Here is a 144,179-nt window from a genome sequence, read left to right on the forward strand (position 1 = left end):
ACTGCTATGGATGTTGGGGGGCTGCTCTCTAGAGGTTACAGGATTCTGGGGGTGCAGAAGGAGCTCTGCGGGCAGGTCGTTAACAGGACGGCAACCCCTGAAATGTGCTGCAGTAACAGCGGCTGCAGCAAAGCAGCTCTTCCTTCCTCGAGAGGAGCCCAAGGAAGGAGCAAGGCAGCAAGCGGGAGCTGGGGGAGGGCCCGCCTGCTGATGCAACCGACAGGCAGGGCGAGAGGAGGGAGGGCGGCAATAGCTGCATGTGTGTGTATTTGCATGCACTGGAGTAGGTGTTTTATTTATTCATTCATTCAATCGTATTTATTGAGCGCTTACTGTGTGCAGAGCACTGCACTAAGCGTTTTATGGGAGGCAGCGTGTGCATATGAGGGTTTGGATAATGAGCATCTCTCCTCTCCTCGTGTCTTTCCTTTCTTTGTGCCCTTCTCTTCTGAGGGTCTTTCTTCTGTGTGCCTGTCTCTTGTGTGAAGCTCTCTTTTCTGCATATCTCAATAATAATAATAATGATGGTATTTGTTAAGCGCTTACTGTGTGCAAAGCACTGTGCGTATCTCCCACCCAAGTGGCTGCGTCTCATGTCTGTCTTTTCCGCTTGCCTCTCTTCGGTGTTTCAGTCCGACGTGTCCCTGTCTTTTCTGTCTATCTTTCTCCCGTGCGTGTTGGCCTCTCCCTTCCTCCCCTGCTGATCTTCCCTGTTCCTTTCCACATCCTTCTCTGCCCCCCTGCCCAGCCCTCTGTCCCTCCCGGCAGCTGCACAGCAGAAGCCATGACGAGTCAGGGGTCCAGGGCTCCAGGCCACCCATAACCCGAGGTGTCTGCCCTGCCCCAGCCCCCCGCCCCTCCACAACTTCTGCTCCCTTCACTCAGCTCTTCCGACACCAATGTCCCTCTTCATCCACTCTCTCCCAGCTCTCCCTCTTCTCTCCTCTGAGGGTCTCCGCTCTTCTGTACCAGCTCTTAGACCCTAAACTCATGCTGTTCACCCACCTGGAACTTCCTCCCCTCCGATATCCATAATAATAATATTAATAATGGCATTTATTAAGCACTTACTACGTGCAAAGCACTGTTCTAAGCGCTGGGGAGGTTACAAGGTGATCAGATTGTTCCACGGGGGGGCTCACAGTCTTAATCCCCATTCTACAGTAGAGGTAACTGAGGCACAGAGAAGTTAAGTGACTTGCCCAAAGTCAACACAGCTGACAAATGGTGGGGCTGGGATTTGAACCCATGACCTCTGACTCCAAAGCCCGGGCTCTTTCCATCAGAATGTAGCCTCTCCCCAATCTTTAAATCTTCCTTTAAAAAAAGGAAAGCCGCCTCTGATTAATTTATAAACACCCCAGCTGCATTATCCTTGACTCCTCTCTCTCCTTGAACCCACATATTCAATCCATTACTAAATCCTGTCGGTTCGACCTTCACGACATCACTGGAATCCACCCTTTCCTCATCATCCAAGCCGCTACCGCATTGGTCCAATCATTTATCCTATCCCACCTTGATTACTTTATCAAGCCTTCTTGCCGATCTCCCTGCCTTCTCCCTACTCTGGTCCACACTTCACTCTGCCGCCCAGATCATTTTTCTACAAAAATGTTGAAGCCCCGTTTCCCCATTTCTCAAGAACCTCCAGTGGTTGCCCATCCACCTCCGCATCAAACAGAAACTCCTTACCATCAACTTCAAAGCAGCCCGTCACCTTGCCCCCCTCCTACCTCACCTTGCTAATCTCCTACTACAACTCAGCCCTCACACTTTGCTCCTCTAATTTGCTCCACTGTGCTCACCGTACCTGGATCTCATCTATCTCACCGCCAACCTCTCGCCCACGTCCTGCCTCTGGCCTGGAGCAGCCTCCCTCTTCATATTTGACAGATAATTACTATCCCCCTCTTCAAAGTCTTACTGAAGGCACATCTCTTTCAAGACACCTTCCCTAGGCCCGCCTTTCCTCTTCTCCTACTCCCTTCTGCATCGCCCTGATCTGCTTTCTTTGTTCATCCCCCTTCCCAGCCCCACAACACTTATGTACATAGCTGTAATTTATTTATTTACTTATATTAATATCTGTCTCCCTCTCTAGACTGAACGCTCATTGTGGGCAGGGAATGTATCTACTGTTATACTGTAATAATAATAATAATAATGATAGCATTTATTAAGCACTTACTATGTGCAAAGCACTGTTCTAAGCGCTGGGGAGGTTGCAAGGTGATCAGGTTGTCCCATGGGGGGCTCACAGTCTTCACCCCCTTTTTACAGATGAGGGAACTGAGGCCCAGAGAAGTTAAGTGGCTTGCCCAAAGTCACACAGCTGACAAGTGGCGGAGCCGAGATTTGAACCCACAACCTCTGACTCCAAAGCCGTACTCTCCTAAGCACTTAATATAGTGCTTTGCACACAGTAAGAGCTCAATAAATATGATTGACTGACTGACTGACTGAATGAATAACTCTCTCCCTCATGCACTACAATAGTATCCTAAATATATTTATATAAGATATATGTATATTTATATTATTATTATATTATTACTATGATTATTTCTATGGTATTTGTTAAGTGCTTACTATGTGCCAGGCACTGTCCTAAGCTCTGGGGTAGATACAAGCTGATCAGGTTGGACACAGTCCATGTCCCAGATCTCACATGGGGCTCACAGTCTTAATCCCCTTTCTACAGATGTGGCCATTGAGGCACAGAGAAGAGGCACAGACTATTCCCCTCTGCTGCTCATTATCTGTGTACTTATTTGCACATTCCATTATTTTTTTTTGCTTGCACTGCTCCAGGTTTCTACTTGTACTTCTACTGGTCTTTACGATCTGTAAATCCTTGAGATTGTAAGTTGTTCTTGCTATCGCTGTGCGCTCCTACGCACCTAATACAGTGCTTACCATTTCACAAGGAAACAAGACACTGGAGGGCCAGGAGTACCAGCAAGGCACTCCGGGTTTACAAAGCACGCCAGGGAGATCAGATGGCAAGCTTGTACTGCTTTGACCTAAGGAAGGAAAAAATGAGGACACGAAACAATGAAAAAAACCCAAGAAATCTTAATTTCCTCGCGTTTCTGCTCCATTTCAAAATTTCCGGTTGGTCATCCCTCTCTATGCTCGTTATGGGCAGGGAACTTGTCTGCTAAGTCTGTTGCTCCATACTCTCCTAAGCGCTTAGCACAGTGTTCTGCACATAGTCAGTGCTCATTGTGCCGTTGATTGATTGATCCATGACTTGTCTGTACTGACAAGGTGGTGGGGATGACCTTGGACAAATCCTCTCCTTTCCTCCGTGCTTCAATTTTCCTGATCATAAGAGGGGAGTCAAAATCTCCTGCTGATCTGGGGAGGGCGGGAAGGACATTGCCAAAAGAGCTTTGAGCCCTGTGAAGCCAGAGCTCTGGTGGCCAGTCTATTTTCCCAGGAGCAGCTGAGGCCTGAGGGATTAGATTATAGGCACAATAAGGTCACAGCTAACCTGCAGTCCCATGCTCTTTGCTGGGAGCTAATTGACAGTGAAGAGTGAGGGACCACAGCCTGGGGGCACTCAGAAAATAGCCTGCCATCATCCTCGTGGACTTCATTCGTTCATTCAATCGTATTTATTGAGCGCTTACTGTGTGCAGAGCACTGTACTAAACACTTGGGAATTACAAGTTGGTAACATATAGAGACGGTCCCTACCCAACAGGGGGCTCACAGTCTGGCCTGGTGATGGCCTTCACACACACTTCGATGGCCTGGTGATTTCTATAGGGGCCTCCTTCTGGGATTTTCTCAAGTGCCTCCCCTTATCAGATTGGCTCAAAGCTGGCTCATCTCATCCATTTACTTTCTGCGTCACCGTGGACGAGTCACTGAACTTCTCTCGGCCTCAGTTCTCTCATTTGCGAAATGGAGATTCAATAGATGCTCTCCCTCCTATTTGGACTGGGAGTCCCATGTGGGACCTGATGACCTCGTATAATTATGATGGCATTTATTAAGTGCTTACTATGTGCAAAGCACTGTTCCAAGCGCTGGGGAGGTTACAAGGTCATCAGGTTGTCCTACGGGGGGCTCACAATCTTAATCCCCATTTTACAGATGAGGTAACTGAGGCCCAGAGAAGTTAAGTGACTTGCCCAAAGTCACACAGCTGACAATTGGCAGAGCTGGGATTCGAACCCATGAACTCTGACTCCAAAGCCCGGGCTCTTTCCACTGAGCCACGCTGCTTCCCAGCGCTTGGCACATAGTAAGGGCTTAACAAATATCACAGTTATTATTATTCAAGGCTTTCTGTGCCCGAGGATCTGTCCGCTATCCTCAGACTCCCATCTGGCTCAGCAAGAACGCTTTTGCTACTTGGCTACGAGATTTCACTGCTCTACCCCTTTTGTTTCAGGGAAACGGATACATTTTGCCCAGGGTTCCTGTGCTGTTGGAAACTTTGGCGAGAGCAGAGGTGTAACTGATGAGTTAAGATTATTTAGTAGATAATTATTTCAGATTATTTAGTTAGGATTATTTAGTAGCCCCATCTTCTACTTTGTCGGTGTAGTCCCAGTGGCCCCATTTAGACTTCTGCCCACCATCCAGAGGCGATAAATACCACTAATGATGATGAAGAGTTTCAGTGAGCCATACTCTCCCCGTTCCCCTGTATTGTTTGGACGGTGATGGATGATGACTACTGCGTGGGAAATCCCGGCCAGCCAGTTGTTCACCTGGAATTGGTGGATTCCACATCAATGGAGGGGTGGGAGCCAATGGGCTGGGAGCCCTGTTGCCCTATGGACACCCTGTCCATTAAGGAATGAATAAGCAACAGCTGTTAGGATGAGCTCAGACTCCTGAGGTCGCCCTGCCTCTAACACTGGGAGGATGAAACAAACCCACAACCCTTGGAATCTTGTGACCCCTTCAGGAGGAAGGAGCTAAAGTGACACGCTCTTAAAGAAACCTCCCACCATTTCTCAGAAAAGGCAGTTGCGGAGAAGGGTTGAGGGCGGGGGTCTTTGAAAGCAGGTGGTTTCTGGGGCAGGTTTCAGTGGATTCTTTAGAAATGAGAAGCTTGACTAAAACCAGTCCACATGTACCGTCCCTTTTTCAGCCAACACACATTTGGGTGTGGGACTCCCTCTTCCTCGTGTTATTTCCGAGCGGGGTTCCTCAGCCTCACCCTCCTGCTTTTTTTTTTTACCAGGTACAGAAACAACTACTTAGCCTTAAAGCCCAATACTAGATCTGTCCCCGCAAGACATCAGCCTAATTCCCTCTTCTGCATGCCTCTGGCCTAAAACTGGTCCTCTGTCCACTGGCCGCCTGTCACCCTACCAGGGCGTGTGGGGGCAGGGGACTGGTGGCCCCATTGCAAAGATGGCAGAATGGGAAGGTGTCCAAGAATGTCCTTCTTCCCTCTTCTCTGGAGGGAGCTTTCAGTTCTCTTGTAAATATTTTTATTTTCATCTCCCCCATTAGTGTGTAAACTCCTTGTGGTCAAGGAATGTGTCACTTCTGTATTCTGAATTTCCCAAGTGCCTAGTACAGTGCACTACATCAAGTGGACACTCAATCAATACTCTAATACTACTACTACTACTTCTTCTACCATTATTACTGCTATCATTACTGCTACTACCACTAGTATACTGGTACTGCTACTACTGCTACTACTACTTTGATTCCTTCTCCTCCTTCCTCTTCTTCTCCTCCTCCTTCTCTTCCTCCTCCTTTTCCTCCACTTCCTTTCCCTCCTTCTCCTTCTCCTCCTTCTCTTTCTCCTCCTCCCCCTTCTCCTCTTCTTCCTCCTCCTCTCTTTTCCTCCTTGTCCTCATCATTCCCTTCCTCCTCCTTCACTTCCTCCTCCACCTCCCCCTCCTCCTTCTCTTTTTCCTCCTCCTCCTCCTCTTCTTCCAACTCCTCCTCCTTCTCTTCATTCTCTTCTTCCTCCTTCCCTTCCTCCTCTTCCTCCCCCTCCTCCTTTTTCCTTCTCCTCCTCCTTCCCTTCCTCCTCCTCCTTCTCCTCCTCCTCCCCCTTCTCCTCTTCTTCCTCCTCCTCTCTTTTCCTCCTTCTCATCATTCCCTTCCTCCTCCTTCACTTCCACCTCCACCTCCCCCTCCTCCTTCTCTTTTTCCTCCTCCTCCTCCTCTTCTTCCTACTCCTCCTCCTTCTCCTCTTCATTCTCTTCTTCCTCCTTCCCTTCCTCCTCTTCCTCCCCCTCCTCCTTTTTTCTTCTCCTCCTCCTTCCCTTCCTCCTCCTCCTCCTTCTCCTCCTCATTCTCCTCCTCCTTTCTCCTCCTTCTCTTTCTCCTTTCTTCTCTTCCTCCTTGTCCTCCTCCTCCTCCTCCTCCTTTCTCTTCCTTCTTCTCTTTCTCCTCCTTCTCTTCCTCCTCCTTCTCTTTTCCTCCTCCTTCTCTTCATTCCCTTCCTCCTCCTTCACTTCCTCCTCCACCTTCCCCTCCTCCTTCTCTTTTTCCTCCTCCTCCTCTTCCTCCTCCTTCTTCTCCTCCTTCTTCTCCTCCTCCTGTCTCCTCCTTCTCTTCCTCCTTCTCCTCATTTCCTCCTCCTTCTTCTCCTCTTCATTCTCTTCCTCCTCCTTCACTTCCTCCTCCCCTCCCCCTCCTCCTTCTCTCTTTCCTCCTCTTCCTCCTTTCTCCTCCTTCTTCTCTTTCTCCTCCTTCTCTTCCTCCTCCTCCTTCTCTTTTCCTCCTCCTTCTCTTCATTCCCTTCCTCCTCCTTCACTTCCTCCTCCACCTTCCCCTCCTCCTTCTCTTTTTCCTCCTCCTCCTCTTCCTCCTCCTTCTTCTCCTCCTTCTTCTCCTCCTCCTGTCTCCTCCTTCTCTTCCTCCTTCTCCTCATTTCCTCCTCCTTCTTCTCCTCTTCATTCTCTTCCTCCTCCTTCACTTCCTCCTCCCCTCCCCCTCCTCCTTCTCTCTTTCCTCCTCTTCCTCCTTTCTCCTCCTTCTTCTCTTTCTCCTCCTTCTCTTCCTCCTCCTCCTTCTCTTTTCCTCCTCCTTCTCTTCATTCCCTTCCTCCTCCTTCACTTCCTCCTCCACCTTCCCCTCCTTCTCTTTTTCCTCCTTCTCCTTCTCTTCCTCCTCCTCCTCCTTCTTCTCCTCCTCCTTCTTCTCCCCCTCCTGCCTCCTCCTTCTTCTCTTTCTCCTCCTCCTCCTCCTCCTCCTCTTCATTCTCTTCCTCCTCCTCCCCCTCCCCCTCCTCCTTCCCTCTTTCCTCCTCTTCCTCCTCCTTCTCTTCCTCTTCCCGTCTGCCTGCAGGCCCTCCCCACACCGAGGGCTATCAGAGCCCCCACTTCAGGCGGGGAGCAAAGGAGGGACCAAAAAAAGGCTTTTTTTTCCCCCCCTTCATCCCTAGGAATGGTGTGTCCAGGGGGAAGAATGGAGCCGATTGGCTGCACCGCCCATGTCCGCAACTGGGATGAATGTGGGATCCAGGATAGCCGGTTCCATCCCATCCCTAAGCTCCAGTGTATCCCTCTTTGAGTGGATTTACTTGAGGTAAGCCTCCTGGGAGAATCCCTGGAGCCTCGTTATTTCGAGCGACTGTGTCATAGGCTCCTCCCCTGAGCGGCTGCTAGTGGATGGATTTTTCAACTCGCTCTGGCTCTGCTGGCTCTCTCTCTCTCTCTCTCTCTCTCTGTCACTTGCTCCTGTGCTGTCAGCTCTCACTCAGCACTTCTGTTTGATCGGCGCCTGGCAATGCAGTCCTTTCCCCAGCCCGCCTTCCTCACTGCCCTGCTCAGCTCCTTGGCCTGGCTTGCCGCCGGCCACCAGAAGGCCATCCCCCGCATCTCGGCCTCCTGGGCAGGTAGGACCAGGCTGCCCCCTCTTCTCCCCCTCTCCTCCTCCAAGGGCACCCGATCCTCTTGTGCCAGCGTGCATGTGTGTGTGTGGTGTGTGTGTGTCACTGTATTGCAGCAAAGAGGTGGGGAGTGTGTGTGTCTTGAGTGTGTGCGCGCCGGGGAGAGGCTAATTGAGGGCATCTTCGAGTCTCAGCCCTTGCAAGATTTCTCAGCCTTTTTTTGGGGGGGGAGGAGGGGGCTCCCAAGTTGCTGCAACTCCTCTGCAGGGGAGGGAGGGGGATTTGGCATCCGGAGCTGGCACTTTCCTCCTCCCTCTGGCCCCCCTGGATCAGGAGAGACGGGGGAGAGGGTGGTCTTTTTGTCGGCTGGAAGGGCCGGCCTTGCGGGGCTTCGGGCTCCGAGCGAACAAAGACCCCCCGGCCTCGCCACGTGAACGGAGATTTCCCGCCCCGCAGCCCCGCAGCCCCCCGCACAGGGCCGCACCGCCCCGGGGCCACGGGACCGGTTGGAGGCAACCTCCGGTGGAGCAACTTCCCAGCTCTTACACCGGTGCTTGGCACATAGTAAGCGCTTAGGACAGTGCTTGGACGGTGAGCCCACTGTTGGGTAGGGACTGTCTCTATATGTTGCCAATTTGTACTTCCCAAGCGCTTAGTACACTGCTCTGCACACAGTAAGCGCCCAATAAATACGATTGATGATGATGATAATCATAATAATAGTATTTGAGAAGCGCTCACTATGTGCCAAGCATCGTTCTAAGCGCCGGGGGAGATACCGGGCAATCAGGCTGTCCCACGTGGGGCTCACCGTCTTCATCCTCATTTTACAGAAGAGGCCCAGAGCATAAGGATAGTGATGGCATTTATGAAGCGCTTACTATGTGCCAAGCACTGTTCTAAGCGCTGGGGAGGTTGCATGGTGATCGGGCTGTCCCAGGGCGGGCTTACAGTTTTCATCCTCATTTTACAGACGAGGCCCAGAGAATAATAATAGTGATGGCATTTATTAAGTGCTTACTATGTGCCAAGCACTGTTCTAAGCGCTGGGGAGGTTACATGGTGATCGGGCTGTCCCAGGGCGGGCTTACAGTCTTCATCTTCATTTTACAGACGAGGCCCAGAGAATAATAATAGTGATGGCATTTATGAAGCGCTTACTATGTGCCAAGTACTGTTCTAAGCACTGGGGAGGTTGCAAGGTGATCAGGCTGTCCCGGGGGGGGGCTCACAGTCTTCATCCTCATTTTACAGATGAGGCCCAGAGAATAATAATAATGATGGCATTTATTAAGCGCTTACTATGTGCAAAGCACTGTTCTAAGCGCTGGGGAGGTTGCAAGGTGATCAGGCTGCCCCCGGGTGGGGAGGCTTACAGTCTTAATCCCCATTTTACAGATGAGGGAACTGAGGCTCAGAGAAGTTAAGTGGCTTGTCCAGAGTCACACAGCCGACAGTTGGCAGAGCCGGAATTTGAACCCAAGCTCGGGCTCTTTCCACTGAGCTACGCTGCTTCTCTGTGAAGTGGCTTGCCCAAGGTCACGTAGCAGACAAGCGGCAGAGCCAGGAATAGAACCCACGACCTCCGACTCCCAAGCCCGGGCGCTTGCCACTCTGAGCCACGCTGCTTCTCCTAGTAAGCGCTTAACAAATGCCATCATTAGTCATTAATTAAAGCCCCGGTGGGGGCCAGGGACAGGGCTTCGGGGTGGCAGGAGCCCACCACGTGCCAATCGGCAACGGGCCGGAGAAAGGCGCCCGGCTCAGCAGGGGGGCTGCCAGGCGTCCTCGGGTGACCTTGGGGTAGGGGCTTCTACCCCACTGCCGGGGCCGGTTTCCCACCTTGGATCCGGGCCCGAGGAGAGCGCAGGTGCCCCGAGGGAAGGTCCGGAGGAGAACCGGGCGACCGAGCTCCACTTCTCCCTGAGAATGCCACTCTGGAGTTTGGCATTGACTCTGCCCTGCATTGCACCTTTCCCTGGCAGGGCCTCCGGAACTGCACCTTCTCCTGGGCTCTCTCTTCCCCCTCCCCTTGTCCCTCCTTCCCCCTCCTTTTCCCCTCCACCCCCTGCAATCCTTGCAAGCGCCCAGCGACCGGGACAAGTGTCGGGCAGAGCCAACTCCAAACGAGGTGTTTTATCCAAACCTTGTCCCCAGACAAGGGTTTTTCTCCAAGGAGCTCGGGGCCCACCCGCAGGCCCCAGAACTAGGGCAGGGGTCTCGAGCAAACCCGGGGACGGGCAAGGGAACCGACCGCCCCTCAGGAAGAGAGGGCGACTCAGCGGAGGGCAGATGGTCTTCTGAAAGCCATTTGAACTTGGGTGACCACCAAGAATCCTCGGGCTTGCACTCTGACTGTGGGAGACGCACAGAGTCAGGTTGGGGGGGCTCAGGGATGAACAGGTCCCATGGGGGCTCCCCTCTTTTCGGCTGTAGGATGGGAGGGCTGGGGGACAGGAAGGGTGATAGGGTCCCAAGGCCGGGCCCTCCTCGCCTCCCTCAGGTCTCCCTCCCCCTGCAATGCAGCCCACCTCGAAAGCGGGGCGATAGGAGCCTTGTACAAGTAGCGGGAAGGCGGAGGCCGTGATCCGCCCTGTTCCTGCCACCTCTGCAGTGTTCGCTCTTCTGCAGAGGGGAACGGGTGGTGGGAGGGAGGGAGAGAGGGGGTCCGCTGGGCCTAGAGCCCAGGGGAGGTGCGTGGGCTCAGCCGTCTTCCCAAGGTCAAGGCCAAGCACCAAATTCTAAGTCTGGGGGAGAGGCAAGCGTGTGAGGATCAAGCGATTTCCACCGTAGCAGCCATGAGTGTGTGTGTCTTTATGGAGGAGGGGGGGTCCAAAGAGCTCCTGAGGGAGTTGGTCTTTACGGACCCTCCAGTGGTCAGTCGTATTGGACAAGCCAGAGAACATTATTGAGCGCTTCCTGGGTGCAGAGGACTATACTAAGCACCTGGGAGAGGACAATGGAGAAAGTAGACACGGCAAGAAAAAGAATCAGGATGCCTGCACTCTGCTCCCCAGATCCTGGATGTGATTAGTGATTGTAATAATGATGATAAGCATTAAGCACTTACTATGTACCCAGCACTGTTCTAAGCGCTGAGCACTTTAGCAGGGGATTGGGGTTCAGGGCTCCGGGTTTTTTAGTCGGAGTGCTATTATTGGAGAGAGTCAACTTGGTGTCTTGCCAACCCTTCTGGGAAAATGCAGTCAGCGCTCCCTGCTTCTAGATCAGGGCTTTAGAGCGCTTTGATATCTCTGGCAATGGAGGAAATGCTTCAGGAGCAACGGCCCCCATCTTGGAGCGGTAGGTAGCCTGGTCTAGTCAGTCAGTCGGTCATATTTATTGAGCGCTTAATGTGTGCAGAGCACTGTACTAAGCACTTGGGAGAGTACACTATAACAATATAACAGACACATTCCCCTACCCACAATGGCCTTACGGTCTAGAGGGGGAGAGAGGTATTAAAATAAATTAAAAAAATGACAGACATCTCCATAAGTGCTGGGGGGCTGGGAGGGGGGATGGATAAAGGGAGCAAGTCAGGGCGCCGCAGAAGGGAGTGGGAGAAGAGGAAAGGAGGGCTTAGTCAGGGAAGGCCTCTTGGAGGAGAGAACATGGATGCGGAAGACAGGAAACCGGGGTCCTGATGCCAGTTCTATCCCTCAGTGGCTGGGAAACCTTGGATAAGACACTTGACCTCTCTGGTCTTCGGCTGCCTCATCTGTAAAAGGAAGATAGGACTATATACTTCTCCCCACTTCACAGGGTGTTGGAAAGTGAAAATGAAATGACTGATGTGAAAGTGCTTTACAGTAATATTATTAAATCACAATTGATGGATAGTAGCAATGCATTATTTCTATTAACATCTGTCTCCCCACTCTCGCCTGTGAACTCCCTGCAGGCAGGGAACGTGTTTACCAACTTTGTTGTATTGTATTCTCCCAAGAGCTTAGTACAATGCTTTGTAAACTCACCCTAAACCAACTTTGCTGTATTGTATTCTCCCAAGAGCTTAGTACAGTGCTCTGCCCACAGTAAGTGTTCAATAAATACCATCGATTAATTATACATGTCCAAGGTACTATCTGCACACCAAGGGGCTCTGAAGATGCCAAAGGTGAGAGTTCAGGGACCCTGTGCCCACCTCGTAGTTCTAAGGTGTGAGCCCGTTGTTGGGCAGGGACCGTCTCTATATGTTGCCAACTTGTACTTCCCAAGCGCTTAGTACAGTGCTTTGCACACAGTAAGGGCTCAAAAAATACGACTGAATGAATGAATGAATGGTCACCCGCGACGTTCTGCACACAGCCAAGCTGAAGTTTCCCTCCTGGGGATCCAGTGGGCTTTAAACGGCTCTTCTCAGCTCCGTTCAGCTGGCCAAGATGTATTCCCACCCAGGTTTCTAGAAGCCAATCGCAAATAGAAAAAGTTTCCTCTTGCGAAGGAACTGCGATGTCCGGTGATTATCAGCTCTCCTTCCCCGCTTCCGCGGGGTCTCCAGCCCGGCCGGGTGGGCCCTGATGGACCAACAGCCGGGAAAGATTGAAGAAGCATATGGCATTGTCAGCTTCTGCGGAGGGATTAGTGATTTCGGTGCATTGGAATAGCAGCTGCACTGACAGGAGTTGGGAGAAAATGACAAGTCTTCTGAACAGGAGATTGCCGAGCAGACGCAGAGTGAAGTCTGGGAGCCAAATCTCCTGCCCCCTCTCCCTTCCCCCCAACTCCTTCCCCCCCGACGACCCATCCGTGCCTATGGAGGGGTGGGGGTCTTGGGAGGAGAAGGGATGCAAGGCTCCAGGGCCGGCTGCTTTGCCCCCAAAGTTGAGGTGGGTCAGCTCCACACTGCGGGGAGGAGGTGGAGTGGGGAAAGGGAGTTGGTCTCCCCTTCTTCCGTTTGCCCCTTACTTGCACCCCCTTGGATAGAGTCAAGCTGGGATCTGGGAAAGTCAGTGGAGATTTTCAGCTTTCCCCAGGGCTACATGGACCGAAACAGGGAATTTCCCAGAAGCCCAGAATTCTCCCCCTCTCCCTCCTCACCGGTGGACTGTCCTTTGCCCTCTGGGTTTGAGGACAGTGCGGAGGACAGTGAAGCGAAGCAGGCCCAGGGTTTCTTGTCTTGGACGGACCTGGTGGCAAAAAGAGAAACAGCCCTAAGTGGAAAGAGCACAGGCCTGGGAGTGAGGATGCCTGGGTTCTAATCCCGGGCTCAGCCATTTGCATGCTGTGTGACCTTGGGCAAGCCATTTAAGTTCTCTGAGTCTCCATTTATTCAACCGTAAAATGAGATAAGATACCGGTTCTCCCCCCACTTCTGACTGTGAGTCCCAAGTGGGACAGGGATTGTGTCAGACCTCATTATTTTGCATCTGCCCCAAGGCTTAGTAGCAAATGCTTAATGCTTGGGAATTAATGGAGATTAATCATAATCATAATAATGACGCATTTATTAAGCACTTACTATGTGCAAAGCACTGTTCTAAACTCTGGGGAGGTTACCAGGTAGGTGATCAGGTTGTCCCATGGGGGGCTCGCAGTCTTAATCCCCATTTTACAGATTAAGAGGCCCAGAGAAGTTAAGTGACTTGCTCAAAGTCACACAGCTGACAATTGGCAGAGCAGGGATTTGAACCCATGAACTCTGACTCCAAAGCCCGTGCTCTTTCCACTGAGCCACGCTGCTTCGTGGGACAACCTGATTACCTTGTATCTACCCCATTACTTAGAACAGTGCTTGGCACCTAGTAAGTGCTTAACAAATACCAGCATTATTATTATTATTAACGAATACCATATTAATGATGATAATGATGATGATCAAAGGAACCATCCCCAGAGGTATAGCCCCCTTCTGGGCTCGGTACCGACTCCAGGACTGTTTGTCTCTCAAGTCCCAACTCTTCCCTCAGCCCACCAACCCTCTTCCCCAAAACCCAAGTCAGAACCTAATTAAAAAGTGAGACATTGTTTCACATCCTGGACAGAGTCCCCAGGGGAATCATTGGGGTGTTTTGATGTGGGTGGAGGGCGGAGGTGGAGAGATTTCTCGTCAACACGCCGGGGATGGAGTCCCGGCTGGGACTTCTTGAGCATCATCAACATTTCCAGTGGAAATCCTCTTTCCGTCGAGGCGGGGATTGACGGTGGCTGGGGCCGGGGAAGCAGGGGTGGCTTCGTTCACCTCCCCTGAGGGGAATCTCCTGAGGAGAACCCAGAGTGAAAACCTTGGCTCAAAAGGCTTCCAAGTTTTGGAATGCCCAGGTGCAGAAGGGAAAATGAAATGCATTTTGGGACAGTCCTGGGGTGGATTTGGAATAAGAACTGCAGTGTTATTTAAGGGCTGACTCTGTGCCAAGCACTAGTAAATGCCGGAGGAGGTAATACAAGACTGTCAGGGCGGACTCAGTCTCTGTCCTGCATGGGACTCACGGTCTAAGGAGGAGGGAGGACGGGGGTTTTAGTTCCATTAGCGTGGCTTAGTGGGTAGAGCATGGCCCTGGGTGTCAGAAGGACCTGGGTTCTAATCCCGGCTCCGTCACTTGTCTGCTGTGTGACTTGGGGCAAGTCACTTCTCTCCGCCTCAGTTCCCTCGTCTGTAAAAAGCGGATTGAGAATGTCAGCCCCACGTGGGACAGGGACGGTGTCCAACCTGATTTGCTTGTATCCGCCCCAGTGCTTAGTGCAGGGCCTGGCACATAGTAAGCGCTCAACACATATTTTTATTATGACTATTACATTATTTTGACAGATGAGGAAATGAGGTGATTTTCCCAAAGTTGCCCAACCAGGCAAGTGGCGGAGCTGGGATAATAATAATAATAATGGCATTTATTAAGCTATGTGCAAAGCACTGTTCTAAGCACTGAGGAGGTTACAAGGTGATCAGGTTGTCCCACGGGGGGCTCACAGTCTTCATCCCCATTTTACAGATGAGGTCACCGAGGCCCAGAGAAGTGAAGTGACTTGCCCAAAGTCACACAGCTGACAATGGGCGCAGCTGGGATATAAGCCCATGACCTCTGACTCCAAAACCGGGGGTCTTTCCACTGAGCACGCTGCTTCTCTAAGAGATAAGAGTTGGGTGGGTCCCGGCTTCAGGTTTTGGCCCAGGTTCAGTCAAATACATAGGGTGGGATGGAAGACCGTTATCTGAAAGACACATACAGGAGACATCCTGTGTCTATCAGGGGAAAACCACTTATCAGCCATTTATCATTATTTACCATCTGCTAGAAAAGGCTTTTGGTCTGCTGTTGGGGATCATCTAAGGGTCGCTATGCTTTTCTTTTTTTCTTTCTTTCTAATGATATTTGTTAAGTACTTACTATATGCAGGCACAGCATAAAGTGCAGGTGTAGATAATCGGGTTGGACACAGTCTCTGTCCCACGTGGGTCTTACAGTCTTAATCCTCATTTTAATAATAATAATTATGGTACTTGTTAAGTGCTTAGTATGCGCCAAGCACTGTTCTAAGCACTGGGGTAGATACGGTCCCTGTCCCACATGGGCCTCCAGTCTTAATCCCCATTTTACAGATGAGGTAACCGAGGCACGGAGAAGTGAAGTGACTTGCTCAGAGTCTCACAGCCGACGCTTGTAGGAGCCGGCATTAAAATCCAGGTCCTTCTGATTCCCAGGCCCGTGCTCTTTTCAGCAGGCCATGCTGCTTCCCTGTCAGGTTTCTGCATTCCCTTCCAGGGTCCTCATCAGGTGACTCTGCGTGGGAGGTGCTGTATAATAATCATCATCGTGCTCTTTGTTAAGCGCTTATTGTGTATGTACTAAGTGCTGGTTAAGGTGCAAGATAAGCAGGTCAGAGACAGTCTGTCCCACATGGGATTCAGAGCCTAAGGTGGGGGCGAAAACGAGTATTTAATTCCCACTTTACAGATGAGGAAATTAAGGCACAGAGAATTGAAGTGACTCACCAAGGGCACACTGGCAAGCAAGTGGCTGAGCCGGGAATTAAAGGACCCAGGTCCTTTAATTCCTAGGCCTGTGCTTTTCCCACTAGGAGCAGTCTAGGAATATTCTGAATTTCCTGTCCCCAACTCCTTCTCCCCACTTTATTTCTCTCCCTGCTTAGATTGTAAACTCCTCCAGGGCATGGATCACAGCTACCAACTGTATTGTACTCTCCTAAGCACTTAGTAAAGTTGCCTGCCCAAAGTAAGCTAATAGTAATACTGATAATTATAATGGTATGGTGTGCCAAGAATGTACTAAGTAAGGGCTGGGGGAGGTTCAAAATGATCAGATTGGACACAGTCCCGGTCCCACCTGGGGCTCACAGTCTAAGTAGGAAGGAGAACAGGTATCAAATCCCCATTTTACAGATGAGGAAACAGGCACTTAGAAGTGAAAAGACTTGCCCAAGGTCACAGAGCATGCAAGGGATGGAGCCAGGATTAACTATAGTAATAATGATGGTATTTGTTAAGCGCTTACTATGTCCTAAACATGGTTCTAAGCGCTGGGGTAGATACAGGGTAATCAGGTTGTCCCACGTGGGGCTCACCCTTTTAATCCCCGTTTTACAGATGTGGTAACCGAGACACAGAGAAGTTAAGTGCTTGCCCAAGGTCACACAGCAGACAAGCGGCGGAGTCGGGATTAGAACCCACGTCCTCCGACTCCCAAATCTGTGTTCATTCCACTAAGCCACGCTACTTCTCTACTTTCCCAGGTGCTTAGTACAGTGCTCTGCACAAAGTATGCGCTCAGTAAATATGATCGAATGAATGAACTCATGAACCCAGGTTCTCTGACTCTCCCAGGCCTGTGCTCTCTCCACTAGGCTATGCTGCTCAATCAATCAATCAATTGTATTTATTGAGCGCTTACTGTGTGCAGAGCACTGTACTAAGCGCTTGGGAAGTACAAGTTGGCAACATATAGAGACAGTCCCTACCCAACAGTGGGCTCACATTCTAGAAGGGGGAGACAGACAACAAAACCAAACATACTAACAAAATAAATAGAATAGATATGTACAAGTAAAATAAATAGAGTAATACATATGTACAAACATATATACATATATACAGGTGCTGTGGGGAAGGGAAGGAGGTAAGATGGGGGTAAGATGAGATTTATGGTCTCAATAATACCATTAATTGAATAACTGACTAAATGTTTCCTCCCCACTCTCCTCTTCATTCCTCTCTCCTCTCCCCCTTCCCCCTTCCCCTCACCTCTTCCATTTTTTCTTCTCCCTTCCTCCCAGACCTCCCTGGGGGTCATTTCTGCTGTCTGCCCAGACTGTGAGCTCGTTGTGGGCAGGGATTGTCCCTCTTTATTGTTGTGTTGTATTTCTCCAAGGTTTAGTACAGTGCTCTGCACACAGTAAGTGCTTAGTAAATACAATTGAATGAATGACCGGGATAGGGTGACTGGAGATCCGATCTCAGGGGCGGATGGGGAAGGGAAGAGAGGGGAGGAATAGGATGGTGGGCTGGAGGAAATGGGGAGAAAGGGGAGGGTCTGATTGGCCTAGGGTGGGGACCTGGGGCAGGGACCAGGGAAAATGTGCAGCTGGACACCCCCTCAACTTGGTGGAGGAATTGAGAATCCAGGCCTGGATCCCAGGACTTTCCCCACCAGACAGTGATGCTCTCCCTTTTCGTTGGGTGGGATTCCCTAGGTGAGGGGGAACACTGTGAGCTGGGCTGGGGTCCTCTCCCCCCTGCCCAGGAAGGGGGAGAAGCAGGCAGCAGCGTGGCTCAGTGGAAAGAGCCCGGGCTTTGGAGTCAGAGGTCGTCGGTTCAAATCCTGGCTCCGCCACTTGTCAGCTGTGTGACTTTGGGCAAGTCACTTAACTTCCCTGTGCCTCAGTTACCTCATCTGTAAAATGGGGATTAAGACTGTGAGCCCCCTGTGGGACAACCTGATCACCTTGTATACTCCCCAGTGATTAGAACAGTGCTTTGCCAATAGTAAGTGCTTAATAAATGCCATTATTATTATTATCTGCCAGTTGCCTCCTGGGTGACCTAGGGCAAGTCACTTCATTTCTCTGGGCCTCAGCTACCTCATCTGTAAAATGGGGAGTAAGACTGTGAGCCCTGTATGGGGCAGGGTATCCACCCCAGTGCTTAGTACAGTGCCCGGCGCATTAGTAAGCCCTTAACAAATACCATAATTATTATTATTTCTATCCCTCACTCCTGTGGAATTGGTGCCATAGCCACCACTCTTCCTTTCCTCTCCTGGCCCGTGGCTGCCAATCAAGCCCCGGCACTGACTGAACTCTCACTCTGCGCAGAGCACTGAACCAAGCGACTGAGAGAGTCCGATAGAGTTGGAAGACACACTCCCTGCCCACAAGGAGCTTACAATCTAGCAGGGGAGGCAGGCCCTAAAATAAATTGCAGGTATTGAGTACTTACCGGGTGCAGAACACTGTAGTAAGTACCCAGCACTTAGAACAGTGCTCGGCACATAGTAAGCACTTAACAAATACCATCATTGTTATTATTATTACTTGGGAGAGTACAAGATTACAGAGTTAGTAGACAAATTTCCTGCCCACCATAAGCTTACAGTCTAGAGGGGAGCTTACAGTCTAGAGGAGGTGGAGGTCAATATCAAAGTGCTTGGGGAGTGTGGGGGAGGAAGGAGGGCAAATAAATAAATATTTATTTATTTTATCTGTACATATTTATTCTATTTATTTTATTTTGTTAATATGTTTTGTTCTCTGTCTCCCCCTTCTAGACTGTGAGCCCACTGTTGGGTAGGGACCGTCTCTATATGTTGCCAACTTGTACTTCCCAAGTGCTTAGTACAGTGCTCTGCACACATTAAGTGCTCAATAAATACGACAATGAATGAATGAAAAGGGCATAGGTGGCCCCTAGTTGGGCTGAGGGGAGGAGGGGAAAGGAGAGGACTCACACAGCATCCTCAAAAAGTATTCAACAGCAAAGATACTCCTGAGTTTAAAAACTTGCATTGCCTGTCCCAGTCCTGTCCCGTCCATTTCCAGCCAGCCCCACTTTCTTCTCCTCCTCCTCCTCCTCCTTAGCTCCTCCTTCTCCTCCTCCTCCTTCTCCTTCCCATCCATCTCGCCAGCCTGAAAAAACACAAGCATCTGCCCGCAGCAAAAATACTCGGCTCTCCCTCCAGACCTAGATTCCCATGAAAACCAAGTCTCCAGGAAAGAGAGGCTGAGGATATTCTAGTTCTTTTACACCTGCTGCCTGTCATTTCTACTTGCCCTGATTCCTTTCGCCCCATGGAATGCGTGGGCCGGTGCTGAGGGGCTCCAGGAGGGAGGTGAATTCGAACTCATCCTTGATCGGCCCTCGCTCCACCTCCCTAGGACCCACCCCATCCCTCCCCATCTTCCCAAGTAGCGCTGGTCTCTGGAGTGAAGCCGGAAACTTCACTACCAAGGATTCGCTCTCCCTTCAAGAGGTTCCTCTGGAGCGCACATCCTTCCTAGAGGGATTTTGCCATTTCCCTGGCCTGTCACCGGATTCGGAAGCAGGCGATTCCCCCTCCAGTGTTTGTTCTCCTGAGAGGAGGGGACCAGCTGTTCACACAACACAAACACACCCAGTCACATCCCCTCCAGTCACCTTTCCGGGGTTATTGTTTACCTGCGGCTGCTGCGGCTCCAGCTGAGGGAGTCAGATGAGGATTCAGTCCCAGGATATCCTCCTCTGATCCCTCCTTGGACTGGGGGCTGGGGGTCCTCACTGAGGGTGATGGGGTGGTCCCGCATTCATCTACGCTTTCCCCCCCTCCACCTCCAGGAGTTGGGATTCAAGGGTTCAAGGGTGTCCCTGAGGAGATCTTATCTAGATTTCAAGGAGGAAGAGGTAGGTTCTCCTCAGGACAAGGCCCTGGTCTTGAACTGAGCTACAGTGCGTTATGGAAGTTAAATAAGAAGGCCACCTGGGTGATTGAGGGGGTGTCCAGAAAGTGCCTAACTCCCAGGCTGGCCTCCCCACAGGCTACCTTCGCCTTTGGTTTGTTCCCAAGCATCACCTGGGGGAAGGGAGGAAGCCTGGTTCATGGGCTGGAAAACCAGTTCCCGGGACCGGCCGTCCACCCTGTGAGCGATGGGCTAAGACATCCGGATCCCCTTGGCCTTATGGTAGAGCTTCCTCCCCTACTCTGGATCTGCTGGGAACTTCTGAGAGGTTTCATCATCAATCGTATTTATTGAGCGCTTACTGTGTGCAGAGCACTGTACTAAGCGCTTGGGAAGTACAAGTTGGCAACATATAGAGACAGTCCCTACCCAACAGTGGGCTCACAGTCTAAAAGGGGGAGACAGAGAACAAAACCAAACATACTAACAAAATAAAATAAATAGAATAGATATGTACAAGTAAAATAAATAGAGTAATAAATATATACAAACATATATACATATATACAGGTGCTGTGGGGAAGGGAAGGAGGTAAGATGGGGGGGATGGAGAGGGGGAGAGGAAGGAAGGGGCTCAGTCTGGGAAGGCCTCCCAGACTGGTTTGTCAAGGACTGGGGCCCCTCTGCGTTGCGGCCGGGGATCGGGGGGAGGATGGAAGTTTCCCTTCCCGGTCTCTGCTTGGGGAGGCTAGAGGAAACCCTTAAAAGGCAGTTCCCCCCACTCCGGCTTCCTCTCTCTGTCTTGTCATCACCACTCAAATAGGGAAGTAGAAACCAGCTGGGGTTTTAGACTTTTAGACTGTGAGCCCACTGTTGGGTAGGGACTGTCTCTATATGTTGCCAACTTGTACTTCCCAAGCGCTTAGTACAGTGCTCTGCACACAGTAAGCACTCAATAAATACGATCGATTGATTGATTGATTGAGGTGCAAAGTCAGGCCGGGCTGTAGGCCGGGGACGTCAGGGAGGGGGATTTGGATCAGTGGCAAAGATGGGCGATGTGGGGGAAGAGGCCGGTCCTCTCGGACTTGCCCTCCGCAGGGCTCGGCAGAAGAAGAATGAAATCAGCCTTAGAAAAAGTCCCAAACATTTAGCAGCCCACTCCAGTTCTTCCAGCCAGCTTCCCCTTCCTTGGGGGTTCTGGGCAGGGCTGGCTGTCAGTTGAATGAAACTGGCTGTGTACCTAATCACCTGGCATGAATTGTTCCTAATCTCTGGGTGACTAGGTGAGCATTAACGTAATTAGCTGTAATTAACAGGCTCCACAAGCCCATTCGACAATTTTACTGTAGTTTCATTTGTTGCTCCACCCCCAGCCAACTCCAGGAGGTATCTGTGCTCTAGGGTTTCCAGGTGGATGAACTGCTGGGCAGAGAGGGGAGAAACTGAGGTATGAGCTCTCTCAAAGGAGAAGCAACATAGCCTAGTGGAGACAGCACGGGCCTCGGAGTCAGAAGAACCTGGGTTCTAATCCTGGCTCTGCCAGTTATCTGCTGTGTGACCCTGGGTAAGTCACTTCACTTCTATGATTCTCAGTTTCCTCAACTGTGAAATGGGGATACCTGTTCCCTCTCCTGCTTAGGCGGTGGGGGAGAGGGGGGTTCCTCAAACTCATCCTGGGGCCAGGAGATTTGAGTGCAATTCTTGCACTTTTGTGACTGCAGCCAGAGGAGTCTTCACTGGGCCCACATGCAGGCCTACCAGTTGCCTCCTGTGTGACTTGGTCAAGCCGCTTCACTTCTCTGTTCATTCAGTTGTATTTATTGAGCGCATACTGCATGCAGAGCACTGTACTAAGCACTTGGAAAGTACAATTCGGCACCAGATAGAGACAATCCCTACCCAACAATGGGCTCACGGTCTAGAAGGGGGGGCCAGACAACAGAACAAAACAAGAAGACAGGCATCAATAGCATCAAAATCGATGTAGAATTATATACACATCATTAATAAAATAAATAGAATAATAAATTTGTACAAATATACACCAGTGCTGTGGGGCGGGCAAGGGGGTAGAGCAGAGGGAGGGAGTCGGGGCGACGGGGAGGGGAGGAGAAGCAGAGAAAAGGGGGGCTCAGTCTGGGAAGGCCTCCTGGAGGAGGTGAGTTTTCAGTAGGGCTTTGAAGGGGGGAAGAGAGCTAGTTTGGCAGATGTGAGGAGGGAGGTCATTCCGGGCCAGAGGTAGGACTTGGGCCGGGGGTCGATGGTGGGACAGGCGAGAACGAGGTACAGTGAAGAGGTTAATGGCCTCTGTGCCTCAGTCTCCTCATAAAATGGGGGTTTAAATATCTGTCCTCCCTTCCCCCTTAGACTGGGGGTCCCATATGGTTCAGGGACCGTGTATATACATCCCAGGGCTTGGCACATGGTAAATATTAAACAAATACTTATTATTATGATTATCATTAGCCTTGGTGACAGGATGTCTAAATTCAGTCTTGGCTAGGGGGGCTGCGGATCACCATTGTCCGAGTCTTCCCAGAGATGTTTGGGTCAGGGCAGTGGGTGTCCCAAGTCTCTCAGCCTCTGACTACCCTCACATTCCACGTCACTCTTTAACCTGACAGTCTCCGGTGTGCTCTTTCCTCTTTCCTCCCTCTCCAGCCCGGCTCCCCGAGGCCCAGCTGGCCCAGACTTGTGCCTTGGCCCCAGCCCAATTGGCCGGGCAGGCGTACATCCTTCCGCCTCCTCCTGCCCCCTCTGCATTGCCGGCTGCCACGACCCGTGCCCCTTGCCAAGTCTCTGGCCAGGCCCTGGCAGCTGCAAAGTCCGGGCAGAGCCGTCCTGGGGGGCGGTGGTGGGAGGGATCGACGATCCCGGCTCTCCGGTGGTCTCCTTTCTTGCGGAAGCCTCCACGGGAGCCATCGGGGCATCTTTCAGAGCACTCTTCTGTCCCTCCTTCCCTTTCTATTTATACCCTCAGCCGGCTGAAGACAGCAGACTCCGTTTCCAAACTTAACTCCAAGCTGTCAGCTTCTCTCGACCGATGGCAGCCGAGTCCCCTCGTTCTCTCCCCTCTCAGGTCCCTAGACAAATCCCCCTGTAGACCGGGCCCGTTGTGGGACCGGGTGGCTATGTCCCAACTGATCGTAGTGTATCTTTCCCAGAACTTAGCAATTGAGCATTTACCAAATCTCACGATCGTTAGTGTTATCATACAGGTAATAATAATGATGATTAGGGGATTTGGTAAGTGCTTACTATGTGCCAAGCACTGTTCCAAGTGCCGGGGCAGATACAAGCAGATCAGATTGGACACGGTCCCTGTCCCACGTGGGGCTCACAGTCTCAATCCCCATTTAACAGACGAGGGTACTGGGGCCCAGAGAAGTGACTTGCCCAAGGTCAAACAACAGACAAGTATTAGAACCCAGTTCCTTCTGTCAGTCAGTAGTATTTATTGGACACTTGCTGTGTGGGGAGCACTGTACTAAGTGCTCGAAAGAGGATAGTACAGTAGAGTTGGTAGTCAAGATCGCGGCCCTCAAGGGGTTTTCAGTCCCGCCTGCATTTAGGTTCAGCTCAGCGGCTCAGAATGGGACAAATCTGCCCCATGTCCTCTGGCTCGTCCCCCTCTCCATCCCCCTGTCTTACCTCCTTCCCTTCCCCACAGCACCTGTATATGTGTATATATGTTTGTACATATTTATTACTCTATTTATTTTTCTTGTAAATATCTATTCTATTTATTTCATTTTGTTAATATGTTTGGTTTTGTTCTCTGTCTCCCCCTTCTAGACTGTGAGCCCACTGTTGGGTAGGGACTGTCTCTATATGTTGCCAACTTGGACTTCCCAAGCGCTTAGTACAGTGCTCTGCACACAGTAAGCGCTCAATAAATACGATTGATTGATCGATTGATTGGCTCTCCCCCCGGCTCTGCCCAGCAGATGGGTTTGGAGAAACTGCAGCAGCCCTTTCTTCAGTGTTTAGGGGAAAGCAGCATGTTGGTAGCAGTAGCTTGGATGTGGGAACCCACCAGGTCTTGAAGGGCTAGAGTTTGTGTGACCTCCTCCCTCCTCCCAGCCATGATCCCCTTTGAACCCTGAAATTTGGCCCCGCTCTGACCTCACTGTCGAGTCCTTCCCGTCTAATAATAATAATTATTATTTTTATGGCATTTGTTTAGCACTTACTATGTGCCAGGCACTATACTAAGCACTGGGGTGGATACAAGCAAATCCGGTTGGACACAGTCCCCTGACCCACTTGGGGCTCACAGTCTCAATCCCCATTTTACAGATGAGGTAACTGAGGCACAGAGAAGTGAAGCAACTTGCCCAAGGTCACACAGAAGACAAGTGGTGGCAGGTGTACATGTGTGTGTATTTATTTTATTTGTACATATCTATTCTATTTATTTTATTTTGTTAGTAGAGAAGCATTGTGGCTCAGTGGAAAGAGCAGGGGCTTTGGAGTCAGGGGTCATGGATTCAAATCCTGGCTCTGCCAATTGCCAGCTGTGTGACTTTGGGCAAGTCACTTAACTTCTCTGTGCCTCAGTTCCCTCTTCTGTAAAAAGGGGATTGACTGTGAGCCCCTTGTGGGACAACCTGATCACCTTGTAACCTCCCCAGCACTTAGAACAGTGCTTTGCACATAGTAAGCGCTTAATAAATTCAATCATTATTATGTTTGGTTTTGTTCCCTGTCTCCCCCTTCTAGACTGTGAGCCCACTGTTGGGTAGGGACCGTCTCTATATGTTGCCAACTTGTACTTCCCAAGTGCTTAGTACAGTGCTCTGCACACAGTAAGCGTTCAATAAATATGATTGAATGAATGAATGAATGAGGGTGGTCTCTGAGGCGGCCGGGAGCCTCTGTCCATGCTAATCCGGGGCCTTCGGGAGTCCCTGTTAAGATGCACCTCTTTCGCCCTGGCTCCCTTGCTTCCTGAAAGGGGGAAATCTGAATCAATCAATCAGTGGATTGATTGAACACTTTCTGTGTGCAGCTCACTGTGCTAAGCACTTGGGAGAGTACAATACAACAGAGTTGGTAAGACACATTCCTTGCCCACGAGGAGCTTACAGCCTAGAGGGAAAGACAGGCATTTAAATATATGAGGATATGTATGTAAGTGCTGTGGGGTTGAGGGAGAGGTGAATAAAGGGGGCAAATCAGGGCGACATAGAAGGGAGAAGAAATGAGGGCCTAGTCAGGGAAGACATTTCGGAGGAGATGTGCCTTCAACAAGACTTTGACGATGGGGAGAGGGGTCGTCCTTTGGATATTTTCTCTTTTGGAAAATAAAGTTTCACAGCCTTGCCCGGGATCCTTGGCTGCTGATTCCCCAGACTTTCCTGAGTCTTAATATCAACAATAAGAATAACAACAATGATAATAATAGTAATGATAGGGTATTTGTTAAGTCCTGAATCTGTGCTAAGAGCTGAGGTAGATACGTGATAATTAAATGGGACACAGCTCCTGGCACGTAGTAAGTGCTTAATAAATACCACAATTATCATTATTATTATTGTTGTTACTATTATTGTTGGGAGCCAGCCGGATTGGGTGCCCTGAACTGACAGGAAGCAGCCAGGCCCTGGGTTTTATGTTCAGCGTTGGCCTGCAGGGAAAGAGGTAAGGTGTCTGTTAGCTAGTTGTGGTGCGTTTGAAGTACCACCTTTGAGTCAAGTGCCACACAAAGCACTGGCATAGAGATGAGAGATAATCAAGCAGACACAATCCCTGCCACACAGTGAGCTACCGATTTAAGAGATCGGGAGAGCAGGTATCTTAACCCCATTGAAGATATGAGCAAATGGAGAGTCAGAGCCAGTAAGCGCCTCACCTAAGGTCCCACAACAGGCCAGCTGCAGAGCAGGGAGATAATAATAGTAATAATGATGGCATTTATTAAGCGCTTACTATGTGCTAAACGCCGGGGAGGTTACAAGGTGATCAGGTTGTCCCACAGGGGGCTCACAGTCCTAATCCCCATTTTACAGAAGAGGTAACTGAGGCCCAGAGAAGTTAAGTGACTTGCCCAAAGTCACACAGCTGACAAGTGGTGGAGCCGAGATTTCAACCCATGACCTCTGACTCCAGAGCCTGTGCTCTTTCCACTGAGCCACGCTGCTTCTCCAATGCCATGCTCTTTCCATAGGCCCCTGCTATTTTATTGCTTCCCCAGGAAATGTAACTGATGCAGAACAGAGTGACCAGAACCTTTATTGATTAGCTGGGCAGGGACTGGGCTAGGACTCAGAGTGTAACGTGCTCTGTTCTCCCTCCTCCTCCCGCCTCTCACCTGCTGCCTGTTCACAATTCTTTATTATTTTTTTCTGGTATTCGTTAAGTGCTTACTATGCGCCAGGTGCTGTTCAAGCACTGGTGAGATACAAGATAATCGGATTGGACTCAGTCCATGTCCCACGTGGGGCTCCCCCTCTTAATCCCCATTTTACAGATGAGGTAACAGAGGCACTGAGAAGTTAAGTGATTAGCCCAAGGTCACCCAGCAGGTACATGGCAGAACCGGGTTTACAACTCCCAGGCATATGCTCTTTCCACTCAGCCACGCTGCTGTTGCTGCGTTGTACTTCCCAAGCGTTTAGTACAGTGCTCTGCACACAGTAAAGGTTCAGTAAATACGATTGAATGAATGCTCCTTGATTGCCCAGAGTCCGAGCCAAGAGCTCCGTCAAAATCAGAAGCATCTTCTCTCTGTGAAAAGCTCCTGGGTGGGAGGGGGTGGGTACGGTGATGGGACCCTGACTCACAGGAAGAAGTCAGAGCTCAGACTTGCTGAGCGACCAGCCCGGCCCCCTTTCGCTCTCTGGTGAAGTGAGTCTGAGAAATAAGGCTGCTCCCTTCTCCAGCAGAATTCCAGCTCCAACATCACTCGTGGTCATTGTTTCCCCTGGGCACCAGGGAAAAGCCATTGGCAGCCTTTGGGGAGGGGAAGAAAAGAGGAACTGGCATTTCCCTGTGGAGGTAATGGGATCAATAAATGTGGGGTTTGTTAAGCTCTTACCATGTACCAAGCACGGGATTAAGGGCTATAAGACATACAAAATAATCAGGTCGGACGCAGTCCCGGTCCCATATGGAGCTCCCGGTATAAGGGAGGTGTAATTATAGGGGGCTTCACATCTGTGCTAAGGCCGGACATTCTCCAAAGGTTCAGGTTTTAGACTGTGAGCCCACTGCTGGGTAGGGACTGTCTCTATTTGTTGCCAACTTGTACTTCCCAAGCGCTTAGTACAGTGCTCTCTGCACACAGTAAGTGCTCAATAAATACGATTGATGACTGATGATCTCCTTTCAGAATTTGCCCAGCACATTTGCCAGTCGCCACGGTACGCAGCCCGCTTAGAACAGTGCCTGGCACATAGTAAGCGCTTAACAAACACCATAATAATGATAATAATAATGATGGCATTTATTAAGCACTTACTATGTGCAAAGCACTGTTCTAAGCGCTGGGAAGGTTACAAGGTGATCAGGTTGTCCCACGGGGGGCTCACAGTCTTAATCCCCATTTTACAGATGAGGTAACTGAGGCACAGAGAATAATAATAATAATGGCATTTATTAAGTGCTATGTGCCAAGCACTGTTCTAAGCGCTGGGGAGGTTACAAGGTGATCAGCTTGTCCCACGGGGGGCTCGCAGTCTTCATCCCCATTTTCCAGATGAGGTAACTGAGGCACAGAGAAGTTAAGTGACTTGCCCAAAGTCACCCAGCTGACACTTGGCGGAGCTGGGATTTGAACCCATGATCTCTGACTCCAAAGCCCGGGCTCTTTCCACGGAACCATGCTGCTTCTCTAATATTCTCTAATATACCGTAATTATCACGTAGGCTCTGAGTCCCAACTGCTGAGCGGAGGCTACGAGTTTGGTCGGCCTGCACGCTTGGCCAGTCTTCGCTTCCTCATCCCACGCTCTTGGTCATCCTATGTTTAAGTCAGTCCACCCACTTGATCCGCCTGCTCACTCGGTCACCCTACGTGCTGTTCAGCCTACCCATTTGGTCGGCCTGCATGCTCGGACAGTTTACACGCTTGGTCAGAGTGTGTTCTTTGATCGCGCCGGCTGCCTTCAGGGGTAGAAGCTAAAGAATGGACATCCATCCATTCTCCCCATCTCTGCTTTCTCGTCCCAAGTCAAATGGCCTTCCTGAGTTGGCATGGCTGGGGGCGGGAGGGCAGAGGGCGGAGAGGGGCACCTCCCCACAGCCCCCAGACAGTCCTCCGGAAAAGATTCCACGTTGCTCCCGTCCCATTTTTCCTACCACTTTACAGCGGCTTTGTCTAGAGCTGGGCTGGGGATTGGGGAAGAGTCAGGGCCCTGGAGGATGGATGGGTGGCAGCGGGGGCGGAGGTGCAGCATCCTTCCCCTCGAGGGGTTGGGAACCCACCCACGCGCTCCTCAGCCGAGTCCCGCTCCACCCTATTTACCAGGCTTCCCTCCTGCTCCCTAACCCCAGCAATAGCTCGATATATGCGTGTGCTTATGCATGTGTGCGACCGTGCACATGCACAGCTATGTTCCTCAGCAGGCAGCGGTAACCTACATTGAAATAGCCGAGTCGCCGGCTCCCTCATCTTCAAACGTCCAACTTGTGAGGGGTGATGGCTAGCTGGGCTGGGGGCGGGGGCGTCTCTGCAGCTGAAACTGGGTCTTGAGGGAGGAAACTGGGGATGGGGGGAGGCGGTTCAGGCGGCCCGCCACCAAGATCCCCTGCTGCAGGTTGCCGATAAGGCAGAGGAGGAGGATAAAGATAATGATGATGAAAATGAAGATGGTGTCAATTCTGGGGTCAGCTGCACAAGTTTGCCTGAGATGCGGTGGATGTGTGGTGGGGGGCGAGGGGACATCAACTCCTGGCTCCGCCATTCCCCGCCGCCCCCCCGGCAGAAAGGCAACCTTTCTCTGCCCCTTGATCTCTGCCCTTCGGCACAATGAAGATCTTCCGGTCTGAGGGCACGGTCCTCATTCCAGACACATTTCCAGCATTCCCCTGGGCTTGCTCATGCGTTCCTGCCATTCTCCAGTCACTCCTCTGTGGGCTTTCAAATAGCCCATTGAGGTATCCGCGCCTGCTGGCTGCGTCACTTGTCTGCTGTGTGGCTTCGGCCAGGTCGCTTCACTTCTCTTTGCCTGAGTTACTCCCTCTGTACAATGAGAATTAATAATAATAATGGCATTTATTAAGCGCTTACTATGTGCAAAGCACTGTTCTAAGTGCTGGGGAGGTTACACAGTGATCAGGTTGTCCCACGGGGGGCTCACGGTCTTCATCCCCAGTTTACAGATGAGGTAACAGAGGCGCAGAGAGGTGAAGTGATTTGCCCAAAGTCACACAGCTGACAGTTGGTGGAGCCGGGAGATGGCTCCGCCATCTGTCAGCTGTGTGACTTTGGGCAAGTCACTTCACTTCTCTGTGCCTCAGTTACCTCATCTGTAAAACTCTATAGATACACTGCCAAAACGATTGCAGATGGAGGTAGGGTGTTCTGGGAGAGATGTGACCATGGCGTCGCCATGGGTCGGAGGTGACTCGACAGCATGAGACAAGACAAGACCCAAATTGGACACAGTGCCTGTCCCATGAGGGGCTCCCAATCTATGAGAGAGATTTTTTTTCTTTTTTCCTTTTTCCTCTTTCTCCTCTCCTCCTCCCCATCCCCCCGCCCTTCCTCCTTCCCCTCCCCACAGCACCTGTATATATGTTTGTACAGATTTATTTTGCTTGTACATATTTACTATTCTATTTATTTTGTTAATGATGTGCATCTAGCTTTATCTCTATTCTGACGACTTGCCACCTGTCCACATGTTTTGTTTCGTTGTCTGTCTCCCCCTTCTAGACTGTGAGTCCGTTGTTGAGTAGGGACCATCTCTGTATGTTGCCAACTTGTACTTCCCAAGCGCTTAGTTAGAAGCAGCGTGGCTCAGTGGAAAGAGCCCGGGCTTTGGAGTCAGAGGTCATGGGTTCAAATCCCAGCTCCCCCACATGTCTGCTGTGTGACCTTGGGCAAGTCATTTAACTTCTCTGAGCCTCAGTTACCTCATCTGTAAAATGGGGATTACAACTGTGAGCCCCATGAGGGACAACCTGATCACCCTGTATCCCCCCCCAGTGCTTAGAACAGTGCTTTGCACATAGTAAGTGCTTAACAAATGCCATTATTATTATTTATTATTATTACAGTAAGAGCTCAATAAATATGATTGAGTAAAATGGGGATTAAAACTGTGAGCTCCCCAGCGCTTACAGTTCTTTGTACATAGTAAGCGCTTAACAAATACCTCATTATTATTATTATTACCATCCCTCGATGACATCACCGACATTTGCCATCACACTTCTCATCCCACGGCCCCACTGCCCACCCGGCTCTCCCCGACGCCACACACGACTTCGTTCTGCCACCCTTGTTGGTGACAAGGCTGGTAGGACAAGATCTGGGTGTGCCAAGGTTGCCCTCCCTCCTTCGCCAGGGGTGGGCATATCTGGTAAAAAAAAATACCAGGCTTGCTCCACGCCACCCTCGATGCCCTGCGTGGGATCGGCCACGAGCAAATGGGCAGGAAAGTGGGCTAGCAGGTGGGCTGGGGGAGATGTGGATAAACTGGTTAGGAGAGGAAGAACGCTGGGTTCTGGATGAGCCATGGAGCCCATTAAAGAGCAGGTGTGTAACAAACAGCACAGCAGGTCCACATTGGGGCCTGATGGGCTGGGCAGGAAGGATCTGTTCGGGTCAGATATGCGGAAGGAAATGACTTTGGGAGTAAACGATAAGGAAGTGAGCAGAATATACTCCACTTTGAGGTGGCACGGAGTGGGAGGGGCATTGCCCTAGGTTGGAGTTGGGCCATCTTGGCTCCTTAGTGACTGGTGGGATAAAACTCTGTCTCTGAACAGCCAAAGATCAGGGGACCTAGAGAATGTCTGAGCCCGGGGAAGGGACGGAGCCGAGCAGCCCCCCTCACCCCACCCCAAGCAGTCCCTCCCCAGGCGCCAGCCGGAGGGTTTCCATTAGTACTGTCAGCTGTGTGACTTTGGACTTGACTTATCTGGGCCTCAGTTCCCTCACCTGTAAAATGGGGATTAGGACTGTGAGCCCCATGTGGGACAACCTGATCACCTTGTATCCTCCCCAGTGCTTAGAACAGTGCTTTGCACATAGTAAGTGCTTGACAAATGCCATCGTAATTATTATTATTATTACCAGGGGGTTCGGAGGGGAGCGGTTGAAGTAGAGGATGCTCGGGGAACTCTCCCCAGTTCTGCCTAAAACTGTCATCTGATGGAGGCTCCCACCCAGATCTAGAACTCCTGGGTTCCATTTCTATTTCATTCCACTTTCCGGGTGGCCGGTTTGGAGGTGTTGGTGCCCAGCTGGCTCAGGGGACCAGGGCTTGGAGAGGGGAGGGGCTGGGATGGGATTGCCGATTCCTGAGAGAGTGCTGGATTTGCCGGGAATTAGCTAGGGCAGTTCCTGGAGGTCACCCCCAAGCTGGAGCCTATGCCTCCAGGACAAGCTAAGAAGCAGTGTAGCCTAGGGGAAACAGAATGGATTTGGGAGTCAGGAGATTTCGGCTCCTATTCCGGCTCCCCGGCTCTGTGACCTTGGACAAGTCAATTTAAAAAAAAATAATATTTGTTAAGTGCTTATTGGGTGTCTAGCACTGTACTTAGTGCTGGGTAGATACAAGAAAATTGGGTTGGATGTGATCCCTGGGCCACATAGGGCTCAAAATCTTAATCCCCATTTTTCAGATGAGGTAACTGAGGCACGGAGAAGTGATTTACCCAAAGTCACCCTGTGGATAAGTGGGCCAGCCACTTATTAAAACCCAGGTTCTCTAGATTCCCAGGCCCGTACTCTTTCCACTAGGCCACAACTTCTCTTTGCTTTGGTTACCTCATCTACCGAATGGAGATTAAATCCTCCTCCCTCCAATTTAGACTATGAGCCCCATGTGGAACAGGGACTGAGCCCAGCCTTAATAAGATTGTTTCTACCCCGCCACATAGAACAGTGCTTAATAATAATAATAATAATAATAATAATAATAATAATAATGGCATTTATTAAGTGCTTACTATGTGCAAAGCACTGTTCTAAGCACTGGGGAGGTTACAAGGTGATCAGGTTGTCCCACGGGGGGCTCACAGTCTTAATCCCTGTTTTACAGATGAGGTAACTGAGGCACAGAGAAGTTAAGTGACTTGCCCTTGTTTCTACCCCGCCACATAGAACAGTGCTTAATAATAATAATAATGATAATGGCATTTATTAAGCGCTTACTATGTGCAAAGCACTGTTCTAAGCTCTGGGGAGGATACAAGGTGATCAGGTTGTCCCAGGGGGCTCACAGTCTTAATCCCCATTTTACAGATGAGGTAACTGTGGCCCAGAGAAGTGAAGTGACTTGCCCAAAGTCACACAGCTGACAATTGGCAGAGCTGGGATTTGAACCCCTGACTTCTGACTCCAAAGCCCGGGCTCTTTTCACTGAGCCATGCTGCTGCTTGACACAGAGTAAGCGCTTAACAAATGCTGTAAATCCCCCCTGCCCCACGGTCCAAAAAACTAAGCCCGGATGAGGGCTATGACTCCAGGGGAGCAGCTGTCCTGTGTGAGTTGGCTTCCTTTGTCCTGGGGAGCAGATTCATTCATTCATTCATTCATTCAATCGTATTTATTGAGCGCTTACTGTGTGCAGAGCACTGTACTAAGTGCTTGGGAAGTATAAGTTGGCAACATATAGAGACGGTCCCTACCCAACAGTGGGCTCACAGTCTAGAAGGGGGAGACTTCTCTTGGCACCTGCCTCCACAACTTGTACTTCCCAAGCACTTAGTATAGTGCTGTGCACACAGTAAGCGCTCAGTAAATACGATTGAATGAATATGACCGGGCAGAGGGAGGTTGGGAGAGGAAACTGGACTGTGGGGCTCCATTCTGCCACTTGCCAGGGTTCCCCAGCTCAGCTCACTCCCGCTCTCAGCAGGTCAGCCCTTCCGCCACTTGCCTGCTGTGTGACCTTGGGCGAATTGCTTCACTGCTCTGTGCCTCAGTTTCCTCATCTGGAAAATGGGGTTTCAGCCTGTGAGCCCCATGTGGGGGGAGAGACTGCGTCCGACCTGACCCTCTCATAGCTCGTATCATAGAGAAGCAGCGTGGCTCAGTGGAAAGAGCGCGGGCTTTGGAGTCAGAGGGCGTGGGTTCAAACCCCGGCTCTGCCAGTTGTCAGCTGTGTGGCTTTGGGCAAGTCACTTCACTTCTCTGGGCCTCAGTTACCTCATCTGGAAAATGGGGATGAAGACTGTGAGCCCCCCGTGGGCCAACCTGATCACCTTGTAACCTCCCCAGCGCTTAGAACAGTGATAGTAAGCGCTTCATCAATGCCGTCGTTATTATTATCTACCCCAGCGCTTACTTCATCATCATCAATCGTATTTCTTGAGCGCTTACTGTGTGCAGAGCACTGTACTAAGCGCTTGGGAAGTACAAGTTGGCAACATATAGAGGCAGTCCCTACCCAACAGTGGGCTCACAGTCTAAAAGACTTCAGTGCTGGGCGCCTAATGAGGGCTTCACAAATCCCACCATTATTATTCTTATTATTATTGTTATTATTGGGACTGTTATTATGGGACTGTCCCTTCCTTTGGCCCCTCTCTGAGGCTCTCAGCAGCTTCTCCTTGGGGCTTCTGGGAGGTCAGGCTCTGGCCTTCAGTGACCCGTCTGCCGGTTGTGCATATGGTAGGCTATTCAGGGAGCTTTTAGCTGCTGCTTACTCAGCTACTAACGTGACAGCCGCCGCAGGAGCCGGCGGGAGAGACACAGTGCCAGACGCTACTGCTTTTAGACACAATCTCTACCCGACCCGGAGATTAGAGGCCAGGATCATCCGGAACCCGGGGCAGGAGGACGAGCCATCTCTGGCCTGCCGGGCGGGGGTGGTCCCGTGTCTGGGACGGACCTCACGGGGCAGGGGTGACTCCGGGGGCCGGAGGGAGCTCGGTCCGGCTGATATTTCAGGATTCTAGACTGTGAGCCCGCTGTTGGGTAGGGACCGTCTCTATATATCACCAACTTGTACTTCCCAAGCGCTTAGTCCAGTGCTCTGCGCACAGTAAGCGCTCAATAAATACGATTAAATGAATAAATGATTCTCAGGGGACTCATGGGGTGGCGGGGGCAAGGGGTGGCCGTTTGGAGGTTGGGTGGCCAGGTTGCTGTCTTACGTCTTCCCCCGTCAAAACTGGGCCCCTGCCTCGGGTGGGACCCGTGATAAGCCCAGCTTCCGTGGCTCAGTGGAAAGAGCCCGGGCTTTGGAGTCAGAGGTCGTGGGTTCAAATCCCATCTCCTCCAATTGTCAGCTGGGTGACTTTGGGCAGGTCACTTAACTTCTCTGGGCCTCAGTTACCTCGTCTGGAAAATGGGGATTAAGACTGTGAGCCCCCCATGGGACAGCCTGATCACTTTGTAACCTCCTCAGCGCTTAGAACAGTGCTTTGCACATAGTAACCACTTAATGCCATTAATAAGGGACTAGAGAGCTGACATTATTCTGACGACACCTGTCCACATGTTTTGTTTTGTTGTCTGTCTCTCCCTTCTAGACTGTGAGCCCACTGTTGGTAGGGTCTGTCTCTATATGTTGTCAACTTGTACTTCCCAAGCTCTTAGTACAGTGCTGTGCACACAGTAAGCGCTCAATAAATACGATTGAATGAATGAATGAACACATAGAGATGGTCCCTACCCAACAGTGGGTGCAAAGCACTGTTCTAAGCACTGGGGAGGTTGCAAGGTGATCAGGTTGTCCCACGGGGGGCTCCCAGTCTTCATCCCCATTTTCCAGATGAGGGAACTGAGGCCCAGAGAAGTGAAGTGACTTGCCCAAAGTCACACAGCTGACAATGGGCACAGCTGGAATTTGAACCCATGACCTCTGACTCCAAAGCCAGTGCATTTTCCACTGAGCCATGCTGCTTCTTTGATGAAATAGTGTCTGGCCCAGTGGCATACGCACTGTGGGAGGCCAATAAAGATTTGTGAAGGTGATGATGATGATGATGTCTCCTGGGCGTTGGCTGCAATTTCCTTCAGCTGGCTGGCTGGCTTTCCCAGCAGGGTGATAGGAGGGGTAAACTGGTGGCCTTGGGAGATAGGCTGTTTTGACCTGGTTGTTTTTTTCCGGCTCTTCAGAGTTCCCGCAGCTCCCTTTCCCTCAGCCTCACCACGGCCACCGCCACCACCACAAGCAGCGGCTGCAGTAGCTGCAAATCAATCAATCAATCGTATTTATTGAGCGTTTACTGTGTGCAGAGCACTGTACTAAGCGCTTGGGAAGTACAAGTTGGCAACATATAGAGACGGTCCCTACCCAACAGTGGGCTCACAGTCTGGAAAACAAGTGCACTGAGAAGTGTCAGGTCTCCAAGTCTCTGTAGAGGAAGGGGAGACTGTGAGCCCATTGTTGGGTAGGGACTGTCTCTATATGTTGCCAACTTGTACTTTCCAAGCGCTTAGTACAGTGCTCTGCACACCGTAAGCGCTCAATAAATACGATTGATTGATTGATTGATTGATCCCCATTTCCTCTTCTGTAGAAGCAGCGTGGCTCAGTGGAAAGAGCACGGACTTGGGAGTCAGAGGACGTGGGCGCTCATCCTGGCTCTGCCACATGCCTGCTGTGTGGACCTTGGGCAAGCCACTTCACTTCTCTGTGCCTCACTTACCTCATCCGTAAAATGGGGGTTAAGACTGTGAGCCCCACAGGGGGGCAACCCGATTTCCTCGTATCTACCCGAGTGCTTAGAACAGTGCTCGGCACGTAGTAAGCACTTAACAAATATCATTATTATTATTATTGTTATTTCCATGTTCTAGGGTTGGAGCAACCCATCTGGCCCCGAGAAGCCTCTCTCAATCAATCAATCAATCGTATTTATTGAGTGCTTACTGTGTGCAGAGCACTGTGTACTAAGCGCTTGGGAAGTACAAGTTGTCAACATATAGAGATGGTCCCTACCCAACAGCGGGCTCACAGTCTAAAAGGGGGAGACAGAGAACAAAACCAAACATACTAACAAAATAAAATAAATAGAACAGATATGTACAAGTAAAATAAATAAATAAATAGAGTAATAAATACGTACAAACATATATACATGTATATATATACATATATACTCTCTCTCTCTCTCTCTTTCTCTCTCTCTCCTCTCCCCCCCTCCTGTTGGCCCAAAGGTCATCCTTAGGGGCAAGCCAATAGGGAGGAGCAGTATGGCTTAGTATAAATGAGCCTGGGCCTCGGAGTCAGGAGACCTGCCTCTGCCACTTTCCTGCTGGGTGATCTTGGGCAAGTCACTATGCTTCTCTGGGCCTCAGTTTCCTCATCTGTGAAATGGGGGTTTAATGTCTGTTCTCCCTCCCCCTTAAACTGCAGGCCCAATGTGGGACGGGAACTGTGTCCAACCTGATTATCTTCTATCCACTCCAGCGCTTAGCAGAGTGCTCGTCACAGAATAAGCCCTTAACAAAAATTACTGTTAGTATTCTTAGGGGCAGTAGACCCGGGCTTGGCTTTCGGGGGTCCTGCATCTCCCAGCAAGTGGGGTTCTGGACACCCCCAATGCCAGGCAGCTGGGCCGGGGGGGGGGGGGGGGGCTGAAGGGGTGAGTACTCAAGTCCATGATGCTAGCATCCCCTTGCTCCCCTCCCCTCTCATATCGATAGGCTTAAGAGTCAGAAGGACCAGGGTTCTAATCCGCCACTTCTGTGCTGTGTGACCTTGGGCAAATCACTTCACATCTCTGGGTCTCGGTTACTTCATCTATAAAATGGAGTTTAAGACTGGGAGCCCCATGTGAGACAGGGACTCCGTCCATCCTGATTTTGCTTGTATCCACCCCAGCGCTTAGTTTAGTGCTTGGCACGCTGTAAGCCCATAGCAAATACCACTTGCCAGGAAGGGTCGCCAGGTGCCGAGAAGTGACTGAGCCATGGGGGTGGAGGAGAAGATTTAAGGGTTGTTCTTGCTTCCTTTCCACCTCCCCCTCCCCCTGGCGAAGTCCCTGGCTGGCACCCTCCTCCCTCTGCCTCCAGGGTGTTTGGAAACTCTTGGGGTGCTTTCGGAGGGCAAGGCCCAGGGGAATAGGTCAGGCGTTGGATGTTTGATCCCTTGTACTGACCCCATCCTGTATCTCTTGGATCTTCTCCACCAAGGCGGCTTTGTGTGTGCTCTCTCTCTCCCCCTCATCTCTCTATCTCTGCCCCCTCTACTTCTCTCTGCCCCCACAGAGCTGCGGGAAACCTTGATTCCGGAGATCACTGGGGTGTGGGGGCATCTCTGGAAATGCTCAGGTCCTAAACACGTATCTGGATGCTTCTGATTTTGTCCATCAGATCTTCCTGCCATCGATCCCTCCGTCCCCTCCAGCGAACAAAGGCCTCTTTTCTTGCATTCATCCCTGCCGCACAGCCATTTCGCCAGAGAACAATTGCTGCCATTGAAGGTTCCTTGGGCCAGGCTGCAGGCCATGCAGGGGCTGAGGAGCGGGAAGAGGCAATGGAGCGGTGGGGTTGGGGGGGGCTAACCCAGTATCATCCCATAAGAAACCAGTCCCTCGCCCTCCAGACAGCTGTCCACTCTGAGCGGGGAGGAGCCAGAAATTCTGCTCCTCTAGCCACTGCTCCTCACTGATTTTTTGTTTTTAGATTGTGTTTGACCTTGTCTTTATCCACTTTCATGCTTCGTTTCACCTTTCCTTATGTGTCTGTCAGCCAATCGTATTTATTGAGAATACCTATTTATTTAATTGTATTTATGCAGAAGCAGCGTGGCTCAGTGGAAAGAGCCCGGGCTTTGGAGTCAGAGGTCGTGGGTTCAAATTCTGACTCTGCCACTTGTCAGCTGTGTGACTTTGGAAAAGTCACTTCACTTCTCTGGGCCCAAGTTACCTCATCTGTAAAATGGGGATTAAGACTGTGAGCTCCCCCATGGGCAACCTGATCACCTTGTAACCTCTCCAGTGCTTAGAACAGTGCTTTGCACATAGTAAGCGCTTGATAAATGCCGTCATTATTATTGAGCACTTACTTGTGCAGAGCACTGTACTAAGCCCTTGGGAGCATACAATACGACAATAAACAGATACGTTCCCTGCCCACAACCTTCTCTCCCCCTTCTAGACTGTGAGCCCACTGTTGGGTAGGGACCGTCTCTATATGTTGCCAACTTGTACTTCCCAAGCGCTTAGTACAGTGCCCTGCACACAGTAAGTGCTCAATAAATACGATTGATTGATTGATTAACTAGCCTACAGTCTAGAGATGTCTTTACCTTACTGCACAAGCTGAGCCAAATCCATAGGTAATAATTGTAGTATTTGTTAAGCGCTTAATAAGTGTCAAGCACTGTACTAAGGTGTGAGGCCTTAGAACCTCCTGAGTGCTTAGAACAGTAAAACCATCCCCTTCACCCCCAGACAACTAATTCACCTCCACTTGGGTACCACACCAAGTAGCCCCTCAATAAATGCTATTACTACCACCACCACGTGGTCCAGACTTGCTCTTTTTTTAATGTCATTTATTAAGCGCTTACTATGTGCAAAGCACTGTTCTAAGTGCTGGGGAGGTTACAAGTTGATCAGGTTGTCCCCTGGGGGGCTCACAGTCTTCATCCCTATTTTACAGATTACTGAGGCACAGAGAAGTTAAGTGATTTGCCCAAAGTCACACACCTGACAGTTGGCGGAGCCAGGAGTTGAACCCATGACCTCCGACTCCAAAGTCCGGGCTCTTTCCATTGAGCCACGCTGCTCTTTGTCTCCTGGTCTCTGTCATCATCTCCACAACACAACCCATTTTTTAAAGTCTCTTTACAGATATTAAACACCCTCTAGAGAGGCAGCCTCAAAACTCAGCCAGTGGATCAGAGTGGAAAACAAACCCGTTTCCCCCAAGGGTAGGACGAACCAGTCCCCTCTCCCCTCTTTTTCATTTTTCATTGTCAACAATGGTATTTATTGAACTCTTACTCTGTGCAGGGCACTGTATTAGGCGCTTGGAAAAATACAACAGAGTTAGCAGATGTGTTCCCAGATCGTGTTATCTTTCAATTGTGTGAGCCCGCTAAGAGCCAAGGACTGGGTCTAATTTCCCCTTGGGTATTCTTTCCCAGCACTCAGTGCAGCGCTTGGCATGTAGTAATTGCTTACTTATTTAATTACCATTTAATCTACCATTATAGCTGGGTAATAATAATAATGACATTTATTAAGTGCTTACCATGTGCAAAGCACTGTTCTAAGCGCTACTGGATCTGGAGGTGGAGGCGTAATAATGATCATTTCGGTTTTTGTTAAGCCCTATGGGCCAGGACCTATACTAAGTCCTGGGGTAGATACAATCAATCAATCAATCAATCGTATTTATTGAGTGCCTTCTGTGTGCAAAACACTGTACTAAGTGCTTGGGAGAGTAATAATATAACAGAATTGGTAGACATAGCCCCTGCCCACGATGAGCTCACAATCTAGAGACAAGATTGTCTCTGTTGCTGAATTGTACTTTCCAAGCGCTTAGCACAGTGCTCTGCACACAGTAAGCGCTCAATAAATACGATTGAATGAATGAATGAATCATCAGGCTGGACACAGTCCCTAAACCAAACGGGGCTCACAGCCTGAAGGGAAGGGAAAACCGGTATTTCATCCCCATTTTCCAGTTGAGGAAACGGAGGCCCAGTGTCATTGAATGAGTTGTCCCAGGCCACACAGCAGGTCAGTCGCAGAGCGTCATCCTCTAGGCTGTAAGCTCTCTGTGGGCAAGGAATGTGCCTGTTTCTTGTTATAGTGTACTGTCCCAAGAGTTTAGTACAGTACTCTGCGTTCAATAAATATGATTGAATAAATCAATGAAAGATTCGAACCCAGGAACTCCAACTCCCAGGCCTGTTTCCTTTCTACTAGGCCATGCTGCTTCTCGTGGTGCCTGTTTCTTGTTATAGTGTACTCTCCCAAGAGTTTAGTATAGTACTCTGCGTTCAATAAATATGATTGAATAAATCAATGAAAGATTCGAACCCAGGTACTCCAACTCCCAGGCCTGTTTCCTTTCTACTAGGCCATGCTGCTTCTCGTGGTGCCTGTTTCTTGTTATAGTGTACTCTCCCAAGAGTTTAGTACAGTACTCTGCGTTCAATAAATATGATTGAATAAATCAATGAAAGATTCAAACCCAGGTACTCCAACTCCCAGGCCCGTTTCCTTTCTACTAGGCCATGCTGCTTCTCGTGGTGCCTGTTTCTTGTTATAGTGTACTCTCCCAAGAGTTTAGTACAGTATTCTGCGCCCAATAAATATGATTGAATAAATCAATGAAAGATTCGAACCCAGGTACTCCAACTCCCAGGTCCGTTTCCTTTCTACTAGGCCATGCTGCTTCTCGTTGGTGCTGGAGGGTGAGGTATTGGGGAGAGGCACCCGGGGCGTGGGGAGGGGTTGCCTCTCCTGCCAGCACATCTGGAGTTCCTGGGCGAGAGGGGGACTCTGTGGGTGAAAGTTCTCGGGTGTGACCTCAGTGCCCTTCCCTCTAAGGGAGCTGGCTTGGTGGGAGGAGAATGGTTTCTGTCCCATCCTGAGAAGATGAAAGGACCCTTCCCGCCCCCGGAACCCCACAGGCAGTGTGGATAGCATGTCTGTCGGCCTCAGTGATGGGGTTTGGACGGGGCAGGAGCCCAGGGACTCATTTGGCTGGCTGGGAAGTGGCACAGAGGCCAGGGCAGGGCTGAGTCAGGAAACCCAAATCCCTGATGTCGGTGACCAGAGGGTCTAATTTTACCCTGCTGGAGGGGAGGGGAGGGCCAAGAGGAACAGAACCTCAGCTCTAGACTCACTGCAGGACGGACGGCCTCCCCCTGCTCCTCTGCCTGCCCCCCTTCCCCCCGTCCCCCTCCCCCTCTGCCCAAGCCACCTCCTTTCACTTTCCACCCCTGGTTCAGAGCAGGTTGAAGCCCACGGGGTCGTGGGGGGCGGGGGCCCTCCCAAGTCCTTTACTCTGCAAAAATGCAACCTCGTGGCCACCAAAAGGAAGTTGACCCTGAAACAACGGCCCACTTTATAGCAATAACTCGGCTTCGTTTCGTCAGTGTGGTCGGCGGGTTCCCCTAGCCGTTTGCAGAGCTTCAACCGAGAGAAGCAGCATGGCGTAGCAGATGGAGCCCCAGCCTGGGAGTCAGAGGACGTGGGTTCTGATCCCAGCTCTGTCGCTTGTCTTCTGCGTGACCTCGGGCAAGCCACTTCACTTCTCTGGGCCTCAGTTACCTCACCTGCAAACTGGGGATTGAGACCGTGAGTCCCCCGTGGGACAGGGACTGTGTCCAACCCGATTTGCTTGTATCCACAGAAATGCTTAGTTCAGTGCCTGAAGCAGTGTGGCTCAGAGGAAAGAGCAAGGGCTTTGGAGTCAGAGGTCATGGGTTCAAATCCCGACTCTGCCAATTGTCAGCTGTGTGACTTTGGGCAAGTCACTTCACTTCTCTGGGCCTCAGTTACCTCATCTGTAAAATGGGGATGAAGACTGTGAGCCCCCCGTGGGACAACCGGATCACCTTGTATCCTCCCCAGTGCTTAGAACAGTGCTTTGCACATAGTAAGTGCTTAATAAATGCCATTATTATTATTATTATTCACTTCTCTGTGCCTCAGTTTCCTCATCTGTAAAATGGGGATTAAGACCGTAAGCCTCCTGTGGGACAACCTGATCACCTTCTAGTAATAATAATAATAGTAATGATGCCATTTGTTAAGCGCTTACTATGTGCAAAGCACTGTTCTAAGCACTGAATAACCTCCCCACTTAAGCTTAAGTGCTTAAGGTAAGCACTTAATAAACACCATCATTATAGTAAGTGCTTAACAAATTTCGCACATAGTAAGCGCTTAACATATGCCATTGTTATTATTAAATACCATTATTATTATTAATAGTAACAACAACGATAATAATAAGGTGGTTATGAAGAGCTTACGACATGTCAGGCATTGCATATGGGGTAGATACAAAGCAGCAGCTTTGGATATAGGGTAGGTACATAGCAGTGGGGTAGATACAAAGCAGTAGCTACGTGGTCAGCTCCTCCAGGGCAGGGATCCTGTCTATCGCTTCTGTTGGACTCTCCCAAATACTTAGTACAGTGTTCTGCACATGATCGGCGCTCAATAGCTGCCAGCGATCGATCGACTGATTGAAGGGGGAGAGTTCCAGAGCCTGATTACGCTTTGCCTCTCAGGCTAGGTCAATGCCAGAGCAGCCTTGAGGATCTGGGGTAGTGTCTTCAGTCCCCTGCTTCCCAGTGCATCTCAGCCAGGGGCCGGGATCTTCGAAGATTCCCATCGTCCCATCGGCACAATCCGTTCCACCGCCTGGCTCGGATGCCCAGCCGAGGACAGCGTGCTCCCTGGGAACTAACGTCCTGACCGGGGTAATGGGGCCTATCAGATACCGTCGCCTCCTCGTCCCGAATCTCCTCTCCATCTTGGCCTAGGTAGGTAGCTCCAGTGCCCCAACTGAGGCTGGGCATCTCAAGGCAGAACCCAATCGGTGGGGCAGGAGAGGCCGCAGAGGATGAGGTGTACGATCTGATCCCAGCTGAGCCTCGGGGGGAATGCAGGCCCCTAAATGGTCCCGATCCCGGTGGCCGCCTTGGGCTGCAGAAGGATAATGGTGGGAATGAGAACTGTGCCCTCAGGAAGACAGGTAGGGTTGATCGGCGGGGAGGGGGGAGCAGATTGAGAACATTGTGCCATCACTGCAGCCCCGGAAGAATTGATTGGCCTCTTTTGTACACCACCTGGCTACAGCCTCTACCAATCAATCAATCAGTGGTATTTACTTAACAATAATAATAATAATAATAATGTCATTTATTAAGCACTTACTATGTGCAAAGCACTGTTCTAAGTGCTGGGGAGGTTACAAGGTGATCAGGTTGTCCCGTGGGGGGCTCACAGTTTAAATCCCCATTTTACAGATGAGGTAACGGAGGCACAGAGAAGTTAAATGACTTGCCCAAAGTCACACAGCTGACAAGTGGAGGAGGTGGGATTTGAACGCATGACCTCTGACTCCCAAGCACATGCTCTTTCCACTGAGCCACGCTGCTTCCCTACTGTACTAAGCGCTCGGGAGAGTACAACAGAATTAGCAGACACGTTTCCTGTCCGTAACATGCTTACAGTCTAGAAGACTCCCTCCCACCCCCAATATTAATCAATCAATCAATGGTATTTTCTGAGTACTTATGGTGTGCAGAGGGCTGTACTAAGCACTTGGGAGAGTACAGTACAACAGGGTTGATAGACTCCATTAAGGTAGACTCCTCTTCCCAGAGGCCTTCCCGGTTTAAGCCCTCTTTTCTCCGGCTCCATCTCCCTTCTGTGTCGTCTATTCACTTGGATCTGTGCTCTTTGGGAGTTTGATATTCGCCCCATCCACAAGAGCACAGCCACTTATGTACACCCATCTCTATATTACATATTATAAATTTCTTATTTCTGTTAATGTCCATCTCCCTCTCTTGACTGTAAGGTCTTTGTGGGCAGGGAGTATGTTTGCTAATCTTGTACTCACTAAAACATCAGGCCTGCTAGAGATTTATTACCTCAGAGCTGCCTCAGGATTAATAACTCATTATCTCAAAGATCCCAGAGGGTTAATCTTCTTTGGTTTATCCTGAACAGGTACTCTGGGAGAGCTGAGGGAGAGGCCCACTGGAGGGAAAGAAGGAGAGAGGGGAGATGAAAACTCCCATTTGGGCCTTGGAACAATGGGGCATAAGTTCTGGAACTCTTTTCTTTTTTGCATTTGTTTCTCATGGTATCTGCTACGTGCTTTGAGAGATGGACATAAATAGAAAGAAGTACTTCATTCATTTAATCATATTTATCGAGCACTTACCGTGTGCAGAGCACTTGGGAAAGTACAATACAGCAATAAAGAGTGACAGTCCCTGCCCACAATGAGCTCATAGTCTAGAGCGGGGGGAGACAGACGCTAATACAAATAAACAGGCATCGATATAAATAAATAAGATTACAGATGTATACATAATGGGGAGTGGGGGGCGGGGAGAGCAAATCAGAGTGACGCGGAATAGAGTGGGAGATGAGGAAAAGTGCGGCTTAGTCTGGGAAGGCCTCTCGGAGGTCGCGTAACTAGTTAGCATGCCTGAGTCTCGGAAGTAATTTATAATATGTAATTTAAAGATGTGTATGTAAGTGCTGCACTGTTGAGGGTGGGGTGAATGTTGAAACTCACCTGTGCTGGCCAGCAGCGACATGGGAGAGAGTAGAGGGCGGAGACTCAAGTTTACTGCACGGAAGGAGGCAGTGGTAAACCACTTCCGTATTTTTACAAAAAAACCCTCCATGGATCCACTATCAGAACGATTGCAGATGGAGTTGGGGGGTTCTGCAGGAGATAATAATAATAATAATTATGATGGCATTTATTAAGTGCTTACTATGTGCAAAGCACTGTTCTAAGCGCTGGATGTGCCCCTGGAGTCACTATGGGTCGGAAACGACTCGACAGCATGACAAGTTAAGTGCTTACTATGTGCCAACCCTTTCTCACAATTACTGTGGCATTTGTTTAGTGCTTACTAGGTGCCAGGCACTGTTCTAAGCACTGGGATAGATTCAAGCTGGACACAGTCCCTGTCCCATGTGGGGCTCACAGCCTTAATCCCTATTTTACAGATGAGGTAACTGAGGCACAGAGAAGTGAAGTGACTTGTCCCAGGTCACCAGACGAGTGGCGGAGCTGAGATTCGAACCCAGGTCCTCTGAACTGTTCGTCTAGCAAAGAGCACAGAAGTTGCTTCTTCGGCTAGGGTCCGTTTCAAAGCAAGTGGCCGGGCTTGCCCCTCTTTGCTCTCGCGCCTGGATTCGCCGTGCTCCTTGTTTTCCGCTCAGGGTCTCTCTTCAAGCTCCTGAGGGGATAAGAAGGGGACAAGTGTCCGTCTGGTCCAAGGAATGCAGATTCACCCAATCAGTCGATCAATCAATGGTATTTATCGAGTATGTATTGTATGCGGAGCCCGTACTAAACGCTTGGGAGAGTGCAACATAACGCAGGATGAGCAGAGGGCACTTTGTTTGCTCGTTGCGGGCAGGGAACGTGTTTTCCAACTCTGTTGTGTTGTACTCTCCCAAGTGCTTTGAACAGTGCTCTGCACACGGTAAGCGCTCAATAAATACCATTGATTGATCGACTGATTATTGGCTGACAGTGATGTCTGAGCTTGGGGAGGTCTCTGCTGCCCCTCTTCTCCTATTGGAGAAGCAGCGTGGCTCAGTGGAAAGATCCCGGGCTTTGGAGTCAGAGGTCATGGGTTCAAATCCCAACTCCACCAACTGTCAGCTGTGTGACTTTGAGCAAGTCACTTCACTTCTCTGGGCCCCAGTTACCTCATCTGTAAAACGGGGATTAAGATTGTGAGCCCCACGTGGGACAACCTGATCACCTCGTAACCTCCCCAGCGCTTAGAACAGTGCTTTGCACATAGTAAGTGCTTAAGAAATACCATCATCATCATCATTGGATTGTTGATTCCTCCAGGGCAAGGATGGCGCATGGCCTAGTGGCAAGAGCATGGACTTGAGAGTCAGAGGGCATGGGTTCTAATCCTGCCTCCGCCACTTGTCTGCTGAGTGACCTTAACTTCTCTGTGCCTCAGTTACCTCATCTGTAAAATGGGGATTAAGACTGTGAGCCCCACATGGGACAACCTGATTACCTTGTATCTACTCCAGTGCTTGGCACATAGTAAGGGCTTAACAAATACCATAATAATAATTATTATTATTACTTGGATGCTCCCAAGTTCAGCCCACTGTAGTTGTGGAAGCGAACGCTATTCAATCATTGGAATTGACTGAGCACTTACTTAAGCAGAACACTGTACTAAGTACTCAGGAGAAGAACAAAACGGCGGTCAACACGACCGTAATGAACGAATTAGGAGCAGGAGAGGGAAGTAGGTAGGAGGAAATGGAGACCTGGATGTTTTGAAAACGTCCAGTCACACTGGTCACTTTTTACAGAACGTTCTGTACTCCAAACTTATTGGTCACTGGAACAGGCTGAGTGCAGTTAAACAGATCTTGTCAGTTCCTGGAAGATAAGAGCTTTAAAAAGCCAGTCACATAAGCCTCTCAAAGGCAACAAGGCAAGTCCCCATTGGGTTGGATTCTCACCGACTTTGCAACACGGGAATCATGCTCCAGGCTGGCCAGTACTCCTGCTAAGCCCCTGTCAGCAGCTGACTTAGTAATCGTGCTACTGGTTAAGTGCTTACAGGGTGCCGAGCATTGTACTAAGCGTTGGGGGTAGATATAAGTTAATCAGATTGGACAAAGCCCCTGTCCTCTACAGGGCTTGCAGTCTAAGGAGGGAAGGAGTGGGAGCAGGGAGAAGGGAGGGCCTCCTGGGTGCAGAGCACTGTACTAAGCGCTTGGGAGAGGACAATCCAGCTGAGTTGGTAGACACATCCCAGGCCCACAACGAGCAGAAGAACAGCTCTAATTAATCGGTATCATACCACCAAGTGAGACTCAGTTACCTGATGGACACTTCTAGACTGTGAGCCCGCTGTTGGGTAGGGACCGTCTCTATATGTTGCAAACTTGTACTTCCCAAGCGCTTAGTACAGTGCTGTGCACACAGTAAGCGCTCAATAAATACGATTGAATGAATGAAAGGGGGGTAGGAGGGAGGAGATGGGGGAGGGAGGTGAGGAAGGGGAAGGGGGAGAAATGAGGGAGAGAGAGAGGAAGAGAGAGAGATGCCTGTCTCCCCCTTTAGACTGCAAGCTCATTGTGGTCACGGAATGTGTCTACTAACCCTATTGTATTATACTCTCCCAAGGATTTAGTACAATGCTCTGCATACAGTAAGTCCTCAATAAATGCTACTGATGATATACATGGATTATATGCATTCATTCATTCAGTCGTATTTATTGAGCCCTTACTGTGTGCAGGGCACTGCACTAAGTGCTTGGGAGAGTACAATACAACAATAAACAGACACATTCCCTGCCCACAATGAGTTTACAGTCTTGGGGGGAGACAGACATTAATATAAATATATAAATTACAGATATTCACATGTGGGACTGGGAGGGAGGAAGAACAAAGGGAGTAAGTCAGGGTGAAGCAGAGAGGAGTGGGAGAAGAGGAAAGGGGGGCTTAGTCTGGGAAGGCTTCTTGGAGGAGATGTGTCTTCAATAAGGGGAGAGCAATCATCTGTCGGACTTGAAGGAGGGGAGAGTAATTGTTGGATTTGAGGAGAGGCAGGATGCGGGCGAGGGGTAGGTGGCTAGATAGAGGAGATCAAGTCACAGTGGGAAGGTTAGCAATTAGAGGAGCAAAGTGTGCAGGATGGGTTGTAATAGGAGAGTAGCGAGGTGAGGTAGGAGGGGGCAAGGTGATTGAGTGCTTTGAAGCTAATGGTGAATAATTTTTGTTTGATGCAGAGGTGGATGGGCAACCATTCGAGTTTTTTGAGGAATGGGGAAACATGTCCTGAATGTTTTTGTAGAAAAGTGATCCGGGCAGCACAGTGAAGTATGGACTGGAGTGGGGAGAGACAGGAGGCTGGGAGGTCAGTACAGAAGCTGATGCACTAATCCAGGCGGGATAGGATGAGCGATTGGATTAATGTGGTAGCAGTTTGGATGGAGGGGAAAGAGTGGATTTCAGCGATGTTGCGAAGGTGGGACCGACAGGAATTAGTGACGGATTGGATATGTGGGTTGAATGAGAGAGAAGAGTTAAGGATAATGCCAAGGTTATGGGCTTGTGAGACAGGAAGGATGGTAGTGCCATCTACAGTGATGGGAAAGTGAGGGGGAGGACAGGGTTTGGGTGTGAAGATAAGGACTTCTGTTACGGACATGTTTAGCTTGAGGTGACGGGAGGACATCCAAGTAGAGATGCCTTAAAGGCTGGAGGTAATGTGAGGCTGCAGAAAGGGAGAGAGATCAGGGAAGGAGATGTAGCTATATATACAGAATACAAATATATATAATATAATTTATATTCTAATGTGCAATATTTAAAATACAAATATGCACATACATAAATAATTGATAAGCCTTGGTCTAGATAGTATTTTTGTTATTTTTTTTATAGTGCCAGGAACTATACTAAGCACTGGGTAGATACAAGGTTGGACACAATCCCTGTCCCACATGGGGCTCAGAGTCTTAAACCCCATTTTACAGTTGGGGTAAAGGAGGCACAGAGAACTCTCCAGTGGCTGCCTGTCAACCTATGAATCAAGCAAAAACTCCTCACTCTCAGCTTCCAGGCTCTCCATCCCTTCGGCCCCTCCTACCTCACCTCCCTTCTCTCCTTCTCCAGCCCAGCCCGCACCCTCCGCTCCTCTGCCGCTAACCTCCTCACTGTGCCTCATTCTCGCCTGTCCCGCCGTCCTTCCCCTGGCCTGGAATGCCCTCCCTCTGCCCACCCGCCAAGCTAGCTGTCTTTCTCCCTTCAAGGCCCTACTGAGAGCTCACCTCCTCCAGGAGGCCTTCCCAGACTGAGCCCCCTTTTTCCTCTCCTCCTCCCATCCCCCCTGCCCTACCTCCTTCCCCTCCCCACAGCCCCTGTATATATGTTTGTACAGATTTATTACTCTATTTTACTTGTACATATTTACTATTCTATTTATTTTGTTAATGATGTGCATATAGCTTTAATTCTATTTGTTCTGACGATTTTGACAGCTGTCTACATGTTTTGTTTTGTCGTCTGTCTCCCCCTTCTAGACTGTGAGCCCGTTGTTGGGTACGGACCGTCTCTATATGTTGCTGACTTGTACTTCCCAGGCGCTTAGTACAGTGCTCTGCACACAGTAAGCGCTCAATAAATACAGTTGAATGAATGAATGAAGTAACTTGTCCAAGGGCACACAGCGGACAGGTGGTGGAGCTGGAATTAGAACCCAGGTCCTTCTGACTCCCGGCCTGTGCTCTTTCTGCTAGGCTATGCTGCTGCTTGTACATGGTATTTATTAAGTGCTTACTATGTGCCAAGCCCTGGGGAAGGCACAAGATAATCAGGTTAGATACAGTCCCTTCCCCACGGGGCTCACAGTCTAAAGGGGAGGGAGAACAGATCTTGAATTCCCACTTTTAAGATCAGGAAAATGAGGCTCAGAGAAGTTGAGTGACTTGCCCAACCCTATACCAGGCAATTGGCAGAGCCGGAATTAGAACTCGGTGTCCTCTGATTTTCCAGACCCATACTCTATGTACTAGGGCACACTGTTTCTCAGTGTGGCGTGGCTCACTGGACAGAGCCCGGGCTTGGGAGTTAGAAGTCATGGGTTCAAATCCCGGCCCCGCCAACTGTCAGCTGTGTGACTTTGGGTAAGTCACTTCACTTCTCTGCGCCTCAGTTACCTCATCTGTAAAATGGGCATTAAGACTTTGAGCCCCACGTGGCACAACCTGATCACCTTGTATCCTCCCCAGTGCTTAGAACAGTGCTTTGTACACAGTAAGCGCTTAATAAATGTCATCATTGTTATTATTAGTAATCAGGAAAGGCTTTCTGTAGGTGATGGACTTTAGGGAGGCCTATGAAGATTGGGAGAGCTGTAGTCTGGAAGGTGGTATGATCCGGGTGAGCCAATCTAGACTTAAGGGTTCTGGGAAAGGAGAGCCGCCATGATGACGTACTTGAGGCTGGATTCTGGAAGTTGTCATTTAGCCCTGCCTGACCCGATCAGTATCTGCCTTCTCTTCAGGCAGAATCTAGAAATGCTCTCTCTCTCTTTGGGTGGACACAATTGAACCCCTGCTCCTGAGTGATCAGCTCCGTCAGCTGGAGAGATCTAATCCCTGGGTTCCCAGAACCTTTCCCTGTCAGTTCGGATGTGTCTCCAGCTTGTCTGACCTCTTCCTGGGAGGGAAATGGGGTCAAGAGATTGAAGGATGTGTATCTCTCCTCTTCTTTCCTCTTCTCCCCCTTCTCTTCCTCTTTGCCTCTTCTTTCCCCCTTCTCGTCTCTCCCCTCTTCTCTTAGTTCCTTGTCCATCTCTCTCCCTCTCTATCCCTCCCCCCTCTCTTCATCTCCCTCACTCCTCTCCATCCATCTCCATCTCTCTCCTTCTTCGGCTCTTCCCTCTCCACCGCTTTCCCACTCCATCTCCCTCTCTCCCTCTCCCTCTCTCTCTGACTTTCCTATCCTTTCTCCCTCCCTGCAGTGTAGATCTCCTGTAACCTCCCTTCTCCTTCTTCTGCAGGGGAGAAGAGGTTTGAGTTTAACCGGTCTGAGCCCCACCTGGTGCTGTTCCACGAGCCAGGAAGCCACTCCGTCTACGTGGGAGGCCGCGGGAAGCTCTACTACTTTGACTTCAACCATCAGGAGAACAATTTCAAGGTACAGGGCCTCCATCGTGGTCCAGGGCCAGTTTCTCGCATTTGGCCACCCCGAGATGGGAAGAAAATTTTTGGTCCGTTTTTTGGGAGGTTGGTGACGGCTCTGGGGCTACTGGATGTGAATAGGGCCGGGAACGTTCCCTGGGGTCCTCAGCATCACACGATGACCTCATAAGGAACGGTTTCCTGAAATCCACCCAGGTCTGTACAAGCCCAGGGCATTTTTTGGGGGGGAACGTCCCTGACCCCTCACCTTTTCCAGAGTCACCGGTTTCCCTCCTGGACACCCCAGAACAGGGGCACCACTTCTGAGTCATGGAACTCGGCGGCAGGAGCGGAGACTGGGCGCTGACAGTGAGAACACCTGACGTAGAGGGAAAATATAACTCCAAGTCATATCTATTTTAGAACAACACATTAAAATGTCAAGGATATAATAATAGGAAAAGTAAATAATTAATGCAATGTACTAACAATTTAAATCGCCCCATGATCTCAAAATGGCTGTGCTTCACAAGTCCCGAATAGAAAATCCTCGCGGATAGAGAAGCAGCGTGGCCTAGTGGAAAGAGTACGGGCCCGGGAGTCAGAGGACCTGGGTTCTAATCTCAGCTCTGCCAGTTGCTTGCTGTGTGACCATGGCACGTTTGATGTACTTATTGATTGGGAAGGAGAATGGGTTTTGAAGGTTTAATAGTGTAGAACGAAAGATCTGGAATACTCCAGGGCACTTTCCCTGAATAATCTGGGAGACTGCTGTGTCCTCCGGGAGAATTTGAGAGCGGGCTTGACAAAGCCCAAAGTTCCCCAGCAAATCAGCAGCCGAACAGGGCTCGGAATCAGGTGTGTCTGGCCTCAGACTCCGTGCTCGCTCCACTAAGAGATTTTTTTCCAATAGCAGTTTAAGATCCTTGAGTTGGGAATACAAGATCCCCTGGCTTTGACTGTGACTCGGATGGCCATTCGTCCAGTTTTCCCGTCCCCCTTTCAGTATGGAAAAAGCTCCGGTCGCCTTTACATCCGGGCTTTAATTATGCTAAGCTCCGGACCTTCCTTCCCCTGATGCCGTTGAGCGGCATCCACATTCTGGGGACCCCAGGAGGGAAACTTATTGGCTCCAGAAGAAGTCGTAAGGGGAGACCTGTCCTAAAGTCAGGCCAACTTGGCTTACTGCCACTAATTGGCGCGAATGATGACTTTATGCCAAGTCTCTGGCATAATGCATAGAATGCGGCCCCTGTCTGATCGATGTCTACAATGGCTTTTGGGAGCCAACCTAACCATAAGGCTGCACTGCCTTGGGTGGGGGAGATTCAAATCTCCTTCCAAGAGGTCAGGGGAACAGTTTTCCCTAGCTTGGGGGGTTCATTGGCCTCTCCTTCTTTCTCCTTTCCAGGAAGACATCGATTCCACCAATGGGGACTGCCCCAAGGACCAGGTGAGTCTGGCTTCCTCGCGCTATAGCTGGGTCCCGGCCCAGCCCAGGTGGCTGCTACAGGTGGGCGTGGGGTCTGACGCAGCCACGTCAGCCGGGCCTCTGTCCTCTCCCCAACTATTGCCTCACACAGCTGACAGTTGGTGGAGCCGGGATTTGAACCCATGACTCCTGACTCCAAAGCCCGTGCTCCAGGGCTACCCTCTTGCGACTCAGGGCAAGGGTCATCCAGATTGCACTTGAATCTGTGACCTTTGGGCATTTGATGCTCACCCCAAAGCACTTAAATCTATAAATGATGCATTATAAATTATTTATTTACATTAATGTCTGTCCCCGGCTCTAGACTGTAAGCTCTCTGTGGGCAGGAAACTGTCAGGCCCATGATGTTTCCGCTACACCACACTTCCTCCCAAAGTGGGGTGGGAAGTGGGGTGGCGAGAGGGACAGTCACTCTTCACATCAGCCCTACCTGCAGCTGCCTGGGGCTCCAGCTAAACAATCAATCAATCAATAGTATTTATTGAGCATTTACTGTGGGCAGAGCTCTGTAATAATAATAATAATAATGATGGTACTTGTTAAGCACTTACTATGAGCCAAGCACTGTTCTAAGTTCTGGAGTAGATACAAGTAGATACCTCCTCTGTAAAATGGGGATTAAGACTGTGAGCCCCCCTGTGGGACAACCTGAGCACCTTGTATCTCCTCAGCACTTAGAACAGTGCTTTGCACATAGTAAGTGCTTAATAAATGCCATTATTATTATTATTATTATACAAGGTAAGCAAGCTGTCCCACATGGGGCTCACAGTCTTAATCCCCATTTTACAGATTAGGGAACTGAGGCTCAGAGAAGTTAAGAGGCTTGCCCAAGGTCACACAGCAGACAAGTGGCAGAGCCGGGATTAGAACCCACGACCTCTGACTCCCAAGCCCGGGCTCTTTCTACTAAGCCACACTTCTTCTCTGTACTCAGAGCTTGAGTGAGTACAGTACTACAGCAGAGTTGGTAGGCATGTTCCCTGCTCATAAGGAGCATACGGTCTAGAGGAGAGCTTAATATATTAATATAAATATAATGTAAATTAATATAAATAAATACATTACGGATATGGACATAGGTGTTGTGGGGCTGCAGGTGGGTGAATAAATGGTTCAATTCCAAGTGTGAGGGCAACACAGAAGGGAGAGGGCTTAGTCAATTAAGGCCTCTTGGAGAAGGTGTGATTTTTAACAAGGCTTTGAAAGTGGGGAGGGTGATCGTCTGTCTGATAGAAGTGAAGCAGGAGAGAGTTTCAGGCCAGAGGCAGGATGTGGGAGAGGGATGCTCGGGGATCATGGATTTAGTTAGCCCCCTCAGCCTCCTCTTCTCCAAGAGCAAAAATCCCAGCTCTTTTAGCTCGAGTCCTTAATTAATTACTAAATTAATTGTGGTATTTAAGTGCTTACTATGTACCAGGAACTGTACAAAGTGCTGGGGTAGATACAAGCTAATCAGGTTAGAGACAGCCCTTGTCCCACATGGGGCTCACAGCCTTAATCCCCGTGTGACAGATGAGATAACAGCGTGGCTCAGTGGAAAGAGCGTGGCCTTGGGAGTCAGAGGTCATGGGTTCTAATCCTGGCTCTGCCACTTGTCAGCTGTGTGACTTTGGGCAAGTAACTTCACTTCTCTGGGCCTCAGTGACCTCATCTGGAAAATGGGGATTAAGACTGTGAGTCCCCTGTGGGACAACCTGATTACCTTGTATCTCCCCCAGTGCTTAGAACAGTGCTTGGCGCATAGTAAGCACTTAACAAATACCAAAATTATTATTATTTTATTATATTACATTACCGACTTGTACTTCCCAAGCGCTTAGTACAGTGCTCTGCACAAGTAAGCGCTCAATAAATACGATTGAATGAATTATTAATTATTATTACAACTGAGGCACAGAGAAGTGGCGTGACTTGCCTGAGGTCTCACGGCAGATGAGCGGTAGAGCCGGGATTAGAACTCAGTCCTACTGACTCTCAGGCCCAGCATCTCTGTAGAGCAGGTGTGACTCGGCTAGGCGCCCACTGAGTCCTCCGCAGTCCAGCTTCCTGCTGGTGATTGAGAAAGGGCCTCAAAGTGGCGACAACTGGGGTTTCCTCTGTGGCAGCTGAGGTCTCAGTGGGGCCCTGATGACCTGAACTCTCTCTCTCCTCTCCTCTCCTCTCCTCTCTTCTCTCTCCACCTGTCTGTTTCTGTCTCTCCGTGGCCCTCTCTCTGGCTCTCTGTCTCTCCCCCAGGACTGCGGTAACTACCTCACCCTCCTGGAGAAGCAGGACAATGGCCTTTTGATCTGTGGAACCAGGGCCCGACATCCCTCATGCTGGTTTCGAGTGAGTTCAGGGGTTAGGACTCTCCCGGCCCCTGATTTGGACGTTACTGATCTAAGACTCCAACCCTGAGATGGGGGGGAGTCCATCCCTGGTCATGGAGGGATGGGGGGACTCAGGGAAATGGCAGCTAAGGCCCAGGGGGCCGTGTGGCAAGCCGACTTGGCCTCCGAAGGCTCCGGATGGAGGGGCTGCTGACCCCAGAGGGGTTCGGCAGCTGTGTGGGCGGGTGGCTGCACGCTCCAGGATCCTGCTGCTGCTGTTCACCGCTGACTCTGAACATTTCCTCTCTCCGCTCTCCAGGCAAATGGGACCACAAAGTTCCAGGGCGAAAAGCGAGGCTATGCACCTTTCAGCCCTAATGAGAACTCCTTGGTTCTGATAGATGGTAGGTGGAGAATTTACCCTCTGGGCTTGGGGGCTCAACTGTAGGCCGAGGCGGTGGGAGCGGGGCTAGTCCAGTTGGGCCCAGCTTGGCGAAGCCCAGTCAGCAGCCTTTCCAAGACGGCTGATCGCGCCCGGCCCGGCGGACGCCGTACCAATGCCAAACTCTGACCTGGAGGCTGTGAGGGGAGGCAGGGGGAAGGGCTCCCAGAAAGAAGGGGATGAGGGCAGGAACCGAGAATGGAAGCGTGGATGCCGAACAGAAACCTCTTGTCCCTTTTCCCAGGAGACCATGTCTACTCCACCATTAAGAAACAGGAACACAACGGGAAGATCCCTCGCTTCCGGAGGATTAAAGGAGACCCGGAGCTGTACACCAGCGACACAGTGATGCAAAGTGAGTCTGTGGGGATCTGAGTCCCCTGAGGCCAGGGAGTTTCTGGCTCTGTGTTGTCTCAGCAGCAACAGGGAAATGAATTTGGATGTTCAAGTGGCTGCTTATCTCACGTTCTGACCCTTGCTGCCTCCCTCCTGCCACCCCCCAAACCCATCTTTTGGCCATGGGTTTCCATGGCATCCATCGCCATAGTAACTTCTTCCCCTCCCCCAGCCCTCTCCTCATAGGCTTCACTCTTGTGCGGACATGGGAAGTCCATAGGTTGACAGGCTGGTCCCTAGGGAGGCCCATCCTGATGTCGGGCCGGGCTCTTCCCAAGTAGGGCCCGGACTCAAAGGAGAACAGGGAGTGATATAATTCCTCCCTGGAATTGCGGGAACATTGGCCAAGTTACCCCCAGATCAGGTGGCTCTTCTGCGTTTCAGGTGAAACGTGTGTTCACCTGAATGCTTAGCTGGTATCGGTCTGGCTCCAGATCCCACCCACTGTGGGGCTTGGGGCCAGTCTGGCCTATTCCTTCAAGGAGTTCTGATATAATAATGATAATAATAATGATGGCATTTATTTAAGTGCTTAGTATGTGCAAAGCACTGTTTTAAGCGCTGGGGAGGTTACAAGGTGATCAGGTTGTCCCATGGAGGGCTCACAGTCTTCATCCCCATTTTACAGATAGGTAACTGAGATCCAGAGAAGTGAAGTGACTTGCCCAAAGTCACACAGCTGACAGTTGGCAGAGCCGGGATTTGAACCCGTGACTCCTGACTCCAAAGCCCGTGCTCTTTCCACTGAGCCAAGCTGCTGGAGTCCCAGGGAATACAAACCAGGACAGACTGGCCCTCTCAAAAGGGGATCTGAACCCTTGAGTCGGACCTGGAGTTGTCCTTCTCCCCAGGATCCTTGGAACCGAGCGTCTCCCTGCGGGCTGAGGCTGATGAGAGAACCCTACCCCCCTTCCTGACCCACGACCAGGAAAAAGGTTCATTCCAGCCTGGTTTTGACCGGAACCCCCGGAGCTTCCCTAAGGGTTAATAATAATAATGATGACAATAATTGTGATATTTGTTAAGTATTTACAATGTGTCAGGCATTGTACTAAGCTTTGGGGTGGATACAAGTAAATCGGGTTGGACACAGTCCCTGTCTCACGAGGACCACAGTCTAAATCCCCACTTTACACGTGAGGTAACTGAGGCACAGAGAAGTGGAATGACTTGCGCAAGGTCACACAGCAGACAAGGGGTGTAACCGGGATTAGAACCCACTTCCTTCTGACTCCCAGTGTTGTGCTCTATCCGCTAAGGGCAATGGGGTGCCATCTGCAAGGAGAGAGCCGATTGGCTTCCAGGCTACAGTTGGGCCTGGGAAGCACGGGCCTTCCACTTGGAGGTGGCTACGAAGTCAGGGATCGGGGGACGGAAGGCCAAAATGGGTAATTCTGGGGCATCCCGGGCCCAGATGGAAACAAAACCAAGAGCAGGTGGCAATAGATGCTCCGCTGCTTCCCCACGTTCTCAGTGGTGATTCCCATCCAGGAAATCGCCACTTAATGAGTCCCAAGAGGCTGGGAGTTCCTCTCTGCCTCTCTGGAGCCCTCTCTCTCTCTCTCTCTCTCACCGGTGAGTTACCTACTTTTTTCCAGTGAAGCACAAGTCACCCGGTCCCGGAGCCCTTCAGTTATTGTTTATGCGTTCTTTGGACATTCAGTGCTCCCAGCAAATAATCTGGACAACCTCTGCCTCAACTCTTGCCCATCCCAGGAGTTCGCCCAGCCTAGAAAAAATCTCCCAGTTCTCTCCAAAGAGGTCACCGGACTCAGAGAAGATGAGGTTACTAGGACAACCGGACTGGGCAGCTTTCAGAGTTCCATGTTATTCTAGCTGCCCAGTTATGCTTAGTGAGAAATCCTTCTGGCCCACGCTTGAGATGAGGCAAGTGGGGACTTAATGGATTGCTCCAGGCAAGTCCTTTTTTTTCTGGTGTAGAAAATTTCGGCAATCTGATATTCGAATGAAAGCACATATTAACTGGGAAAATGAAAATAGGACAGTCATATATTTTTGAGGTCTTTCCCCTACTGATGGGACTATTCCCTGTCAGACTTTGCGTACGGCAGTGAATCGATAGGATCCCACTTTCCAGGAAAACCAGCCAGACCCAAATGCTGAGAAACAGATTAAGCAAATTTAGCCATTCACCCACTAAAACAATGATATGAACATTTTTAAGGTCTGAAGGGGAGAAGGCTCCTAGCAGTTTACAAGGTTAACACAGATCATGGAAGTTCCACAGCAAATTGTACCAATAACTGCCTTTTTTTCATTTGTATGAAGAACATAAATTTCCTCTAGGAAGACATTCAAATAAATTCTTTAAATAATGCTAAGGAGAGCTGAAAAGAGTAGATCTGTTTATACATCGGAATAGATGTGTGTTTGGATTTATATTTAGATCCAGGAGACTGAATGAATTGGCTAGACACTGGACAACTGGAGACACACACACATACACACACACAAAAACACACCCTCCCCAACACTCAGAGGGAAGGGGGAAAGGCCTGTCCTGACTTGTGGCAGCCTCCCTCAGGGTGGGAAGAGATGGTGGAGTCCGTGGGAGGGAGAGTGCCTGGCACATAGTAAGCGTTTAACAAATACCATAAAAAAAAGGGGAGAGCTCCTTTCCTCGGCTCTGGATTGGGAAATGGCTCATGGCTTTCTGGGGTGGTCCAAGGGCTGCCCTCCTCCCCCGGCCCCCACCACCCTCCTCCCGCTTGGCTTCCAAGCTCTCTGGGATTGTTTTCTGCAGACCCACAGTTCATCAAGGCCACCATCGTCCAACAGAACCAGCCGTACAATGATAAAATCTACTACTTCTTCCGAGAGGACAATCCGGACAAGAACCCCGAGGCTCCGTTGAACGTCTCCAGGGTGGCCCAGCTGTGCAAGGTACGGAGTCAGCCCCGGCCAGAGCTTGGAGCCGGGACCCAGAACCAGTCTCTCTCTCTCTCTCTCTCTCTGGCCCCAGGATGAGTCCTGATCCTTGGTTCTGACCTATGTGTATTTCCCAGGGCGACCAGGGTGGAGAGAGCTCTCTGTCTGTGTCAAAATGGAACACCTTCTTGAAGGCCATGTTAGTGTGCAGTGATCCAGCCACCAACAAGAACTTCAACTGGCTGCAGGACGTCTTCATCGTCCCCAATAAGGACTGGAAGGAGACCAGAGTCTACGGGATCTTCTCCAACCCCTGGTGGGTTTCTCCGTTCGCCCTAGACCCCCCCGCTGGCTCCATCTTATTTCTTTGGTTTCACCCCACTTTCCGAGGGACAGGCTATGGAGCCCAGAGGGAGATGGAAGCCCGGAGCTCCCCGGGACCAGCTGCTGGAGGGTGGGTGGAGTCGGCAGGGTAGCCCTGGGGATCTTGACACGGCCGTCTCCTAAGGAAGCCAAGTGGGGATGGGGTCAGGCGGAGGCAAGGGCCAGCCCAGCCCAAGCCAGAGTCCTGTCTTCCTCTCATTCATTCATTCACTCATTCAATCATATTTATTGAGTGCTTACTGTGTGCAGAGAACTGTTCTAAGCACTTGGGAAGTACAAGTTGGCAACATATAGAGACGGTCCTTACCCAACAGTGGGCTCACAGTCTAGAAATGGCTCCGGGGACTACGGATTGGGATGAGATCTGACTTTCGTCATGGGTTCCAGAGGTCGGATCCATCCGGGTTGAGCTCAGGGGCTAAGGCTTGTGTAGGGAAGGGGTGTGCTATTGTGTCCGTGCATGAGCACATGCGTGTGGGGGTTTATGACCGATAGAGGGGCTACATACTACACCCACCTCACACTTCTTGGAGATGACTTTGTATTACGGCCCTGCCCTGGGACAGAGGGGCTGCAAGATTCATGGTGGGTTATGTCGACGTTTGCTGCGACCAGGAGGAAAGGCCAAAGGAGTCCCAAATCCAGAGGTCTTGGTGAAAATACTCCACCTCCTCTCAGGCTTATGCCGGGGTCAATTATGGTGTCATTCTCTACATAGCTTAATCCCGCTAATGAATAAATATATGGGCCAAACTCTTCTTGTTCCACTTCCTGGGGTCCAGAACTTTGCCATCAGGCCTGCCCTGGGTGGGGTATTGTGTGTGTGTGTGTGTGTGTGTGTGTGTGTGTGTGTCTGTGTGGGCGGGGGTTTCCTGGGGCCTCAAGGGCAGCCCTAACAACCCTGCCCTCTCCTGCCCTGACAACCCTTTCATGCTTCCCTAGCGGTACAGAGCCTGGGACCAGACTGCAGCAGGGCGGATGTAGGTTAGATTTTGGTCTAGGAGGGGATTCCATGGAACCAAAGGCTGGGAAGTGTGTTCAGGGAGCTGGAGCCGGGCCCTGATCTGTCAGGTCTCTCCCACAGGAACTACTCGGCCGTCTGTGTCTATTCCGTTGGCGACATTGACCACATCTTCCGGACGTCTCCGCTCAAAGGCTTCAGTGACTCCCTCCCTTCACCCCGCCCAGGCCAGGTGAACGACCAGTACTCCCTTCTCCTCTTCCCCCCGAGCCCACTGTCCCCCTTCCCCCAACACTCCCAGCTTCTCTTTTCCTATAACTCTTGCTCTTCTTTCCCCAGCTTCCCCTGCTCCTCTTTCCTCAGAACCCTCTGCTTCTCTTCCCTCAACCCCCCAGCTTATCTTCCCTCAGCTCCCCATGCCACTGTCCCCCCAGCTTCCCCTGCTCTTCCTCCTCCTCCGTGCCCTGTTCCTCTTTCCCCAGTATTCTCTGCTCCTCTTTCCCCAGTATTCTCTGCTCCTCTTTCCCCAGTATTCCCTGCTCCTCTTTCCCCAGTATTCCCTGCTTCTCTTCCACCAGCTCTCCCTCCTCCTTTTCCTCCAGCTTCCCCTACCTCTTTTCCACCAGCTCGCCCTGCTCCTCTTTCCCCAGCACCTACTGCTCCTCTTCCTCCATGCCCTTAGGGTCCCAGGCAAGGGAAGACAGTCCCTTGTCTGGGAAGAGAGGGAATAAGCGGCATGGCCTAGTGGACAGAGCCCGGTTGGGCAAGTCAGTAGGACCTGGGTTCTAATCCTGCTCCCCCACTTGTCTGCTGTGGGACCTTGGCCAAGTCATTTCACTTCCCTCTGCCTCAGTTACCTCATCTGTAAAACGGGGATTAAGAGTGTGAGCCCCATGTGGGACAACCTGATTACCTTATATCTACCCCAGCACTTAGTACAGTGCTTGACACATAGTAAGCGCTTAACAAATACCATTAATATTATTATTATTTCTCTTAGACTGCAAGCCCCATGTGGGGCCCACACTCTGTCTGATCTAAGTAACCTCTGGCCATCCCAGTGCACAGAACAGGGCTTGACACACAGTAAATGCTTAACAAATACCATTAATATTATTATTATTATTATTTCTCTTAGAATGAAAGCCCCATGTGGGGCAGACACTCTGTCTGACCTAAGTAACCTCTGTCCATCCCAGTGCACAGAACAGTGCTTGACACATAGTAAATGCTTAACAAATACCATTATTATTATTGTTACTATTATCACTATCATTATTTTTATTGGTTTGTTGTTATTATTCATTCCTGGTTCCCATTGCCCTGGCTTCTGACTCTTTTCTCCCTTTGGACAGTGTCTTCCAAACCAGCAGCTGACCCCGACCGTGACTTTCAAAATAGCAGACAGCCACCCGGAGGTGACTCAGAGGGTAGAGCCCATGGGCCTCTCCAAGACGCCGCTGTTTCATTCCAAATACCACTATCAGAAAATCGTGGTGCACCAGATGAGGGACGAGGATAACGGCACCTTCAACGTCCTCTTTATTGCTACAGGTGAGGAGACGGAAGGGCAGCAGAGGGTGGGAGGAAGCTGGAGAAATTGGGATGAGGTTATCCTTAGGGTTGTTCCTGGGTGGACACTCACTAAATCAAGGGCCTGGAGTCCCAGACCTCAGTGGATAGGAGCAAGGTTGGAGACGTTAAGTAGAGCAGCACTGAAGAGCCAGCCCAGGCCTGGGTTCGAATCCTGACTCCACCATTTACCTATTGTGTGACCTAAGACAAATCACTGAATTTTTCTGCGCCTCAGTTTCGTCGTTTGTAAAATGGGGATTAAATGCCTGGTCTTCCTTCTCCTTAAACTTTGTATTGCATTCTTTGTAGTATACTCTCCCAAGGGCTTAGTACAATGCTGTGCACACAGTAAGCACTCAATAATTACCTTTTCTCCCTCCTACATAATAATAATAATAATTATGGCATTTATTAAGCACTTACTATGTGCAAAGCACTGTTCTAAGCGCTGGGCTGTGAGCTTCATGTTCATTCATTCATTCACATTTATTGAGCACAAAGCACCCTACTGCGTGCTTGGGAGAACGTCCCCTGCCCCCAATGAGCTTACAGTCTAGAAGGGAAGACAGATAATGATATAAATAAATATATGACAGATATGTACCTAAGTGCTAAGGGAAGACAGATAATGATATAAATAAATATATGACAGATATGTACCTAAGTGCTGTACACTGCTGGGGCGGTGACGAATAAAGGGAGCAAGTCAGATCTATGCAGAAGGGACTGGGAGAAGAGGAAAGGAAGGCTTAGTCAGGGAAGGCCTCTTGGAGGAGATGTGTCTTCAATAAGGCTTTGAAGCCATGAGAGAGTCTGTCGGCTAGGAGGAGGGAGGACATTCCAGGCCTGAGTCAGGATGTGGGCGAGACATTGGCGGCGAGATAGACAAGATGGAGATAGAGTGAGAAGGTTAGCATTAGAGGAGCCAAGTGTGGGATGGGTTGTAGTAGGAGATTAGTGAGGTGAGGTAGGAGGGGGCAAGGTGATTGACTGCTTTAAAGCCAAACAAGGTAGCAGTTTGGATGGAGAGGAAAGGGAGGATTTTAGCGATGTTGCAAGGTGGAACTGACAATTTAGTGATGGATTGAATGTGAGGGCTGACTGAGAGAGAGAGGAGTCAAGGATAACAGCAAGATTACGGGCTCGTGAGACCAGAAGGATGGTGGTGCCGTCTTTACTGATGGGAAAATCAGGAGTAGGAGAGGATTTGGCTGGGAAGATAAGAACCTGATTATCGTGTATCTACCCCAGTGCTTAGTACAATGACTTGTACTAGTGTCATAGTAAGCACTTGACAATTACCACACTTATTAATATTATTATTGAACGGTTAAACTGGGAGTCCCATGCAGGGCTTGACACACAGCGTAAGTCCTTAATCGTGGTTCATTACACTGGGGTCACTGAGCTGGGAGAAGGAGAACTGCCAATTCTCCACAGCAATAGACTGAGGAAGCCACTGGCTTCCTCTCCTCTCCACTTTGATTGAGGTGAGGGCAAAACAAAGAGTGACCAGACCAAGAAACAGGTTGATCCTTGAAATGGGCTACAGAGGCAGGTGACATCTTCTCCACCGAAGGTCTCTAAGGTGGCACTGGGTATAATAATAATAATGATGGCATTTGTTAAGCGCTTACTATGTGCCAAGCACTGTTCTAAGCACTGGGGGGGTGGGGGGTACAAGGTTGTCCCACATGGGGCTCACAGTCTTCATCCCCGTTTTACAGACGAGGGAACTGAGGCACAGAGAAGCTAAGTGACTTGCCCAAAGTCACATAGCTGACAAGTGGCGGAGCTGGGATTAGAACACATGACCTCCGACTCCCAAGCCCGGGCTCTTTCTACTGAGCCACGCTGCTTCTCGGCATGGCCTAGTGGATAGATAGAGGGTGGCCCTGGGAGTCAGACGGACCTGGATTTTAGTCCCAGCTCTGCTGCTTGTCTGCTGGGTGACCTCGGGCAAATCACTTAGCATATCTGTGCCTCAGTTGTCTTGTCTTGTTTTACGTCGTTGAGTCGTTTCCGACCCATAGCGACACCACAGACACATCTCTCCCACAGCGTCCCGCTCTCTATCTGTAATCGTTCTGGTAGTGCATCCATAGAGTTTTCTTGGTAAAAAGACGGAAGTGGTTTACCATTGCCACCTTCTGCGCAGTAAACTCTAGTCTCCACCCTTGACTCTCTCCCGTGCTGCTGCTGCCCAGCAGGGGTGAGTTTTGACTTGTAACAGACTGCCTTCCGCTCACTAGCCACTTTCCAAACTAGGGATGGAATGGATAGGCCTCTGCTTGGCTCTCCCTCCTGTAGCTGAGACTAGTAGAGTATTGGAAACTCTCCAGGTGCAACCCTGAGAGAGGGTGTCTCAGTTACCTCATCTATAAAATGAGGATTAAGACTGCGAGCCCCAGGGGACATGAACCGGGTCCAACCTGATTACCTTGTATCTCACCAGAGCACTTAACAAGTACCATAATAAAAACAACAAAACAGAGGCAGGGCTCTGGGCCATTCCCTTCAACCCTAGGGCTCTATGATGACAGGTTGGAACCAAGCTCTGGCTGGTGGCCAGGTTTCAATCCCCTCCGGGAGGATGCGCTCATTCCCTACTCCCTCCGGCCTTCAGGGCTCAAAGAAAGACACTTGGGTCATGAGCTCGAAATAGAACTTATGTCAACTCTCAGAAAGCCCAAGGAGGAGGGCACTGGGACGTGGGCCAATCACGAAACGGTGAACCGCAGCGGGACTTGGGCCTCCAGGTAATAATGATAATGATAAGAAAAATAAGAGTAAGCATAGTATTTGTTAAGCACTTACTATATAACAGGCACTGTACTAAGTGCTGGGGTGGATACAAGCAAATCGGATTGGACACAGTCCCTGACCCAGTCTTGGTCCCCATTTTACAGTCGAGGGAACTGTGGCTCAGAGATGTGAAGTGACTTACCAAAAGTCACACAGCAGGCAAGTGGGGGAACCAGGTCCTTCTAACTTCCAGGTCGCTTTCTATATCCACTAGGCCATTCTGCTTTCTTGGTATCAACAGAGGGCCATTACTGAGGTAACTCATGGCCTGCCTAGACCTCTCTTCACCAGCAGTATGGGCAGATCAGGAGGGAGATTGTCCCCAGGGGAGTAGCTCCATAGCCTGCCTCTTCTAAGTCCTCTGGAAGAGTCATCAGAGCTCAATCAGTTGTACTTATTAAGCACTTACTGTGTGCAGAGCACCATACTAAGCACTTAGGAAAGTATAATACAACAATAAACAGTGACATTCCCTGCCCATAACGAGCTCACAGTCTAGAGGCGGGGAGACAGACATCAATACAGATAAATATAATTACCGATATATACATGAGTAGGCTGTGGGGCTGGGAAGGGGTGGGGAAGAGGGAAGGAAACAAGTCAGGGTGACACAGAAGGGAGTGGGAGATGAGGAAAAGCGGGGCTTACTCTGAGAAGGCCTCTTGGTGGAGATATGCCTTCAGTAAGGCTTTGAAGGTGGGGAGAGTGGTCATCAGCGTACCTGGCTGGGACTTGTTAGACTAAGGCAGAGTTCAAAGTGGAATCCAGCCCCTGAAATGGGACCTGACGAACTAGGAGAGAGGGCTGCAGGAGAGAGAGGAAGTTGTTGAAAAGTCTGTCAGTTGGGACCTGGAATATTTCAGCTTGGAGGAGAGGGAGAGAGAGAGAGAGACAGAGAGACAGAAAGAGAGAGAGAAGTATGGAAGAATGGAAGTAGAAGCGGGGGAGGGAGTGAGGGGGGAAGGATGGAAGAAGAGAGAGGGGGAGGGAAAAAAGAGGAGAGAAGGATGGAAGAAGGGAGAGCGGGGAGGGAAAGAGAGAGAGAGGGAGAGAGAAAGGAAGAAAGGTTGGAAAGAGGGAGGGAGGGAGAGAGCGAGAGAGAGCTTTGTGGTCTGGGAGATAGAGAGGGCGAAGTCAGTTTGAGTCTTGAAGTCCAAGATGTTCTATGAGGGAACAATGAACCTGATGCTTTAGATTAGACATCAGGAAGGACTTCCTGACTGTGGGTGCCAAGGAATCCTGTGATACGTTACTGAGAATGACAGTGGGGATTTTGAAGAAAAGGCTAGACCACTCACTCTAGAGGAAGGAGGATGGGCTAGATGACTTTCCAAGGTCTTTTCCAGATAAGGGGGCTTTAATTCTATTTCAGTGCTCTGGGTCTCCGCCTCTGAAGGGTCTGAGCCCAGTTGAAGGTGGAAGGAAAGTTTCGCAAACAAAATCGCCCAATCTTTTTGTCAATCAGATAACCCATTTAGGGATTTGGGGATTCGTTCAATTGTATTTATTGAGCACTTACTGTGTGCCGAGCACTGTACAAAGCACTTGGAAAGTACAATTCAGCAACAAAGAGAGACACTCCCTGTCCACAACGGGCTCACGGTCTAGAAGGGGGGGAAGACAGACAACAAAACAAGTAAACAGGCATCAATAGCATCAATATAAATCAGTAGAATTATAGGTAGATACGCACATCAATACAAACAAGCATTAATGTAAATAGAATTATAGATATGTACTTATACACAAGTGCTGTGGGGTGGGGGGGTAGAGAAAAGGGAGCAAATCGGGGTGATGGGGAGAGGAGGGGAAGCTGAGGGGAAGGGGGGCTTAGTCTGGGGTGGCAGTGGGGCCAGTACAGAAGGCACAGAGGGCTGTGACAGGCAGGTCAGTCAATCAACCGTATTTATTGAGTACTTATAGTGTGCACTGTACTAAGCGCTTGGAAGAGTATAACAATATAGCAGCATAACAGACTCATTCTCTGCCCACAAGTCTAGAGTCAGGGATATTGCATCTCCTCCCACCGTTGGGTGGAAAGGGATATCGGGCCACCTGCGTGGTGAAAAGGGGAGACCCACGGCTGGATGCGGATCGGGTCCCGGACCCTTGGCTCCCCCGGCTCCCCGGCTCGCCATCCTGGGCCGTGCGGTCCCCGGGGGATGACTGCCAGAGACGCCATTAAATAAGGCCATCAGCTTAATTGGACTTGGCGTTTCTGCAGGGCGTGGAATAGACTTCCCAAACTGTGCCCCATCACCTCTGCTCCTGCCTCCCTGCAGACCCCGCTTGGGGTGGACAGACAGGGGCCCGTGTAAGGCTCACCATTCGGAGGACTCGGATAGGAGAGCAATAATAACAATAGTAATAATAATAATAATAATAACAATGATGATGGCATTTATTAAGTGCTTACTATGTGCAGAGCACTATTCTAAGTGCTGGGGACGTTACCAGGTGATCAAGTTGTCCCACGGAGGGCTCACAGTCTTAATCCCCATTTTACAGATGAGGTCACTGAGGCCCAGAGAAGTTAAGTGACTTTCCCCAAGTCAAACAGCTGACAATTGGCGGAGCCAGGATTTGAACCCATGACCACGGACTCCAAAGCCCGTGCTCTTTCCACTGAGCCACGCTGCAAGGGTGAAATGGACCTTTAACAGCCCCTTCTGAGGTGTCAGTCTTGGCTGCCCTTGTCTGTGCGATTTGCACGCCGCCCTAGGTTCGAAATGCCGACAGAGTAGAGTGGATGTCCAGGCACAGAGCCTCGGGCTCTGAACATTTTGGGTTGTGGCCACGGGGTCCCCAGCTATTTGCCATCTGTGTGCAGGCTGGTCAGAAACAGGGGCAGAGGCAGGGAAGAGATGACCTCTACACTGTAACCTCCCCCTCTAGACTGTGGGCAGGGAATGTGTCTCTTATATTGTTATATTGTACTCCCATGTGCTCAGTACAGTGATCTGCACAAAGTAAGTGCTCAATAAATACCACTGATGGATTGATCTCCAGATGCCTGCTGGCAATTGAGGATTCTCTGATCGGATGGTCATCCTTTTCTGGTCACCTCCCTTTTCATATCCAGCAGACAATCACTCTCCCCAACTATAAAGCTTATTGAAGGAACATCTCTTCCAAGAGGCTTTCCCCGACTAAGCCTTCGTTTCCTCTTCTCCCAGTCCCTTGTTCACCACCTTCACATTTGGATTTTACTCTTTATTCGCCCCTCCCTCAGCCTCACAGCCTTTTGTGCATATCCACAATTTACTTATCCATAATTAATGTCTGCCTCCCCCCTTTCATTATGGGCAGGGAACTTGTCTGTCGACTTTGTTATATTGAACTCTTCCAAGCACTTAGTAAAGAGCTCTGCACACAATAGGTGCTCAATAAGTATGACTGATTGATCGATTGGCAGAGTTTGGGGTTCATCTACCCCTGATCCGTTTATCGCGGTGTCCTGGTCTTCCGGCAGCCCTGTCTGCTAATCCAGCCATCAGCTGACAACCACGGCCTCGGCTTCGGAAACCACCCAGCTCTCTGCAGTAAACTGGATGGAATTTTCCTGCTGAGAAACCATATGATTGAACCACATTTTCCCCTTCTCATGCCCTTGGGGACTCCTGGCCTTCCGTATCCTGGGGTCTAGGGTTGTCAGTTTTCTTTATGCCATTCCTCTTTTAGCCTTTCCTCCACATGCATGATAATAACAATGATAAAAGCAACAACAATATTAATAACTGGGTATTTGTTAAGTGCTTATTAAGTGCCAAGCCCTGTGCTCAGCACGGGGTCCATACGAGATAGGTTAGACATGCTCCCTGTTCCACAGGGAGCTCGCAGTCTAGATGAGGAGGAAGGATGGGTATCGAATGCCTGTTTTCCAGATGATATCACTGAGGCACAGAGAAGTGAAATAAGTTGCTCAAGGAGGTAAGCGTTGAAGCCTTAATTGCAGGTATCGGCCTCTCAAAGCAAGGAGAACCTCGGTATCCATTCTGAGCTGCTAAGCATCCATTTGGTATTTCATTCAGTTCATTCAATCATATTTATTGAATAGCGCTTACTGTGTGCAGAGCACTGTACTAAGTGCTTGGGAAGTACAAGTTGGCAACATATAAAGACGGTCCTTACCCAACAGCGGGCTCACAGTTGAGAAGGGGGAGACAGAGAACAAAACATATTAACAAAATAAAATAAATAGAATAAATATGTACAAATAAACTAAATAGAGTAATAAATACGTAAAAACATATATACATATATACAGGTGCTGTGGGGAGGGGAAGGAGGTAAGGCGGTGGGGATGGGGAGGAGGAGGAGGGGAATTCATTTATTTTTATTTATTAATTTGTATGTGCCGAGCCCTGAGCTAAACACCGGGGTTGATCCTAGAGCATCAGAGCAGAAGCAGACCTTGTTCCACAAGGGGTTCAAAAAGGGAGGAGAAGCAGCATTTAACCCCCATTTGACAGAGGAGGGAACTGAGGCCCAGAGAGGTTATGTGACTTGCCCAAGGGCACATAGCAACCAAGCAGTGGAGCTGGGACCAGGCCCCAGGTCTCCTGACTCTCAGCCCTTTCTCTTTCCCCCAGGCCAGCCCCTTTTTAATCCTGTCTTGCCTCTTGCTTCTCACAGACAAAGGGACGATTCACAAGGTGGTGGAGTCGGCGCAAGGCATCTTTAACATCATGGAAATCAAACCCTTCCACAAGCCAGCTGCCATCCAGTCTCTGATCCTTGACTCGGGCACGGTGAGGCCTCCTTCTGGGTCTGGGGGGCATCCAGCCCCGCTCCTTTCCCTCCCTCTGCCCAGCAGGCCGTCCCCCTTCCAATATCCCCCTCCTCCACGTAACTGCCAGATGACCAGTCGGCTGCCCCACTCGATTCCCCCCACTTCCTCTCTCTGTTCCACCCCTCACTGGAAGGGGCCTCTTCTTGGGTGGGGTCTGCCCCAGTGCCCTGCAAGAAACAGAGCTGCAGCCTTGTCCTAAGCCTTGTTTGCTGAGCCGGTGACTCAGAAGTAACGGGAGCAAATTTCCGTGCTGGTTTGTCTAGAATTTTCCCTTTGTTTGTATTCCATGCACAAACACAGCCCGCCGGCCCAGTCTGATCGCACCTGGTGCACCCCACGGCCCTCCAGTGCTCTCCAAGCCTGCCCCCTCGGTCTCCCATATCTCCCGCTGCTGCTCCCTGGTCTGTGCTGGGTCGGGTCTCTGCCTAGCTGCATCTAATCCTGGTGGCACCACACCGATTCAATCGGTCAATCAATCCGTGGGATTTATTGGGTGCTTACTGTATGCGGAGAGCACCGTACTAAGCGCTTCGGAGAGTCCGTTAGGATAGAGTTGATGGACGTGTTCCCTGCCCGCAAGGAGCTGAAGGTCCAGAGGGAGACTCTAGAGAGATTCCCCTCCCCTGAAGGCCATGGGGGCAGTCAGATCTGGCAGCCTGAGTCTGCCAGATGATTTTTTTCTTTAATGGCATTTGTTAAGCACTTTCTACGTGCCAGGCACTTTTCTAAGTGCTGGGGTGGAGACCCGCTAAGGGAAGCAGCTTGGCCTATTGGATATAACAAGAACCTGGGAGTCAGAGGGACTTGGATTCTAATCCCAGCTCTGCCTCTTGTCTGCTGAGTGACCGTGGGCAGGTCACTTCACTTTTCTGTGCCTCAGTTACCTCACCTGTCAAATGGGGTTTAAAGCTGTGAGCCTCATGTGGGACAGGGACTGTTTCCAACCCAATCACCCTGCCTGACACGTAGTACGTGCTTAACGAATAGCACAATTATTATTAATCAGGTTGGACACAGTTCTTGTCCCAGTTCTTGTCCCTCATTTTACAGATGAGGTAATCAACTGAGGCACGGTGACTTGCCCAAGGTTACATGGCAGACAAGTGGCAGAGCCAGGATTAGAACCTAGGTCCTTCTTCCTCCCAAGCCTGGGATGTTTCCACTAGGCCATGCTGTTTCTCCACGCTTTGAGATCCTCCATATACCTGTAAAGCTGACCCGGTCCAGGGTCTCCTCAAGGGGACGGAGGGGTGGGGGACGGAGGGGGCCCCGCTGCCTGGATCTCACCAGATTTCTGTCGTTCCAGAGGAAGCTGTACGTGAGCTCTGATCAAGAAGTCACCCAGGTGCCCCTGGACATGTGTGCCAGCTATCTGGGCGGCTGCCAGGCCTGCCTGTTAGCCAGGGATCCCTTCTGCGGCTGGGCCGGTGGCAAATGTAACTCCATCTACCAGCATCCTGGGTAAGCCTCTCCGCCGCCCTTCCTGGGCCGCTGGCCCTGTCCCCCCAGCTCCCTCCTGCCCTGCTCGGGTTCGTCTGGGCACATTGTTCCAGTCCTACCACTTTGGCCGAGGTGGTCTGGAGCTGGGGCCTCTGGGCCACTGGAGCTCTGTCCAGGCTGCAATTATGGGGTAAGGGGAGGCCTGGATGCTATCAATTTATTCCACTATCTTCACCTGCGTCTCCAAGATGATGATCGTAATGATGATGATGATAATAAGCACTAGGAAAGATTCAAAAGTCAGACACAGTTCCTGCCCCACAGCGGGCCCACGATCTAAGTAGGAGGGAGGACAGGGATTGAAACCTAGTTTAATGATGGGGGAACCGAGGCACAGAGAAGTCAAGGGACTTGCCTAAAGTCATACAGCAGGCGAATGGTGGATGCTCAGTCCTCCGGCTCCCAGGTATGGGCTCTTTCCACTAGGTCACACTCCTTGTCTAGCCCGGCTCAGATGGGTTGCTGATTTAAAGTGGGTTGATGGAACCTTTTGGGACAGAGTTGTCCTGGCTGAATCCTCCTGGCACAGCTCTAGCTCCCCAGCAGAGCCCTTAGGGTGGGTGGTCCAGGGGTCTTCCTTCATTTCTACCTGGCTATATCAGTGGGACTCCACAGAGTCCCCTAATAATAATACTACTACTAATAATAATAATGATGGCATGTATTAAGTGCTTACTATGTGCAAAGCACTGTTCTAAGCATGGGGGAGGTTACAAGGTGATCAGGTTGTCCCATGGGGGGGCTCACGGTCTTCATCCCCATTTTACAGATGAAGTAACCGAGGCCCAGAGAGGTGAAGTGACTTGCCCAAAGTCACACAGCTGACAATTGGCAGAGCCGGGATTTGAACCCTTGACCTCTGACTCCAAAGTGCTCCTTCCACTGAGCCACACTGGAATAATAATAATAATAATAATGATGGCATTTAAGTGCTTACTATGTGCAAAGCACTGTTCTAAGCGCTGGGGAGGTTACAAGGTGATCAGGTTGTCCCACGGGAGGTTCACAGTCTTAATCCCCACTTTACAGATGAGGTAACTGAGGCCTAGAGAGGTGAAGTGACTTGCCCAAAGTCACACAGCTGACAATTGGCAGAGCCGGAATTTGAATCCTTGACCTCTGACTCCAAAGTCCTCCTTCCACTGAGCCACACTGGAATAATAATAATAACAACAATAATAATAATAATAATAATAATAATAATAGCATTTGTTAAGTGCTTACTATGTGCAAAGCACTGTTCTAAGCACTGGGGAGGTTACAAGGTGATCAGGTTGTCCCACGGGAGGCTCACAGTCTTAATCCCCATTTTACAGATGAGGTAAACTGAGGCCCTGAGAAGTGAAGTGGCTTGCCCAAAGTCACACAGCTGACAATTGGCAGATTGGGGATTTGAACCCGTGACCACTGACTCCAAAGCCCTTGCTCTTTCTACTGAGCCACGCTGCTTCCCTAAGACGATGCAGCCAGGGAAGAAGGGGATGGGTGATGATGATGGATGATGGATGCTTGGTTCCAGAAAAGACTAGGGTGCAGGGCATGGAGGAGGAAGGAGAGGGAGAGGAGGAAGAGGAGGAGGAAGAGGAGCAAGGCTGACCGCCAAGTTCCCGCACCACTTCTGTCACTGATTTTTGTCTCCCCCCCTCTGTTTTCCAGGCCCATGTTACAAGCGGTCGTCCATAAAGATCCTCATTTGCTCTGTCCGACCACCGTCGCTGGTAAGTAACCCCCGGCTGGGTGTTGAAGGGTCTTGGGCGATCGTGAAGCTGGCTTGGCTCCTCCCGTTTCTGCCCGGAGCTCCCTGGCTGAGTTGGAAGGAGGGTCATTCCTATCTGTAACTGGGGGAGAGGGAGAGTCAAGCCCATCAGGAGCAGACCCTGGGAACGGTCACAGCGACTTCAGTAAATCCTATCCTGGCCACCCACATCATGTTGCTTCTGGCATTCAGATCCTCGTGCAGGCTCTGGTCGTCTGCAGGGCACTGGGTGAAACCCAGACTTGGAATGAATCAATAGTATTTACTGAACACTTACTGTGTGTGGAGATGCAGAATCCATCCATCAATCAATCAATCATTTGGGGAAACAGCATGGACTAGAGTGAAGAGCCCAGGCCTGGGAATCAGAGGACCCGGGCTCTAATCCCGGCTCTGCCAATCGCCTGTTGTGTGACCTCGGACAAGTCACTTCACTTTCCTGGGCCTCAGTTTCCTCATCTGTAAAATGGGAGGTTCAAAGCCTGTTACTAATAATAATGATGGCATTTAGTACGCGCTTACTACGTGCAAAGCACTGTTCTAAGCGCTGGGGAGGTTACAAGGTGATCAGGTTGTCCCACAGGGGGCTCACAATCTTAATCCCCATTTTACAGAAGAGGTAACTGAGGTGCAGAGAAGTGAAGTGACTTGCCCAAAGTCACACAGCTGACAATTGGCAGAGCTGGGATTTGAACCCATGACCTCTGACTCCAAAGCCCGGGCTCTTTCCACTTAGCCATGCTGTTCTCTCTCCTACTTAGACTGTGAGCCCCATATGGGTCAGAGACTGTGTCCAACCTGATTATTATCTTTCCTCTACCCCAGCATGTAGTCCAGTGCTCTGCCCATAGAAAGTGCTTAACAAGTACTATTATCTGTTGAGCATTTACTGTGTGCAGACCAGTGTACTAAGCGGTTGGAAAAGTGCAGTACAGCAGAGTGGGTGACCCACAAGGAGCTCACAGTCTAGAGGGGAGAAGTGGAAGAGGAAGGGGCAGGGGAGATAACCTACTTTCTCCTCTCTCCAGGGGAGACCAAGACGAACCCCCCCAAGGTCACGGTGCCCCCAAATTCCCGCTACTACCTGAACTGCTCGGTCGAGTCGCATCACGCCACCTACTCCTGGCACCACAGAGACCAGGAAGTGCAGCAGTGCGAGCCCGGTCACCAGCGCGCGGCCTGCATCCACTTCATCACCATCCTGACGCCCGAGAAGTACGGGCTGTATCGCTGCAAGGCCCGGGAGGGTAGCTACACGCGCACCATCTGGGAGGAGGAGCTGGCCAGCAAGGAGAGTGCCACCTCCCAGCTGCAGGGGAACAGTGGGGGCTTCATGCTGGGGGCCTTGTCCTGGTTAGGGCTCCTGCAGATGGTGGCCCTCTGCCTTCTCTTCCAGTAAGCCCCCCGTCCGTCTCCAATCTCAGGACACACCCCGCCCTCTCTCCTGACCCCCCCCCACCCCTCCGTTCCGTCCCCCCGGAGTCCTGTCCCGTGCTCCTCGGTTGGGACAGGTACCCCCAAGACCATCCCCTAGATTCCCACCCTTCCTCCATCCCCTGGAAGTCAAGGCAGAAGCCACGGAGCCTCCTTTCTCCCCTCTTGGTTCTCCGAGCTAAACATTTTGGAGCCATTTGGGCCTCTGGACGGCAGCGGGGCTGACCCACCCCCTGGTAGATGCGAGGGGCTTGGCATGGGATTGAACGACAGGGGCGAGAGGTGGGAAAGTCGAGCCTGAGAGTGGGGAAGAGAAAGGTAGGTGGGGAGAAAGGGGAACACCGTGCTTTCCTTTGCAAATCTTTCGGAAACCTTGATATCTGCTCCCGGGAGAGAAGGACTTAGCGATCACCAGGGTTTATTGACTACTTACAGTGTGTGGAGTGCTGTGCTAAATGTTAGGGTGAGCACAGGACACATTAGAGTCAACAGTCTTGATCCCTGCCCTCAAAGATCTCACCATCTCGTTGGGTTGGGGTAAGCAAGGAAGCCAGAGGTAAAAGAGAGCTGGGAGAGAGGGACAGGAGGCTGCCCTCTGGGAGAGAGTAAGAGTCATTTCTGTTCCCAACTGGCTTCTGTTTGTGGAACACCATGTGACGCCGCGTGTGATGTGGGGAGATGGACCCGTGACTGGGTGGTGGACTGGGAAGGGCTGGACTCTGGGATTGTCTGCCTAGCTGGACTGGAGAGACTAAGGGATCCCCCGGATCCCATCCCCGCTCCTCCTCTTCCCGCGCCTGCTTCCTCCCCCAGGAATCCCTCTCCTGTCAGCCCTGGATTGTCCAGGGTTCCTGATGGACCAATCGGTGTCATCCACGCTTCTTTCCGGCCTCCGCTGGCCCTCTGGTCCCTGAGCCCCGAGATGGGGAGTTGCCGGGGACCCGTGTGGGACTGGATGATCGAGGCCGGCCCGTTTGGGTCCCAGGACGCATGAGCATGCTGAGGTGGGTGGGTGGGGGGAGGAACAGGTGGAAGAGGAAGATGGGGAGGAGGGTGGGGAGGGGGAGACAGAGTGCTCTGGCATGGCTGGGTCCTGAAGATAGTTTTCTTTCCAAATGAAAATGGCCCTGGTGTTCCACTTTGGATGTGGGGCAACCGGTACATCCGGCCGAAACCAAAACCGCAGCAGAGGATGTGGGAATTCCTCATAAAGGTCTGGGGACTCCTGGCATCTGAGCCCCTGGGCCCTGCTCAGAGTCTGGCCCCATGTCATTGTTGGGCCTATGGAAGCCCATTGGCTTAACGGGGCAGGGAGGGGTGGGAGGCGGGGGGTCTGGGTAGGGGGTGGGATGGGTGGAGGGCTCCGGGAAGAATGAAGGAGAATCGTCTGTCCAAGTTTCATTATGTTGATTTCCAAGGGAGGTGTCCTCCCTCCTGGCTTGGGGCCGAAATTCCCCGAGGAGGGAAGGAGAGCCCGGCTTCATCCAACCGACCGTGGTCGGGGGAGCGATCCCATCCTGCTTGGGTGAGAATCCCTGTCCAAGTGGGATTGGGGGTGGGAGGGTGATGGCTCCTCACCCCCCACCCTCCTTATTCTCCAGCTCCGTACCAAGGGCTCTGCTTGCATCCGTGATCATGCAGTCATTCGCTCACTTGTTCATCTGGCTCAGGATTGCGTCGTAACTTAAGCTAAACTGTGAATTTCCAAGGGGCTCTCCCGGATCCAGGGCAGGCCTGGTTCCATTTCCATGGGGGTTGTTGGGGTGACCGTCTTCCTGGCCCCAGGCGGTGGGTGAGACTGCAATTGAGTCCCACCTGAGATCCCTGGGGTGCCCCACCCCTACCCCTCACCCCCTCTGATTCTCCATGTGCTAAAGAGAGAGTACCGGACTCTAAAATTGGCCTCGACAAGAGGGACTGTGGTGGGGTGGATGCGGGAGGTGGGGGGGGGTGCGGTGTGTGAGAAGGAGCTGATCCGTGTATGGAAAGATGCGGGGTGCCTCTCCTTTGGCACCCAGGCAAACAGCTGGGAGATGGCAAGAAATCAGAGGCAGGAGGGTGAAACCCTCCTCATTCGCCCTCCCTCTTCCTCTTCTGAGCACCTCACCCATCCTCCGGGCCCCCCCCGGGCTCAGAAGCGGGGCTTGGTCAGCCCATTTCAGTAGCCAGCTAGTTCATTTCCCCACTTCCCACCGCATTCCATAGGGTCCAGTGAGCGCGGGCCTGTTAAGTCTCTTCTCGATGCACTTTATTAATGTAATATATTACTAATAAACAGCCTATTTATTTACTGCCACGCTGCCATCTCTCTGGGGAGCCAGCTGGGCCAGCTGGGCCTGCTGCTACTGCTTGCCGCCGCCGCCTCACCCGAGGAGGAGGATTGACTAGACCGGTGGGTAGAGACAGCCGTCTGTTCCCGGGAGCCGGGGGAGTTGGTTTGGCCGGTGGGAGGGGAGTTGTGGGGGGGGGGGAGGGGGGGGGAGGTCCCCGTTCCCAGCATTCCGGAGACCAGATGGTTGAGGATGGAGCCTGGGATTTCAGGGGCTGCTATCAGGAGGCATGTTGTGAGATCTCAGATTGGCTACTTTTTAGGTTCTGCTGATGGGGGGATGGGGAGAGGAGGCTGGGTGAAGGTCTACCAGCTGAGACTGTGAGCCCACTGTTGGGTAGGGACTGTCTCTATATGTTGCCAATTTGTACTTCCCAAGCGCTTAGTACAGTGCTCTGCACACAGTAAGCGCTCAATAAATATGATTGAACGAACTGAATGAAATACCAAATGGACGCTTAGCAGCTCAGAATGGATACCAAGGTTCTCCTTGCTTTGAGAGGTCTATACCTGCAATTAAGGCTTCAACACTTATCTCCTTGAGCAACTTATTTCACTTCTCTGTGCCTCAGTGATATCATCTGGAAAACAGGCATTCGGTACCCATCCTTCCTCCTCATCTAGACTGCGAGCTCCATGTGGAACAGGGAGCGTGTCTAACCTATCTCGTATGGATTGATTGATATGAGGAGAATTGGATTGGACCCCCTAATGCCCACCTCCCCCTTTACTACACACATCCTAACCCCTACTCCTGGACTGCTCAAAACCCAGTTGGCTACTCCTAGGGAGGGGTCAGGACTGACCCCATGGGATCCTAGGAGAGTCAGGGTGGCTCCTGGCTCCTGACCGTGTCTTCTTGGTTCTGCGCTCGGAGGAAGCACAGAGCCGCTGGGAGCCCATTAGAGTGGGTCGTTTGGCAAAAGTCAGGGAACTTCTGCTCCTCAAATCAATCAATCCACAGTGTCTATCAAGTGCTCACTTTGTGTGGAACACTGCACTAAGCGGTTGGGCGAGCACTGGACACAGAGTCAGTCGTCATGATCCTTGCCTTCAAAGATCTTACCATCTCGTAGAATTAATAATAATAATAATGATGGCAGTTAATAAGCGCTTACGATTTGCAAAGCACTGTTCTAAGCACTGGAGAGGTTACAAGGTGATCAGGTTGTCCCACGGGGGGCTCACAGTCTTAATCTCCCGTTTTACAGATGAGTTGACTGAGGCCCAGAGAATAAGAATAATAATAATGGCATTTATTAAGCACTTACTATGTGCAAAGCACTGTTCTAAGCACTGGGGTGGTTACAAGGTGATCAGGCTGTCCCATGGGGGGCTCACAGTCTTCAACCCCATTTTACAGATGAGAGAACTGAGGCCCAGAGAAGTGAAGTGACTTGCCCAAAGCCACACAGCTGACAATTGGCAGAGTGGGGATTTGAACCCATGACCTCTGACTCCAAAGCCCGGGCTCTTTCCACTGAGCCACGCTTAATGCCTGCTCCCCTGTTGAGATTTTTCCAGGAAGAATTTCAGAGCCAGGCTGGCCCTCCCTCCAGTCCCCTTTACCCTCAGTGCTGGCGGCCCTCTGTCCCGTGGCTCAGATGCTGCAGCAGACTGCCCCCTGCCCCGGGGGATGGGGTCACCAAGAATCTGGGACAAAAATGATCCCCTCGGGGAAACACTCTAGGCCCGAAGTTGCCTGCTTTCTTCCTTCCGGAATGGTGCCCATCATGTCATCATGTGATTCTACTTCTCCTGATCCGGTCCCAGAGAGAGGCATCTTGGTCACTGTTCCTACAGACTACCTCTGACTCCCTGGGCTCCCTTGTCACCCCCGCCTCGGTCCCTTCCCAAGCTTTGGCTCCGGAATTGGGGACTCTTTCAGGCTGGTTCCTCCCTATTGTCTGCATTCCTCCCTGCTGAGATACTAGGCATCCTCAGCCCACCTTTGCAGGTGGTTCGCCCAAATCTCTCCCCACCAGCCATCCTGGCTGGCCCTTAATCAATCAATCAATCGATCATATTTATTGAGCGCTGACTGTGTGCAGAGCACTGTACTAAGCACTTGGGAAGTACAAGTTGGCAACATATAGAGACAGTCCCTACCCAATAGTGGGCTCACAGTATAAAAGAGGGAGACAGAGAACAAAACCAAACCAGCCCCACCCATGGTTCTCAATGCTCCTCCCTCCCTCCAACAGCCCCCAGCTCCTTTTCCTACTTCCCTGCAGCCGAAATGCACGAGGAGGGGGAGGGCTGGCTCTCAGAAGTCCCTTTGGCCCTGGACTATAGGGTGTCCATAGAGCCCCCTGTTCCTGCCCACAACGCCTAGTCACTTCTGGAACTATCGACCCAGAAGCCCTGGCTAGTGAAACTTCGGGGGCCCTCTCCTTCTCTTACTTTGGGGTCCTGCCAATCACACCGCTGGGATGGGGAGGGAAGGGAGGAGCGGTGAGGGAGTCATCCCCCTCAGGGTGCGACGTGATGTCCCACATGCGTCTCCCTCCTCGCCCCATTCGTCATCGTGCATTGTGCCCTGATCTGTGAAGGGAAGCTCGAGGCCCGGAGCAGGAAGGGGATGACTAGGGCAAGCCAAGGCCCGGGGTGCCCTGCCTCTTCCAGCTTTGTGGTTCTCTTCTCATCAGGTTCTGCTCTTGTTCTGAGCATCCTCCACCACCCCCGACCCCGACCAGGCTTGGGGTGGTGTGGTGCTTTTCTCCGAGCCCAGCACTGAGTGCTACGTTCACCCACCTCACCCCTCCGCGGGCCCGCCAAGGAGCAGAAACGGTAATTTCCATGGGGCCACCGGTCTGAGTCACCGGGCCGGGCAGTGGGTTGGCCTCTCAGCGTAGCCACCCTGCCCTGGGCCAGAAGGGAACTAGTCCGGGTCTTAGAGAAATGACACTGTGAGCGCAGGAAGCGCTGGAATCACAATGCAAATACGGCAGCAGGTTTCCGGCTGGACTCCTTCGGGCACCCCACACTAAGGATGCCTCATGGCTATGACTCTAGTAAGTGTGGGAAGGGCTGGGAACATTTTTTGTGGGCTGAGAGGTTTGTTTTTAGCAAACCAAAGTGGCACCAAGAATGGGAATCAAAAGTGAAACGCGAGTGGGCTTCAGAGTGGGCTTGGAGCGGCGGAACGGTTCCCCTGCCTGCCTTCATTGTTCCTTTTCCTCGCCACCGATTACACCCCCAGCTAGGCCATGGGGCTGACTGCCCATGGAGGGTGGGTTGGTTCAAGCAGGCTTGGGGCCTCAGTGCCCACAGGCAGGCAACACCCCACCACCCCAATCCCATTTTGCCTGCTCCTATTGGAAGCCTGGGTGGGTCGGGTGGACAGCATTGCCAGGCCTGACATTTCACCACCCCCTGCTCCAGGGGTGATTGGCAGCGGTACACCTAGGGCCTTTTTGACACCTCTGCCACTTGATTTCTGTGTGACCTAGGGCAAGGCGGGTCACTTCTCTGTGCCTCAGTTACCTCATCTGTAAAATGGAGATTAAAGCATGAGCCCCATGTGGAACACGGACTCGTGGCTCAGTGGAAAGTGACAAGTGACTCGTGGCTCCCCCTTCGAGACTGTGAGCCCGTTGTTGGGTAGGGACCATCGCTATATGTTGCCGACTTGTACTTCCCAAGTGCTTAGTACAGTGCTCTGCACACAGTAAGCACTCAATAAATACAATTGAATGAATGAATGAATGAATGAAAGAGTATGGGCTTGGGAGTCTGAGGTCATGACTGTCTCTATATGTTGCCAACTTGTACTTCCCAAGCGCTTAGTACAGTGCTCTGCACACAGTAAGCGCTCAATAAATACGATTGATTGATTGATTAATCCCATCTCCGCCCCTTGTCAGCTGTGTGACTTTGGGCAAGTCACTTCAACTTCTCTGGGCCTCAGTTGCCTCATCTGGAAAATGGGGATAAAGACTGTGAGCTCCAAGTGGGACAACCTCATTACCTTGTATCCTCCCCCACCTCGTATGCTTAGAACAGTGCTAGGCACATAGTAAGCACTTAACAAATGCCATCATTACTATTATTAGAGAAGCAGTGTGGCTTAGTGGTAAGAGCCCAGGCTTGGGAGTCAGAGGTCATGGGTTCTAATCCCAGGTCCCTCACATATCAGCTGTGTGACCTTGGGCAAGTCACTTAACTTCTCTGTGCCTCAGTCCCTTCATCTGTAAAATGGGATTAAGAGTGGGACAACCTGATTACCTTGTATCTACCCTAGTGCTTAGAACAGTGCTTGGCACATAGTAAGCGCTTAACAAAAACCAACATTATTATTATGGACTGTGTCCAACCTGATTGGCTTGTAATAATAATGATGGCATCTGTTAAGTGCTTACTATGTGCCCAGCACTGTTCTAAGCGTCCCAGTGCTTGGAACAGTGCCTGCCACATAGTAAGCGCTTAACAAATATAGTTAAAAAATGGTGGGGGGCTGGGAGCTAAAGTCTTAACCACCAACCCTAATTCACTCCCCCTCACAGATGTAAATAGGGTAAATGGGAAGTGCCTGGGGACTTCTGGGAGGAAGACTCAGTCACTCAAGGAAGTTAAGGCCATTGTGACATTAAAAAAGGAATCTATAAATAATAGGCAAACAACATGCAAATTAAATTTGGATGAAGGCAGAAGGTAAAGGACGGAGAAGCAGCTTGGCCTAGTGAAAAGAGCACACGGACCTTGGGAGTCAGAAGGCTCGGTTTTTATACCGGCTCCGCCACTTGTCTGCTGTGAGACCTTTGGTAAATCATTTCACTTCTCTGGGCCTCGGTTTTCTCATCTATAAAATGGGGATTATGACTGTGAGCCCCATGTGGGATGTGATTTGTGTCAATTAATCAATCAATCATGTTTATTGAGGGTTTACTGCATGCAGACCACTGTACTAAGCACTTGGGAAAGTACAATACAACCATGTGAGAGACACATTCCTGATTAGCTTGTATCTACCTCAGCCTTTAAGTACAGTGCCTGGCATATAGTAAGCACATAACAAGAACCATAATAAAACACAAAACAAGAGAAGAATCAGTAGTACCAAGCACTGCCCCAAACTCTGGGGTGATTACACGAGAATCACTTAAGACACAATCCCCACCGGCCAGGGGGTTCATGATGTGAATGAGAGAGACTAGGCCCAGGTAACAATGAGATTATCTGCTCCATTTATTTTTTAACCATCGGAACCTGGCTAGAAGCTTTTTCAAAGGAAATCTGGGTAGGATTGCATTTCCCACAGAGATCTGGGTCATGGGATTCATTACTCTCTCATGAAGACGACGCCAGACAAATCTGTAGAGTCATTTCTCGGACAATGCAGGGGTTAGGTTAAGAATAATCACGCTAGCATTTATTAAATGCTCACTATAGGCCAGTACAGTGCCTTTTACTAAGGATCAGTGTAGTTCCTGCCTAACACGGGGCTCACTGTCTAAGAGAAGGGAAAGCAGGAATCTTATCCTTCTATTACAGAAGATCAGACGGAGGAACAGAGAGGTTAAATACTTTGCTTCAAGTCCCACAGCGAGCCAAAGTCAGAGTTGGGATTCGAACCTGAGTCTCCGGACTCCGGGTCCTGTGCACTTTCTGCCAAGGCCTCTCTGCCACTCATGTTTTTCACAGATCATCAATCACCATCAATCGTATTTATTGAGCGCTTACTGTGTGCAGAGCACTGTACTAAGCGCTTGGGAAGTACAAGTTGGCAACATATAGAGACAGTCCCTACCCAACAGTGGGCTCACAGTCTAAAAGGGGGAGACAGAGAACAAAACCAAACATACTAACAAAATAAAATAAATAGAATAGATATGTACAAGTAAAATAAATAAACAAATCCCACACTTTGAAAAACCCACATTGGAAGTGCGTCCAAACTGTGCTCAATCACACTGCAGTTTCTCCCACAATTGTATTGCTTTCCACCCAGACAGATGCACATTAGCCAAAGAGCTTTCCCTAATGGTCACTGCTTGCCTCACGGAAGTACTGTCACCAGAAGCAGTGTGGCCTAGTGGATAGGACACGGAGCTGGGAGTCAGAAGGTCCTGGGTTTTAATCCTGACTCTATCACTTGTCTGCAGCGTGTCCTGGGGCAAGTCACTTCTCTGTCCCTCAGTTCCCTTATCTGCAAAATGGGGATTCAGGTCGTCAGCCCCATGTGGGACATAGACTGTGTCCAACCTGATTAGCTTGTATCTACCTCAGCGCTTAGTACAGTGTCTGGCATGTAGTAAGTGCTTGGCAAATAACAAACCCCACCCCACCTGCAAAAAACAAAAAATGCTGACTTTATCATCAGCATCCCACTTGCCTGATGGATGTTCGACAGATCTGTCGCTCTACTGAGCTACCAGGTATATCCATATGTGAAATATTTGAAATTGATCGAGTGCAATTGATCAATCAATGGTTTTGGGCACCAGATGTGTGCAGAGCACTGTACTAAGCACTTGGAAAAGTACCCAGCGCTTAGAACAGTGCTTTGCACATAGTAAGCGCTTAATAAACGCCATCATTATTATTACAGTGCAACAATACAACAGACACAGTCCCCGCCCAAAACGAGCCTACAGTCTAGAGGACGAGTGAACTCATCAGTCAATACATGATAGTTACTGAATGCTCTGCACACAGTAAGCGCTCAATAAATATGATTGAATGAATGAATGCTTACTGAGTGCGGAACACTGTACTAAATGCTCAGGAGAGGGTGACACAGTAAACAGACATAAACTGCTTTCAAAGAGCTTACAATCTAGCGAGGGAGACAGACACTAAAGGAAATTGCGGGTCGAGGAGACAGACAAGAAGATGGATATGGATAGAAGTGCGGGGGACAGAGGGAAGAGGGGGAGTAGCTAAGTGCTTCGGGGGTATGAGGGAGGCTTTCTGAAGGAGGTGTGATTTTAGTAGAGCTCTGGGGGTGGAGAGAGCAGTAATCTGCTAGATGTGAAGGAGGAAGTTCCAGATGTCCAAAACAGAACTCATCTTTCCCCCACCAACCCCATTCTCCTCATGATAATAATACTAATAATGGCATTTATTAAGCACTTACAATGTGCAAAGGATAGTTCTAAGTGCTGGGGAGGTTACAAGGTGATCAGGTTGTCCCACAGGGGGCTCGCAGTCTTAATCCCCATTTTACAGAAGAGGGAACTGCGGCATAGAGAAGTTAAGTGACTTGCCCAAAGTCATACAGCTGAAAAGTGGCAGAGCTGGGATTTGAACCCATGACCTCTGACTCCAAAGCCCACGCTCCTTTCCACAGAACCACGCTGCTTCTCATGACTTTCCCAAAGCTGTAGACAACACCACAAGCCTTCCTGTCTCACTAGCCTGTAACTCTGGCGTTATTCTCAACACATCTCTCTCGTTCAACTCTGGACTGTAAAGCTCATTGTGGGCAGGGAATGTGTCTGTTTATTGTTATAGTGCACTCTCCCAAGGGCTTAGTACTGTTATATTGTACTCTCCCAAGGGCTTAGTACAGTGCCCTGCACACAGTAAGCGCTCAATAAATACAATTGAATAAATAAACCCTCATCTGTCACCAAATCTTGTAGTTTCTACCTTCACGACATTGCTAAAATCCACTCTTTCCTCTCCAATGAAACCATTACCATACTGTTCCAAGCACTTATCCTATCCCAATTTGATGACTGCATCAACCTCCTCACTGACCTAAGCCCTCCTCTCCTTTTCTCCCATTCCCTTCTGAGTCACCCGGACTTGCTCCCCTTATTGGAAGCAGCGTGGCTCAGTGGAAAGAGCCCGGGCTTTGGAGTCAGAGGTCACGGGTTCAAATCCCGGCTTCGCCAAATATCAGCTGTGTGACTTTGGGCAAGTTGCTTAACTTTTGTGGGCCTCAGTTACCTCATTTGTAAAATAGGGATTAAAACTGTGAGCCCCCGTGGGACAACCTGATCACCTCGTAACCTCCCCAGTGCTTAGAACAGTGCTTGGCACGTAGTAAGCGCTTAGCAAATACCATCATTATTACTATTATTATTATTATTCATCCCCCCACTCCCAGCTCCTCAGCACTTACATACATATCAGTAATTTCTTTATTCATATTAATATCTGTCTCCCCCTCTAGATTGTAAGCTCATTTTATCTGTTTACTGTTGTATTGTACCCTCTCAAGCACTTACTACAGTACTGTGGTAAGCACTCAGTAAATATGATTGAATGAATGAAAGAACTGACCTCCCTGTCTCCCATCTCTCCCCATTCTAGTACACGCTTCACCCTGCTACCCGGATCATTTTTCTAAAAATCACTCAGTTCACGTCGCCCCACTCTTAAAGTACCTCCAGTGGCTTTCTATCCACCTTCACATCAAACAGAAACTCCTTATAATAGGCTTTAAAGCACTCAATCACCTTGCCCCCTCCTATCTTACCACGCTGGTAATGATAATTACGGTAATTATGGTATTTGTTGTGCTTAACGGATGCCAGAATCATTTTTATTACATAGCATATTGCATATTGGAAGAAGGTGCCATTGGAAGAAGTTCACCTATGAGTTTGTGGGGGTTGAAAAGGCCAACGTGGGATCCACAGACCTGGCCAAACGGGGCACAGAAAATTGTCTTTTGTTGTGGTGTTGTGGTTAATGTTGGCAGCACCTGACACCGTTTTCTGTTTCGTTTCCTGGTCTCTCCATATAAAACCTTTGCTCTGAGAGAACCCTCCCTTCATTTTGGCAGTGCGTATGCAGGTCCGTCCCCAGTCAACCCACTCCTAGTTTTTGGTTGGGATGTCATGTTGTCTGAAGTTTTTTCTTTTCACGTCCTTATAACGTTATAACTTCGAGTTTCCCATTTCCCTAACTCCCAAGCATTCAGTGTCCAGTGTGAGCGCTCCACGGATATCATCGATGGACTGATTTCTTTCCCTGTCAGCTTTCTCCCGCCTTCCCAGAGAGATCCCAGAACCTTTAACACGTCTTTGCGAGGAGTTGTCAAGTTCTAGTCAACTGCAAAAAATTCCCTCCAGCTGGAAGGGGGTGCTTAGGTCCCCTGCCAAATGCTTTAAATGCCCTCCTCCCTTACTCTACCATCCCAGCCCATCTCAGCTGTTCCTTTTCTCTCTTGGTGGATTGCTCAACCAGTCTCTTGTGGCAAATCGCTTTTCTCCTTGAAAGGAAGATGTCTTATTCCCTAGCTGACTTGGCCTGCCCATCGCTGGAGAGTTTTCCTGGCCTGGAGACAGGAAAACTAGCTCTCCCCCAGTCTCTTCTCAACTGTGAGCCCACTGTTGGGAGGGATCATCTCTATATGTTGCCAACTTGTACTTCCCAAGCACTTAGTACAGTGCTCTGCACACAGTAAGCGCTCAATAAATACGATTGAATGAATGAATGAGAGGAGAGATGAGCTGGGGAAAGGAAGAGATTGTTGGGGGGCTTGGTGGCCAGGAAAAGACAGAGCAGTCAAGGGTCCAAGAGAGGGATGGACTTTGTGTTACATCTCCTCCAGGAAACCTTCCCTGATTCATCACCTGTCTGCTGTGTGACTTTGGGCAAGCCACCTAACTCCTCTGGTCCTCAGTTACCTCATCTGTAAAATGGGGATGAACACTATGTGGGACAGGGACTGTGTCCAATCTGATTACCTTGTATCTACCCCAGGGCTTAGAATAGCGCCTGACCAATGCGTTCCCCTTAAAAGCCTCCATGTTGCTGTGGCCCATGAAGTCCCCCACTCCATCATGGGCACCCCCTCCCTCTCCCGCCTCCTCCTCATCTCACGTCATCCACATTTGATAGATAATAATAATAATAATGTCATTTGTTAAGTGCTTACTATGTGCAAAGCACTGTTCTAAGTGCTGTTCTAAGCGCCGGGGTGGATACAAGGTGATCAGGTTGTCCCACGTGGGGCTCAAAGTCTTAATCCCCATTTTACAGATGAGGTAACTGAGGCACAGAGAAATGAAGTGACTTGTCCAAAGTCACACAGCTGACAAGCGGCGGAGCCAGGATTAGAACCCATGACCTCTGACTCCCAAGCCCGTGCTCTTTCCACTGAGCCATGCTGCTTCTCTAGATGAGGGAAATGAGGCAGAGAAATGTAGTGACTTGTCTAAGGCCACAGAGCAGGCTAGTGGATAGCTCAGCCACTTGTTGACTGTTTTACCTTGGGCTAGTCACTCCACTACTCTGGGCCTCAGTTCCCTTATCTGTAAAATGGGGATGAAGACCAGGAGCCCCACGTGGGACAGGGATTGTGTCCAACCCGATTTGCCTGTATCCACCCCAGCCCTTAGTGACATCATAAATACCATTATAATCTCTCACCCCCCTACTTTCCCTTTGTAGGGTGTCACCTATGCCCTCAAATCTGTATCTCTTAAGCACTCAAGTGCTCAGCCCATCCCCTGAACACTTCTGAACATATCCTTATACTTCCTGGAATTGATTTTAATAGCTGCCTCCCCTCATACATTGTGAGCTCCTGGAGGGCAGGGATTTGCCTAGTTATCCTGTAGCTCTCTCCCAGACATGAGTAGGCGCTCAATAAATACCACTGATTAACTGATTGTTTAATTGACTGATTGATTTATGTCCCATTTGGGAAATACCACCACCAGGCTCTTATTAGTCCTCTTTCTGTGCTGGAAGGGTGGAAAAAGATGGATGGCGTCATTGGAAGGTAGTGTATTGGAAGCTTCATGAGAGGGCAGAATAAGGGATCCGTGCAGTTTGGAGAAGGAGAGATGGAACCAAGGCTTTAGGAAACAGGGGTAGAGGGCTGGGGGCCACAGCCGGGGCTGGGCGAGGATGTGGGAGGGTGGGTTGACCAGCTAGATGGACTCATGGGAAAGGGGTAGGATGAGGTTAAGCAGGAAATGGTTTTCCTTTGGTTTGGGTGAAATGTTAAAAACATTTTCCATGAAGGGCAGGGTCACTGGGCTGGCATTGAGGCAGAAAGAGAATCAGTAAAGCCCTGGCTCTGGTTGTAGATGACCTAGGAAAATTCCAGGGCCTCGCCCCCAGCATCCAGCTCTGTAAAATGTGAGAGGGGAGGCCTACTCCTTCCCAGCTACGCAACAGGGACAGGGGAGGAAGGAGGTTAAATCATAGTATGTGCTTACTATAATAATATTTGTGGTATTTGTTAAGCCCTTACTATGTGCCAGGCACTGTACTAAGTGCTGGGGTGGATACAAGCAAATCAGGTTGAACCCAGTCCCTGTCCCATGTGGAACAGTTCCGTTCCCCATTTTCCAGATGAGGTAACTGAGGCACAGAGAAGTGAAGTGACTTGCCCAAGATCACACAGCAGACACGTGGCAGAGCTGGGATTAGAACCCAAGACCATCTGACTCTATCCATTACGTATGACAGGCTGGGATAGATAAAAGACAATCAGGTCAGACACAGTCTCTGTCCCACAGGGGGTTCATGAAGGTGAAGACAGGTATTTTTATCACCTGGGTGGGGGGAAGATGGGGCAACGGAGGCACAGAGGAAAGAAATGACTCGCTCAAAGTCACACAGCAGGCTAATGGCCAGGCCGGGGTTAGAACCCAGGAGAAGCAGCATGGCTCAGCGGAAAGAGCCCGGGCTTTGGAGTCAGAGGTAATGGGTTCGAAACCCAGCTCTGCCAATTGTCAGCTGTGTGACTTTGGGCAGGTCACTTCACCTCCCTGGGCCTCAGTTCCCTCATCTGTAAAATGGGAATTAAGACTGTGAGCCCCACGTGGGAATGAATGAATGACAACCTGATCACCTTGTAACCTCCCTAGCGCTTAGAACAGTGCTTTGCACATAGTAAGCGCTTAATAAATGCCATTAAAAAAAAAAAAAACCCAGGTCCCCTGACTCTCAGATCTGGGCTCTTTCTGCTAGGCCATGTTGCTTCTCGTTAAGCAATCAGCGATATGTACTGTGTGCAGAAAGCTGTACTAAGCGCTTCAGAGAGTGCAATCTAGCAGAGTTGGTAGACACATTCCCTGCTCACGACAAGCTTACAGCCTCGTGGGGACTGTAAAGTCACGACCCCTGTACAACTTTGACCTGGGACATGGTAGGGTCAGGGGAAAAGCCACTGTCCCTTACTCCTGTTCTGAACAGTGTCATCCCCATGCCCATTTCCCACAGTTCACTCCCATGCTCGCTCACATCACTTCCTCCTTGGTGGGCTCTGGATTTGGCAGGCAACCATCCAGGTGAAGAGGCCACTGGTTGTGGGGTATCGAGGCCTGGAGGCCCCCAGAGATGAAAGGAGTTGGGGCAGCCTCCACTGAGACCTCCCGGGCATGCTTGCCAGCCTGTTGGATGCAGTGGACTGGACTGTGGCTATCTCTCCCCACCACTGGGGCTTGGCTTGTGTTGTCAGTCAGTCATTTGTATTAAATCTCTTCATCCACCTCGGACCACTAACCCAAAGCCCTGGATTACTTCCACAGTCCAACTCCTTTACTCTTGTGCATGAGCGGCAGAGCGTTCTTGGCGGAAATCTAGATATCAGCCCACCCTCGTCCGCTTCAAGTTTATCCTTTAACTCTGCCTTCTCCTCTGCCCAGCAAAACTTTCTCCATCCTTATCAACCCTCATGCCCATTGCCCTCGTCTGTTGTTCCAGATGTTTAACTCCCCCCTCAACCCCCCCGTCCTCCTGCTTCCCCCATCCCTTACCTCCAATGACCCAGCCACCTACTTTATTTAGAAAATTGAAACTATTAGGTGTGATCTCCCTAAAATCTCCCCTGCCTCTCTGCAGTCCCTCCCCACTCCTTCAACTCCCCCATCTTTCCCAGCGGTATCTCAAGAGGAGATCGCCTGCCTTCTCTTAAAATCCACCCCCTCCACTTGCACATAATAATAATAATAATAATAATAATAATAATAATAATAATGGTATTTGTTAAAGGCTTACTATGCACAAAGCACTGTTCTAAGCACTGGGGGGCTACAAGGTGATCAGGTTGTCCCACGTGGGGCTCACAGTCTTAATCCCCATTTTACAGATGAGGTAACTGAGGTACAGAGGAATTAAGTGACTTGCTCAAAGTTACACAGCTGACAATTGGCGGAGCCAGGATTTGAACCCATGACAGAACTCTTTATCTTCCCACCCAGACTCTCTCCTTCCCCTGACTTTCCCATCACTGTAGACAGCTCCACCATCCTTCCTGTCTCACAAGCCCATAATCCTGGCATTATCCTTTTGACCCCTCTCTCATTCAACCCACATATTCAATCCATTACTAAATCTTGTCAGTTCAACCTTCACAGGATCGGTAATATCTACCCTTTCCTCCCCATCCGAACTGCTACCAAGTTCATCCAAGCACTTGTCCTATCCTGCCTTGATTATAATAATAATGATGGCATTTATTAAGCGCTTACTATGTGCAAAGCACTGTTCTAAGCACTGGGGAGGTTACAAGGTGATCAGGTTGTCCCACGTGGGGCTCACAGTCTTAATCCCCATTTTACAGATGAGGGAACTGAGGCCAGAGAATAATAATAATAATAATGGCATTTATTAAGCACTTACTACGTGCAAAGCACCGTTCTAAGCACTGGTGAGGTTACAAGATGATCAGGTTGTCCCACAGGGGGCTCACAGTCTTAATCCCCATTTTACAGATGAGGTAACTGAGGTTCAGAGAAGTGAAGTGACTTGCCCAAAGTCACACAGCTGACAATTGGAAGAGCCGGGATTTGAACCCCTGACCTCTGACTCCAAAGCCCGGGCTCTTTCCACTGAGCCACGCTGCTTCCCTTCATTGTATTGGACTCCTTGCCAGCCTCCCTGCCTCCTGTCTCTCCCCACTCCAGTCCAGACTTCACTCTGCCGCTCAAATCATTTTTCTACAGAAATTGTTCAGGCCCTGTTTCCCCACTCCTCAAGAACCTCCAATGGTTGCCCATCCATCTCTGCTTCAAACAGAAACTTCTTACCATCGGTTTCAAAGCAGTCAATCACCTTTCCCCCTCCTACTTCAGCACACTCCTCTCCTACTACAGCCCAGCCCACACATTTTGCTCCTCTAAAGCTTACCTTTTCACTGTACCTCCACCTTGTCTACCTCAGCACCGACCTCTCGCCCACATCCTGCCTCTGGCTTGGAATGCCCTGCCCTCTTCACATCTGACAGACAGCAACTCTCCTGAACTTCAAAGTCTTATTGAAGGCCCATCTCCGCCAAGAGACCTTCTCTGACCAATCCCTTTTTCAGCGTGGCTCAGTGGAAAGAGCACGGGCTTGGAAATCAGGGGTCATGGGTTCTAATCCCAGCTCCGCCAATTGTCAGCTGTGTGACTTGGGGCAAGTCACTTCACTTCTCTGTGCCTCAGTTACCTCATCTGTAAAAGACTGTGAGCCCCCCGTGGGACAGCCTGATCACCTTGTAACCTCCCCAGCGCTTAGAACAGTGCTTTGCACATAGTAAGTACTTAGCAAATGCCATCATTATTATAATTATTTTCTTCCACTCCCTTCTGCATCTCCCTGGCTTGCCCCCCTTTATTCATCCCCCCATCCCAGCCCCACAGCACTTATGTACATATCCGAAATTCCTTTATATTAACTTCTATCTCTCCTTCTAAGCTCATTTTGGGCAGGGACTGTGTCTGTTATATTGTTTTATTGTACTCTCCCAAGCGCTTAGTTCAGTAATCTGCACACAGGAAGTGCTCAATAAATACGATCAGCTGACTGATTAACTGACCGCAGAGTACTGTACAAAGCACTTGGGAGAGTACAATATAATAGAGTGGGATAGACACATCCCTTTCAGAAAGGAGCTTAGAGGCTACAGGGGGAGACAGACGTGAAAATAAATTACAGACGGATATGTATATAAATTCTGTGGGGGGGGTGGTGAATAAAAGCAGTTTAGAAGAGAGGGTGAACAGGGGAAATGACTCAGAAGGAAGGGCAAGTGTGGGAATTGAGGGCTTAGGAAAAGCTAAAATGAGATTTTAGGGTTGTTTTGAAGGAGGGGAAAATGGCAATCTGTTGGATATAACTCAATCAATCAATGTTATTTTTTGACCACTGACTACGTGCGCAGCATAATGCGAAGCACTTGGGAGTGTACAATATAACAGAATTAGCGGCAAGTACCTGCCTATAAAGAGCTTACACTCTAGAGGGGGAGTCAGACATTAATATAAATAAATTACAGATATGTGCATAAGTGCTGTGGGGTTCGGAGCGGGGTGAATAAAGAAGCGATTTATAATATATTACTTAAAGATAGGTATATAAGTGCTGTGGGGTTGGGGCAAATATCAAAAGTTCAAAGGTCACAGGTCCAAGTGTATAGAAGATGCAGAAAGCAGAGTGAGCTGAGGGAAAGAGGGGTTAACTGGGGAAGCCCTCTTAGAGGAGATGGAGAGTGTGGTGGTCTGGCATATATGGAAGGGAGTATTTTCAAGCTCAAGAGATAATGTGGACAAGGGGTTGGTGGCGAGACAGATAAGATCGTGGTATGGTGAGCAGGGTGGCAATAGAGGAATGGAGTGTGCGAGCTGGGTTACAGTGGGAGACCAGCAAGGTAAAGTAAGAAAGGGAGAGCTGAATGAGTGTCTTATATCCAATGGTAATGAGTTTCCATTTGATACATGGGAGAGTGGGCAAAAATGGGAAGGTTTTGAGGAGAGGGAAGATGTGGACTGAGCAGTTTTTTTTTAAGAAAAATGACCCACATGGTAGAGTGAAGGGAGAGAGTGGAGGCAAGGAGGTCAGTGAGGAGACTGATGCAGTAGTAAAGGCAGGATAGGGTAAGGATGGTTGCAGTTTGGGTGGAGAAAAGGGGCAGATTTTAGCAATGTTATGATGGTTGAATGGAAAGGACTTGGTGGCAGGCTGAATATGTGCACTGAATGAGAGAGATGAGTTGAGGAAAAGGTCAAGATAATGAACTTGTTAGACAGGGTTGACAGTGGTGTTTTCTAAACTTATGGAAATGTTTGGGGGAAGACAGGATTTGAGGGGGAAGATGAGATGTTCCCTCCTGGACATGTTGAGTTTGAGGTGCCGATGAGAAGTAGCGTGGCTCGGTGGAAAGAGTCCGGGCTTTGGAGTCAGAGGTCATGGGTTCAAATACAGGCTCTGCCAATTGTCAGCTTTGTGACTTTGGGCAAGTCACTTCACTTCTCTGGGTCTCAGTTACCTCATCTGTAAAATGGGGATTAAGACTGTGAGCCCCCTTGGGACAACCTGATCACCTTGTAGCCTCCCCAGTGCTTAGAACAGTTCTTTGCACATAGTAAGTGCTTAATAAATGCCATTGTTATTATTATTATATTCTTTCCCATTGCTTAATCCAGTGCTTTGCACCCAGTAAATAATAAACATTATTATTCATTCATTCATTCATTCAATCAGATTTATTGAGTGATTACTGTGTGCAGAGCACTGTACTAAGTGCTTGGGAGAGTACAATTCAACACTAAACAGATACGTACCCTGTCCACAAAGAGCTTACAGTCTAGAGCGGAGGAGATGGACATTAATATAAATAAAAAAAATTACATTGGACGTAAGTGCCGTGGAGCTGGGAGGAGGGGAAGAACAAAGGGGGAAAGTCAGGGTGATGCAGAAGGGAGCAGAAGAAGAAGGAGAAAGGGGAGCTTAGTCAGGGAAGGCCTTCAATAAGGCTTTGAAGCTGGGGAGAGTAATTTGATGGATTTGAGGAGGGAGGGTCTTCCAGGCCAGAGGCAGGATAATAATAATAATAATAATGATGGCATTTATTAAGCGCTTACTATGTGCAAAGCACTGTTCTAAGCACTGGGGAGGTTACAAGGTGAGGATGAGGGCGAGGGGTCAGTGGTGAGACAGATGAGATTGAGGTTCCTTCATTCATTCATTCAATCATATTAATTGAGCGCTTACTGTGTGCAGAGCACTGTACTAAGCGCTTGGGAAATACAAGTTGGCAACACATAGAGACGGTCCCCTACCCAACAGTGGGCTCGCAGTCTAGAAGGGGGAGACAGAGAAACAAAACAAAACATATTAACAAAATAAAATGAATAGAATAAATATGTACAAATAAAATAAATAAATAAATAAATAAATAGAGTAATAAATACGTACAAACATATATACATATGTACCGGTTCAGTGAGAAGGTTAGCAGTAGAGGAGTAAAGTGTGCGGGCTGGCTTGTAGTAGGGGAATAGCGAGGTGAGGTAAGAGGGGGCAAGGTGGTTGACTGCTTTGAAGCCAAAGCCTCCTCTCCCAGGCACTTAGTGTAATGCTCTGCACAGACTAAGTGCTTTCTAGACTGTAAGTCCACTGTCGGGTAGGGACCGTCTCTATATGTTGCCATCTTGTACTTCCCAAGCACTTAGTACAGTGCTCTGCACACAGTAAGTGCTCAATAAATACGATTGATTGATTAATAAATATTATTACTGCAGCTGCTACTACTAGTATAGAGCTAGGCACATAGTAACCCTTAAGAAATACCATCGTTGTTATTAAAATTATTGCAGCATCATAGGGCTTGTTGGTGATGTGTGACTTTGGGCAAGTCACCTAACATCTCTGCGCCTCAGTTACCTCATCTGTAAAATGGGGATTAAGACTGTGAGCCCCCCGTGGGACAACCTGATCACCTTGTAACCTTCCCAGCGCTTAGAACGGTGCTTTGCACATGGTAAGCCCTTAATAAATGCTATTATTAGAGAAGCAGCGTGGCACAGTGGAAGAGAGCACAGGCTTTGGAGTCAGAGGTCATGGGTTCAAATCCCGGCTCTGCCAATTGTCAGCTGTTTGACTTTGGGCAAGTCGCTTAACTTCTCTGTGCCTCAGTGACCTTATCTGTAAAATGGGGATTAAGGACTGTGAGCCCCCCGTGGGACAACCTGATCATCTTGTAATAATAATAATAATAATGATGGCATTTATTAAGTGCTTACTAGGTGCAAAGCACTGTTCTAAGTGCTTGTAACCTTCCCAGTGCTTAGAACAGTGCTTTGCACCTAGTAAGCGCTTAATAAATGCCATCACTATTATTATTCAAACCAACATGATTTTAGGACTCAGTCCTGCGCTGGTTGAGGGTTTATAAGCCACTGTCAGCCACTCTGACAGTGTTCCCGGAGCAGCCCTGGGGATTAAACAATCCGCAGGCCCTGGGCAGTGGCTTCGCCTGCGTTTGATTCCTTTCCACGGTGCGGTGCTCCCATTTCCGCCCGGAGGCTGATCGCAACATGTGGTCTGTTGTTCAGCTGCTTGGAAATTTATGTACATGAAGGTCACCGCCTTACAATCGATGTTTAATTTCAAACAAATTTCTGCAAGACGAAACCTTTGGACTGGGATCTGCTTGGCTCCCCGTGGACATTCTGTTGATATTTGGTAACTGTTTGCATGGGAAACAGGGTGGAGAGCAGGCCGCAGATAAGCCAGAGCGGAGCTAGAAGTCTCTGCCAACGCTTTCCCCAACACGGTCAGCCCAACCTGACCCAGAAGGCACATTCTGGCAAATAATGTATGGAAAAGAACGTGGATAAAGAAAGGTCTGGGGACCACTGGGAGGGGTTGTGGCAGACGTGAAATGAAAGGTATGCAAAAGCAATGCAAAGTACCAAATGAACCCCTATGGTCGGAGAATCAGAGATCAACCATCGGTGGAGAATGTTTGACTCCAGCCTCCTTAAGTCACATCCCTGGTGACTTAATAACATAGGCCCCAAGCCTAAGACTTAATAGTTGGGTGTGGTAGTTAAACCATAATTTGGGTTTCTCCCCCTGATGCAGGCTGGGATATCAAGACTTGATGACTCTCTGCCTCACCTTACCTGTTAAGACTGTGTGTGAAAGGTCTAATGGTAATCTCTTAAAATCTCTGCCTCGTTCTAAATTTTATAGCCTCTAATCTTCCTCAACATTCTGGCTGCAAAACTCCCTCAATTATTAAACTTGAGTTTCTTTCCTCCCCAATCTCATTATCTTCCCTTGACGGTGTGGGGTTAGGAGCAGACTGAGCCCTCTCCTTCTTCTCCCCCTCCCCATCCCCCCCGCCCTACCTCCTTCCCCTCCCCACAGCCCCTGTATATATGTTTGTACAGATTTATTACTCTATTGATTTTACTTGTACATATTTACTATTCTATTTATTTAATTTTGTTAATATGTTTAGTTTTGTTGTCTGTCTCCCCCTTCTAGACTGTGAGCCCGCTGTTGGGTAGGGGCCGTTTCTATATGCGCTTAGTACAGTGCTCTGCACACAGTGAGCGCTCAATAAATACGATTGAATGAATGAATGTTTGTCAACCTTAAAAAAAACCCTACACTAAAAAAACCCTCCCTTGATCCCAAGGTTCCCTCCAGTTATCTCCCCATCTCTCTCCTGCCATTTCTCTCCAGACTTCTGGAGAGAGTTGTTTACACCTGCCGCCTCCATTTCCTCCCCTCCGATTCTCTTCTCGGCTCCCTCCAATTGGCCTCCATCCCCTTCACTCCGCCAAGACTGTCCTCTCAAAGGTCACCGATGATCTCCTTCTTGTCAGATCCAACGGCCTCGACTCCATCCCAATCCTCCTCGACTTCTCAGCTGCCTTCGACACTGTTGACTAGTCCCTTCTCCTGGAAACATTATCCAACCTCGGCTTCACTGACACTGTCCTCTCCTAGCTCTCTGACTACTCCTTCTGAGTCTTTGATGGGCTGTTCATCCGCCTCCCACCCCCTAACTGTGGGAGTCCCTCAGAGCTCAGTTCTGGGTCCCCTCCTATTTTCCAATTACACCCACTCCCATGGCTTCAACTACCATCTCTACACAGATGGTTCCCAAATCTACGTCTCCTGCCCTGATATTTCTCCTTCCCTGCAGGCTCATATTTCCTCCCACCGTCAGAACATCTCTATTTGCATGTTCCACCGACATCTCAAATTTAGCACGTCTGAAACAGAACTCCTCGTTTTCCCACCCAAACCCTGTCCACCCCCTACTTTCTCATCACAGTAGACCATACCACTATCCTCCCTATTTCACAAATCCATACCCTTGGCATTATCCTTGACTCATCTCTTTCATTCAAACCTCATATTTAATCTGTCACCACATCCTGTTGGTTCAACCTTCACACATTGTTAAAATCCATCCTTTCCTCTCCATCCAAACTGCTATCACACTGATCCAAGCATTTATCATATCCCATGATGACTTCTGCATCAGCATCCTCTCTGTCCTCCCTGCTTCCTGCCTCTCCCCATTCCAGTCTATCTTGCCTCTGACCGTGACCACATCCTACCTTTGGCCTGGAACTCCCTCCCATTTCATAACCGACAGATCTTCACTCTCCTCCCCCCCTGCCCAGAAAAAACCTTATTAAAATCACATTTCCTCCAAGAGACCTTCCCAGACTAAGTCCTCATTTCTCCTACTCCCTCCCGCTTCGGCGTCACACTTGCCTGAGGATTTGTACCCTTAAACCCCACAGCAGTTTTGTCCATATCCTTAATTTATTTAAATGTCTATCTCCCCCTCTTGACTGTGAGCTCTTTGTGGTGTTGTCCGCCAGCGGACTTGGCACGACTGACTCCATTTTGTGCATACCGACAGTAACCCTCCATTTTGTGCAGGCCGAGAACAACTCCTTTTCGTATTTTATGCAAGACTCTACGACAGAATGTCTTCAAGGCCAGTAACACCCGTCTATGCAAGGTCGTAGGGCCGATAACAAGTAACTCCCGTCTGTACGGCAAGATTGTAAGGCCTATAACAAGTAACTCTTCTCTGTACAAGTCTGTGATAACAGAAACCAATGAGAATTCACAACCATCCTGTCGCTCCTCATTGGTTCCCTGAAGTTCCCCATCGCTCACTCCCGCATTGTCGTAACTCAATATAAGGACAGTGGGAACGGAACTCGCAGCTGCTTATCACTCCTACCTCTCTCGGGAGGTGAACGGGCAGATAGTCAACCTTCCTCCGTTCCTGCTCTCTCTGAACTCATGTCTCCGAGTCATTTTTCCTATCTGCGTCACCACCTTGGGTTCTCGAACCCTTTGGCCGATTTACACCGGTTAACCTATTTTGCACCCTACTTTTCGATAACAGTGGTTAGGGACCATATCTAGCAACAGTGTTATAGTGTACGCTCCCAAGCACTTAGCACAGTGCTTGACACACAGTAAGTGCTCAGTAAACACACATGATTGATTGCCTTTTGTGGAATTGGGAGACAAAATCAGCCCTCTCCACTTGGCCACTGAGAAAGAACGTAACTCCTTCCACCTTTCATCCCACCCTCAGCCATACAGCACTTACGTACATAGCCGTAATTGATTTATTTATATTAATGTCTGTCTCCCCCTCTAGACTGTGAGTTCCTTGTGGGCAGGATCTCTCCGTCTGTTCCTTGTAGGCAGAGAACATTGTACTCTCCCAAGTGCTTAGTACAGTGTCTTGCACACGGTAAGCACTTAATAAATACGACTGACTGATAGATCAGTTGAGTCTTTAGAGGGACCCAGAGTCCCTGGTCCTTGGTTTCCTTTGGCTTGCTGGAGTTTTGTACTGCAGCCTGGGTGCTTGAATTTCAATTTACCTATCTGTTTGAGATGATCTCCTCTGTAAGCTAGTCAGCTCCTTTAGGATAAAGGGTAATAATAACAGCAACAACAATAATAATAACAATAATAATAATTGTGATAGTTGTTAAGTGCTTACTCTGTGTCAAGCATTGTATTAAGCTCTGAGGTAACCAAGTTCCTCATGGAGCTCTCTAAGTAGGAAGGAGCATAGGTGTTGAATCCCCATTTTACAGATGAGGGAACCGAGGCACAGAAAGGTTGACTTGCCCAAGGCCACACAGCAGACCAGTGGCAGAATTAGAACCCAATCCCCCGGGCCCTCTTTCCACTAGGCCACCCAGCTTCTCACTTTGTACAGAGACTAGCCAATGCCACACAAAACATACTTTTTACCTTGTATCTATCCCAACACTTAGTACAGTGCCTGACACATAGTAATTGCTTAATAAATGCCACAAAAACAAATGAATAGCATAACAGTATTTCTTATGTGTTTACTGGGTGCAAAGCAATTATCAGTCAGTGAGTGGTATTGATTGAGTGCTAACTTTGTGCAGAGCACTGTACTAAGCCTTTGGGAGAGTACAACAAAACAACAGAGTTGGTAAAAATGTTCGTGAAAATAAATTACAGCTCTGAATAAAACTGCCCCCCTTTTCCTCTGCTCCTCCTCCCCTCTCCATCGCCCCTACTCCCTCCCTATTCTCTACCCCCCCCCACTCCACAGCACTTGTGCATATTTGTACATATTTATTATTCTATTTATTTTATTAATAATGTGTATAGATCTATAATTCTGTTTATCTACTTTGATGCTCTTGATGCCTGTCTACTTGTTTTGTTTTGTTGTCTGTCTCCCCCTTCTAGACTGTGAGCCCATTGTTGGGTAGGGATTGTCTCTATCTGCACTGAATTGTACTTATCAAGCGCTTAGTACAGTGCTCAGCACACAGTAAGCGCTCAATAAATATGACAATGAATGAGTAATAAGTACTTCACAAATACCATTAAAAAAAATGCTAGGGTGACAGAGGGGAGAGGGAGTAGGGAAATAAGGGCTTAGGACAGCGCTTGGCATATAGTGGGCACTTCACGGATACTAGAGTTATTTATTTTGGGATCCCCCGACATTGGAGGTCACCAAGAAGCACCTTTCCTTGCGTCAGTCCCTCTTCAGACTTGGCCGGGCAGGGCTGCGGTTTGGGCCTGGTCAAAGGCCTCATCATCATCATCAATCGTATTTATTGTGCGCTTACTGTGTGCAGAGCACTGTACTAAGCGCTTGGGAAGTACAAGTTGGCAACATATAGAGACAGTCCCTACCCAACAGTGGGCTCACAGTCTGGAAGTAAGTTTCCCGCGGCCTCGAGGAGCCATGGGGAGGCTTCTGGAAAGAGGTGACGGCTTGCAGGTGCCCCAACCCGTTACGGGTGGAGAAAGGGAAAGTGAGATTCTCAGTAACTTCCTTCTGTCACTCACTCTCTACAGCTAGACTGGGCCATTTCCTGTTCTGGTAACAAGTGGGCTAGAACAGGAGAGGTTTGGGGCGTGGGGGATGGGGAGAGAAGGAGGGGAATTAGTAAAAATGAGACTGCGAAGGGAAGCCCATCTCCCAGGGTGATGGGGTTGTTGCCAACTTGTACTTCCCAAGCGCTTAGTCCAGTGCTCTGCACACAGTAAGCGCTCAATAAATACGATCGAATGAATGAAATCGGGTTGGAACATCCTGGGCCATTAATACTAATAGCAATAATGTTTGGATCTGTCAAGCGCTTACTATGTGCCAAGCACTGTTCCAAGTGCTGGGGTAGATAGAAGGTCATTCATTCATTCATTCAATCGTATTTGCTGAGCGCTTACTGTGCGCAGAGCACTGTACTAAGCGCTTGGGAAGTACAAGCTGGCAACATGTAGAGACGGTCCCTACCCAACAGTGGGCTCACAGTCCAGATTGTCCTACGTGGGGCTCACAGTCTTCATCCCCATTTTACAGATGAGGTAACTGAGGCACAGAGAAGTGAAGTGACGCGCCCAAAGTCACACAGCTGACAAGTGGTGGAGCCGGGATTAGAACCAACGACCCAAGCCGGAGCTCTTTCCACTGAGCCATGCTGCTTCTCAATGCTTCTCCATTGCCTTGGGCTAAATCTCGCCCCTTCCTGAGCTTGGGAGTCAGAGGTCGTGGGTTCGAATCCCGGATCCGCCACTTAGCTGTGTGACTTTGGGCAAGTCACTTCACTTCTCGGTGCCTCTGGGCATTAATAATAATAATAATAATAATAATGGTCATTGTTATGTGCGTACTATGTGCATACCACTGTTCTAAGCACTGGGGAGGATACAAGGTGATCAGGTTGTCCCACGGGGGGCTCACAGTCTTAATCCCCATTTTACAGATGAGGGAACTGAGGCCCAGAGAAGTGAAGTGACTTGCCCAAAGTCACACAGCTGACAATGGGCAGAGTTGGGATTTGAACCCATGACCCCTGACTCCAAAGCCCGGGCTCTTTCTACTGAGCCACGCTGCTTCTCTAAGATTAAGTCTGTGAGCCCCAAGTGGGACAACCTGATTACCTTGTATCTACCCCAGCGCTTAGACTGGTGCTTGGCACATAGTAAGCGGTTAACAAATGCTATCATTACTATTATTCTCTACCCCCTTGCCCCCCAGCAGTCTCACCCCCACCTGACACAGCAGCCTGCCCACCTCTACATACACAGAAAGGCACGGACGGGCACCCCAGAAGCCACGTGAGTATGACATACACACATGTGAGTACCTATGTTCACGTGGCAGCACATTACCACCACATGCAGAGTACCCAGACTTCATGCAGAAGAGTGAGGAAAGGAGGTTATTTATTCAGAAACCTTCTGGCTGAATGATCAGGAAAACATTAGCATCCTGTTTAGCTTTTTCTCAGTAGTTGGGCCTGGGAAGTCCTGGATATGTTTCCCAGAAGCAAGGTGGCCTAGAGGAAAAAATACCGGCCTGGGAACCAGAGGGCCTAGCTTCTAATCCTGGCTCTGCCACTTGCTGTGTGACTTTGGACAAGTCACTTAATTTCCCTGTGCCTCAGTTGCCTCATCTGCAAAAACGGGGATTCATCCTAAACTGTGAGCCCTATGTGGGACAGGGACGCTGTCCGTTCTGATCGACTTGCATCTTCCCCAGCACTAGAACAGTGCTTGACAAGCGCTTAACAAATCCCCTCAACATCATTATCATCCCTCCACCACCTCGCCCCCCACGCACCCTGCACCCTCTACTCCCTCATTATAGGGTAGCATAGAGGAGTCATCAGAAAATCAACCTGACATTGGCTTCCAAACGATTTCATGCTAAGAAGGTTCCTGAATCCAAGGGGAAGTGCATTTCAGGCTATTTCTGGATGTGGGGCAGGGGAGTGGGATGGACTTTGTAACCCCGAGAGTGGACGCTAACTTTCAGGAAGCGGAGGACTCGATTTCTTCTCTGTTGTCCTTCTCCAAAGAAATGCATCATCGACGTCATCACGCCGGGTCGAGTGGAGTCCGGGAGTTGGGGCTGCCAAGCGGCTGACTCAGAGAGGTCTCCACCTTCCTCCCTAGTCTTGGCAGGGAGCTGTCTGGCTGGAGACTCCCGGAGTGTCTCAGCCGGTCCCAGTTTCAGGGTGCGACAGCGCAGGGCGTGTGGGGCTAACCATCCAGGGCGGGCAGGAAATGGGTAGCGGTCTCCCAGATCAATTACTATATCAACATCACTCCCTCAGGATGTATTTGCTGAGAAATGGGAATGGGTTGAATCGGAGAAGAAGCTATTTTCAGAACAATTCCAGGGTCGCTGTTTGATGTTGGGTTTTTACTTTCCTCTTGCATGTCAAGGGTAGCAACAATAAGAATTTCCTTTCCCAAGGAGTGGTGGTCTGAAACCGTACACAAATATTTTCTTTGTGGAAGAGTTGAGCTCTGAATAGCCAGCGGAGGTGGAGGGCGGCGGAGAGAAAAGAGAAGCTAATGTAGTCTTGGAAAGGGGGACAAAGTAATTCACTCACTCAGCTGAGAGCAGTAATAGTAGTAGTAATAGTTGTAGTAATAGTTACTGTGGTATTTGCTAAGCGCTTACTATGTGCCAGGCACTGTACTTAGAGGAGCAGCGTGGCTCAGTGGAAAAGAGCAGGGGCTTTGGAGTCAGAGGTCACGGGTTCAAATCCCGGCTCCGCCAATTGTCAGCTGGGTGACTTTGGGCAAGTCACTTCACTTCTTTGGGCCTCAGTTCCCTCATCTGTAAAATGGGGATGAAGACTGTAAGCCCCCCGTGGGACAACCTGATCACCTTGTAACCTCCCCAGCACTTAGAACAGTGCTTTGTACATAGTAAGAACTTAATAAATGCCATTATTATTATTGTTACTAAGCACTTGGGGGGATACAAGCAAATCGTGGTGGCCCTGGTCCCACATGGGGCTCCCAATCTCAATCCCCATTTTACAGATGAGGTAGCTGAGGCACAAAGAAGTGAAGTGACTTGCTCAAGATCACACAGAAGACAAGTGGCAGAGCCAGGATTAGAACCCATGACCTTCTGACTCCCAAGCCTGTGCTGTATCCATTCCGTAATGCTGCTCTAACAGTAATAGCACAGGCCTGGGAATCAGAAAGTCATGGATTCTAATCCCAGCTCTGTCACTTGTCTGTTGTATGGCCCTGGGCAAGTCGCTTTTCATTCACTCTTTCATTCAATCGTATTTATTGAGCGCTTACTGTGTGCAGAGCACTGTACTAAGTGCTTGGGAAGTACAAGTCAGCAACATATAGAGACGGTCCCTACCCAACAACGGGCTCACAGTCTAGAAGGGGGAGACAGACAACAAAACAAAACATTTCACTTCTCTGGACCTCAGTTACCTCATCTGTAAAATGGAGATTGAGACTGTGAGCCCCAGTGGGACAACCTGATTACCTTGTATCTACCTCAGTGCTTAGGACAGTGCTTGGCACATAGTAAGTATTTAACAAATGCCATCATTATTATTAGTAGTAGTAGAAGGAATAGCATTAGGACTAGCGGAAGTAGCAGTAGCAGCAGAGTAGTAGTAACAGCAGCAGTAGTAACAGTAATTTGTTGTTGTCTTATGCTGTCAAGTCATGTCCGACCCATAGAGACGCCTTGGACACATCATCAATCGTATTTATTGAGCGCTTACTGTGTGCAGAGCACTGTACTAAGCGCTTGGGAAGTACAAGTTGGCAACATATAGAGACAGTCCCTACCCAACAGTGGGCTCACAGTCTAAAACACCTCTCCCAGAACACTCTACTTCCATCTGCAATCGTTCTGGTAGTGGATCCATAGAATTTTCTTGGTAAAAATATGGAAGTGGTTTATCATTGCCTCCTTCCATGCAGTAAAGCAGCGTGGCTCAGTGGAAAGAGCCCGGCCTTTGGAGTCAGAGGTCATGGGTTCAAATCCCGGCTTCGCCAATTGTCAACTGTGTGACTTTGGGCAAGTCACTTCACTTCTCTGGGCCTCAGTTCCCTCATCTGGAAAATGGGGATTAAGATTGTGAGCCCCCCGGGGGACAACCTGATCACCTTGTAACCTCCCCAGCGCTTAGAACAGTGCTTTGCACATAGTAAGAGCTTAATAAATGGCATCATTAAACGAGTCTCCACCCTCAACTCTCTCCCGGGCTGCTGCTGCCCAGCACAGGGGAGAATTGACTTGTAGCAGATTGTCTTCCACTCACTAGCCACTGCCCAAGCTAGGAATGGAATGGGTAGGCCTCTGCTTGACTCTCCCTCCCATAGTCGTGACTGGTAGAGGACTGGAAACTCTCCACCTGTGACCCTGAGAGGGGAGTAACAATAATAGCAGCAGTAGTAGCATCAACAGTAGTAGAAGAAGTATTTATTAAGCGCTCAGAGTGTGCAGAGCACCATACTAATCACTAACAAAGCCCCGTGATTTCTATTTCAGCATGTTAAACCGTACGCTAGAGGCTCGAAGGAGTTTCACTGCTTTCAAAATGGCTCAGCATAGTTCCTGAGACACCCAGTCGATCAATGGTATTTATGGAGCACTTACTAAATGCAGAGAACTGTCCAAAGGCTTAGGAGAGTCCAATAGAGTGAGTCGACATGATCCCTTCCCTCAAGGAGCTTTCAGTCTACCAGGGGAGCGGAATGACAGGTAGGGGAAAGCAACAGAGTTTAAAGATATGTATATATCGGTGCATATCAGTGCTGGAGAAGCAGCATGGTTAAGTGGAAAGAGCACGGGCTTGGGACTCAGAGGACCTGGGTTCGAATTCCGGCTCTGCCACTCGTCTGCTGTGTGACCTCGGGCAAGTCACTTAATTTATCTGTGCCTCAGTTTCCTCATCTGTAAAATAGAGATTAAATCCTACTCCCTCCTACTCAGACTGTGAACTCCATGTGGGACAGGGACTGAATCCAACCCAGTTAGCTTGTATCTACCCCAGGACTTGGTACAGTGCTTGGCACATATAAGCACTTAACAAGCAGCATAATAATTGTCATTACATGAATCAATTTAGAGTATTATCTAATAGTAATAATTGTGGTATCTGTTACATGAATCAACTTGAGTGTTACCAAATAGAAATAATTGTGGCAATTAAGTGCATTAATGCAAGGTATGAGTCATTTAAAAATAAACATTAAGTCCATCTGGGAATTAATGAGAAGGCTGTCTCTCTCTTGAGTGGGGATCAGAGCCGACCCCTAACCTGCTGACTTAGATATACAGGAATAGGAGAAAGATTGGGGGAAAATTCACCCCCCACGAAGCTTGAAGTGAGAAGCTTCCATTTCTGGTTTGCCTTTTCCCTTCATCTGCTTCTCACTTCTTAGTTTGGGCTGGAAAGGGGCAGTTGAGGAGGAATGCTGGAGGTGGCGGGGGCTACACTGACCTGACAAACAAAGACAACTTGAAAAGCAACATAACAGTGGAAAGAGCACGTGTCTGTTAGTCAGAGGACCTGGGTTCTAATCCTGATTCCACCAAGTGTCCACTGTATGTAACCTTTCCACTAGGCAATGCTGATTTCCTCTTGCCCTCATATGTTCACCAACTCTATTATATTGTACTCTCCCAAGTGCTTGGTACAGTGTTCTGCACAGAGTAAGCGCTCAATAAATTCTAGACTGTGAGCCCACTGTTGGGTAGGGATTGTCTCTACTAGTTGCAGAATTGAACTTTCCAAGAGCTTAGCATAGTGCTTGCACACAGTAAGCTCTCAATAAATACAATTGAATCATTGATTGATTGATTGATTGATAAGGAATCATTCTGCTGGAAGGGTCTTCAAAATGGATTTTATGTTTCCCCCTGCTTCTGGGCCAGACTGCCCCCAGAAACAGCTCTTACCCTATCCCTAAATGGCACAATTAACACTTTCTAGGGAGATCCAGTGATGATTCCCTCCTGGGATCAGCAGACCGTTCTTGTTAAGGATACCTTACTAAGAGCCATGACAGTATGTTAATGACTCTAATGAGCTGACCTTTCTTTGTGTTTTCTTTCCCCCCAATTAGTATGGGAACCAAAATAGCCCGCTGACTAGAACGTACATCCACTTATAGCAAAGCGTAACATTCCTTAATGAGATTCACAATTCAGCCGGGGGATCTGGCCCTCTCCCTTAGAATAAAAAAAAGAAAAAAGAAAAACTGGATTTCTAAATCAAACTCTTCCCTCTGTATTAAAGTATATTAGAAAGTGTATGGTGACTGGCATTCTCCATTTCTACTGATGAAACAGGAGGAAGTGAGCCCCTTCTAGACTGTGAGCCCGTTGTTGGGTAGGATTTGTCTCTATCTGTTGCCAAATTGTACTTTCCAAGTGCTTAGTACAGTGCTCTGCACACAGTAAGTGCTCAATAAATACGATTGAATGAATGACTGAAATGGCAGTGAGAGAAATTTAGGTGAGGCCTAAGAAAAGAATATTAAAAGCTGGAACAAGTTACTAGAAACGATGGCAGAATCTTCCCCGGGCTCTTTACACATTTTTTAATGGTACTTGTTAACTGCTTACTATGCGCCAGGCACTGTGAGAAGCCCTGGGGTAGATATAAGGTAATCAGGTTCAACACAGTCCATGTCCCACATGGAGCTCACAGTCTTAATGTCCACTTTACAGATGAGGTAACTGAGCCACAGAGAAGTGAAGGGACTTATCCAAGCTCACACAGCAGGCAAGTGGAGGGAGCTAAGATGTGCTCTAGACTGAAAACTCCTTGCGGGCAGGGAACGTGCCTGCCTACCATTCAATCATTCAATCATATCGATTGAGCACTTATTCTGTGCAGAGCACTGTACTAAGCACTTGGAAAGTCCAATTCCACAACAAAGAGAGACAATCCCTGCCCACGACGGGCTCACAGTCTAGAAGAGGGGAGGCAGACATCAACTCCGTTGTACTGTACCCTCTCAAACTCTTAGTTCAGTGCTCTGCACACAGTAAGTCCTCAATAAATGCCATTCCATTAGGTGGAGATCTGTTTGGAAGCAGGGGTTTGGACTAAATTCCAGCTTTAGGATGCTGGAAGGCTGATATTCCCACTCCATGAGTTGGGAGGAGAGAGGGTAGCTATAAAGTGATACTGAGTATCCTAAAGGACATCGGGATTGGTGGGCACAGAGCAGCTGACCCCACTCCCCCTACTCACCAGATATTCATTCAATCATATTTATTGAGCCCTTACTGTGTGCAGAGCACTGTACTAAGTGCTTGGGGAGTACAAGTTGGCAACATATAGAGACGGTCACTACCCAACAACGGGTTTACAGTCTAGAAGGGGGAGACAGAAAACAAAACAAAACATGTGGATCTGGCCACCCTGCAGAGTCCGAGTTTCCCCTACTAGATTGCCAGTTCTTCCTACTAGATTGTAAGATCCTTGAGGATACAGTTTGCATCTGCCAACTCTATTGTATTGTGCTTTCCTAATAATGATTAATAGTAATAATTATGGCACTTGTTAAGCCCTTACTATCCGTCGAGCAGCATTCTTTGCCCTGGGGTAGATACGAGATCATCAGGTTGGACACAGTCCCTGTCCCACTTGAGGCTCACAGTCTAAGTAGGAGGGAGAACAGGTATTGAATGCCCAGCTTACAGTCGCGGAAACTAAGGCACAGAGAAGTTAAGTGACTTGTCCAAGGTCACACAGCAAGCAAGGGGCAGAGCTAGGATTAGAATCCAGGCCCTTGGTTTTTCCACTAGGCCACTCTATTTCTCCGCCCATTCCTCTCCATCCAAACCGCTACTCTGCAGATCCAAGCACTCACCCTATCCCGCCTTGCCTACTGCATCGGACTCCTGGCTGACCATCCGGTCTCCCATCTCTCCCCACTCCAATCCATATTTCACTCTGCTGCATGGATCATTTATCAACAGTAATGTTCAGTTCATGTCTTCCCACTCCTCAAGAACCTCCCATGGCTGCCCATCCACCTCTGCATCAGACACTCCTTACAATCGGCTTTAAAGCACTCAATCAGCTTGCCCCATCCTACCTCACTAATTTCCTACTACAGCCCAGCCTGCATACTCCACTCCTCTGGTGCCAGTTTACTCACTATGCCCATATCACATCTTTCTCACCCTTAGCCCCTTTCCCGCATCCTCCTCCTTGCCTGGAATTCACTTCCCATCCATATTCACCAGATCACCACTCTCTCCACCTTCAAAACACAATTAAAGTCACATGTTCTCCATGAGGACTTCCCTGGCCCACTGTCCCTTCTGTGTCATCTTTGCAGTTGGATCTCTGGCCTTTGGACATTTGATATTTGCCCCAACCCCACCCCAACAGCGTTTATGTATATATCTTTAAATTACTTATTATAAATTACTTATTTGTCATAATGATGATGATGGTATTTGTTAAGTGCTTACTACGTGCCAAGCACTGGGATGGATACGAGCAAATCAAGTTGGACATAGTCCCTGTCCCATGTAGGATTCAATCTCAATCCCCATTTTACAGATGAGGTAACTGAGGCACAGAGAATAATGATCATCATCATCATCATCAATCGTATTTATTGAGCGCTTACTGTGTGCAGAGCACTGTACTAAGTGCTTGGGAAGTACAAATTGGCAACATATAGATGCCAATCTATATATATATGGCAACATATAATGATAATAATAATGATATCTGTTAGGTGCTTACTATGTCCCAAACACTGTTCTAAGCACTGGGGGGGATACAAGATAATCAGGTTGTCCCATGTGAGGCTCACAGTCTTAGCCTCCATTTTACAGGTGAGGTAACTGAGGCACAGAGAAGAGAAGAGACTTGCCCAAGGTCACACAGCAGACAAGTGGGGGAGCTGGGATTAGAACCCATGACCTTCTGACTCCGAGGCCTGTGCTCTATCCATTACACCACGCTGATGCAGTTTAGTATGCTGTAGAACGGGGCAGGGGAGAGGCTGGAGGCTGGGAGGCCAGCGAGGAGGCTGATCCAATGGTGTCAGCGGACTATCACCAGTGTTTGTTGGAAAGTGGGAGCTGTTTAGGTGGAGAGGAAGGGTGGATCCTGGAGATGTGTGTAGGAAGAACCGGCGGGACTTAGCAGTAGATTGAATGTGAGCACTGGAAGACAGTGAAGAGAGGTAAATAATAATAATAATGGCATTTATTAAGCACTTACTATGTGCAAAGCACTGTTCTAAACGCTGGGGAGGTTACAAGGTGATCAGGTTGCCCCATGGGGTTCTCACAGTCTTCAACCCCATTTTACAGGTGAGGGAACTGAGGCCCAGAGAAGTGAAGCGACTTGCCCGAAGTCACACAGCTGACAGTTGGCAGAGCCAGGATTTGCCAGTCCAATGGGCTTGGATGGAAGTGGGGCAGTCGGGATTAGAACCCAGGTCTTTCTTTCTCCTAGGCATGTGATCTCTCCACTAGGCCACTCTGCTTCGCTTAGGCCACACTGCTTCTCTTACTGTGGGCAGAACATTGCACAAAGTGTTTGGGAGAGTACAATATAACATGTTCCCTGCCCACAGCGATCTTATAATCTAGAGGGGGAGTCAGACATAAATATGAGTAAAAAATTATGGATATAATAAATGAACTATGGATATAATAAATACATTTATTCACAATCTAAAAAGTAGCAACCAGGTAGTGTATTTGGGGATCGGCCTGCATTCACTCATTTAGTCGTATCTATTGAGCACTTACTGTGTGCAGAGCACTGTACTAAGTGCTTACAGACTCTCTGACGTAAAACGGGGGTGGAGGAAAGCCCATGAAACCCAAATGAAGATCCTGCTGACTGAGGGGTTTCCCCATTGCCCCCCACCTCTCACCCACTGCAACTCCCAGACATTTTCCTTTTATAGTTGAGGGGGCTTGGGTGGGAAGCAAGAAAGCAAACTCTGAGTCATGGGCATTCCATTCATGAGGGGGTCTGCCAGCAGGGATGGGTTTTCTTTTCTCTCTCTCTCTCTCTCTCATGGTATTTGTTAAACTTTTACTATGTGCCAGGCATTGTTCTAAGCACAGAGAGACATACAAGCTAATCAGGTTGGACACAGTCCATGTTCCATGTGGGGTTCACAGTCTAAATTCCCCATTTGTAGATGTAGTAACTGACTCCTAGAGAATAATAATAATAATAATGGCATTTGTTAAGTGCTTACTACGTGCAAAGCACTGTTCTAAGTGCTGGGGAGGATACAAGGTGATCAGCCTCGTGGGGTTCACAGTCTTCATCCTCATTTTACAGATGAGGTAACTGAGGCCCAGAGAAGTGAAGTGACTTGCCCAAGGTCACACAGCGGACAGATGGCGGAGCTGGGATTAAAACCCAGGGCCTTCTGACTCCCAGATCACACTGCTCTAACCATTAGACATGCTGCTTCTCAACTTTCTCGCTATTTCTCTCTCTCAATCTCATTCACAGGTCACACGCTAAATGGAAAGTCAGGGCAGGGGTTTCAGTTCTGTATAAAAACTACTCAGTTCCTGTAAGGGAGTTTTTTTGGGTTTTTTTTTTTTTTTTGGTTTTGAAAGGCATTTGTATACCTCGCTGACCCAGAAATCACCCAGAGCATACAGAAGCCCAGAAGAGTCATCGATGCAGTGGACCTAATGCAGCACTGGCTTCCGAATTTGCAGTCCGTTTCCTTCAACTGACGTCGCAGCCGGCTCCCAGGGGAGGAGAAGAGAGCTGCAATGGGTGGGGGGGCCCTGGCAGATGGGGAAGCAGGGGGGTGGCCCTGGACCCGTTTGGGGACACTGGACCTGACCCTTGCCCTGACTGGGCCTCAATCTCTTTCCCCTTGGCCAGTAAGGTCATTCAGACTAACACAACCTAAACGAAAGCAGGCTGAAGTTCAGTGGGTCTCTGAATGAACCAGGAAAAATGCAGGCTCAGCCCATCCCAGACTAATAATAATGATGGTATTTGTTAAGTGCTTACTATGCGCTGAGAAGGGGACAAGGTGATCAGGTTGTCCCATGTGGGGCTCACAGTCTTCATCCCCATTTTACAGATGAGGTAACTGAGGCCCACTTAACTTCTAAGTGATTTGTCCAAGAAAAATGCAGGCTCAGCCCATCCCAGACTAATAATAATGATGGTATTTGTTAAGCGCTTACTATGCGCTGGGAGGGGGACAAGGTGATCAGGTTGTCCCATGTGGGGCTCACAGTCTTCATCCTCATTTTACAGATGAGGTAACTGAGGCCCACTTAACTTCTGTTAAGTGATTTGTCCAAAGTCACGCAGCTGACAAGTGGCGGAGCCGGGATTAGAACCCATGACCTCTGATTCCCAAGCCCGCGCTCTTTCCAATGAGCCGCATTGCTTTTCTAAGATGATCAGGTTGTCCCACGTGGGGCTCACAGTCTTCACCCCCGTTTTACAGATGAGGGAACTGAGGCACAGAGAAGTTAAGTGACTTGCCCAAGGTGACAAGTGGAAGCAGCGTGGCTCAGTGGAAAGAGCACGGGTTTTGGAGTCGGCGGTCATGGGTTCAAATCCCTGCTCTGCCAATCTGGGTTCCACTTCCGGCTCTGCCTCCTGTCTGCTGTATGATCTGAGGCAAGTCACTTAATTTGTCTGTGCCTCAGTTCCCTCATCTGTAAAATGTAAAATGGGAATTAAATACCTATCCTTCCTCCTACTTAGACTGTGATCCCCATGAGGGACATGGATGGTGTCTGACCTGACCCCAGTGCTTGATGCAGAGTAAGCGCCTAACAAATACCATGATGATACTAATGATAACTCAGCGACTGAACCCATTTTCCAGGCAGCCTAGATAGGGCCCCATCTGTCCTGAGGTCATGACCTTGCAGCAGTACTCCTGCAATCTACCCTGTGCACTCTTCTGTATCAATCAATCATATTTATTGAGCACTTACTGTGTGCAGAGCACTGTACTAGATATTGTTCTGTATCCCTCATTAGTAGCCCCTTTTTTATTTTTACATGGCATTTGTTAAGTCCTTACTATGTGCTAGGTACTTTATTAAGCGTTGGGGTAGATGCAAGCTAATCAGGTTGGACATAGTCCATGTCCCTCATGGGGCTCACAGGCTAAATCCCCATTTTACAGATGAGGTAACTGAGGCAGAGAAGTGAAGCGACTTGCCCATTGTCACAAAGCCAACAAGTGGTGTTCCGGGTACTGTACTGAGTGCTAGGGTAGAATCAAGCTAATCAGATTGGACACGGTCCCTGTCCCACACAGGGCTTGCAGTCTTAACCCCCATTTTACAAGATGAGGTAAGACGTGAAGTGACTTGCCTAAGGTCACACAGCCAACACGTAGCAGGGCCGGGATTAGAATCCAGGTCTCCCTCCCCATTAGACCGTAAGTCTCATGTGGGACTGGGACTGTGTCCGACCTGATTATCCTGTATTCACCCCAGAGCTTAGTACAGTGCTTGGCACAAAGTATGTGCTTAACAAATACTGCAATGATCATTACTGTTATTGTTCTAAGTCAGTCAGCCAATCGCATTTATTGAGTGTTTATTGAGTGCAGAACACTGTACTAAACAATAAAATAGAACAATAAACAGGCATATTCTCTGCCCACAAAGAGCTTATCATGGCCTTAGGTCAGAGAGAGACACATCTCCCTCGGAAATGGAACTGAGAGATCAATCGGCGGTACTAACTGAGCGTTTACTCTGAGGTGTTTCTTGAGGAAGGAGGACATAAATTGAGACCTTTACCCTGTCAGGATTATAAACTTCTCCCTCTAGACTATAAATTCCTTGTGGGCTGGGAACGGGTCTGTCGGCTTTGTTGTATTTGCTCTCTCAAGCACTTAGTGCAGTTCTCTGCACCTAGTAAGTGCTCAGAAAATACCTTTTATTGATTGATTCATTCATTCAATAGTATTTATTGAGCGCTTACTGTATGCAGAGCATGGTACTAAGCACTTGGGAAGTACACGTTGGCAACGTATAGAGACAGTCCCTACCCAACAACGGGCTCACAGTCTAGAAGGGGGAGACAGACAACAAAACAAACCGTGTGGACAGGTGTCAAGTCATCAGAATAAACAGAAATAAAGCTAGATGCACATCATTAACAAAACAAATAGAATAGCAAATATGTTCAAGTAAAATAAATAGAGTAATAAATCTGTACAAACACATATACAGGTGCTGTGGGGAGAGGAAGGAGGTAGGGTGGGGGGATGGGGAGGATGATGACGGTCTCGAGGTTCATTCATTCAATCGTATTTATTGAGCGCGTACTGTGTGCAGAACACTATACTAAGCGCTTGGAAAGTACAATTCGGCTACAGATAGAGACAATCCCTACCCAACAACGGGCTCACTGTCTAGAAGGGGAAGATAGACAACAAAACAAAACAAGTAGACAGTTGAGAGCTCAAAGGGGGAGGAAGCATGAGTCTGCCCAGCAATCAGGAGAAGAAAGTCAAAAAAATTAGATATCCCCCAACTCAGGGGTTCTTGAGGATCTGAGAGTCAGACGTCACGGTTCCCCTGCTTTGCCACCCCAAACCCCTTCTAGGGACTCACCCTGCCCCTGCTTAAACCTTCCCCTTTCCTGACCTATTTTGGAAAATAGGTGAACTCGTGCATGTCGGAAGCAAGTTAGCATTAATACTACACTACCCCCCCACAACTGTAATTTATGTTAAAGTCTTTCTCCCCCTCCAGACTGTAAGCTCCTTGCAGGCAGAGATGACATCTGCCAACTCTTTTTTAAATTTAATGGTATTTGTTAAGCGCTTACTAAGTGCTAATCACCATTCTAAGCCCTGGGGGAGGTACAAGGTAAACAGGTTGTTCTATGTGGGGCTCGCAGTCTTAATCCCCATTTTACAGATGAGGTAACTGAGGCACAGAGAAGTGAAGTGACTTGTCCAAAGTCACACAAGTGGCAGAGCAGGGATAAGAACCCACGACCTCTGACTCCCAAGCCTGTGCTCTTTCCACTGAGCCATGCTGCTTCTCAGTTAGTTCAGTGCTCTGCACTCGAATGCCAGTGATGGATTGATGATAATGAAATAAAGGTATTCATTAAGCACTTACCACGTGCTGAACTCTGCTGAACAAGATAGGTCAGAAACAGTCTCTAACCCACACAAGTATTCACAGCCTAATAGGGAGGGAGAGCAGGTATTGCATGCCCATTTCACAGATGAGGAAACTGAGGCACAGAGCAGTGTAGTGACTTGTCTAAGGTCACAGAGCAGGCAATTGGTAGAGAACCCAAACCTCCTGACTCCCAGTAAAAATACTAATTACTGTGGTAGTTGTTAGGCTTACTTTGCGCCATGCACTGTGTGCTAAAGTCCTGGGTAGATGATAGGTCAGAGTCAATGACCCACTTGGGACTGCTACTACTGCAACTAGCTTTTTTGTCCCTCTGTTTTCCCACTATCACACTTGAGTCTCCCGTCTTCTTCTTTTTATTTTAAATAACTTGAGTCTTCACCCTTGACTTTCTCCCGTGTCGCTGCTGCCCAGCACTGGTGAGTTTTGACTGTAGCAGATTGCCTTCCACTCGCTAGCCACTACCCGAGCTAGGAATGGAATAGATGGGACTCTGCCTGACTCTCCCTCCTGAAGTCGAGATCGGTAGAGCACTGGCAACTCTCTGGGTGTGATCCTGAGAGGGGAGCAGAGTTTTGATTTGTAGATTGCCTTCCACTCGCTAGCCACTACCCAAGCTAGGAATGGAATAGATAGGACTCTGCCTGACTCACCCTCCTGAAGTCGAGATCAGTAGAGCACTGGTAACTCTCTGGGTGTGATCCTGAGAGGGGATTAGAGTGTTGACTTGTAGCAGATTGCCTTCCATTCGCTAGCCACTACCTGCGCTAGGAATGAAATAGACTGGCCTCTGCCTGACTCTCCCTCCTGGAGTCGAGATCAGTAGAGCATTGGCAACTCTCTGGGTGTGATCCTGATAGGGGAGCAGAGTTTTGACTTGTAGCAGATTGCCTTCCACTCACTAGCTACTACCCAACCTAGGAATGGAATAAATAGGACTCTGCCTGACTCTCCCTCCTCAAGTCGAGATCAGTAGAGCACTGGCAACTCTCTGGGTGTGATCCTGAGAGGGGAGCAGACAAATGGTGGAGCCAAGATTAGAACCCAGCTCCTCTGATCCCCAGGCCTGGGCTCTTTCCCACGTTGCTTCTCCCTGCCTGGTTTTCAACCTACCCAGGTTTTTTTTTCTGGTTTTGCCCCTGGTTGCATCATGTTGAGTGACTCTTAGATGATGCATGAACCAGGCTTTTTGGGCTTTTCTTTCCCTTCCCTTAGGGCCCATTTTGAGTCCCAAGGCCGGAAGACCTTGTGACAGCTCTTCCTACAGCTCTAGAGATAAGTTCTGGGGAAAAACCAACAGAGTCCTCTAGACTCTCAGCTCCTTGTGGGCTGAGAATGTGTTAACTAACATTGTGGTATTTTACTTTTCCAAGTACTTAATCCAGTGCTCCATGCTCAATAAATTTCATTGATTGATTGATTTCTAGAATGACATCTCTGTTCCCTTCTAGGCGGGTGGTTTTTTTAATGGTATTTGTTAAGCACTTACTATGTGTCAGTCACTGAACTAAGCTCTGAGATAGATACAGGCTAATTAGGTAGGACATAGTCCCTGCCCCACATGAGGCTCACAGTCTTAATCCCCATTTTTCAGATGAGAGAACTGAGGCCCAGAGAAGTGAAGTGACTTATCCAAGTTCACACAGCAGCCAAGTGGTGGAGCTGGGATTAGAACCGAGGTGCTTCTGACTCCCAAATTCATGCTCTATCCACTAGGCCACACTGGTCCTCAGTGTAGTTCACCGTGGCAGATATTGTATCTCCCAGGTATGTTTTGATTTTGCCAAAGATGCAAATGAGTGTCTGGATTGGTTTAAGCGGACTTCTCTTAGAGGTAGAGAATGCAAACTGGAAGCATTTCTGGGTACAATCCTCCCCCCAAAGCCCTGCTAGAGAGCCTTATTTAAGTCATGTCTCCTTTGGGAAATCTTCCCTGGGTAATGCTTCATCTCCCCACCCTCTTCTCCCTCCAATCTGCATCCATCGCTTATGTATTTGATCCACTACCCACGCGCTTTCCTCACTATCCGCATACTACCAGAAATTTATTTTAATGTCTTTCTCTCTTGCTTGATTGTAAATGCCTCAAAGACGGAGCTGTGTCCACTTATTCTATTACATTCTCCCAACTGCTTGGTCTGTGAGCTCCCCGGATGGATGGGGACTGGGTCCCACTTGATGATCTTGTATCTGCCTCAGCACTTAGTGCAGTGCTTGACACATAGTAAGCGCTTAATACACACCACAGTTATTATTATTCATTGTGTATTTTATGGATTACTTATTTATATAAATGCCTGCATCCCCCTCTAAACTCTCAGCTTACTGTGGGCAGGGAACATGTCTACTAATGTGTCTGTTAGACTGTACTCCTCCAAGCGCTTAGTTTAGTGCTCTGCACACAATAAGCACTCAATAAATACCATTGATTGATTGATAGTAGTAGTACAGTGTTCAGGGCGTGGTCAGTGCTTAATAAATACCTCTGACTTTTTAAAAATGGTATTTATTAAGTATCTGCTACATGCCAGGCCATGCTGCAGTAGATCAATCAATCATATTTATTGAGCGCTTACTGTGTGCAGAGCACTGTACTAAGCGCTTGGGAAGTACAAGTCGGCAACACATAGACAGTCCCTACCCAACAGCGGGCTCACAGTCTAGTAGATGTAAGCTAATTAGGTTGGACACAGTCCATGTCCCACATGGGGCTCACAGCCTTCATCCCCAGTTTACAGATAAGGTAACTGAGGCACAGAGAAGTTAAGTGACTTACCCAAGGTCACCCAGCAGATATGTGGTGGAGGAGTGATTAGAACCCATAATCTTTTGACTCCTAGACAGGTTCTCTATCCACTAGGCCATGCTACTTTGACCTATTATTTTATCGATGCCCACTCAATGGCTTTCGATGCTTCTGTGATTCTATCCCTTCTGCCTCTGTGCTGGTGGGCCATTAGAGCCAAGCTTGTGGTGGTTTTATCTGCTGAAATGTTTGCTTGCCACCGTAGGGTGAATTGGAGAGTCAGCCTCTTCTCCTCAAATGAAGCAGTGTGGTCTAGTAGGAACAGCAGAGGACCGGATCAAGCTGGGATCTGCTTCCCGATCTCCTCTCTTTTTCCAACTGGCCAAAGGCCACCATGGGGTCAGAGAAATGGGGGTGTCTGGGATGGGGAGGGGGCCATGCTTGCTGGTGGGAAGGGCCCCCAGCAGCGCGGTGAAGGTTGGAGGAGATGGTCTCTTTGGAGCAGTCTGTCCTTGCATCCCCTCCCTCACTCCTACTCTCATGAAGATGGCATTTGTTAAGCGCTTACTATGTGCAAAGCACTGTTCTAAGCACTGGGAGAATACAAGGTGATCAGGTTGTCCCCCGTGGGGCTCACAGTCTTCATCCTCATTTTCCAGATGAGGGAACTGAGGCCCAGAGAAGTGAAAAGACTTGCCCAAAGTCACACAGCTGACAGTTGGTGGAGTCGGGATTTGAACCCATGACCTCTGACTCCAAAGCCCGGGCTCTTTCCACTGAGCCATGCTGCTTCTCTAATCTGCTCTAATCAGCTCTCATCTGCTCTTTCCCATTATAATAATAATAATAATAATAGTCTTGTATCTGACTGCAGCCTAGTGGACAGAGCATGGTCTTGGGAGTCAGAAAGACTGTATATATGTATATATGTTTGTACGTATTTATTACTCTATTTATTTTATTTGTACATATTTATTCTATTTATTTTATTTTGTTAATATGTTTTGTTTTGTTGTCTGTCTCCCCCTTCTAGACTGTGAGCCCGCTGTTGGGTAGGGACTATCTCTATATGTTGCCAACTTGTACTTCCCAAGCGCTTAGTATAGTGCTCTGGACACAGTAAGTGCTCAATAAATACGATCGAATGAATGAAAGACCTGGGTTCTAATCCCTCCTCCTCAGCTTGTCTGCTGGGTGACCCTGGGCAAATCATTTCACTTCTCCATGCCTCAGTTATCTCATCTGTTAAATGGGGATTCAGACCTTTGAGCCCCACATGGGACATGGACTGTGTTCAACCTTATTAAGCGTGTATCTGCCCAGTGTTTAGCACAGTGTCTGGTTCATCTTTTTTTTTTTTTTAAAAAGAAATTCTCTCCAAGCAGGCCAGTGGGGTTCACAGGAAGGGCCCCTCTACCCCATACCCAACCCATCCACCCATGCCCAGAAGCTCATGACTCTCAGTATACAGACGGTGAAGCAAAATGGTTACATAGATAGTGATGTGAAGGGGAACAAGTGTTTCTTCTTCACGTCACCGCTCAACTTTTCTTTCTTTCCAACTCACAGAGGGGCTTCTGTGGTCGGATGGTGTGACTTCCTGTGGAGCTGAAAGGTTCTGCGTGAATGCAGTAGGGGAGGCTCAATTCTTCCTGTTCATAGCCACCATGGCTCAGGTCTGATCTGATCAGAAGATGGGATCCGTGGACAACAGATGCCAATTGAGAATCAATCAATCAATCAATAAATGGTACTTGAGTGCTTACTGCAAGCACAGCACTGTACTAACCGCTTGGGAGAGGACAATACAGCAGAATTAGCAGACGTGTTCCTGCCCATGACAAGCTTAGAGTCTAGAGAGGGAGAGAAGCAGTGTTGCCTAATGAAAAGAGAATAGAGAAGCGGCGTGGCTCACTGGAAAGAGCACAGGCTTTGGAGTCAGAGGTCATGGGTTCAAATCCCTGCTCCGCCAACTGTCAGCTGGGTGACTTTGGGCAAGTCACTTCACTTCTCTGGGCCTCAGTTCCCTCATCTGTAAAATGGGGATTAAAACTGTGAGCCCCCCGAGGGACAACCTGATCACCTTGTCACCTCCCCAGCACTTAGAACAGTGATTTGCACATAGTAAGCGCTTAATAAATGCCATTATTATTATTATTATTATTATTAATAGAGCCCAAGGTCACACAGCAGACAATTGGCAGAGCTGGGATTAGAACTCAGGCTCTTCTGACTCTTAGGCCCAGGGTCTATCCAGTAGGCCACACTGCTTCTCTGCTGTGTGACCTTGGGAAAATAATTTAACTGTAAAATATGGATTCAGTACCTGTTTTCCCTCCCCCTTAGAATGTGAACCCATGTGGGACAGAGAGTTTGTCTATGTTGACTGCATTGTATTTACCCCAGTGCCATTGCGTAGTGGATAGAGCATGGGCCTGGAGTCAGAAGGTCACGGGTTCTAATCCTGGCTCCACCACTTGTCTGCTATATGACCTTGTACAAGTCATTTCACTTCTCTGGGCCTTAGTTACTGCATCTGTAAAATGGGAATTGAGACTGTGAGCCATACGTGGGACAGGGATTGTGGCCAACTCGATTTGCTTGTATCCACTCCGGCGCTTAATACGATGCCTGGCACATAGTATGTGCTTAACAAATACTACAATTATTAGTACAGTGCTTGGCACATAGAGCTTAGCAAATACCACAATTGCTATCGTTATTTTTTTCCTCCTGAAAGGCTTCAAGACTGACTTGGGATTTTCCTTTAAGATTTCCAGTGCTCTCCAAGGCCAGAGGCTGAGGGAACGTACGGACCTTCTAGTGGATATGCTCAGTAGAGGTTTTTTGTTTTTTGTTGGGTTTTTTTGCATGGAATTTGTTAAGGGCTTACTATGTGCCAAGCACTGTTCTAAGTGCTGGGGTAGATACAAGGTTATCAGGTCAGATAAAGGCCCTGTCCTGCATGGGGCTCACAGACTATGTAGGAGGGAATAGAATTAAATCCCCATTTTTCAGATGAGGACACTGAGGCGCAGAGAAATTAAATGACTCGCCCAAGGTCATAAAGTGGACAAGTATGACTGTCCATACTCCACTTCTCTGCCACTAACCTCCTCACTGTGCCTCTTTCTCGCCCGTCCCGCCATTGACCCCCGGCCCACGTCCTCCCCCTGGCCTGGAATGCCCTCCCTCCGCACATCCGCCAAGCTAGCTCTCTTCCTCCCTTCAAAGCCCTACTGACAGCTCACCTCCTCCAAGAAGCCTTCCCAGACTGAGCCTCATTTTCCCTCTCCTCCTCCCCATCCCCCCGCCCTACCTCCTTCCCCTCCCCACAGCACCTGTATATAAGTTTGTACAGACTTATTACTCTATTTATTTTACTTGTACATATTTGCTATTCTATTTATTTTATTTTGTTAATATGTTTTGTTTGTTGTCTGTCTCCCCCTTCTAGACTGCGAGCCCGCTGTTGGGTAGGGACCGTCTCTATATGTTGCCAACTTGTACTTCCCAAGCGCTTAGTATAGTGCTCTGCACACAGTAAGCGCTCAATAAATACGATTGAATGAATGAATGAAAGTAGCAGAGCCAGGAATAGCAACTTAAGTCCTCTGATTCCCAGGGCTGTGTGCCTTCCACTAGGCCACACTGCTTCTTTAGAGTCCCAGTGATTAACGAATGAAGGAACCCAAGTGGAAATGAAACACACCCAAGGGAGTGTTTGGCTCCAGAACTGGGCCCAGGATCCAGGATGCCTGGGTTCTGACAGCAGCTCACTTGTTGAAAATCCTCCACCAGTCATCCTATTACAAAAATACAGACTATGCCTGCTAGATTGTAAGCTCTCTGGGGATAGCAATTGGTTTTTTTAATTCTAGTATATTTAGTATACTTAGTAATTCTTAGTATACTTAGTAATTAGGATAATAATGAGGGTGGCCTTTGTTAAAGGCTTACTAGATACCGAACGCTGATGTGCATACAAAATAATCAGTCGGACAAAGGCGACTTTTGAGAAGCAGAGTGGCTTAGTGGAAAGAGCCGGGGCTTGTGAGTCAGAAGTCGTGGGTTCTAATCCCGGCTCCGCCACTTAGCTGTGTGACTTTGGGTAAATCACCTAACTTCTCTGTCCCTCAGTTACCTCATCTGTAAAATGGGGATTAAGACTGTGAGCCCCAAGTGGGACAACCTGATTACGTTGTATCTACCTCAGTGCTTAGAACAGTGCTTGGAATACAGTAAGCGCTTAACAAATACCATCCTCATCATCATCATCAACTGCCAGCTGTCCTGTGGCAACAGGACATTATGCCACGTCACTTTGGCCAAAATGGTTCCTGGGTGAAAAAGTCCTCTGCATGCACTTGGCATTCCAATCTCCCTGCACCCCTGCCCTCCTATCACCTCCCTGCCCTCTAAGTTTCAGTGGGAAAATTAGTAACAGAGTGATGACTAAAGCCTCTAGAATCAGAATCAAATCCTTTCCACAGGATCTTGGGCCCAAATTCTCAGGCCCCAGGCTCATCGCTCAGCCTTCAATGTAGGAGGTTGAAAGATGATGAGAACAGGTGTTAGGTTTACAGGGGAAATAAGGAGGGCTGACTCAGTTAAACCACTTAATTTCATCACCCTTGAAGTGCTGTATGTGCCATCTTGGCTTATTCACCCACTTGCTGTGTGACCCTGGGAAAGTGCAGAACTTCTCTGGGCTATGGGTGTCTTTTTAGCCAAAAGATCAAAACCCTGGGTTTGCTTGCAAGGGCTGTGGTGAGGAGCAGCTGCTAAAACAAAGGTAAAGCTCTTTGAAAATACAAAGAGCAAGAGAATGGCTGGGTAGTGATACAATTTAGCTAATAATAGCAGTCTGCTTTCATCTCCTACCTCTCAGCAAGGGCTTAAAGCCTTTTAGAGGCAATAATTCTTGGCTGCATTCAGTGTTCGGTAGAGGTAGGTGGTGATCCACAAACTCCCCTTTGGCTGCTGGAGACAGGGAAGTGGGAGTCGCCATTCGGTGGCCCCACGTAACTCCCTTCCTTTCCTCCCTGTCCTCTGGATCTCCTGCTAGCCTCTCCTCTCCAAAAAGCCAGGGAGAAGAGACAAAACCCAAACGCCGCCTCGATCGAAATCCTCTTTAGTGGCATCCTCATCGGCCCCCGCCCCCGTCCCTGGGCTGCTGAGGTTGACGATCCGTGACGGCGTGTCACTGGGGCTGCAGTTGTGCTTGTGACTCTTGGGCTCCAAGACGTCACCGTGACTGAGGTGTTCATCACTCTTGGACTCTGAGTCGCGTGGTGCCTCAGATTTGGCTTCTTTACCCAAACGGAAAGAGCACGGGCCTGGGAATCAGAGGACCTGGGTTCTAATCCCGGCTCCACCGCTTGTCTGCTGGGTGACCGTGGGCAAGTCACTTCACTTCTCTGAGCCTCTGTTTCCTCAGCTCTCAAAAGGGGATTAAATATCTATTCTCCTCCCACCCCCTTTATAAATAGTATTTGTTAAGTGCTTACTACGTTGCCAGGCACTGAACTAAGCTCTGGGGCAAATACAAGCGGATCACATTGGACACAGTCCATGTCTCACGTGGGGCTCATGGGCTTAATCCCCATTTTACAGATGAGATAACTGAGACCCAGGGAAGTTAAATTTGACTGTGAGTCCCTTGAGAAGCAGCGTGGCTCAGTGGAAAGAGTCCGGGCTTTGGAGTCAGAGGTCATGGGTTCAAATCCTGGCTTCGCCACTTGTCAGCTGTGTGACTTTGGGCAAGTCACTTCACTTCTCTGGGCCTCAGTTACCTCATCTGTAAAATGGGGATGAAGACTGTGAGCCCCCTGCCAGACAACCTGATCACCTTGTAACCTCCCCAGAGCTTAGAACAGTGCTTTGCAAATAGTAAGCACTTAATAAATGCCATTATTATTATTATTATCATCTTGTATCTACTCCTGGACTTAATATAGTGCTTGGCATGGCCTACTGGAAAGAGCCCGGGCCTGAGAGTCAGAGGCCTGGGTTCTAATCCCTGCTCCACCAGTTACTTGCTGGGTGATCATGGGCAAGTCACTTCACTGCTCTGTGCCTCAGTTTCCTCAACCGCATAATGCAGATTAAATACCTGTTCTCCTTCCTACTTAAGCTGTGAGCTCCATGTGAGTGGGGACTGTGACTTACTTAACTTGTGTCTACGCCAGCATTTAGAACAGTGTTTGACACGTAAATGCTTAACAAAAATCATAAAAAATACACCCCAAAATTATTATTATTATTATTATTACTCTAATAGTAGCTATAGTACTTATTAAATGCTTACTGTGTACAGAAGCACAGTATTTCTTTGGCCAGAAAAACCTATTTTGGATATTTGTTCTTGTCTTTTCTGTTGCTTTAGTGTTTTATCTTTCCATCTTTCCTTATGTGTCCTCTCTCCCTGCTTATATTCTTAAACTATGGGTCCCATGAGGGCTCAGGACTGTATCTCAATTCCACCTGCTTTTCTTTATCAATGCCCAGAATGGAACTTTGCAAACAGTAAGTGCTTTGTAAATACTCCTCTTCCTGATGGGGACATGGGACTTTCCAGTCTGACATCTGACTTCATTTCAGTGTCACCTTCCCCTGCCTCACTCTGCTGTCTGATCTCTCCCTCTGTTCTGCCTGTCCTTGCTCCCACAGTCAGTTTCTTCCCTTCATGTGATTTCCTTTTCCCAGCCTTGCACCAAGTCCTCTCCCAAGGTCTGTTCCCTGCTCCCTGAGACCGTCCCTCAGCCCAGTTCCCAGGCCCCTTCCTCCCCCAACAGCCTTTCCCAGCTATTGAGACCCATGAGGGGACCCCAGAGCTACCCCAGATTCCAGCCGCTTCCATAGAAGGACACCCAGGTCTCACAAGGAGAGCCAGATCCGCAAACTATAAAAACCAAGAGGTCACCTGGTCCAGTTCCCTGCCTAGAAGCAGGAGACTGGATCTCCCTGCTATCTCCTCGTTGACTCTTGAGAAGAGATCTCCGGGCTGCTTTCAAAATCCACCTCCCCCTGCACCTCTGACTGCACCCCTTCTCCCCATATGTAGAAACACTTGAGTCCACTCTTCCCTTCTTGACTACCATCTGCTCTCTCTGATGGCCCCTTCCCCTCTTCTTCCACAACCCAAGCCTCCCTGTCCTAAAAAAAAATACCTTCACCGGCCCCAACTGCACTATCTAGTTGTACAATCAGTCGATCGTATTTATTGAGTGACTACTTACGTGGAGAACACTATGCTAAGCACTTGGGAGAGTCCAATATAACAATATTACAGTCACATTCTGTTGTAGGGTACAAAGTAGGAACTCAGTAAATACGATGGATGGATTAACTGAAGGTCTAAACCCCCAAGGGCAGGTAATTGTTCTCTTTCCCATTTCAGGGCCCTACTTTTCTCTTCTGTAGAATTCAGGGCTCCTTTCTCCCTCCTTCCCCTCTGTCACTCTAGGGACACCAGAAGTTCATCTATTCCATCCTCTGCCTTCACTCCTGACTGCCAGCAATGACCCCCAGACAGAACGGTTCAGAGAGAGAACCCAGACACCTCTGCTGCCACTTCCTCTCTCCGCACTCGCTCTCTGACTGGAATCTCTCAGCAGACGGACACCAGGGATTCATTTATTCCACCCCCTGCCTCCCCTCCTGACTGCCAGCAATGGCTTCCAGACAGAACGGTTCAGAGAGAAGCCCCAGATGCCTCTGTTGCCATTTCCTCTGTCTGCGCTTGCTCGCTGACAGGGATCTCTCAGCAGACGGACTCTTTCCCAGGCCTCCCGCCGGGATGTGCGACTTTGATATACAACCGCTCTGGTTTCCCATTCAACGGATGAGGGAGTCCTTGAAAGAGACATTCTCTCAGGGTCAAGCGTGGAACTGGTGGCTGCCCAGCACAGTTGGCTCTTCTCCTCCCCCTCTTTCCTGCCTCCCTCCCACCGCCCCCGATTTTAAAAATAAGATGACAGAGCTCTATTTTTATCCCTCTTACAAAAGTCCTCTTCCCCCCGAGGGCCGGAGGGAGGGAAGGGCAACCTCAGGGGACAGTGCCATTCCTCAGAGCCGACAGTTTGCGGTGGGTGTGCATTTGGAGGTCTTGACGCCACGTGACACCTATAGAACCAGGCCTCGAGTCTGCCCCAGGCCACAGATGCCACCAGGGCTAGGGCTCTGGGTGGCAGAGGACAGGCATGAAGCCTTCCCTTCAGTTCAGTCAGTCACTACCATCTTCTTCCATTGGCTCCTTCAATAATAGTAACAATGATTAATAATGATGGCATTTGCTAAGCACTTACTATTTTCCAAGAACTGTTCTAATCGCTGAGGTACATACAAGGTTATCAGCCCACCCCTTGCCCAGGTCCTTCCTCTGGGCTGACAGGCCAACACTCTCACCCCTTCAAAGCCTTATTAAAATCATATCTCCAAGAGGCCTTTCCCGAAAAAGCCTGCATTTCCTCCTCTCCCTCTCCCGTCATCCTTGCACTCAGATCCGTACCCTTTATTCAGCTCACCCTCAACCCTCCAGCACTTAGGTTCATTGCTGTAATTTATTTTAATGTCCATCTCCCCCTCCGGACTGGAAGCTCCTTGTAGGCAGGGAATGAGTCTACCAACTCTGTTGTAGTGTACTGTCCTGAGCACTTAGCCCTCAATAAATACTATTGATTGATTGATTCATGTAAGTCTCTCTCTAGCCTTCACTTGCAGATAAACCCTTGGAGAGCTGCCTGCCTTCTGCTGATAAGAAAGTCAAGGTATTGTTCCCCTTCTCAGGACTAGGAGTAAGTGGAGGCTTACAGGACAACTGTACTAGAGAAAAAAAGCAATAAAAGCTCCTTCCCTTTCCTCACCAGAGTTCCCACTCTAATAATAATGATGATGCTAATGTTGTTTATTAATCAATCAATCAATGGCATTTATTGAACACTTACTCTGTGCAGAACCCTGTACTAATCACTTGGGAAAATACAACGGAGTTGGAAGACTTGCCCTTACTAGTCAAATAATCAATCGATTGCATTTATTGGGCACTTACTGTGTGCAGAGCACTGTACTAAGTGCTTGGGAAAGTATAATACAGCAGAGTCGACAGACACGATCCCTGCCCACAAAGAACTTACAGTCTAGAGAGGGAGGCGGACATCAATATAAATAAATTACAGATATGTACATAAATTCTGAGGGAGGAATTTTCCCCATTTGATGGAATGAGGACACTGAAACATGGAGAAGTGAAGTGACTTGCCCAAGGTTCCCCGGAAGGAAAAGGGTGGAACTAGAGAAGCAGCGTGGCTCAGTGGAAAGAGCACAGGCTTGGGAGTCAGAGGTCATGGGTTCTAATCCCAGCTCCGCCACTTAATAATAATAATAACGGCATTTGTTAAGCGCTTACTATGTGCCAAGCACTGTTCTAAGCACTGGGGTAGATACAAGGTAATCAGGTTGTCCCACATGGGGCTCGCAGACTTAATCCCCATTTTACAGATGAGGTAACTGAGGCACAGAGAAGTTAAGTGACTTGTCCAAAGTCACACAGCTGACAAGTGGCAAGATTAGAACCCTGGCCTCTGACTTTCAAGCCCGTGCTCTTTCCACTGAGCCACGTATGACTTTGGGCAAATCACTTAACTTCTCTGTGTTTCAGTTACCTCATCTGTAAAATAGGGATTATGACTGTGAGCCCCACGTGGGACAAACTGATTACCTTGTATCTCCCCCAGCACTTAGAACAGTGATTGGCACATAGTGAGTGCTTAACAAATATCATTATTATTAGAAACCCAGTCTCCTGATTCCCTGGACTAGGTACTTTCCACTAGGCCATATTCCTCCCAGGCCTTCTCGCTGCGTCCCCAGAGGAAGACTGATTCCCGTCCACAATCTGACTGACTCCCAGGCTGATTCCCGGAGAACCACCCTCTGGCTGGGGCGGCTTCAGGATCCCGTGGGATCGGACTGCCAGTCTGGGCCGGGTGGGGCTAGGCTGGGCCAGATGACCACAGGAAAACCAGATTGAAGACGAACAGCCGCCAGCAATGGGAACCAGACGGGAACCGGGATGGCAGCAAAGAGGACCGGCGGACATATGGCAGGAAATTGGCCTTGCTCCCGACCCCGAGCGGACGTCACTCCCCGCATCCCGCTCAGCTCCCACCTCCTTCCCATCCCCAGATCCTGCCGAGCTTCCTCAGCATCCCCCGGCCCCAGCTGGCAGGCCACAAAGGATGGGTATGAGATGGGATTTTGCTCAATTGCTTCCCCGTCACTTTTCCAGAGGGAGTGTCACTTCCCATTAGGGAAAACAGCTAGGTGAGGTCGGGGCCACCTGGGACTGGGAAAGAGTCCCAGAACTGGCCGGAACAATGGCCACAGCGGGAGATCTAGTGAACTGAGCCCGATATAATCCAGCCCTTTTGTCTCTGGGACACAAAGAACCATCAGAGACAGTTGGGAAGCAGGGGTCTCTAGCCACAAAAGGCACTTACCCATCCCCTTTCCTTAGGCAGCATTCCACAGAATCAGAGGATCACCTAGGATTTCCCCAGTTTGCAGGTAGGGCAAACTGAGGCCTCTTCCAGAACAAGTACAGGGACCAGCTCTTGTTCCACCAACCCCTTTATTCATTCATTCATTCAATCATATTTACTGAGCGCTTACTGTGTGCAGAGCACTCTACTAAAGTGCTTGGGAAGTACAAGTTGGCAACATATAGAGACAGCCCCTACCCAACAACGGGCTCACAGTCTAGAAGGGAGAAGATTTAGATCACATTAAAGGGGGAAGATTTAGATCACCTTTAATGATAATAATAATAATAATAATAATGGCATTTGTTAAGCGCTTACTATGTGCATAGCACTGTTCTAAGCGCAGGGGGGGATACAAAGTGATCAACTTGTCCCACATGGGGCTCACAGTCTTAATCCCCATTTTACAGATGAGGTAACTGAGGCTCAGAGAAGTTAAGTGACTTGCCCAAGGTCACACAGCAGACATGTGGCAGTCAGGATTCAAACCCATGACCTCTGACTCCAAAGCCCGTGCTCTTTCCAGTGAGCCACACTGTTTCTTTAGATCACGAAGCCCCTCCCTACCCAAAATAAAAGCTTTGGTGTGTGTGTGTCCTATTAATATATGTATTTACATGCACATGGGAGTGAAAATGGGTTAATCCTTTCCCCAAGAGTGGAAGGGGGTTTTGCTTGTATCAGTCTTGAGGTGGGCAACACGGATTCCCGTTAGAATGGAAACTTCTTGAGGTCAGGGACTGTCCTCTTACACTTAAACATGTGAAGGCTCCTGTAGACTCCCAGTAAGTGTGAGTTTATACTGACGTGGGCACAGACAGGGGCTGTTCACTGGATGCCACCATCTTCAGGGTTTCTTAGGGCCAATGGCACAGGACAGATTCTAAGTCAGAATCTGACTGCTGACCTACAACCTTTTCTTGCCCTGACCAAATGGTGGGAATAGGGTGACATCTCTTAGGTCACCCCAGGGATTCTGCCAACAAAACAGAGCTGCAGGTGCCCGCCCAGATCGGGCACTGCTCATTGTATCAGTGTACCCAGCTACCAGCCACCTAGCCAATGGCACCTGGCCTGAGGGTTATGTTACAGCAGGTCTGCCTGTCCCATGGTGGAATCTGTTCACCTCAATCTATCAGTGGCATTTATTGATCACACACAGTGTGCAGAGCCCTGTACTAAGTGCGTCAGAGAGCAGCAGCGTGGTTCAGTGGAAACAGCCCGGCCTAGGGAGTCAGAGGTCATGGGTTCGAATCCCGGCTCTGCCACATGTCTGCTGTGTGACTTCGGGCAAGTCACTTTTTTTTTTATAATGGCATTTATTAAGCGCTTACTATGTGCAAAGCACTGTTCTACTTAACTTCTCTGCGCCTCAGTTCCCTCATCTGGAAAACGGGGATGAAGACTGTGAGCCCCACGTGGGACAACCTGATCACCTTGTATCCCCCCCAGCGCTTAGAACAGTGCTGTGCACACAGTAAGCGCTTAACAAATGCCATCATTATTATGGTAGAATTAGTAGATTCCTGAACTCCAGCGAAGGAGCTGAATAAGATTCCAGGGAAATGACAATTCCTGATCTGGTCTGCCCCAGGGAGCTTCTTACAAAGGGGGTTCCCAGTAGGTCGGCAAAGTGAGTCATTTTTGCTCACAGCCCAAACAGGGGGCCGGAGAACACGGATTAGCCTTTCTCGCTCCTGAGATGCGGAAGTTGGAGAAGTAAGCCAGCTGATGGCAGAAACAGAGGCCTAATGAAGAGTCTAATGGTTCCTCAGGAGAGAGCATTCACCTTTTAAAAGGCAAGAAGACAGTCTTTAATCTCCTCTAAGTACTCCCAAGCACCTAGTAATAATAATAATATCTTGTTTTCCAACAATATTCTTTTCCAATAAGCTTGTGGCATCGATGATCTCATTTTCATCCTCACCAAGGCCTAGTGGAAAGAGTTTGGGAGTCAGAGGTCTTGGGTTCTAATTCCAGCTCTGCCACTTCCCTGCTGAATGACCTTGGGCAAGTCACTTCCCTTCTCTGGGCCTTAGTTCCTGCATGTGTAAAATAGGGATTAAGACTGAGTTCTGTGTGGGTCAGGGACGGTGTCCAACCTGACTAGCTTGTATCTCTCCCAGTGCTTAGTACAGTGCCTGGCACATAGTAAGCACTTCAAAATGCCATTGAAAAAACCTCCAAAAAACACATCATTGTAAGATAGAGAGAGGCATGTATTATTACCCTCATTTTACAGACGAGGCAACTGAGGCCCAAAGCAGTTAAGTGATGTATCCACAGCAGGCTAGGGGCAGAGCTGAGATTAGATCTTGGGTCTCCTGATTCCTGACCCAATCAATCAATCAATCATATTTATTGAGCCCTTACTGTGTGCAGAGCACTGTACTAAGTGTGTGGGAAGGTACAATATAATAATAATAAATAATGATGGTATTTCTTAAGTGCTTACTATGTGCAAAGCACTGTTCTAAGGACTGGGTAGGTTATAAGGTGATCAGGTTTTCCCACGGGGGGCTCACAGTCGTAATCCCCATTTTTCAGATGAGGTAACTGAGGTGCAGAGAAGTTAAGTGACTTGCCCAAAGTCACACAGCTGACAAGTGACAGAGCTGGGATTTGAACCCATGACCTCTGACTCCAAGGCCTGGGCTCTTTCCACTGAGCCATGCTGCTTCCCTAATATAGCATTGTAACAGATACATTCCCTGCCCACAATGAGCTTACAGTCGAGAGGTGCAGAAAGACATTAATATAAATAAATAAATTACCAATATATACATAAGTGCTGTGGCCTGAGGCGGAAAGGCGTGAATAAAGGGAGCAAATCAGGGTGACATAGAAGGGAGTTGGAGAATAGGAAATGAGGGTTTAGTCATGGAAAGAGGTGTGCCTTCATTCATTCATTCAATCGTATTTATTGAGCGCTTACTGTGTGCAAAGCACTGTACGAAGCGCTTGGGAAGTACAAATTGGCAACATAAAAAGACCGTCTCTACCCAACAATGGGCTCACAGTCTAGAAGAGGCAATAAGGCTCTTTCCACTAGGCAGTAATTTGTGTGCATTCACCAGCACTCTCCCCGCTTTCCAGAAAAGCCAATTCCCCCAGGGGAAAGGTGGGGTGGCAGGAAGCAGGAAGGAGGAAGTGGGTCTAGGTGGGAAGAAGGATTAGTGCCAAGCCTTGGACCAGGGTGTGTGGAAGATGAAAATAAAATGATAAGGTGACATTTTCCAAAGAGAGAACATCTTTGAGAGGGACAGAAAATGAAGTCTGGGTCGAGATCATTTGACTGTAAGCCCCTCGAGGGTAGGGATAGTGTCTGCTAACTCTACTGTACTGTACCCAAATCCTGGCTCCGCCAATTATCAGCTGTGTGGCTTTGGGCAAGTCACTCAACTTCGCTGCCTCAGTTACCTCACCCGTAAAATGGGGATTAAGACCGTGAGCCCCCCATGGGACAACCTGATCACCTTGTAACCTCCCCAGTGCTTAGGACAGTGCTTTGCACATAGTAAGCGCTTAATAAATGCCATCATCATTATTATTATTATTACTCTCCCAGGGGCTTAGTACAGTGCTTGCACCCAGTAAGCGCTTAATAAATGCCATTATTATTATTATTATTATTGTTATTATTACTCTCCCAGGGGCTTAGTACAGTGCTTGCACCCAGTAAGCGCTTAATAAATGCCATCATCATTATTATTATTATTACTCTCCCAGGGGCTTAGTACAGTGCTTGCACCCAGTAAGCGCTCAATAAATACCATTGACTGCTTGACACCAAAACATCCTGCCTATGATCAAACTCCTGGGTGGTGGGGAAGGGGTTACCAGGCAAGACCCCTAGACTCTGATCTCTCATTTCTGACTCACTGGGGCACTGACCAGGTGTCTCCTTCCTTCCACCAGGAGACCAACCAACCGATGTGGCTTTCTGAGCAGGAAGGAGTTAAATCACACTCCTGAAATGCTTTCCCAGTCTCGAATTAAAGTTGCCAAAAGACCATAATACAACCCTATTATTATCTGCTCTCCAGGGCCAACCAAGGACAATGGAACATTCTGAAAGGCAGGAAACCGTGGAGGAGAATGTCTCATGGCAGTTCAGCGCTGGAGGTCAACACAGACATGCTACATAACCTTTTCCACAACAGTCATCATCATCAATCGTATTTATTGAGCGCTTACTGTGTGCAGAGCACTGTACTAAACGCTTGGGAAGTACAAGTCGGCAACATATAGAGACAGTCCCTACCCAGCAGTGGGCTCACAGTCTAAAAGGGGGAGACAGAGAACAAAACCAAACATACTAACAAAATAAAATAAATAGAATAGATATGTACAAGTAAAATAAATAGAGTAACAAATATGTACAAACATATATACATATATACAGGTGCTTGTTGGGCTGGTCTTGGACATGGGGACTGGACGCGTCGCATCGCAATGGGGGCGAGGGGAGGGAGACCGTGGAGGGACTGGGCAGGTGTCTCGGGCTATTTGGGATGAATTCAAACCTTGTACCAGGAGTAAGAATGACCTAGTTTAGCAGGATTAGCCCTGGGCTATGAATCCAGAAGTTCCAGTTCTAAACCCAGCTCTGCTCCCGACCCGCTGCGTTACCTAAGGCAAGTAACGTGACATCTCTGGGCTTGCCTCCTCACACGTAGAGCGGGGTGCCAGAAGCTAGGCAGAGATAGAGAGTTGTTCTTCGAAGTTGAAGAAGCCACCATTGATAGGGAAATTAATAATTATTATAATGATGGTACTTTCTAGGCACTTACTACGTGTCAAGCACTGTTCTGAGGGCTGCGGTTGATACAAGATAATCAGATTGGACACAGTCCCTGTCCCACATGGGGCTCAAAGTCTAAGTAGGAGGGAGTGATAATAATGATAATAATAATAATGATGGTATTTGTTAAGTGCTTACTATGTGCAAAGCACTGTTCTAAGCTCTGGAGGGATACAAGGTGATCAGGTTGTCCCATGTGGGGCTCACAGTCTTAATCTCCATTTTACAGATGAGGTAACTGAGGCACAGAGAATCAATCAATCGTATTTATTAAGCACTTACTGTGTGCAGAGCACTGTACTAAGCGCTTGGGAAGTACAAGTTGGCAACATATAGAGACAGTCCCTACCCAACAGTGGGCTCACAGTCTAAAAGGAAAATCAATGGAGCTGCTGGAGATCGAACCCGGGGCCTCATACATGCAAAGCATGTGCTCTACCACTGAGCTACATCCCCCAGAGAAGTTCAGTGGCTTGCCCAAGGTCACACAGCTGACAAGTGGCGGAGCCGGGATTCGAACCCATGACATATGACACCCAAGTCCGCACTCTTTCCACTGAGCCACGCTGCTTCTCTAATTTGATTTGAGTAGAACTTGATCTCAATTTTAGAGATGAGAAAGCTGAGGGACAGAGAAGTTAAGCGACTTGTCCCAGGTCACACAGCAGTTCAGTGGCGGAGTCGGGATCCGAACCTACGTCCTCTGATTCCCAGGCCCATGTTCTTTCCACTAAGCCACACTGCTTCCCATTCATCTGTAGGGGCTTGTGTGGGTTCAATATGGATACGAACTTGGAAAATAGAGATCCTGTAGGAAGGCAAGATAAATAGCAATGACCTGTGGGGCCTCTCAGTTGAGTTGCTGGCTTTTTGCAGACTCTGAGATCCCAGCCCTACTCTGGGGTGGAGAACAACCACCGTGGTATTTGTTAAGGGCTTACTGTGTGCTAGGCACTATGGCAGAGACTAGTCAGCATGGCCCAGTGGAAAGACCATGGGCTTTGGAGATGGACAATCTGGGTTCAAATCCCAGCTCTGCCATTTGTCTGCTGTGTACCCTTGGTCAAATCACTTTGCTTCTCTGTGCCTCAGTTACCTCATCTGTAACATGGGAATGGGAATATGAGCCCCATGTGGGACAGACTGTATCTGACTCAATTATCTTGTATCTGCTCCAGTGCTTAGTACAGTGGCTGGCACATAATAAGTGCTTAACAAAGACCAAAAATTATTATTATTATAATAATCAGGTTGGACGCAGCCCCTGTCCCACACGGGCTCACAATCTAAGTAGGAGAGAGAACAGTTACTGAACTCTCATTTTACAGATTCCTCATTTTACAGAGGAGGAAACCACGGTGCAGAGAAATTAAATGACCTGCCCAAGGTCACACACAGAGCATTCAAGTGGTGGAGGGAGACTCCTAGGACTGGGCTATTTTTCCCCTAGGCCCCGGCCAAGTCTTCCCTAGCGCTTAGTACAGTGCTCTGCACACAGTAAGCGCTCAATAAATACGATTGATTATATTGGAATTTCGGACGAAGGTTCAGGAGCAGATGAGGAAATGAACAAGAATCCAAACAATACAGCAAAGGGGCTGAAAGAGGGGGAGCGAAACTTTGGCGAGTCTGTGGTCTCTGCCACCGCCCGCACTGTGCCCTGCTGGTTACTGCTGTCCTCCTCTATGGTTCTAGGTGGCTACCAAGAAGGAAATGAGTCCCCTCAGCTCTGCCCCCCGCAAGCGCTTAGTACAGTGCTCTGCACACAGTAAGTGCTCAATAAATACGATGGAATGAGTGAATTAATGAGCAAACCACCTGTAATGGCTCTCCAGCCCACCACGAGTCAGGCAGGCAATCAGTTGAATTTATTGAGAGGTTAGTATGTGCAGAGCACTGTACTAAGCACTTAGGAGAATATATGATATAACAATATAAGAGACCTATTCCCTGCCTACAGTGAGCTTACCATCTAGGGGGGAAACAGACATTAATATCAATAAATAAAATTACAGATACGGACCTGAGTGTTGTGGGGCTGGGAGAGGGGATGAATAAAGGGAGCAAGACAAGGTGATGCAGAAGGGAGTGGTAGAAGGCGAAAGGAGGATTAAGTCAGGGAAGGCTTCTTGGAGGCGATGTGATTTCAGGAAGGCTCTGAAGGTGGGGAGAGTGATTGTCTGGCGGTTATGACGAGGGAGGGCATTCCGGGCCAGAGGTAGGATGTGGGCAGGAGGTCAGTGGTGAGATAGATGAGACGGAGGTAGAGTGACAAGGTTAGCATTTAGAGGAGAAAAGTGTGGTGGTTGGGTTGTAGTGGGAGAGTAGCAAGGTGAGGGAGGAGGGAGAAAGGTGATTGGATGCTTTAGAGCCGACGGTAAGGAGTTTCTGTTGGATGTGGAGAAGGATGGGTAACCACTGGAGGTTCTTGGGGGGTGGGGAAATGTGGCCTGAATGTTTCTGTAGAAATATGATCCAGACAGCAGAGTGAAGTATAGACAGAAGTAGGGAGAGACAGGAGGCTGGGAGGTCAGTAAGGAGGCTGATATAGTAATAATAATAATAATAATAATGATGGCATTTATTAAGCACTTACTATGTGCAAAGCACTGTTCTAAGCACTGGGGAGGTTACAAGATGATCAGGTTCTCCCACGGGGAGCTCACAGTCTTAATCCCCATTTTACAGATGAGGCAACTGAGGCACAGAGAAGTTAAGTGACTTGCCCAAAGTCACACAGCTGACAATTGGCGGAGCTGAGATTTGAACCCATGACCTCTGACTCCAAAGCCCAGGATCCCTCCACTGAGCCATGCTGCTTCTCCAAGGATAGTATAGTATCCAAAGATTGTAGTCCAAGGATAAGTGCTTGGACTAATGTGGTAGCAGTTTGGATGAAGAAGAAAGGGAGTTCAGTAGAGAAGGTGGTGTTGAGAGCTTCAATTTGGTCATCACGGGAAAGTAGTTTGGGTATGGAGATGACTGGAGGAAATAGAAAGGGGTCAAAGGATAGAAGGTCTCTTTGGAGAAACAAGTGCTGAGGGTAGGGTGTATATCAAGTGTTTAAATCAATCAGTGGTATTTATTGAGTGCTTTCTATGTGCAGAGCACTGTACTCGTGGCTCAGTAGGAAAGAGCACAGGCTTTGGAGTCAGGGGTCATGGGTTCAAATCCTGGCTCCACCAATTGTCAGCTGTGTGACTTTGGGCAAGTCACTTAACTTCTCTGTGCCACAGTTACCTCATCTGTAAAAGGGGATTAAGACTGTGAGCTGAGCCCCCACGGGGGACAAAACCTGATCACCTTGTAACCTTCCCAGCGCTTAGAACAGTGCTTTGCACGTAGTAAGCGCTTAACAAATGGCATCATTATTATTATTATTACTAAGCGGCTGGGAGAGTACAATACAATAGAATTGGCAGGTACATTCCCTTCCCATAACGAGCTTACAGTCTAGACAGTACAGATTCAAGTACAAGAGTGACACAGGTGGGAGATGGCCTAGGGGAAATGAGGACATAAGGGAAGCCTCTTGGAGGATAAATGATTTTAATGAGGCTTTGAAGGCAGGGAGAGTCGTGGTCTGTCATATATGAAGGGGGAGGGAATTCCAGGTTAGAGGAAATACATGGGCAAGCAGTCAGCAGCAAGACAGAAGAGATTGAGGTACAGTGTCATTGTCATCAGAGGAGCAAAGTGGGTGGGCTGGGTTGCAGTAAATCAACACAGTAAGGTAGGAGGGAGAGAGCTGGTTGAGTGCTTTAAAGCCGATGAATGCTTTAAAACAATAAACCAAGCTCTCCGTGGTCCACAAAGCAGAAGCTTTCCCGCGACTGACAGCAGTGTTGGAATATGTGAGTCAATTAAGGAACAGCGGATGGGCAGAAACGCACGAACGCTCAAAACGAAGGCACGAGGAACTGCCAGAGAACAGAACATGGCCAAAAACAAATTTAAAGCCAATAGAGGCTGGATAAATCGATATGTGCCACGAAAATCACCCTAGCCTTTGTAGGAGACCATCACTGACCGGGTGTGAGGCTGGCTCGCGCAAACGATGGGAATGTCAGAAATTCATAATGAGAGGATGACGAGAATGGGAATACGTGCTGCCACCGATTGGAAATGAAGACCAGGCTCCCATCTTTTTCCCTGCGCTGCCAAACAATCTGAGAACAAGGCCTGTTCAGGGGGTTCGTCAAAACGACACGGGGAGAGAGGTCTTTGTGCATTGCCATGCTTCTAATTACCACAGAACCTACCCACCTCTCACCCCCACTCTCGCCCTGGACATAACCTCCAATGGAAGATGCTTCCTAAAGAGAAACGGCCACGTGGAATCCATGTGAGGCTGGCAGAGAAAAGGTGGATGTTTGCCGATTTAATGCAGAGTTCCCATGTGGGGAAGACCTCCCCCTGGATTAGGCACTTTGTACGACCATGGCCGGAGGCTCATAAAGCAGATTCCACCACTTTCCCTCAGGGAGATTGACATCCGCCCTTCAGTCATTATTAGATGCTAGCATCAATCAGCCATTCAAGGAGAACACCGCTCGATTTGATGCAGAATGGACGTTCTGAATTGATGCCACGAGGGAGGCGGAGATTAAGAAACACTCCATTGGATCATTGTGCTCCTGGATTACATGGGCCTGGATCCCGGCTTTTCCAAAAGCTCGTTATTAAGGCCTTAGAAAAAAGTCAGCTCTATCTAATGCACTCGAGATGACCTCGTGTTCGAAGATTCATCCGCTTGAGAGAATGATCCACTTATCGAGGAATGAGATGAAATCAGCGGACAGAATCAGCCCAGAAGATTGAAAAGGTATATTTCTTATCCTGGGATTTTTTTGTATCTGGACGATTTTAAGAACTTGTGTATTCATTATACTCTCTTGTTTGTAGGAACCATAGTGTCGGCAATATGATGCAGCAAAATGGAAGCCAAAATATAAAAAAAGACATCTTAGGGTTTTGAGAAAATAGACTGTTTTCATATACGAGTTTGCACAGAAACAAAATACCAGTTCCAGGAAATATTTTTGAATTCCATTCTCACTAGACTAAATTTCCTATATGCCCCGTGCAGTCACCCCACCCATTTGAATGTTGAAAAAACTTGAATGCTGCCAAGAAAGGGGGGGCATCTCGGTGAGTAAATATGGTAAACAGCTTCTGTAAATTTCTGTAGAGAAACTTTTTAAGTGTGCCCTCATATGAGACTGGGAAGGGATGTCTGGAGTACTGTATTTACTGAGCACTTACTGTGCACAGAGCACTGTACTAAGCTCTTGGGAGAGTACGATGCAACAATATAACAGACACACCCCCTGCCCACCACGTGCTTACAGTCTAGAAGGGGAGACAGACATTAATATAAATGAATAAATCACGGATTTGGACATAAGTGTTGTGGGGCTTGAGGGCGGGGCAGAGTGGCGAATAAAGGGAGCAAGTCCCCAGTGCTTAGTACAGTGTTCTGCACACAGTAAGTGCTCAGTAAATACAATTGACTGACTGACTAATCAGGGTGATGCAGAAGGGAGTGGGAGAAGAGGAAATGATGGCTTAGTTAGAAAAGGCTCCTAGGAAGAGATGTGCCTTCAATCGTAAGCCCAGGATTCCCCTGGCGAGGCTCCTGGTTTCCTCTAGACTCCTTCCCCCCCGGACAAAATGAGATGATGGAGGCTTTGCCAGGCCGGTGGGGCCGCCCCTCCCAGCTCTGAGAAGAAGCAGCAGGTAACTGGGATTCGAGATGGAAGCTCCTAGTGGAGATCCATCCTCCCTAAACTCAGGAAGGGCAGTCATTCCCGTCGGATGCTTTCAAGAAGCCGCACCACCACGAGGGGAAGGCCCGATCACTTATCTCAAGTCATGCTTTTTTGCTGTGGGGAGGGAATGCATTTAGCCTTGTGCAGTTGGAGCTTGTTCATCCTGGCTGCTGTCCTTGCTGGGGAGCCACTTCAAAGCCAGACAAAACAACTTAGCCCTGACCATCACGGAGCCTTCCTCCCCCAACTCGTGCCCTCCCAATTCTCCCAATTTCTCTTCTGTGGCCTCCTTTTGGAAGGGTAAGGGACAGGGGTGCTATTTGTCAAAGAGTTGCCCCATCTCATCTGCCTCTACCTAGTTGAGGGTGACCCTCTAATAATAATAATAGTAATAATGATGATGACAATATCTGTTACTCATTCAGTCACATTTACTGAGCGCTTACTGTGAGCAGAGCACTGTTATGATCTTACTATGTGCCAAGCTGGGGTAGATACAAGATAATCAGGTTGTCCCACATGGGGCTCACAGTCTTAATCTCCATTTTACAGATGAGGGAACTGAGGCCCAGAGAAGTGAAGTGACTTGCCCAAAGTCACACAGCTGATAAGTGGCGGAGCCGGGATTAGAATCCATGACCTCTGACTTCCAAGCCCGGGCTCTTTCCACTAGGCCACTCTAATGAGACTTGTCCCCTTTGATTGACATGTGCCAGTCATGTAACTCGAGCTGTGTGGCTAGAAAGTGACCGGGCCTCACGTTGCTGCATCGTGGCTCCTCGGAGTGGGGATTGTCCCTTTGAGTCTCACATGTCCCGGCGGGCCTCCCAACACTGCACCCCAGCTCCTTGGGGGGAAGGGGAGAGGTGTCATGTCTACTGTAATAACCCACAGCCCCCACGGCCCCCGTCCCTCTGAAGGACAGAGAGGAGGTGCAGGAGGGTTCTGGATGGGGTGGGGGGTCATATCCCTGCCCCTTCAGGGGACAGAGTGAAGGTATGGGGGCCTTCAGGGGTGTCATGCGGCCACCTCTTCCCCTCCAAAGGACAGAGAGGAGTCTGGGGTGTGGGGAGAAACCAAGTCACTGCGGGGGAGCAGGGGGTTAGGAACATGTATCATGAAATGTCCCACTCTTCCTCTTTCCCAGTTCCACCCCCTTGTCGCTAGTCTGGCGCCTGGGTGATTTAAACCATCTAGACAATAGATGAGTTGCCTAATAAGGCGGCCACTTATGCCTGGCCTTAAGGACTTGGCCTGATAAACGGGCCTTCAAGGGACCTTTGGGGGTTTTGTGCGTCTAAGGTGGGATTCCCCAAACTTTTCTACTGTGACACACCCGCCCCTCCTCTGTCACCCCAGCCACAAAATAGGTTCTCGTGACTCCCAACTGGAGGGCCTACAGTTTGCCTCCCTGCTGGCATCACCAGAGATGTTCTCAGCTGGAGGGCAGAAGCTCAGGGAGGAATTACCCCTGGCTGCTCAATTACTCAGCTAGATGCTCCCTGCAATGGCTGCTCAGTTGTCTTCATAGTCATCCTCATCATCCCTTTTAGACTGTGAGCCCACTGTTGGGTAGAGACTGTCTCTATATGTTGCCAATTTGTCCTTCCCAAGCGCTTAGTACAGTGCTCTGTGCATAGTAAGCGCTCAATAAATACGATTGATGATGATGATCCCTCTGGAGTCTGGCTGCTTGGGGCTCCAACACACCCTCGGCCCCCTCCCCTGGGGCTCCCAGATGGAGAAACACTGTTATTCTCCCCATCTGCTGGTTCGCAGACTGGCTTCTCCTGGGACCGGGATCTGCTCAGCTATTCCCTATCCATACTGAGTGCATGAAAGGGGCTAGTTTTGCCCTGACAGATCCAAGTCAAAAACCAGAATATTCCCCTTAGAGAGATGCTTTCCATCTGCACAGGGGAGGCAGCAGTGACAAAACTTGTGGTACTCATTGCGTGTTTTACATGTCCCAAGTTCTAAGCACTAGGGTAGAAACAAGATAATAATAGTAATTCATTCATTCAATCAATTGTATTTATTAAGCGCTTAATGTGTGCAGATCACTGTACTAAGAGCTTGGGAAAGTACAACACAACAATAAACAGTGACAATCCCTGTCCACAATGAGCTTACAGTCTAGAGGGGGAGACAGACTTCAATACAAACAAATAAAATCACAGATTTATACAAAATGTTGTGGGGCTGGGAGTCGGGGGAAGAGCAAAGGGAGCAAGTCTGGGCAACGCAGAAGGGAATGGGAGATGAGGAAAGGAGGGCTTAGTCTGGGAAGGCTTCTTGGAGGAGATGTGCCTTCAGTAAGGCTTTGAAGCGGGGGAGAGTAATTGGCGGATTTGAGGAGGGAGGGTGATCCAGGCCAGAGGCAGGATATGGGGCAAGGGACGGCAATGAGACAGGTGAGGACAAGGCACAGGAAGAAGGTTAGAACCAGAGGAGCAAAGTACACGGGCTGGGTTGTAGAAGGAGAGAAGCGAGGTGAGGTAGGAGGGGGCAAGGTGATAGAATGCTTTAAAACCAATATTGAGGAGTTTTTGCTTGATTCGAAGGTGGATAGACAACCCCTGGAGAATTTTGAGGCGTGGGGGTGACATGTCCTGAACGTTTTTGAAGAAAGATGATCTGGGCAGCAGAGTGAAATAGGGGCTGGAGTGGGGTTAGACAGGAGGTTAGGAAGTTAGCAAGGAAGTTGATGCAGTAATCTAGGTGGAATAGTGATTGTATGAATGTGGTAGCAGTTTGTATGGAGAGGAAAGAGTGGATTTTAGTGACGCTTTGAAGGTGGGACCAACAGGATTTGGTGACGGATTGAATATGGGGGTTGAATAATAATAATGATGGCATTTATTAAGTGCTTACAATGTGCAAAGCACTGTTCTAAGCGCTGGGAGGTTACAAGGTGATCAGGTTATCCCACAGGGGGCTCACAGTCTTCATCCCCATTTTACAGATGAGGGAACTGAGGCCCAGAGAAGTTAAGTGACTTGCCCAAACTCACACAGCTGACAATTGGCAGAGTCGGGATTTGAACCCATGAAGTTCTGACTCCAAAGCCTGTGCCCTTTCCACTGAGCCACGCTGAATAACAGAGAGAAGTCAAGGATAATGCCAAGGTTACAGGCTTGTGAGACAGGAAGGATGGTGGTGCCATCTACAGTGATGGGAAAATCAGGGAGAGGTCAGCTTATTACGTGCCAAGCACAGTACTAAGTGCTGGGGTGGACATAAGATCATCAGATTGGACCCAGTCCCTGCCCTATACGGGGCTCACCGAGTAGGAGGAAGTAGTACTTAATCCCCATTTTACAGACGAGGAAACCGAGGTTCAGAGATGTGAAGTGACTGGCCCAAGGTCACACAGGGAAGTGGCAGAGGCAGGATTAGAACTCAAGTCCTCTGAGCATCAGGGGCAGAGCCTGTGGAGACACTATACCCCGACTTCTTGCGCTTTAATCTGAGTCTCCCAGGGGAGACAGGTCTCAGACACTAGATCCAGGCCTCAGGTTCCTAGGTCTGTCCCCCCAGCCCCCCTTCCCCACATTTCTGTCCTTCTAGACCCTGGGGCATTGTCCCCCTCAACTGACTACAGCCCCCACAGTCTTGGCCAGCAGAGAAACTTTCCCTCTCCCTCGGCTACAATTTTGGGAGGTCAAATCTGTCTGACCTGAGTCACTGGGGGTCAGATTCCCAGAGCCCTCAGACTGGCAAGAGTCTTTCCAGGGCCCACAGAATCCATCCCGCTGCCTCTGTGTGGCACAGTCTCTTTCATTCAATCACATTTGTTGAGCGCTTACTGTGTGCAGAGCACTGTACTGAGCACTTGGAAAGCACAATTCAGCAACAAAGAGAGATAATCCCTACACAACAACTGGCTCACAGTCTCGATCAATCATATGTATTGACCGCTTACTGTTTGCACAGCACTGTACTAAGCGCTTGGGAAGTACAAGTTGGCAACATATAGAGACGGTCCCTACCCAACAGTGGGCTCACAGTCTAGAATAATAATAATAATAATGATGGCATTTGTTAAGCACTTACTTTGTGCAAAGCACTGTTCTAAGCGCTGGGGGGGATACAAGGTGATCAGGTTGTCCCACGTGGGGCTTACAGTCATCACCCCCATTTTACAGATGAGGTAACTGAGGTTCCGAGAATAATAATAATAATAATGTTGGCATTTGTTAAGCGCTTACTATGTGCAAAGCACTGTTCTAAGCGCTTGGGGGGATACAAAGTGATCAGGTTGTCCCACGTGGGGCTCACAGTCTTAATCCCCATTTTACAGATGAGGTAACTGAGGCTCCGAGAAGTTAAGTGACCGGCCCAAGGTCACCCAGCAGACATGTGACGGAGCAGGACTCGAACCCATAACCACAGAAGCCCACTGAAGTCTCCTGCTCATAGCTGGCCTATTTTTAAAGCCTTCTAGGGAAAGAATCCACAACCCTCTTTGATGTTCACCCTGCTTACGGCTCATTCGAGTTCATACCGAGCGATTATCCCCACTACTGCAATGTCACTGAATTTCCTCCGGTTCTGTAAGTGGGGATGGTCAACAGGTGTGGCTTGTCTCTACATAAGGACTACTTTTAAGTTTTCTCTCAGCCTGAAGAATGATCCCGATAAAGAGAACCCATTCCCCCCACAGACGGAATCCTACCTGGTCCGTTGGCACGTTTTCAGTTTAGAAGAGAGGAGTTTTGGAAGCGTTTGATGGCGTTGGAAGCGTTTGCAGGCGTTGGAAGCGTTTGCAGGCGTTGGAAGCCAAAAATGTGCGTTTCTAAGGGCGACACTGCCCCCTGCCGGCCAAATGCTCTCATAGCCCTGCTCCCGGCCACAAAACCTGCGCTAAATCAATCAATCAATCAATCAATCGTATTTATTGAGCGCTTACTGTGTGCACAGCACTGTACTAAGCGCTTGGGAAGTCCAAGTTGGCAACATATAGAGACAGTCCCTACCCAACAGTGGGCTCACAGTCTAGAAGGGGGAGACAGAGCACAAAACCAAACAGAGTAACAAAATAAAATAAATAGAATAGATATGTACAAGTAAAATAAATAAATAGAGTAATAAATATGTACAAACATATATACAGGTGCTGTGGGGAAGGGAAGGAGGTAAGACGGGGGGGATGGAGAGGTGGACGAGGGGGAGAGGAAGGAGGGGGCTCAGTCTGGGAAGGCCTCCTGGAGGAGGTGAGCTCTCAGTAGGGCCTTGAAGGGAGGAAGAGAGCTAGAGCTAAACGATTCCTTCTGCACAAAACCTACGGCAGCTAAACTTTGTGTCGCCGGCAACAGGTCCACGAAGCAAAGCAATCAATCGCTGGTATCTATTGGGAGCTTACTATGTGTAGAGCCCCGTACTAAACTCTTGGGAGAGTACAGTACTAATTCTATTTATTTTGATGCTACTGATGCCTGTCTACTTGTTTTGTTTTGTTGTCTGTCCCCGCTTCTAGACTGTGAGCCCGTTGTTGGGCAGGAATTGTCTCTGTTGCCGAGTTGTACTTTCCAAGGGCTTAGTACAGTGCCCTTCACACAGTAAGCGCTCAATAATCCAACTTGTACTTCCCAAGCGCTTAGTACAGTGCTCTGCACACAGTAAGCGCTCAATAAATATGATTGAATGAATGAACTACGACTGAACGAATGAACAATACTAATTCTATTTATTTTGATGTTACTGATGCCTGTCTGCTTGTTTTGTTTTGTTGTCTGTCCCCCCTTCTAGACTGTGAGCCCGTTGTTGGGTAGGAATTGTCTCTATCTGTTGCCGAGTTGTACTTTCCAAGCGCTTAGTACAGTGCCCTTCACACAGTAAGTGCTCAATGACTACGACTGAACGAATGAACAATACAACAGAATTAGCAGACACATTCCTTGCCCACAATAAGCTGCGAACTTTCCCCACAATAAGCGCTCAGTGAGTACGATTAATGACTGAATGAGCTGACAGTGTAGAAGACTGAGCTAATGACTGAGGATTGAGCTAAGGACCGAGCTATTCAAGCTAATTAGCCCATGAAGCTATCAGGTGTGCCTGGAGTTCCTGAGGAAATTACCAAAGCAGTCTGGATGGCTCTGTCTAGAGAGAGAAGAAAGCAAACCCTCTGATCTGTCTTGGTGTCTGAATAACAGGACATTTTCATAAAAGCTGCAGACCTTAAGACAGTCGGAGAGGCCTTTGGGAGGAAGAAATGTGGATTCAAAGTGAGAGGTTCCCTCTCTTTTCTTCTCTTAGTTTCCGAGTCCCTTGCAAGGTGGAAGGCCATGTCTGTATTTCACCCAAGTACTTCTTTCCCAGAGCTTAGCAAAGTGCTTTACACACAATAAGTACTTAACAGGAAGATACTGCTATCAATCAATCAATCAATCAATCAGTGGTCTTTAATAATAATAATGGTATTTGTTAAGCGCTTACTATGTGCAAAGCACTGTTCTAAGTGCTGGGGAGGTTACAAGGTGATCAGGTTGTCCCACGGAGGGGGGGAGGAGGGGCTCACAGTTTTAATCCCCATTTTACAGATGAGGTAACTGAGGCACAGAGAAGTTAAGTGGCTTGCCCAAAGTCACACAGCTGACAGTTGGTGGAGCTGGGATTTGAACCCATGACCTCCGACTCCAAAGCCCGTGCTCTTTCCACTGAGCCAGGCTGCTTTATTGAGTATTTACCGTGTGCTGTACTGCACTAAGCACTTGGGAGAGTACAACAGAATCATTCATTCGATCGTATTTATTAAGCACTTACTGTGTGCAGAGCACTGTACTAAGCACTTGAAAAGTACCTGTCTACTTGTTTTGTTTTGTTGTCTGTGTCCCCCCTTCTAGACTGTGAGCCCATTGTTGAGTAGGGATTGTCTCCATCTTTTGCCAAATTGTACTTTCCAAGCACTTAGTACAGTGCTCTGCACACAGTAAGCGCTCAATAAACATGTTGAATGAGTGAATGAATTGGTAGACATGTTCCCTGCTCAGAAGGAGAAATAGTGTGGTCTAGTGGAAAGAGCATAGGCCCGGGAGTCAGAAGACCTAGGTTCTAATTCCACCTCTACCACATGTCTCCTGTGTGACCTTGGGCAAGTCACTTAACTTCTCTGTGCCCCAGTTACCTCAACTGTAAAATGGGGATTAAAACTATGAGCCATGTGGGACAATGACTGTGTCCATTCTGATTATTTTAAATGTACACCAGTGTTTGGTACAATGCCTGACACAAAGTAAGTATTTAAAAAAACAAAACAAAATTTTAAAAAGCTTATAATCTAGAGAGGGAGACAAACATAAATATAAATAAATAAATTATGGATAGGTACAGAAGTGCTGGTATTACTGCTGATCTTCCTCTCCTCTCAGTTTTGTTTAGTATCTGTCTTCTTGAGGATTTTAATACCCTGTCAAGTCTGAAGACCTCCCTTGTTTCCTACACATCTACTTTGATTTCTCTGGGCTCTAAACCCATCACTTTGATTATTCGTACGAGATTTGAAGGGAGCAATCTGTTCCCCACAGCACCCCCGGTCTGCATTATGAGAATTTCTCCCATGCTACCATAGGGCTCCATATGTACAGTTCCTTCCCTTGATTATAATAATAATAATAATAATAATAATGGCATTTATTAAGCACTTACTATGTGCAAAGCACTGTTCTAAGCACTGGGGAGGTTACAAGGTGATCAGGTTTGTCCCACAGGGGGCTCACAGTCTTCATCCCCATTTTACAGATGAGGTAACTGAAGCCCAGAGAAGTTAAGTGACTTGCCCTAAGTCACACAGCTGAGCTTTTCCACTGAGCCACACCGCTTCTCATTGATCACCAATCATAGCTGTCAATCGCTGAGAGGGATTTTTACCAACTGTAGGAGTACAAATGAAGCAGCAATATGGGAAGTAGCATGGTCGGGTGGATAAAGGCCATGGCTTGGGAGCCACTGGACCTTGTTTCTAATCCCACTCCACCACTTGTCTCCTGTGC

The 144,179-nt window shown here is 49.0% G+C and overlaps 1 protein-coding gene and 2 non-coding genes across 3 annotated transcripts; 1 reads left to right on the forward strand and 2 right to left on the reverse strand.

The window, feature by feature from the left end:
* The first annotated feature begins 7,264 nt into the window (after positions 1–7,264).
* Positions 7,265–73,877, forward strand: SEMA7A (semaphorin 7A (John Milton Hagen blood group)). The gene is given in 16 exon segments (XM_038767077.1): positions 7,265–7,481; positions 7,483–7,521; positions 7,686–7,831; positions 50,016–50,152; positions 51,548–51,589; positions 53,867–53,959; positions 54,260–54,344; positions 54,627–54,737; positions 57,543–57,682; positions 57,805–57,983; positions 59,136–59,244; positions 60,368–60,566; positions 68,028–68,143; positions 69,491–69,645; positions 71,341–71,402; positions 72,469–73,877. Coding segments are annotated over 16 exon segments (2,085 nt in total). The 5' UTR covers positions 7,265–7,380; the 3' UTR covers positions 72,840–73,877.
* On the reverse strand, positions 62,810–62,947 carry LOC119946258. The gene has a single exon (XR_005456364.1). It is a non-coding gene; the product is annotated as a small nucleolar RNA SNORA7 (small nucleolar RNA).
* A 28,571-nt stretch (positions 73,878–102,448) lies between the features above and the next one.
* LOC119946294 lies at positions 102,449–102,586 on the reverse strand. The gene has a single exon (XR_005456400.1). It is a non-coding gene; the product is annotated as a small nucleolar RNA SNORA7 (small nucleolar RNA).
* Between the last annotated feature and the right edge of the window lie 41,593 nt (positions 102,587–144,179).

Source organism: Tachyglossus aculeatus, chromosome 26, assembly GCF_015852505.1.
Source record: "Tachyglossus aculeatus isolate mTacAcu1 chromosome 26, mTacAcu1.pri, whole genome shotgun sequence".
Lineage (NCBI taxonomy): Eukaryota > Metazoa > Chordata > Mammalia > Monotremata > Tachyglossidae > Tachyglossus > Tachyglossus aculeatus.